Source organism: Oncorhynchus kisutch, linkage group LG4, assembly GCF_002021735.2.
Source record: "Oncorhynchus kisutch isolate 150728-3 linkage group LG4, Okis_V2, whole genome shotgun sequence".
In the NCBI taxonomy this organism is placed as follows: Eukaryota; Metazoa; Chordata; class Actinopteri; order Salmoniformes; family Salmonidae; genus Oncorhynchus; species Oncorhynchus kisutch.
Window position 1 is genome coordinate 32,045,311 of NC_034177.2, and position 144,179 is coordinate 32,189,489.

Sequence of the window (144,179 nt, forward strand, 5' to 3'; positions counted from 1 at the left end):
ATGAAACCGAGATTGAACTCTTTGGCCTCAATGCCAAGTGCCACATCTGGAGAATACCTGGCACCATCCCTACGGTGAAGCATGGAGGTGGCAGCATCATGCTGTGGTGATGTTTTTCATCGGTAGGGACTGTGAGACTAGTCAGGATCGGGGGAAAGATGAATAGAGCAAAGTACAGAGAGTTGCTTCAGGACAAGTCTCTGAATGTCCTTGAGTGGCCCAGCCAGAGCCTGGACTTGAACCTGATCGAACATCTCTGGAGAGACCTAAAAATATCTGTGCAGCGACGCACCCCATCTAACCTGACAGAACGTGAGAGGAGTTGCAGAGAGGAATGAGAGAAACTCCTCAAATACAGGTGTACCCAAGAAGACTCAAGGCTATAATCACTGCCAAAGGCGCTCAGCAAAGTACAGAGTAAAGGGTCTGAATACTTTACTTACACTACCATTCAAAAGTTTGGGGTCACTTAAAAATGTCCTTCTTTTTGAAAGGTAAGCTAATTTTTGGTCCAATAAAATAACATCAAATTGATCAGAAATACAGTGTAGACATTGTTAATGTTGTAAACGACTATTGTAGTTTTTTTAATGGATTATCTACATAGCCGTAGGCCCATTATCAGCAACCATCACTCCTATGTTCCAATGGCAATTTGTGTTAGCTAATCGAAGTTTATCATGTTAAAAGGCTAATTGATCATTAGATAACCCTTTTGAAATTACATTAGCACAGCTGAAAACTGTTGTGCTGATTATAGAAGCAAATAAACTGTCATCAGCATTTGTGGGTTCGATTACAGGATTAAAATGGCCAGAAACAAAGACTTTTCTTCTGAAACTTGTCAGTCTATTCTTGTTCTGAGAAATGAAAGATATTCTTGGCAAGAAATTGCCAAGAAACTGAAGATCTCGTACAACGATGTGTTCCCTTCACAGAACAGCGCAAACTGGCTCTAACCCGAATAGAAAGAGGAGTGGGAGGCCCCGGTGCACAACTGAGCAAGAGGACAAGTACATTAGAGTGTCTAGTTTGAGAAACACAAACAACTGGCAGCTTCAATAAATAGTACCCGCAAAACACCAGTCTCAACGTCAACAGTGAAGAGGCGACTCCGGGATGCTGGCCTTCAACAAATCAAAACTATCTGTTTCAAAACAAAAACTATCTGTTTCAAAATACTCAAATTATTACCCAACTTATGACATAGCAGTCACTTCAGAGGGTTATCAGATTTCATTTGTCACTCTTTACAGTTTTAAAATGTGTTTTTATGGTCAGCCTAGCTAGAAGCCAATGCAGCTGGAGAACATGCTCGCTAAACTTGCTAATTTACACATAAAAAACTATCTTTCATAATAACTATGCTACCCCTAACATGTTCATATCAACACATTTTGTAGTTTTGCTTCTCTGACTCCTTACCTGTAAAAATAGTGTTAGCAGTACTTGAAACAAGCTAAACTGCCTGGCAGCCATTTCCCAACTGTCAACAGTTGCTATGGTGATCAAGGTGTCACATGATCGTTTGTCTTTTAAATAAATTGTTCAAACGTTGTTTTTGGGGGGTGGAATAAAAAACTAGTTAGCTAGTTACAAAATGATGTGCACTCATCTCCACACACACTTTAACTCCTCTTTCAGCAGTTTTACTATCCAAAGACCCTTAGATATGTAATGTTCCCAGAACTTATTTTCTGCCAACAACTAAATGGGAACAACAGGGGAACGTTTCATAAAAATTCACAAATAAATAGGTTATTTGAACATTCTTAGAACAATGTGTTTCTGCCTTACCAAAATAGTAATGTTCACTAAAGATTCTCCTTTGGTCCCTATGTTCTCAGAACATTCTGTAAAAGTAATTTTTCTAAGAACCAAAGGAGAACCTTTACAGAACGTTACAGGAAAGTTCTGTGCTAGCTGGGCTGTGTGCTCCTGTATGAAGTCACTCTGGCTCGGTGTCTTAGCAACAGTCGTCAGGGGCAACCACGGCCTCTGCAGATGACACACCGTGCTCTGCTGTGTATGTGTCTGTGTGTGTGTGTGTGTGGGTGTGTGTGTGTGTGTGTGTGTGTGAATGTGTGTGTGCGTGTGTGTGCGTTTGTGAGCCCGGTACTCATGTAGCCCAGTGTCCATATGCCTCAAACCATATTCCAAACTACAGGCTCTTATTCATCATCTGTCAGTCCTACATATGACATACAGCCATGGAGCAGCATGCATAGCATACTGATTCAAGTTACGCTAGCGAGACCCATTTCGGCACTGATGCTCACACACGCACGCACACGCACAGACACACACACACACACACATACACACACACACAATAATGTATAATCCCACAGCCTCTCACAGACATAAACAGATACTGCCCCCTACTGCCGAATATCATAAAAAACAGTTTCATAGCTGTGAGGGTGAGAGGAAGAAACATTCTGAGATGTCCAAACATAACATTCAGGTTGACCTATATACAGACCTGGGCTTCAATGCTATTTCCACACGCTGGTGTTATGTTCTATCTGTCAACTATGTTGTAACTGGCAAAACATCAGACCAAGAGAAAACAGCTTATTTGGTTCATTTTACAGTTGGCTATTTACAGTTTATTCACCATCCCTCTACACATGACACGGTTAAATTGTATGGGAATTCAGAATGTATTAGAATCTAATAAATATTATTAGGAGTCACTGTGTTACTGCTGTTGTTACTATGGTAACAGTCCCGCGGCTCTGATTGGAATGTTAAGGTAGAGAATCTAATCACAGTATTCCATAATTATACTAAGTTAGAATCATCCTATTTTATTCCTCTCATCGTCTCTCCTCTCTCATCCTGCCTTATCAAAAATAGGACTTTAATTAAATGTATATCCGTCTCTCTAAGCTAACATTTAAGAGGAGGTTCATATTGATGTGTAATCATCCTGTGAAATGTATTTATAGTAAGATATGTACATTAGTGCGATTCAGGTTCATTATGTTATAGCCAGACATTAGCAGGACTGTCTCTATACTCATTGAATATTTGCTGTCTGATGTCCTTTTTTTGAACATATTGAAAGCAGTAACTCCCTTCAATGTATTCTGAACATTTCATGACTCTAGGAACAACAAAATTGATTCAAAATAACTTCTGAAGTTTCATAATTGTAAGTTTGTTTATGGGAAAATATATATATTTTTCAATTTCCTGAAAACGTTCTGTTTTGGAGATAAGCAGTGAATCACAAACACCCCCTCGCCCCTACCATCTTGCTCGGTGGGCCCTCTGTGAAACTCTGAGGGTGACTTCCATAGAGTGGCGAGGGGATCAATAAACCCATCAACTTCGGGACACACTTGTGACTTAAAACCTCGACAGGATCGGTGTCCCCACCGCTGTGTCCCCACAGTGTCGGTGTCCCCACAGCTAACTTGCGCTAATGTGATCAGCATGAGGTTGTAAGTAAGAAGAACATTTCCCAGGACATAGACTTATCTGGTATGGGCAGAAAGCTTGAATTATTGTTAATCTAATTGCACTGTCCAATTTACAGTCGCTATTACAGTGAAATAATACAAAGCTATTGTTTGAGGAGAGTGCACAGTTATGAACTTGAAAATGTATTAATAAACCAATTAGGCACATTTGGGCAGACTTGATACAACATTTGAACAGACATGCAATGGTTCATTGGATCAGTCTATAACTGTGCACATACACTGCTGCCATCTAGCGGCCAAAATCTAAATTACGCCTAAGCTGTAATAATACATTGTGGCCTTTCTCTTGCATTTCAAAGATGACGGGAAAAAAAAGAAAAAAACGCATGTTTTGTCTTTGTATTATCTTTTACCAGATCTAATGTGTTATATTGTCCTACATTCATTTCTCATTTCCACAAACTTTAAAGTGTTTCCTTTCAAATGGTATCACGAATATGCATACCATTGCTTCAGGTCCTGCGCTACAGGCGGTTAGATTTGGGTATGTTATTTTAGGCGAAAATTTGAAAAAAAAGTCAGATCCTTATTAAGAGGTTCTGCCTGCCCTTTGGTACCTTTTGGACTCTGAAATGGTTTGGACCCTTTTGCCTGTCCACGACCATTCTATTGCCTTACCCTATTGGATTAATAAATACTGTAAGACTCCAATCATCTGCCTCCTGTGTCTGCATCTGGTTCATGCCTTCTGTCATGATACTATACTGCTTGATAGGGAGATGCATTGATATAAACCAGGATCTGTTTTTATGGGCAGACTAGAGACATTTATACTGATAGTAGTTTTGCCAGACTATACTGATAGTAACAATGAATTGACTGAAATATATACATTGATCCATTGTTGTCTATCATTTACACTTACGCAAACAGTCTGTATTCAGTATACATGTAAGAGGCTATTAGGGCATTTTAAAATGTTTTACTGTTTGATTACTCACCTTAAATTATTATCTTGCAAAACACATCTGAGTTGAGAATATCTAATGCATGCACATTGATGTTAATTAGGCTTATGCCAGCAAAAATATTTTAGTCTTAACAATTAACCAAAGTTTCTGATTTCTCATTAATTCAACAATGAAAAGAAGTGCAATTTGAAATGTATTTATTGAAGATGTCAAGGGAGGAGAAACACAATGAATGCAAATATATATCTTTTTGCAATAATGTTAAAATACATGTAAAACGAAAAGTAAAAATAACGAACAATGATTAACAAATGTATTTAAAAAGTTACAATGAACGTTAACTCTGAAAGCACCAAGAGAGGTTACATTTTGACCACAACGGGTCTATCAATGCCATAATTAGTATTTTTATTTTTTTATATATATATATATTTCAGAAATCTGAGGAGTTTTTCAAGGAACGACTTATCAACCAAAAAAGCACCCCCGGAGAAATTAGGTATATAAGTGCCTTGCTCAAGGGCACATCGGCAGAATTTTCACATTGTCAGCTTGGGGATTCGAAACAGCAATCTTTTGGTTAATGGTACAGCGCACTAACCGTGCGTCAAGTTTCAAAATCAGACAAACAAATGCACATGACATATAATTAGGCACACCTCCATTATTTTGTGTGGAATTGCAAAAACTCTAAAACAATGGCGGTCCCTTATAGACAGTTTGGTTGTTTAGCAACAAAACTATAGGGCAAAACAGAGAGGTTTGGCTTAGATTGTGGACAACATGTTAACTATATTTCGTTTCCAATTGTTTATTGGAAACAAATACATTTGCACAGTGAGCACTTGTCTCTCAAATACATTATTACAGTTATTGTTAGCTAGCTAGTGAAATTTTGCTACATTAGCATAGACATGGTATCAAGAACAAGATAAAAGTAGCAAAATAGATTCCAAACCTAAGCAGGACTATTCCTCTCAAAATTTGTGCACAAACATCTTTAGGTCCCTGTTAGTGAGCATTTCTCCTTTGTCAAGATAATCCATCCACCTGACAGGTGTGGCATATGAAGAAGCTGAATAAACAGCATGATCATTACACAGGTGCACCATGTGCTGGGGACAATAAAAGGCACTCAAAAAATTTGCGGGTTTGTTACACAACACAATGCCACAGATTGGCATGCTGACTCCCGGAAAGTCCACCAGAGAATTCAATGTTCATTTATTTACCATAAGCCGCCTCCAACGTAATTTTAGAGAATTTGGTGTTACATCCAACCGGTCTCACAACCGCAGACCACGTGTATGGCGTTCTGTGGGCGAGTAGTTTACTAATGTCAACGTTGTGTGCAGAGTGCTCCATGGTGATGGCGGAGTTTGAGTAGGCATAAGGTATGGACAACGAACACAATTGCATTTTATTGATGGCAATTTGAATGCAAAGAGATACCGTGATGAGATCCTGAGGCACATTGTCGTGCCATTCATCCGCCTCCATCACCTCATGTTTCATGTTGCAAGGATCTGTACACAATTCCTGGATCCTGAACATGTTCCAGTTTATCCATGGTCTGCAAACTCACCAGACATGTCACCCATTATTTACAGTACAAGTCAAACGTTTAGAGACACCTACCCATTCAAGGGTTTTCTTTATTTTGACTATTTTCTACATTGTAGAATAATAGTGAAGACTATGAAATAACACATATGGAACCATATAGTAACCAAAAAAGGGTTAACCTTTCGAGGGCAGCTGAACCCCTCGACAACATTCCACTGAAAAGGCAGTGCGCGAAATTCAAAAATATTTTTGGGAAATATGGAACTTTCACACCAAGAGTGTGCAAAGCTGTCATCAAGACAAAGGGTGGCTTCTTTGAAGAATCTCAAATCTAAAATATATTTTGATTTGTTTAACACTTTTTTGGTTACTAAATGTTTCCATATGTGTTATTTCATCATTATTATTCTACAATGTAGAAAATAGTCTAAATAAAGAAAAACCCTTGAATGAGTAGGTGTGTCCAAACTTTTCACTGGTACTGTATGTTTGGGATGCTCTGGATTGACCTGTACAACAGTGTTCCAGTTCCAGCCAATATCCAGCAACTTCGCACAGCCATTGAAAAAGAGTGGGACAACATTCCACAGGCCACAATCAACAGCGTGAAGAACTCTATGCAAAGGAGATATGTCGAACTGAATGAAGCAAATGGATGATCACTCCAGATACTGACTGGTTTTCTGATCCAGTCCACTACCAATTTCTTAAGGTATCTGTGACCAACATATGCATATCTATATTCCCAGTCATGTAAAATCCATAGATTAGTATGTATTTCAAATGACTGATTTCCTTATATAACTGTAACTCAGTAAAAAAATAGAAATGGTTGCATATTGCATTTACATTTTTATTCAGTATATATTTTGTTAATACTAGCCAACATCTGGATCCAGTCTTCTCATCATACACTGTAGCTAAAACAAATAGACCCTAGGCCTACCTACCACTTATTTTTGCACCTGATACTGACTCCGCCTCAGCTGTTGTTGCTGCTCAATGTAGTCTAGTTGATCTAAAACACGCACCCATGGGTGCATCCCATGAATATCTCCTTTCTTCTGAAGTGTTCACTAAGGCTACTTCCTACAAATCTAAACGTGTTGGATTGGTGACATAGGCATTGGAGGCATGGGCTATAGAGGGAGTTTACACCAGTCATTTCCTTTCAAATCAGTCATGGAAAGTGAACAAGTGCACACTTTGGATAGATAGGAGAGGAGGAGAGATAATTGTGACATATCCCCAGAGTAGACGTACTCGCCTAGTATGGGCAGAAAGGAAGAGGCAAAGTGCGAGGGTTTACTCCACCCAAAATCTGTCCACAAAAAAAAGACCACCAGTGAGAAATTTTTGTTTGGAGGTCGATGAGAGTGTCAAATTTGGTCAACAGAAATGCAGTTGCTACGTGAGTCTTACTCGGTCGAGCAATGTTTCATAATCGTTAGGTCGTCACAAATGCACTGATATAAGTGGACGCATGTGGCATTTCTGCAACTTTGAAAAAATTGAATTAATATCGTAGTTGTGCTTGTTGTTCACATGCGTATCTGCCCTCTCATTGGCTAAAATGGTCCCACCTGATCTCGTCTCCTCCCACCAACCTTCCATCGTTGAGGACATGTATTTCCATTGTTAGAGTGATCACTAGAATATCTTGTCAATATAATAGAAAATCTTTGGTATGGTTATTGGAACGTTTTCATTAGACAGAGAGCAGTATGAGTAATTTGGTTTAGTGTACTCTATCTCCCTCTATAGGAAGCTACTGCATTAGAAGTAACATCTCTCTCTCTCACACACTCTCTTTATCTCTCTGTAGGTGAGTAGGTGGGTGGTAGGGGAGGAACAGAAAATACTGCAATACACAGACAATGGTTGCTATGACAACCACGGTGAAGCACTCATCTGTCTAATTATGCCTCATCTCTGTCTCTGAGAGAGAGAGAGAGAGAGAGAGAGAGAGAGAGAGAGAGAGAGAGAGAGAGAGAGAGAGAGAGAGAGAGAGAGAGAGAGAGAGAGAGAAGATATTAAAGCATACATTCCCTCTTAAAGTGGAGTAGCCATGTGACTTGTAAATGAACAGCATCTGTCACAGCTCACACACAGCCCACACAATTGGTCCCATGTGGCTCAGTCAGTAGAGCATGGTGCTTGCAATGCTGTGGTTATGGGTTTGATTCCCATGGGAGACTTATGTGAAAATATATGTACTGATTGCTCTGGATAAGAGTGTCATGTGAATGTTTGTTGATTTTTGCAGTTCAAGCAACATCTGTGTAAAAAAATGTTTTTGATGAGCAACGCAGCATCTGCCAGCCACACATGGGGCACGTCTACCTCATTACTGGCTTTAATTAGTTCCTCAATTACATCATGTCTCACTCACTCGCACACACGCACGCACACAATATTTCAGCAGTGAGCTCAATTGAAAACTTTGAACCAGTCAGTCAGGCATGAGATTCACATAGAACCCTGTTACACTCTACCGCAGCTCTGACTTACAGTACATTAACATGCAGCTAGAGAATACCTTTCATTACACACACACACACACACACACACAATACATGCACTGTGCACACATACAGGCCTTTATGCATTCTAATGCATGCAGTGCAGTCACACACTGGTGTGAGAGTTACAGTACCTACCCACGGGTCTAACGTGAATATCTGTCTTTCTCTTTTTCTCCCTTGGTGTCCTGGACAGACAGAGGATTGCAGCAGTAGAGACAGGAGAAGAAGTATAAGACCACAGTAAGCTATGTGAGATATGAGATATGAGGTATTTACGTTGATGATTTGGTTTTGTTGTACAATGCATCTAAACCAGTAATGAGGAGGTGTTTGCAATATGTCCTTCTCCCGCAATATAGCATTGGCTATAGAACTAAGCTGCTTAGTATTGAAATGAGCCCAACCACTCATCATTATTCCTCCAGCCTGGATATGCCCAATCATGCCAGGCTATACTAAGCCATTCTAAGCCATTCTAAGCCATGTCAAAGAGCAGGGGCAGAACTTTCACTGGGGACGGGGGACATGGCACGTCCAGCAGATGGAGCCATTGCCTCGTGATGTATACTCCATCTGTTACCAGGCCTTGACGAGTCTCCCCCTGGTGGCCGACATGATATACGCCACAATATATATACATATATAATATATATATATATATTAACCTTTATTTAGCTAGGCAAATCAGTTCATATTTACAATGACAGCCTACACCGGCCAGTATAGAACAGACAATGTGGAATAATCCCCAATGTCATTTTGTTAGGAGAAATACAGTAGTGATTCTTCAGCTGAATTGGGTCTCGCCTGAAGTGAAAAGCTCTGTGTCACTGACATCAGCAGTAATATACCCAAGGCCTAACTACAGTACCACTCAGACAGTACAGTGCTGTATTATAATTTCATGTCTCATGCATCATCACCAAAATACAGACAACACAGAAAAAGCATCTCCTGAAATGCAAATGACAAACTTCCTATTGAACACTTCAGACAAAATGCAAATGTGTTTATGTTTTCTCCATGCAGTTGCATCAAGTGAATTACCCTCCTCACTCAATTTGGTTGAATTGTTTCTCTGTAATCACACACAGCAGAGTGTGTGAAATCTACAATTAGCTTTCACACAGCTACCAAAACACAAACACACACATAGACACAAACACACACACAGAAACACAGAAACACAAACACACGCACGCACACACATACACACACACACACATACACGCACACACACAGAAACACACACACAGAGACACACACACAGAAACACACACGAAGAAACACACACACAGAGACACACACACACAGAGACACACACACAGAGACACACACACAGAAACACACACACACAGAGACACACACACAGAGACACACACACAGAGACACACACACAGAAACACACACACACAGAGACACACACACAGGAACACACACACATACACACACGCACACACAGAAACACACACACAGAGACACACACACAGAAACACACACACAGAGACACACACACAGAGACACACACACAGAAACACACACATATACACATACACACGCACACACACAGAAACACACACACAGAGACACACACACAGAAACACACACGAAGAAACACATACACACTGATACAGAGATCGAGATAGAGAGGGAGATAAAGCGGTTCAGAAAAGAGATAGCATACAAAGAGAGAGAACAAAACAATTAGAAATAGATGGAGAGAGAAAAGAGATATACAATGACAGTAGGGAACAGAGAAACAGAGAAAGCGATAGGGGATAAATGCACATCCATGGTGTGTGTGTGTTTTTGTGTTTGCGTTAACGCACATTTGACTAGCGTGACATGGAAGTGAAAAGGTTTAGGTGAGGTGACAGAGGTGAGAATTCTCTCTGTCACAGTCTATGTAGGTGCATTTTGTCTGCAGTGGTGATTATTTTATCTGACATGAATACAAATATTATCTTGCAATTTAAGAATGGGGCAGAGAATGACACAGGGTAATACACACACAAACCAGCGTCTGTACAGCAGGGTAAACAATTAGAATACTGCATGATAACATACGGCCACATATTACATTACCCCTCCTCCTTCAGGACGACAGAGGAGGGCGAGAGAGAGAGCGAGAGAGATACTGTAAAATACTGTACAACTGAACACAGAAATCATGCACCCTTTGTCTCTTCATCACCACCCCCCAAAGCAGCCCTCAATGCAAAAAAATGTTGCATGTCTACCAAAACACACACACACACACACACACACACACACACACACACACACACACACACACACACACACACACACACACACACACACACACACACACACACACACACACACACACACACACACACACACACACACAAGAGTACTTCTCCTGTCCTATTCGGTGTCCTGTGTGAATCTAAGTGTGCGTTCTCTAATTCTCTCCTTCTCTCTTTCTTTCTCTCTCTCGGAGGAACTGAGCCCTAGGACCATGCCCCAGGACTACCTGACATGATGACTCCTTGCTGTCCCCAGTCCACCTGACCATGCTGCTGCTCCAGTTTCAACTGTTCTGCCTTATTATTATTCGACCATGCTGGTCATTTATGAACATTTGAACATCTTGGCCATGTTCTGTTATAATCTCCACCCAGCACAGCCAGAAGAGGACTGGCCACCCCACATAGCCTGGTTCCTCTCTAGGTTTCTTCCTAGGTTTTGGCCTTTCTAGGGAGTTTTTCCTAGCCACCGTGCTTCTACACCTGCATTGCTTGCAGTTTGGGGTTTTAGGCTGGGTTTCTGTACAGCACTTTGAGATATCAGCTGATGTACGAAGGTCTATATAAATATTTGATTTGATGTCCTTTTCTTGTTGCAAACACTTTTTTTTATTTAACTAGGCAAGTCAGTTAAGAACAAATTCTTATTTACAATGATGGCCTACCCCGGCCAAATCCTAACCCGGACGACGCTGGGCCAATTGATCATGAATTATCAATACAACTTCTTATAAAAGAGACAAATGCTGATGAAATGATTGTGAATACACACTGTTGGCGTATTGCGAGTGCTGAGGAGAGAGGATGTCGTTCTCATTCTGAAGCAAACACACACACACACACACACACGCACACGCACACGCACACGCACACACACACACACACACACACACACACACACACACACACACACACACACACACACACACACACACACACACACACACACACACACACACACACACACAAGTCATAGAGGGTCAATTGATTAGTGGTGAATAAAGAGCTTGTCTCCATCAGACTGAGTCCTCTGCTCTTATCTTCTGCAATCAGCCCTAACCTAATATACTACAAACAAAACACGTGCATGAACGCACACGTGCACACATACACACGTGCACACATACACACATGCACACACACACATAATTTGATGTTCTGTAGTGTGGGATATGAATAGACATAATTTTGTGGAGACAGGAGTGACATCATGTATCCTACTGAGGAGATCAGATGTGGGGCATCCAGGACACCCATGATATAAGTTAATATTTGACAATCATCCATGTCTGAGGATGTCGGGAGATGACATGGAAACCGGCCAATAAGGGCACCAGTGAGTGCTGTTACCTTCAAGTAGGTTTCGGTTTTGATAGGGCTTTTTGGACTGGGATGGCGGATGGGTGTAACCATCTGCCTGTGGTGCATGTTTGAATCCAACAATAGAACGTTAAGATTGAGATTTCTGAGTTCATGCCGAAACCTAACCTAAATTAAACACTTTGAAATTTGATGTTTGGAACAACTTTGAAATTGGATTTTTTATTTTTTTTATTTTAGAATAATTCTGAAGTGAGACTGTGAGACTGTCCCCCATTCTTTCCCCCGATTTTAATAGAAAAACAACCTAATTTGATTCTCTGTGTTCAAAACAATGATGACCTGGATGATCTTTTTGGCCTTCATGTGACATCGGGTGCTGTAGTTGTCCTGGAGGGCAGGCAGTGTGCCCCCGGTGATGCGTTGGGCAGACCGTCCGGCCTCTGGAGAGCCCTGCGGTTGCTGGCAGTGATACAGCCCGACAGGATACCCTCAATTGTGCATCTGTAAAAGTTTCTGAGGGTCTTACAGGGCCAAGCAGACAGGCTTCAGGCTTCAGCCTCCTGAGGTTGAAGAGGCGCTGTTGAGCCTTCTTCACCACACTGTCTGTGTGGGTGGACCATTTCAGATCATCAGTGATGTGTACACTGAGGAACTTGAAGCTTTCCACCTTCTCTACTGCGGTCCTGTCGATGTTGGATAGAGGCGTACTCCCTCTGAGGTTTCCTGAAGTCCACGATCAGCTCGTTCATTTTGTTGATGTTGAGGGAGAGATTATTTTCCTGGCACCACTTCGCCAGGGCCCTCACCTCCTCCCTGTAGGCTGTCTCGTCATTTAAGTTTTTTATTTTTTATTTAACCTTTATTTAACCAGGTAGGCTAGTTGAGAACAAGTTCTCATTTGCAACTGCGACCTGGCCAAGATAAAGCATAGCAGTGTGAGCAGACAACAAAGAGTTACACATGGAGTAAACAATTAACAAGTCAATAACACAGTAGAAAACAAAGGGGGAGTCTATATACAATGTGTGCAAAAGGCATGAGGAGGTAGGCAAATAATTACAATTTTGCAGATTAACACTGGAGTGATGAATGATCAGATGGTCATGTACAGGTAGAGATATTGGTGTGCAAAAGAGCAGAAAAGTAAATAAATAAAAACAGTATGGGGATGAGGTAGGTGAAGAAGGGTGGGCTATTTACCAATAGACTATGTACAGCTGCAGCGATCGGTTAGCTGCTCAGATAGCTGATGTTTGAAGTTGGTGAGGGAGATAAAAGTCTCCAACTTCAGCGATTTTTGCAATTCGTTCCAGTCACAGGCAGCAGAGTACTGGAACGAAAGGCGGCCGAATGAGGTGTTGGCTTTAGGGATGATCAGTGAGATACACCTGCTGGAGCGCGTGCTACGGATGGGTGTTGCCATCGTGACCAGTGAGCTGAGATAAGGCGGAGCTTTACCTAGCATGGACTTGTAGATGACCTGGAGCCAGTGGGTCTGGCGACGAATATGTAGCGAGGGCCAGCCGACTAGAGCATACAAGTCGCAGTGGTGGGTGGTATAAGGTGCTTTAGTGACAAAACGGATGGCACTGTGATAAACTGCATCCAGTTTGCTGAGTAGAGTGTTGGAAGCCATTTTGTAGATGACATCGCCGAAGTCGAGGATCGGTAGGATAGTCAGTTTTACTAGGGTAAGCTTGGCGGCGTGAGTGAAGGAGGCTTTGTTGCGGAATAGAAAGCCGACTCTTGATTTGATTTTCGATTGGAGATGTTTGATATGAGTCTGGAAGGAGAGTTTGCAGTCTAGCCAGACACCTAGGTACTTATAGACGTCCACATATTCTAGGTCGGAACCATCCAGGGTGGTGATGCTAGTCGGGCATGCGGGTGCAGGCAGCGACCGGTTGAAAAGCATGCATTTGGTTTTACTAGCGTTTAAGAGCAGTTGGAGGCCACGGAAGGAGTGTTGTATGGCATTGAAGCTTGTTTGGAGGTTAGATAGCACAGTGTCCAAAGACGGGCCGAAAGTATATAGAATGGTGTCGTCTGCGTAGAGGTGGATCAGGGAATCGCCCGCAGCATTGATATACACAGAGAAAAGAGTCGGCCCGAGAATTGAACCCTGTGGCACCCCCATAGAGACTGCCAGAGGACCGGACAGCATGCCCTCCGATTTGACGCACTGAACTCTGTCTGCAAAGTAATTGGTGAACCAGGCAAGGCAGTCATCCGAAAAACCGAGGCTCCTGAGTCTGCCGATAAGAATATGGTGATTGACAGAGTCGAAAGCCTTGGCAAGGTCGATGAAGACGGCTGCACAGTACTGTCTTTTATCGATGGCGGTTATGATATCGTTGAGTACCTTGAGTGTGGCTGAGGTGCACCCATGACCGGCTCGGAAACCAGATTGCACAGCGGAGAAGGTACGGTGGGATTCGAGATGGTCAGTGACCTGTTTGTTGACTTGGCTTTCGAAGACCTTAGATAGGCAGGGCAGGATGGATATAGGTCTGTAACAGTTTGGGTCCAGGGTGTCTCCCCCTTTGAAGAGGGGGATGACTGCGGCAGCTTTCCAATCCTTGGGGATCTCAGACGATATGAAAGAGAGGTTGAACAGGCTGGTAATAGGGGTTGCGACAATGGTAAATCGGTTAACCACATAACTGAGGATCTAAATGTAACTTTGTGTAATAACCTAGATGCAATCGCAACCCTAAAAACAAAAAACATTTGTCACAAGAAATTTGCTCCCTGGTAAACAGCAAATACCTCAGCAACCTTCCAGAAAATGGGAATGGAAATGGGGCTCCACCAAACTGGAAGTCTTACGACTAGCTTGGAAAGACAGTACTGTGCAATATCGAAGAGCCCTCATTCCTGCTCTATCACCTTATTTTTTTCAACCTAATTGAGGAGAATAAGAACAATCCAACATTTATTTTTTGATACTGTCACAAAGCTAAATAAAGAGCAGCATTCCCCAAGAGAGGATGGCTTTCACTTCAGCAGTGATGAAAAGATCAGGATCATTAGAAAGCAAATTACGAACTCCTCTTTGAATCTGACTACTTCTCCAAAGCTCAGTTGTCCTGAGTCCGCACTGAACTGGCAGGACATAGAATCAATGGATACTCTCACGTTTCACGTTTTTAAATCCTGTATCTCTTGACACATGACAATAGTCATGGCCTCTAAACCTTCAAGCTGCATACTAGACTGTATTCAAAATAAACTACTGAAAGAGCTACTTCCTGTGCTTGGCCCTCCTAGGTTGAACATAAAAGAATGGCTCCCTATCCACCAGATGTGTACCAAACTCACTAAAAGTGGCAGTAATAAAGCCGGCAGTAAAGAAATTCTCCTGTCTTATCTGGTGTCCTTTGTGAATTTAAGTATGCTCCCTCTAAGTGTCTCTCTCTCCATCTCTCCTTCCCCTCTTGGAGGACCTGAGCCCTAGGACCATGTCTCAGGACTACCTGACCTGATGACTCCTGGCTGCCCACAGTCCAACTGGTCTTGCTGCTGCTCCAGTTTCAGCTGTTCTGCCTGCGGCTATAGAACCTTGACCTGTTCACCAGACGTGCTACCTTGTCCCGGACCTGCTGTATTCGACTCTATGTCTCCCTGTCTACCGCACCTGCTATCTCGACCCCTGAATGCTCGGCCATAAAAAGCCAACTGACATTTATTCCTGAGGTACTGACCTGTTGCACCCTCTACAACCCTACTGGTCATCTATGAATGTTTGACCATCTGGAAGAAGAATCTGGCCTTAATGGCCATGTACTCTTATAATCTCCACCCGGCATAGCCAGAAGATGACTGACCACACCTCAGAACCTGTTAACAACGGCGCAAACATTTTATGGCAGATATTTCAGTGGGGGAGTGGGTGAAAGACCTGACTGGGCCCAGCACCGCACGGTATGGCTGGTTTTGTTTTGTTCGATGTTGTGTACTGAGGAACAGGTCACTTGGTTCCAGAAGAAAGCTACTTTCAATTTCTTTAGGTTAGGGGCTTTCATCAACGTCAGTGTTTCTTGGTGGGATATCAACCATTCAAAGTTGGCCTTCGTGGGAGTGACCATATAATTCTAAAGGAGCGACCTGTGTAATGTATTTGTCATCGTTACTAGTTAAAAAGTCAAAAAGTCATAATTATATCTAAACCCTGCCCATTTCCACAATTTAAACCTAACCCTAACTAATGAAGGCCAGGTTTGATGCGTTGGTCCACCAGACCATTTGGGCGTAAGTGTCTGGGAATAAGATTAGGTGTAATGTGACTAACATGACTTCACTTCAGAGCGTATGCTCCCGAGTGGTGCAGCAGTCTAATGCACTGCATTTCAGTGCTAGAGGCATCACCACAGACCTTGGTTCAATCCCAGGCTGTATCACAACCGGCTATGATGGTGAATCCCATAGAGTGGCGCACAAAATGTCATCCTTCAGCACAACATATCACCCTTTTTAAAGCACATGTTTATATCATATTCTGCATAGTGGATTATGTCATATTTTACATTGGTGATAATGTCACACAGTTATGCCACATTTCTGAACCCTTTATAACATACTGTTATAGATGGTTTGTATCACATTTATGTAGAGTTTATGAATACTTTTTTTTAGCTTTTATAAGCTAAATGTAATTTAAATAAGAAAATATTTGCTCCGGGTTTCAATCATATTTGCCGTCCCCTAGGCCTGCTCTCTATGACTCGCCTGAGACCACTCAGAGTTATAACTACTGTACTGTAACTCAGCTCCAATCACATTAGCTCCAGACAGATGGAGCCCAGAGTATAACTAAAACATGCATGTCTTTATTTCTATCAACCACAACAAGAATCCTCAGCACAAATAAAAAGCCATTTCCTGCTGCCTCTAATCGAACGAGGTTACTTCCTGTCCGCTAACAGAATGAGGTTGTTTGGTCCTTAGTCAGTGGTTCTGGAATGGGTTTGGGGTCTGTGCACGGAGGAGAGGGTTATACTGTGGCTAAGAACCTGTCTAAACGGATAGATGTGTTAATCTCAGCTGAAGGTTGATAATAGTTCCATGTTCTCACAAGCTTCGCCCCGAGCCCCATCCATCATTTACATTTATAATGATGTTAACATGCTAAATAAAATAATGATTACATTTGCAACATCATTAAACCTTTCCAAGAGGAGACACCCCAGAGAGGAGACAGAGTATGAATGAGAACGAGAGAGAATGAGAGAGAGAGGAAGAGAGGGAGAAAGAGAGAGCCTTCTATTGCTCGTTGTGTAAGCAGCCTCTGTACCCACTAATGAGAAGGTTCCCTCAGTGAACTTGGCACAAACATAACAGCAGATGCCCTTCTTAACACACAGGGAGAGGGAGAGGAAAAGAGAGAAGGAGAGGGAAAGATAAATGGAGAGAGAAAAGGATTGTGATGAGAGGGGTAGAGTGATGGAGAGGGTTAGAGTGATGGAGAGGGTTAGAGTGATGGAGAGGGTTAGAGTGATGGAGAGGGGTAGAGTGATGGAGAGGGTTAGAGTGATGGGGAGGGGTAGAGTGATGGAGAGGGGTAGAGTGATGGAGAGGGGTAGAATGATGGAGAGGGTTAGAGTGATGGAGAGGGGTAGAGTGATGGAGAGGGGTAGAGTGATGGAGAAGGGTAGAGTGATGGAGAAGGGTAGAGTGATGGAGAGGGGTAGAGTGATGGAGAAGGGTAGAGTGATGGAGCGGGGTAGAGTGATGGAGAGGGAGATCTTTCTGCAGGTAGTGTGTGGTTGCTCTGTATTATTTATGTGTGTCAATATTTGCTGTGGGTGATGTGGGGTGTTTACAGTGTGGTCTGTGTGCTATTAAAATCACTTCCTGTAATTACAGGAGATTATCACTGCCTTACCTGAAATATTAATACATAAAGCGGAACCTGTATGCATATTTATACAGACACACATAGCCACACTCTAGCATACACACACACACCTCTAAGCTGCATAAATCTACATTAATATTTCAGATGGGATTGAGCACTGAACATGACAGCGTGAATACAAATGCATGGTTGGATTTAATGAAAACATGTATGACTGAGTTTGATCAGTTATCAGATTGCAATGCTGCTATATTTTGACTTATGCTCCAACTTTCCCTTTTTCATCTCCTCCTTCTCCCCCATCCCTCTCTCCTCATCCCTCCTTCCTCCCCCCTCCTTCTGTCCAATCCCTGGGTGTGTAACATGACCTATTGCCATAGCTACAGCCAGCCGTGACAGGACGAGATAACAGGTAGTTCAGTGATGCGTGACACCTCTCTGGGATGGAGGAAACACATAGAATTACAAAGACTAGAATAGAATATTGTGGGTCTAGTGCTTTGTCTCTATTGAAGTTACTTATATTTCTTGCCTGGAAGGCACTTTGAGATGTCACTGTATTTTAAAGTGTTCAAAATGGCCTTGTTGAAAACCAGCTAATTTCATAGTGCTGTCAGTTTCTCTGGATATCCAGCAGCTATTGGACAAAGATGTGGGTGTGTGTGTGTGTATGTTTTGAAATTAATTGTACAATATATGTACATTATAGGAACACCTGTAATTACAAAAGTACAATGATTAATGTTTTGCTTTAGCTTGAGATTAAGAATCAGTGGTAGACACTTTGTAAGTGCATGAAGAAGTCAACTGTACAAAAGTCAGATGTCTGTGTGTTGAAACTCAACCTTCAGTTCCTGTTGATGCTATGTCCAGTCTTACTTCTGCTAGCACATGATAGCAAAAGGAGGAAGAAGGATTGGGAAGCTTATAGGGTATTAAAGTTCAGGGACATCACCCTGGGCTGGGTGAACCTCATTAGGGGATAAAAAGGGAAAACACCATCTTTTGAACTGAGTGTGTTACTTGCAAATTACTATAAGTGTAAACTCTGGGTTGCAATCCGGCTTGCAATCCTTATTAAACAACTTAACCTCTGATCAAAGACGTTTCTTGTGGTCTCTTGTATGAACTTAGGGCAGAAATCCCTTACAGTTTCCTCTCTCACTAGAAAATGTGTATTTTATCTGAATCTAGAGAAAGAGAATACAATTGCCAAAATCAAGCTCTAGCCATTAATGAATGAGAAACACTTCAAAATGTGCCCTCTCCTGGCTTTTCTCTTCTTTCCTTTCCTCTCCCTTCCTAGCTATTTCTCTTTTCTCTACTTCTCATTTTAAAAATACATGCATGCACACACGCACACCCACACCCACACACGGATGTAAACAAACACACACACACCACAAACAGTGGTTTCTACTCTACTATGTTTCATAACCAGCCCACTGCAGAGAGATCCCTGTGAGCACGTGGAACATTTAGACAAAGCAAGGGAACATACTGTAGTTCACATCACAGGCTGAAGCACATACATTTATCATGAAATGAAGCATTGTTTGATGATAATATTGTATGACATAACTACTGATTTCTATATGATAGAGATGGAAGATTTGTGGAGGGGTGTATAGTAGTGTGTAGTATCTCATGCAACACCACCTCTCATGGGGTGACAGCTTACCACATGCTCCAGTTGCTGTGTGTGTAAATGTGTGGTTGTGCCTGTGTATGTGTGTGTGAGTGTGTGTGTGTGTGTGTGTGTTTGTGTTTGTGCATGTGTGTATATATGAAGAACCAGGACCTCTCCCACTCACCATAAGCAGACAGACGGCTGATTCCGGCATGAGTTGTACGGCCATGATGGGGTCCTGTAGACTGACTGAAGTATACCAGGTAAAACGACCAAACCGACTCAACTAGAGAGTCCTCCTCTCCTCCTCTTCTTCTTCCTCACAGACCAGTCTTCACTTTGTCCTTACCCTCTGGTTGTTGTTTCTACTCTCTTTTTTCTCAGTAGACACTCACCTTCTTCATTCTCAACACAACCCCCTCGAGATCTCCAACTCGTCAGACTGAGGGAACACCGCTACCTCTCTTTCACACTTCACTCGTTTTATAACTCTCTTTTTGTCCTGCTTGTCTTTGATCTCAGATAAAACCCTGTGTCCTTTTCAGTCTTGACCCTCCTCCTGTAGACCCCTCGCCCCCCTGCCAAAACCTCCTGGGATCCTTGTACCTCAGGAGTACGCCCTCCTCTCCTCCCCTCTTATCTCCCTTCGCTTCTCACAACACAAAACATGATTGGCAGAAATATGCTCCCCTCTTCTTGATCTCTTCTTTTGTTCCTCTTCAGTCCACAGTTGTCTCTGTCTGTCTGTTCTGTCCTGGGACTGCTTTCTCTGCTCCAGAGGACCCCCTCTCTGGATGTGATATTCCCCCACCTAAAGTGCTCCTTGCAGGGGTAGTAGCAGGAGCTCACAGCCTCTCTGTCAAACAGAGACCCAGGATACTGCAGCAGAGACTGAGCTCACACACACTCACTGATCCCTGCCTCATATCACAAAGCATGACACGAGCAGAAAAAGACTAAGGGAATGTGAGGGAGAGAGATAGAGATACATATAGAGGGAGATGAATAGGGAAGCAGCGAGTCACCGGTTAGAGATTTCCTCGCTGAGCAGAAAGGGTGGGAGAGAAAGAGAGAGAGGGAAAACAGACGTCACCTATCAACAACGGCAGAGAGTAGATCAGACGGTGCAAAGGAGCATGGGAGTTGGGCAAACACACCTCAGCTTGCTTAATGAACGGGGTGTGTATGTGTGTGTTCATGTTTGTATTAGTGCATGGGTGTGAGTGTTTGTGTAACCCCCACTCTGGCCACAGAGTATCAACAAGCAACTGTGTTCCAGACAGATTTTTATAGATGACTGACAGCAGCATGGCAGATAAATAATTCAGATAAAATCACTGTCTCAGCGTGGCTTTTGTTGTCTGTATGTGTGTGTTTGTGATTGTGTGTGTGGAGGGGGTGAGAGTAGAGAGAAATGTATCCAAACATGTAATTACACAGCCGGTCGTTCCCCCATAGCGCTCTCTCTCTCTCTCTCTCTCTCTCTCTCTCTCTGTGTGTGTGTGTGTGTGTGCTCTCAGGGATAATTGGACCTCTAGAGGGCTTTTGAGAGACAAACCCTGATGATATCACTGCTACTGATGAATCACTACAGTAACCACACGTGACACAACCATTGAATGAACCAGAGGACAAAAAAGAGTATGTATCCACCTAATTTTGGAATGTTGCTATAGGAAGAGCTGAACAATGGAAGTGATTGGTTCCACTTCTGCTTTACTTCCGTAATGCAGTAAACAAGTGTAAGTGTATGAAGTGTAATTTTTTATTTATTTCATTCAATTTTGCTAACGTTAGCTAGACCTACTAGTAGTTTGGTTGTGATAACATTAGTTGTCACAACTGATTTTTTGTTGTTGCCTCTACAACAGACAGCTATGTCGGTCTGCTAATACAGGACTACTAAAGGCCCAGTGCACTACTTTTGTTTGTATGCGGAAGACACATTTCAGTTGAATGCATTCAGTTGTACAACTGACTAGGTATAATCCTTTCCCTTTCCCTTATTCATGTTTTTTTAATTCATATTTTTCAGGGGGTGCTGCAGCCCCCCATACTATATGCTCCAAAACATGGGGAAGTTATACTATTTTTAAACTAATACAATTGCTCAGAGAAAAATGTATATTTTTTACAAGTAGTACTTTAGATAGGTGTAGAAGTTATTGGCAACCCTAAAGATTCTTACAAATAAAATCGAACTAAATAAGATCTGCATTAACATTTCACTTTAAAAAACTTAATCCCAGTTTAAGGAACTGTATTGTGGCCTTCCATGACTTCCAGTTTCACTGGGATATAATCATTTGGTAAAACACATGTAAAATCCATTTGTCTTCCATCACCATGGGGAAAGACAAAGAAAGAGACAAATGGTTCTTGACCTTCATAAATCAGGCAATGGGTACAAAACAAAAGCTAAAAAATAAATATATCACTTCCTAATATTAGGGCAATAATTAAGAAGATAAACCCCCTTGAGTCAATGCCCACACCCCCACAGAAATCCAATTAGCATAATTAAAAACATCCCCATCAAAATCCATCTGTTTAAGCTAGTGATATCTGTTTTTTGCTTGTGCTGAGTCTCAATACAGCACATCCACCAATAGCAGCCTTCTGCATTTGCGGTGGAAAGGGTCTGTTCGTCAGACCATGAGATATTACAAAAATCAGTCTTCTCATGAAAACGTCTGTAGCGTCCGAACTGTTTGGGCTACACACTAAAATGACCCGCTATGAAAAGATGAGGCCCTCACAAACACATACATGTCTGTTCTCTCTAGGAAGCCCACAAGCCTCACAGGAATTGTCGGAAGGTAGCCCGTTACAAAAATGAATGGAAGTATATATCAAAGTACGTAGTTTAGTGCCAACTAGTGGTCAATTACATAATTTTAAAAAATCCTTTAACACTTTAAAAGACACTTTAAAACAAACTTCCTTTTGATATATTTTTTTACTATATGTTTTTCCAATGTGTTTCTAAGGGCTAACAATAGTAAGGCCAATTTCAATGTTCAATAGCAGTACCGGTGCGTGGGTAAGATCCCTGGGGAAGCCAAGCCAATAAAATAGCCATATCACAACTATGTTGTTTGCTCTATAACCCATTTGTTCATACGCTACCCCGATATACAATAAGGCCGAGACAAGAAAAAGACAATAGTCACACAGTGGCAGAATAAATTCAACTACACATACATTTGTTTCATCACAAATTGTAGAGCAAATATTGCAGGTAACAAAGTTATATGACCTGTAGCGTGGTCAAGCAAGTTAACGTTTTTTTGACAGATTACTAGAAAACTACTGATTTAGAACCACAGAGTTACCTCAAGTCAGAACAAAGACAACAGGAGCACTGCCTCCGCTATTCCAGCACCATTTAAACATAATCAAATCAACAAGGCATTATGCTTAGTTTAATACACTGAAAACAAACTTAAAGATACCAAAAAAATTGTCCAATCAATGTTTCTAAATACAGTATCATATGTCTGTCCATGGTACTGATTTCTGTGTGTGTGTGTGTGTGTGCATGTGCTGGCTCACCATAAAAGTTGACTCATCCTACTTGTAGACTAGTTGAACACCAATGCCATCCTCCTCTCCTTCATGTTGGTAAAATGGTAAAAATCTCTGTCATACAGTACGCTTTAAGTTTTTGTTTTCATAGGCTACCTAGCTAAAATGCTTGCTAGCCTAACTTACTTGCATGGGCAAAAATGTACCAGCTAAGTTAAATAGCTAGGTAACGTGAGAGTACTAGGCTACATATTGAACTTCGATGGTCTCAGGCTAGTGGCACAATACATTCATTTATAGTTGAATCATAATCATTGGTCTGTACAGATAATTAAGTAAAAACCACAAGTCCAAATCCACATCTCCCTCCATGGGTTATGGGCCAATTTAGCAAGCTGGCTACTGCAGGACATCAACACAAGCAGATCAGAAACAGACAGTTTCTCTGACAATCAGGACATTTTGTTAAGGATGTGATTTTATTGGTGTGAAGCCAAATCCAAACTAGCCTCCCTTTAGGGGAATTTTGCTGCGAAAGGACAACCCACAGTTGAGCTCAGCGCAACGCTAATTGGAAAATTATTTGATTTTATTTTTAATCAAGGGAGGCCAAATGCTTCATGGCATCAATCAATCAAATGCTATGACGGCAACATGTCATACTTTGTTGTTCCAGACAGCATCAGATACATGGGCTTCACATACTGAGACAGATGACGACTGTTTTCCTCGCTCAGATGTTTTCTCACAAGAGATTCATCCACTTGCGAATTGACAGAAAATTATCAATACAGAAAGATGGGATAAATTATTTTGACAATTTGTATTTTTTTATTGGTCAAATGTTTGGGAAGCCTGGCTTCTCTTGGTATCCATGAATACCCGCCACTGCCTAAATGGGTCCTAAAATTCTAAATCAAATAGTTAAATGATCATTGGTATGACCATCTTATGTTAGCTTAGTAGAGGTTCTGGAGGAAAATAAATATCCAAGGGCCACAGTTGGTCACCAAGTCTCTTAATCTACAAATAGAGTCCACCTCCATGCCAATAGGCTCTTTGGAAGGGTTACCAGGAAAAAAGCCTTAATTTAGATCATACAATAATCTAAATGCCTTGAATTGGAACCAGGTGCTATATGATATGAAAATAAAGGTCTTTAGTTGCACACACCAGCAGTGGGTTTAGTGTAAGAATAAGGCTATAATGTAACAAAATGTGGAGAAGTCAAGGGGTCTGAATACTTTCCGAAGGCACTGTAAAATGTAGTGATGATCTCAAATATTACAAAAACATGTAGGCAATGTACATTCCACATGCTAACTGCATTCCATGCTGTCAAGTAAGCACTGAAACTTTTACTCCACCTCTCAGATCCAGATACAGGGGTGGAGACTAGAATGCAATGAAAATGAAAGTAAAATTCTTCAAGTAAACAACATTTAAGAGCAAGGGGATTGGGAATATAATCCGTCTAACACAAGAATACACGGTAAGAACCTACAAGTGTTATGATTAAAATAAATCATATTTGGAGTTATGAGATCTTTAGTTAGAGATTTCAGCTTCTACTTAATTTAACAAATAAGAGTGTTAAGAATGTTAGGTAAGTCATCATTATCAAGAGGTGAGTTTCTGCTCAGTAAAAGACACTGTCCCAGGGTAAACTACATTATAAAGTGTCAAGGAATGCTTTAATCAGTCTGATTTGTGTTTGCTGATATCTGAGTATTCATTCTGGTACAGTTAAAACAAACGTTTTAGAACTTTAACTGGCATTTGTAACGCTCCGGGTGTCGTGGGTGTGGAGTCAGACGCAGGAAACAGAGAGTGCAATACTGTGCTCTTTAATGCACTAACGCAACACTGGGTGCTGAAAACCAAAATGCCCCAAACACGGGGGACGAAAATAGTACAGCAGAATACACGAACAGGAACAAACACGTTCCTCTACTACAGAACCGAAGGTCACAATAATTAATCCCGCACAAAGAAAAAGGCGGGCCGGCTGTCTAATAAAGCCCAACTAATCATCACAAACAGGCGCTACCAATAAACATACAAGGAGGGGGAGGAAAGACAATCAGTGGCAGCTAATAGGCTGGCGACGACGACCGCCGAGCGCCACCCGACCGGGAAGGGGAGCCACCCTCGGTCGGACTCGTGACAGCATTAAAGTCACCGACCCCTTGTCTTACCGGAGGCAGCCATTCTGTCTTGCCGATCCATTCTGCAGCCATTCTGTCTTGCCGATCCATTCTGCAGCCATTCTGTCTTGCCCATCCAGCTTGACAGAGCATGAGAGGATCTGCAGATAAGTAAGGGAGAAACTCCACAAATACAGGTGTGGCAAGCTTGTACCCAAGAAGACTTGAGGCTGTAATCACTACCAATGGGGCTTCAATACAGTACTGAGTAAAGGTTCTGAATACTTAAGTAAATGTGATACTTTTTTTTCGTATTTTTTGTAAATCAGCAAACATTTTTAAAGCCTGTTTTGGCTTTGTCATTATTGGGTATTGGAGTCAAAAATACACCAAACTGAGTGACATGCAGTGCCTTCAGAAAGTATTCAGACCTCTTAACTTCTTCCACATTTTGTTAGGTTATGGCCTTACTCTAAAATGGATTAAATACTTTTAAATGTATCTGTGGTAATCATTAACCACGTTTCCATCCACAGTTTTTATGAGAGTAAAGTCATACGTATCTTTCGGTACAATTATAGCTATGACAACGAGAAATGGCGGTGGAAACGCCTTGAAGCGCAAATATTGATATTATGACCATCACATCGAAGTAAACTTGGAGTCACATGATGATATGGTGTGTGGTCCTACCAATACATATTGGGAAACCATGTAGTTTATTAGGCTACAGATGAAATAACTTACGATGAACAGTCATAGGGTGGTGAAAGTGCACGGAAACCTTGATGCCACTTTCAAAAAAAGATTGAGGGTCTTATTCTGGTGACATGATGATCGATGATTGACTGCCATTTGACAAATAAAAATACTCTCACTCTTAATAATCTCATCATGTACACTAGTTTACCTGCACAGCCTTCCGGCACTGTATCTGTCTGCGAGCAGTTGGCTAGATCGTACCAGTCAAGACCAGAGGAGGCACATTTGCTATTTAACTCAACAGTTTTTGTGACAAAACTATCGGTAGAGTTGAAAATAGGATGGAAACACATTGAACTTCAGATTTTTTTCAGTAGATGAAAACTTAAGCGAAAAAGTACATTTTGTGTGCAGTATGTCATCACACACACCGATTACTATCCACAACAAGTCTGTTTGGTGGAAACACCACTGGTGGGAAAATGGCCATCATTTCTTGATGCAGATTTGGGATATTCATGTGAAAATCTGTCTCCAAATGGATGGAAACTTAGCTTATATAGTACAATCAATAAATTGGATACTTTTCAAATAAAAACAGATGGCTAGTATAGTCTCAAATAGAACACAATTATGCATGCTACACCATGCCACTGCATTCAATGCCATCTGGTGGAGAAAATGTGTCAAGTCATGACTGTACAACTTAAACATTTCTGACTCCAGCCTCCTCTGATAAACAAAATGAAGTGGAAACACCTAAGAGTCTGTAGTGAGAGTAAAATAAATTAAGTGAAGATTCCATTTAAATACAGGAGAGTTGCAGGGAACATAATTTCTTAAGCATGGTCACGGGTAAGGAACTCATAGGATAATGAATACAATGGAAACTCTATCTAATCTTATACACATAATAAGAATGCTACCATTACCAGGAGGTAAGTTGATGCACAGTAACGTAGTGCGGAGACTGTGCCATGGTAAACTAACCATAACTCAACATTGATATGTAGTGTAATGTGAAGCTGAATAACATGCTTGACTTTTTTAGATGATTATTTCAGAGACAATATGAGCTTTAGAGAGGTAGGAAATAAGTCAGCTATTATCATATCACACAAACTGGTAGTCCAGGGCAAAGGTTGAATATGACTGATGATGTGCAATCCTGTAAACTGCTTTATAAGAGGATAGGATGAACTTGGATTAATTGCATTGTTAAGATACACTTAGAAAAAAGTGTTCCAAAAGGGGTCTTTGGTTGTCCCTGTTTTAGGTAGAATACTTTTAGGTAGAACACTTTTTGGTTCCATGTAGGGCTATCTGTGGAACGGGTTTTACATGGAACAGAAAATGTAGTGCACGAGGGGTTTTGACTAAACGAAAAACTAACTGTACTCCCATCTCCTGCCTGGTCATTTCTCCACAACACAAATGGTTCTACCTGTAACCAAAGGGGTTAAACCTGGAACCAAAAGGATTATTGAAAGGGTTCTCCTATCGGGACAGCTGAAGAACACTTATGTTCTTGATATCACATTTTTTTTCTAAGAGTGTATGGAACAACCTTATAAAGGACAGTGTTAGCTACAGTAGTGTCTCAAAAAGGAGAACCAATACCATGTGACTTGATGAGATTTGATGCGACTTGACTTGATGTGGAACTTATTTGATGCAAACACTGAATGCCATTACAGATCATTTTGATTGACAGATGGACCAGTCAAGACCGGCAGCAGTAATTGTTAACAACAGTCTGGAGAACTGGAAAGTGATTGGTGCAGGAGGGTATGGACAAGTCCACAAAGCCAGACATGTGGTTTGGGGATTTGATGTGGCCATCAAGTTGCTACAATGTGATGAGGGGTAAAATGTCTATACTTTAAACACTTGATTGTATGTCAATTAAATGAGTTTTATATTCCATTATAAACTGATTTGTCTTTCATGATGTGGTCAACCGTTTTAGTTAAGACAATATTCTTGTGTTGCCCTCACTCTTTCTGTCCACCCCCTCCATTGTCCTCTCCTTCCCACCCCTAACTTTATCCCAGCTCTTCCCTGCATAATGAGGCAGAAATGATGCACAGGAGTAGAAGCCCCCATGTGATAAGGATTCTTGGAGTGTACAAGGATTGTCCCCCCAATTGCGGCCCTTCCACCCAGCTGGGTCTTGTGATGGAGTTCATGGAGAAGGGGACACTGGAATCCCTCCTGGACACCCTCTCTCTTCATCCACCTTGGCCCCACCCCCTTGCCTGTCGCTTGGCCCACCAGATTGCTCTGGGGATGAACTTCCTCCATTGCCTCAAATCACCCCTTCTGCATCAAGACCTGAAGCCCAATAATGTGTTGCTGGATAACTACCTTGATGCCAAGGCAAGTTCCAGGCTCCTGGTTCTGATTAGGCTTTAACTGGTGGGAACACGAGCATGAACTGAGGTTCAATAGCACTATTGCTTGTATTATTGAGGCAATATTATAATTATTATTATTGATATTACCATTAATTGATTATTAACTATTTCAACAAATATAGTTAGATGACATGAGTTATACTGCCAGTAATTGTAATGCATAAACTGAACATAAACTGAAGACTATCTCTCTGTCTCTGTCTCTCTCTCTGTCTCTCTAGCTTGCAGATTTTGGCCTGGCCAAGGTGTCCCACAGTGTTTCCACGACGAGCAAAGAGTTCCCTGGGAAGGCTGGGGGAACATCTAGCTACATGCCCCCCGAGGCTTTGGAAAATGTGTCATACAAACCCATTCGTGCCTTTGACATCTACAGGTACGTCACTAAATGCCTCAAGAATAATCGATATGGACATATATGACTTTACAATGACTCTTTCTATCTCTCTCTCACACATTCTCTTCTTCAGCTATGGTATACTTCTGTGGTCCATCATCACTGGTCAGTCGAAGCCATATCCTGGTTAGTAACACTTACAATGAATACCATCTTCATGGTGCATTATACTCACATTCATTGCACTTTGCTATGCATAGTAACGTTATGTTATAGCCACATCGTGGCTGTACTAAATTCTACAGGGACTTCAGGTTACGAAAAAAAAGAAGGTATGGGAACTGTTTAAAATATCTGAACATTATGAAGTGGATATGAACACACACGTACTACATACTTGCTTACACATACGAACTTATACATACACACACTTGATCTCGCTCTCTTCTCTCACCCTCTTTTATTTTCTATTCTCTTCTCTCTCTCGCTATTGTTGAGAACTGTTTTATAATTTAATGTGTTTATTGTTTGTCTATCTGTTTTTATGTATTTGTCTACAAGTTTATATATTTTGACAAAAAGCCAGGGGAAGATATCAGAATAGGGGCATTGGGGAATAATAACATATTGTACGGAATACATTTGTACTGCAGTGAAGACGTCTCTAGAGTAATGCAAGGTCTCTTTCATGATCATGTGAAACGTCAATTGCTATGGAAATGCTGGGATGTGTTTTCCAGTTATGTTAAAGGTAATTATGATGCAACTATGATGGTGATACGATATGGATTACAATTATGAATATTAAGGCTATACACACACTACATGTTACACACATAGACACTCAAACATGCAAATTGGCAGAGTTATTATTTATTTGGACATCACAAATTATAGTCTTACTCTTATACAGACATCATACACACTCTCATTATATCATATCCAATATCATACACATCAACCTACTCAGATTTGTTACACACATAATTTGTCTAAATTTTCTAACATTTGTGGCATTGGCTCACAGGCAAACAGGCAAGGGAATAAAAAAACATTGCTAGAACCTGTTTCTTGAATTCTAAATATCAGACATTTGAAAGCTCTAGTTTCGACCTTCATATTAACTCTGATGGCAGTAACTTTACAAGCACTAATTATGGTCAAATTATCCTGAGAATAGTATCTAGTTATGGTAAGGGGTGAAATACACATAGCCAGTTATAATTGTAACGGTTTGGCAGATTATAAAAAAAGAAGACCAGTATTTACATGGCTAAAAGAAAAGGAATATAATATATACTGTTTACAGGAAACTCACTCTACATGCTTAGATGAAGTTACGTGGAAAAAGGGAATGGGGTGGTGAAATAATTTTCTGTCATGGACAAAGGAACTCAAAGGATGTGATGATATTAATTAACCAACATTTCAATCTGAATGTGCAAATAATCAGGAATTATTTGCAAGGAAGGTGGATCCTTTTGAATATGAAAGTGGACAAAATAGAGATTTGGCTCATTAATCTATATGGTCCAAATCAGGATGATCTACACTTCTCTTCGAAAACATTTATACCAACAAATGATCTAATCATTATGGTAGGAGACTATAAAACAGTGTTAAGTACCTCAATGGACAGTAAGGTAATCACTGTACAAACTATCATCACCGTGCCCTTAAGGAAATCACAACTATTATGGACACATTAGACATAGTAGATATTTGGAGACTAAAAAACCCCGACCTAGTGAGATATACATGGAGGAGACTTAATCAAGCTAGTCATCTTGACTACTTTCTTGTCTGTTTCGCTCTTGCATCAAAGTTTTAAAAAGTTTTAATAGGAGACAGAATGTGATCGGATCATCATCTAATTGGCATTCACATAACTCTAGTAGATTTTCCACGTGGACAGGGATATTGGATATTTAATCAAAGATTACTGGAGGACAAGTTATTTTTAACTAAGACAAAATAATTTATAAATGTATTTTTCCAGTATAATATAGGTTCAGCATATGCCCTTATTGTTTGTACCTTCAGGGGTCATTCAATTCAATATTCATCAATAATTTTAAAAAAGCAGTTTCTGGCTAAAGAAACAAAACTAACAAGACTAACTAATAGTACAGGTAGATAGCAATAAAAACTATACTACAGAGATACAAAATACGATAGAGGAAAAACAAAAAGAACTTGAGGAACTTATTCAAGAACAATCTAATGTAATCTATTACAAAATTAAAGCAAACGTGGAGAAAATATGGAGAAAAATGTACAAAATTCTTCCTGAATCTCCAATACAGGAATGCTAATAAAAATAATTTGCAGAAACTCGTTACTGAAGACGGAGTCATCTATGATTCTCCAAATTATATTTTAAAAGAGGAAGCTAATTATTTTAGGCAGATGTTTTCCGTCTCATCCTCTCACACTGAATGAAGATTAAGTTAAGGAATTCTTTCCAAATAATATAAAAAATGTCAAATGAACAAATGTACAGAAAGATCAGTGTGAAGGCCACATTACAGAGGAAGAGCTTTGAGGCTATTAAATCCTTTCAGTCTGGAAAACCCCCAGGGCTTGATGGCATACCGGTAGAGGTATATCAAATATTTTTGGATATACTAAAAGTTCCATTGTTAGATTGTTTTAACTACTCCTATAGAATAGGTCTGTCAGGTACTCAGCAGGAAGGTCTAATTTCTCTATTATTAAAATAAGACCCAGATGGCAAATAAAAAAAACTGGAGGCCTCTTACACTTCAGTCTTGTGATGCAAAAATACTAGCAAAATGCATAGCACTCAGAATTAAAAGGGTTTTACCAGGTATTGTTCATCCTGATCAGACAGGTTTTATACATGGATGATACATTGGAGATAATATACGACAACTACTAGAAATAATAGAACATCATGAAACATATAAGAAGCCAGGAATGGTATTTATAGCAGATATTGAAAAGGCATTTGATAAAGTAATATTGGATTTGATTTATAAATGCCTGGATTTTTTTCAATTTCAGTAATTCCCTTATAACATGGGTAAAAATAATGTATAGCAACCCCAGGTGTAAAAGAGTAAATAACGGCTACTTCTCAGAGAGTTTTGAATTGTCAAGAGTAATTCAACTAGGGTGTCCACTGTCACCATATCTATTCGTTATGGCCATCGAAATGCTGGCTATTAAAATCAGATCCAATAACAACATTAGAGGATTAGAAATCCAAGGCTTAAAAACAAAGGTGTCCATGTCTGCCGATGACTTAAATTTTATGTTAAGTCCGCAAGCTAGATTAGATCCCTGCAATGTCTCATTAATCTCTCTGGGATATGTGGGACACTAGCATCCCACCTGGCCAAAAGCCAGGGAAAAAGCCAGGGAAAATTCAAATAAATTACTATAAAAATCTAACTTTCATTATATCACACATGCAAGATAGCAAATTAAACCTACACTTGTTGTGAATCCATGCCAGATTTCAAAAAGGCTTTTCGGCGAAAGCAAACGATGCTATTATCTGAGGATAGCACCTCTGTGAACAAAGAGAGAGAAGCATATTTCAACCCTGCAGGCGTGACACAAAACGCAGAAATTAAAATATAATTCATGCCTTACCTTTGACGAGCTTCTTTTGTTGGCACTCCAATATGTCCCATCACAAATGGTCCTTTTGTTCGATTAATTCCGTCGATATATATCCAAAATGTCCATTTATTTGGCGCATTTGATCCAGAAAAACACAGCTTCCAACTTGCTCAACGTGACTACAAAATATCTCAAAAATTACCTGTAAACTTTGCCAAAACATTTCAAACTACTTTTGTAATACAACTTTAGGTATTTTTTAACATAAATAATCGATAAAATTGAAGACGGGATGATCTGTGTTCAATACAGGAAGAAAACAAACTGAAGCATGCTTTCTGGTCATGCGCCTCTATCTAACAGTACACTTCAAGTGACCCTCGTTCAAGATGGTCGTACTTCTTCATTACACAAAGGAATACCCTCAACTAATTTCTAAAGACTGTTGGAAGCGATATGAACTGCAAGAAGGTCCCTTAGAAATCTGGATTCCCAATGAAATCCCATTGAAAAGAGAGTGACCTCAAAAAATAAAAAATCTGAATGGTTTGTCCTCGGGGTTTCGCCTGCTAAATAAGTTCTGTTATACTCACAGACATGATTCAAACAGTTTTAGAGACTTCGGAGTGTTTTCTATCCGAATATACTAATAATATGCATATCTTATCTTCTGGGGATGAGTAGCAGGTAGTTGAATTTGGGCATGCATTTCATCCGGACGTGAAAATACTGCCCCGTCACCAAGAAGTTAAAGAGCTAGATAACTTTTCTGTACTCTCTGGACTAAAACCTAATTATGATAAGTGTACAGTATTACGTATTGGATCCTTAAAAAAATACAGCTTTTACAATACCCTGCAGATTACCTATAAAATGGGCTGATGGTGAAGTAGACATACTCGGTGTTCATTTCACAAAAGATATAAATAAGCTCTCCACAATGAATTTAAATAGAAAACTTGTAAACATAGACAAGATCCTGTTACCATGGAGAGGTAAATACCTGTCTATTTATGGAAAAATTGCCCTGATTAACTCCTTAGTCATATCTCAGTTTACTCACTTACTTATGGAGCTGCCTACTCCCGATGATTCGTTTTTTAAATTCTATGAGCAAAAATAGTTTGCTTTATCTGGGACGCTAAACCAGACAAAATAAAAACGAGCCTATCTATATAATGAATATGAATGGGGTGGGTTGAGATGATTACATATAAAAGCACTAACCTCTCTCTAAAAGCTTCACTCATTCAACAGTTTTATTTGAACCCTAAATGGTTCTCATGTAGATTAATAAGAAAAGCTCATCCATTGTTTAAAAATGTCCTTTTTTGCCTTTGTGCAGATTGCCATGTCTCATTTTCGATGAATTGAAATTGATACTTTTTTCAAAGTATCTGTCTTTTTCAAACAAGCCTTAAAGAGCTGGCTACAATTTCAATTTCAAAAGTTAGAACAAATATTACAACAAATATTATGGCTGAACTCAAATATGCTGGTTGATAAAATACCTGTATTTGTGGGAAAGATGTTTGAAAATGGTATTTTGTTCCTAAATGATATTGTAAATTGTAATGGTAGAGTTATGTCCTTCATGGAGTTATCAGAATTGTACGGAAAGGTCTGCTCAGTCCAAGAGTACAACCAATTGATTACAACATTATCCCAAAAAATGGAGGAGGCGGGTGGCAGTGGGAGGAGGTCGGGAACTGGTCTGTCTGCCCAATATAAAGGATAAAAACTGGCGGAGGAATAAAAATAGCATAAATAGGAAAGTATATCAGTTTCATTTGAGGACCAGGATGTTGACAACTGTGCCATACAGATTGCAACATATTTGGGATGAGATTTTTGATGTACGGATTCCATGGTACACGGTGTATGAGTTGATATATAAAACAACGCAAGATTCAAGAGTTCGTGCTTTTCAGCTAAAATTATTATATAGAATTCATGCCACCAACAAAATGTTGAATATTTGGGGCATAAAATCATCGAAGCTCTGCAGATTTTGTTGTGAGGATACAGAATCAATAGACCATTTATTTTGTTATTGCCCTCAGGTAGCCTGTTTCTGGTCTTAGATTCAGGAATGGCTGAAAATGCATAGCATTGATCTAAAATTGACCCTAGAAATAATACTGTTAGGAGATCTGGAGAGACCGGGTCAATCAATTACTAATATAATAATACTCTTATTAAGGGTATTTATCTTCAACACGCAATCTGTAGATTCTATTCGATTAGATAGATTGAAATTGTACATTAAACATCATAGCATAGTTGAAAGATATGTGTTGTGTAGAAATACGAAGTGGGTGACCAGCAGAGGTAGATGGGACGGGCTGAGGGAAGCTGAGGGTTGGTATGTGGAATTGGAGACAAGTGGTTGCTGTGTGAGAGAGAGAATGATGGTCAAAAGATAAAATAAAGAGAATGATGGTCAAAAGATAAAATAAAGAGAATGATGGTCAAAAAAGTCCAAATAAAACATAATAAAAGAACATTTGAATGACACTAAGTGGCAGTGTTTTTACAACTAATGCCGGTTTGCCTGAGGCTGATGCCGTGCAGGTGATTGTACACATGCATATACACACACTCTCATTCAAATAAACACATACAAGAACAAACACATACATGCAACAGTGCCAGACATGCACACAACCATATACAGTTGGCATTGCTGTTATGATTCCAGTTGTCCTTCATGTCCTTTGTTTTAAATGGATATCTTTTTTTGCTTTGTTGTTTGCTGTTTTCTTCTGTCTTTTCCTTTGTTCTCTTTTGTTCATTCTCTTGGTGTTTAGTGCATTGGGGGGGTTCTTGGGGGTGGGGAATGGAAATAATTGTATTTGTTATTTTGTTTCTTCTGGGGGGGACTGTGGGAGGGGTCTCAAATGGTTAAGGGACAGCTATTGGGGATCTGTTGGGGGATCTTGGAGGGTTCGGGTTTCACAAGATTGTGATCATGAAAAAGGTTTTTAAAATAAAATAATACAAAATAATTTTAAAAAGTTACATTATACTGTTACCACATAGACAATAATAACTGTTCAGAAACATTACATCTACACAAGTACATTCATAGAGAAATATGGCAGGACTGTTTAAGACTTCTTGGAGCACCTTACCTTTACTCTTCAATCTCTTCTAGATGTCCATGCCAGAGAGTTCAGCAGGTTCTGTTTTCTCATCAAAGACAGAGGACAGAGGCCTTCCCTGGAGGCAGTAGACAAAGTGCAGTTCGAGGGGCTAGGGGACCTGGTGGAGCTCATGAAGAAGTGCTGGGACCATGAGCCCTCTAAGAGACCCCCCTTCAAGGGTAAGAGTACAGGAGTGTAGTTGGAATATTCATTTTTTTATCACATAGGGTGGCTATACTCATCCAGTTAGGATTGTGTACATCTTGATTGTCATAACATAAGCATGTATGTCTTTATTTAAGAGTTTTACACATCACTGATACATGTCGTTTGGAACTCTTCCTGTTTATTTTTCAGAATGCGTCCTTGTGACAGGAAGAGTGTTTGAGAAGCACCAGAAGGGGATACAGAATGTCGTCAATCAAGTGCTGCTAAAACTGGTACAGAATAAGACACTAAAGCTATGTTCTGATATGTACACTACTGTACCACTCTGAATAAACAAATGTATTTGTCATGCATTTAAGTGGTAATGCTTATGTGGGCATTGGAACATAGCATACTAATAACTGTCTCCTCCTTATTCTACTCTTCCCTCTATCATACCCTCTCTCTAGAACCTGGGAAGTGAGGAGGGAAGTAAAACATCAGGTGTTGGCACCCCCAGTGTATCTCCAAGTTCAAAGCCACCTGGTATAACACTTTATAACAACTAATACTACTATTGAACTTAGTATCCAAGTATTGACTTGATTGAGTTCACCTAAATTATAGACCAAATATAGATTGTTAACCTTCCTTCCACAGCATGTCCAAAAGACAAGGTGAATATCTCTGCTGATGTGAAGACTGGTTCACTCCCTCCAACACAGGTAAGTGAATTTGGCCTTCACTGAGATGCATCCATGGCTTGATGAGAAAACACAGAATAATATTCCCTACATAACTCTTGGTCTGCTCATATCCTGTAAACAGTGGCAGATTTAGGTATAGGCGACATGGGCAGCCGCCCAGGGCGGCATCTTGCAAAAACATTCGGAATGGTGACATTTGCACGATCGGTTTTCTATCGCTCATTTGCACCTCACGTCAATGATATGTCACCGTGTGGGAATGTGGGTCAATTAACCTTGTTGGAGTGGTGGCCCTGATTCTAATTTGTGAGCAAGGCAGGCTACTGCCTGGGAAGGTCTCCCACTCAGAAGTACAAGATGAAGAGGGGGCGGGGGTAGGTTGACCTCAGATCTCCCTACTGGAAGACAGAGGTTGGGGGAGCAGGGGAATCTATCAAATAGCGCACCTCTAACTTTGTACAGTACTAATGCAATTAGTAATGCAATTAGTTGTGCAATTTAGTTTGTGTGTTTCTTGTTTGAAGTGCAATAGTGTAATAATCAGATTCTCGTCTTTATAAGTGTGTTATTCTATTTGTGCATTTGTGTGATATAGGATTTGTGCAATGTAGTTTTATTTGTGTGATTTTTGTTAGCAATAGGGTAATAGAGTAATAATTTGATTCTTTTTTTATTTGTTCTAATATACTTGTCACACTCTGACCATTATTTGCGTTGTTTGTTTCTATGTTTTGTTTGGTCAGGGTGTGATATGAGTGGGCATTCTATGTTGCATGTCTAGTTAGTCTGTTTCTATGTGTTTTGGCCTGATATGGTTCTCAATCAGTGACAAGTGTTTGTCGTTGTCTCTGATTGGGAACCATATTTAGGTAGCCTGTTTTGTATTGTGGTTCGTGGGTCATTGTCTATGTGATGTTGCATGTTTGCACACAGTATTGATAGTGGTCACGTTCGTCTTATTATTTTGTTTGTTTGTTTAGTGTTAGTCGTGTTCTTTCATCTACATTAAAATAATGTATTCACATCACGCTGCGCTTTGGTCTCCTCACTACGACGATCGTGACAGAATAACCCATCAAGAATGGACCAAGCAGCGTGGTAACGGCCAGCAGCAGTAGCGGCAAAGAACGCAGGACTCGTGGACTTGGGAGGAGATTCTGGACGGCAAAGGACCCTGGGCACAGCCAGGGGAATATCGCCGCCCCAAAGCAGAGCTGGAGGCAGTGAACAGGCAGTTAACCCACTGTTCCTAGGCAGTCATTGAAAATAAGAATTTGTTCTTAACTGACTTGCCTAGTTAAATTAAGGTAAAATAAAAATGAGGAGGCAGCACGGCAGCGTGGCTGGAAGCCCAAGAGGCAGCCCCAAAAATGTATTGGGTGGGGGCACACAGGGAGTGTGGCGAAGCAGGCACCGTGTTATGCAGTGGAGCAGAATGTGTCCCCGGTGCGTGTGCATAGCCCGGTTCGGTACATTCCAGCTCCTCGTATCGGCCGGGCTAGGTTGAGCATAGAGCCAGGTGCCATGAAGCCGGCTCTATGCATCTGGTCTCCAGGGCATCTCCTCGGGCCGGCATACATGGCACCAGCCTTACGCATGGTGTCCCCGGTTCGCCAGCACAGCCCAGTGCGGCCTATTCCACCTCGTCGCACTGGCCTGGCTACGGGGAGCATTCAACCAGGTAAGGTTGGGCAGGCTCAGTGCTCAAGATCTCCAGTACGCCTTCACGGTCCGGTCTATCCAGTGCCACCTCCACACACCAGCCCTCCGGTGGCAGCACCCCACACCAGGCTGTCTCTCCGTCTCATCCCTACAGGTGCTCCCGCCTGTCCTGAGCCGCCAGAGCCTTCCTCCTGCCCAGTGCCGCCAGAGTCTCCCGTCTGTCCTGAGCCGCCAGAGTCTCCCGTCTGTCCTGAGCCGCCAGAGTCTCCCGTCTGTCCTGAGCCGCCAGAGTCTCCCGTCTGTCCTGAGCCGCCAGAGTCTCCCGTCTGTCCTGAGCCGCCAGTGTCTCCCGTCTGTCCTGTGCCGCCAGAGCCTTCCTCCTGCCCAGTGCCGCCAGAGTCTGTCCTGAGCCGCCAGAGTCTCCCATCTGTCCTGAGCTGCCAGAGTCTCCAGCCAGCCAGGAGCCGCCAGAGCCATCAGCCAGCCAGGACCCGCCAGAGCCGTCAGCCAGCCAGGGGCCGCCAGAGCCGTCAGCCAGCCAGGAGCCGCCAGAGCCATCAGCCAGCCAGGAGCCGCCAGAGCCGTCAGCCAGTCCGGAGCTGCCCCTCAGTCCGGAGCTGCCCCTCAGTCCAGAGGCGCCTTTAATTAGGGTCTTAGACCCAAGGTCGGAGGCGAGGGTCGCCACTCTAAAGAGGCCCTTGAAGAGGGAAATGTCTATGGTGGAGTGGGGTCCACGTCCCGAGCCAGAACCGCCACCGCGGCCAGATGCCCACCCAGACCCTCCCCTATAGGTTTAGGTTTTGCGACCGGAATCCGCACCTTAGGGGGGGGGGGGGGGGGGTACTGTCACACTCTGACCATTATTTGCGTTGTTTGTTTCTATTATTTGCGTTGTTTGTTTGGTCAGGGTGTGATATGAGTGGGCATTCTATGTTGCATGTCTAGTTAGTCTGTTTCTATGTGTTTTGGCCTGATATGGTTCTCAATCAGTGGCAGGTGTTTGTCGTTGTCTCTGATTGGGAACCATATTTAGGTAGCCTGTTTTGTATTGTGGTTCGTGGGTCATTGTCTATGTGATGTTGCATGTTTGCACACAGTATTGATAGTGGTCACGTTCGTCTTATTATTTTGTTCGTTTGTTTAGTGTTAGTCGTGTTCTTTCATCTACATTAAAATAATGTATTCACATCACGCTGCGCTTTGGTCTCCTCACTACGACGATCGTGACAATACTACAATTTGTTTCTATTTGTCTTTGTTACTTCTTGATATTTATGAGTCTTATTTTGTATATATTTTCATATTTACATCGTTTTAAATGTTATGATTGTTTATTTGTGTTGTTCCAAATTTAAAAATGACAGTTAGTGGGGAGGGGCTAAAGGTATAAAGGCTCGAGGCCAGACCCAGATGCAGCTACAGGATGCAGATGGTTTGAGTATTAGATATTTATTACTTCCAAAAGGGTAAGCAAGAGAATGGTCATGGACAGGCAAAAGGTCAAAACGAGTTCAGAGTCCAGGAGGTACAGAGTGGCAGGCAGGCTCGAGGTCAGTGCAGGCAGACTGGTCAGGCAGGCTCGAGGTCAGTGCAGGCAGACTGGTCAGGCAGGCGGGTATGGAGTCCAGAAAACAGGTAAGGGTCAAAACCGGGAGGACTGGAAAAAGGAGAATAGCAAAAGCAGGAGTACGGGAAAAACACACTGGTTGACTTGAAACAGACAGGACGAACTGGAACAGAGAGACAGGAAACACAGGGATAAATACACTGGGGGAAATAAGCGACACCTGGAGGGGGTGGAGACAATCACAAGGACAAGTGAAACAGATAAAGGTGTTACAGTACAGTAGTTTAATATGTTATAATTATTTATTTGTGTTACAAATGTCTGACAAAAAATTACAGTTCGTGCATAATGGTGCTTTTTGGGGCTGTAAGGCTGCTCATATTATGGTTTTCAAACATATCAATTGTGATTTTGTAAATTGCTTTAATTTCTGCTTTACTGTAGGATGTGGCTGATGGCTTGTCCTCAAAACCAATAGACAAAGGTAAAATAATAATTTAATTATCTCTCCTCTCTCTCTGCTCTTCCCTTACTCTCTATATCTCTCACTTCTCTTAACTTCCAATAATACGAGTGTGAGAACAGCTTGTCAAATAGATCAGATATGAAAAACAGAGTTATTTGCATTCCTTGTATTTCTCCAGGTACATTAGAAAAATGTCAATACTTGTAAGTGAAAGTCCAGTGAATTTGCAGTCATGCATACTCCAAAAATGTTTTTAACTTTTCTTAAATCAACGTTTTGGTCAATAGACTGAAAAAAGTCTGGACACCTTTACTTTTTATAACCTCAGATAGGATGTTTTTTTAATTTAAACTTTATTTAACCAGGCAAGTCAGTTAAGAACAAATTCTTATTTTTAATGACGGCCTAGGCACAGTGGGTTAACTGCCTGTTCAGGGGCAGAACGACAGATTTGTACCTTGTCAGCTCGGGGGTTTGAACTTGCAACCTTCCGGTTACTAGTCCAACACTCTAACCACTAGGCTACCCTGCCCCTCATGTGATCCATATAGAGAAAATATAATTGCTCCTACATGCATATGGTCGCTTGCAGCTTTTGCCAATTTGTCATTATATGTTGTCCAATCTGTCTGTCCTGTCTGAATGTCCTGTCTGTCTGTCCTGTCTGAATGTCCTGTCTGTCTGAATGCCCAGTCTGTCTGTCCTGTCTGAATGTCCTCTGTCTGTCCTGTCTGAATGTCCTCTGTCTGTCCTGTCTGAATGTCCTGTTTGACAACCCATGTCACTGCATGGGAAATATCCTTTGATGTGATTTTGTTGTTGTGCAGAAAGACAGTCATTTCTGATGGAGTCAGGCACGGATGAGACTAATCAAAAGGAAAAGTGGCTAAATCAACCTTTTCCAAAGCTCTGCTGAAACATGAACCTCTTCTAGACAAAGATTTAGGAAAGCAGCACCCCCCTTTATGTAAGCTTTTCTTTCTCTGCTGTTGGTGACATATCAAATACATGTATATTCCCGTTATTTACCAATGTTAAATCTCTGTCTCTGCTGCCCTGGGATCAGCTGTAATGTTGATGATCTACACATTGATTTCATTGTATATCCCACCAGGGGACAATCTGGTGTTTTGAGATAGAATTCAGGCTGTTAGATCAAATCCAGACAGTAACTATTATTTTAGCAGGTGATCTAAATCATACATTTGATAAGATTGAAAGACATAGTAATAAAAAGGGGCACATTTAGAGAACCTCCAAAGAGGCTGAGAAATGTAATTTCTGCAAACAATTTACAGGAAACCTAGAGATTGCTATTTCCAACTGCAAAGACTATAACTTTTTTTTCTCAAAATAAGAAAAAAAATTCTAAAATGGACTACATATTTTTTCTCCAAAAATGTGCTCAACAATATACTGGACTAAATAAATCATGATATAGTCTTCTCCCCAGTCTAGCCAGGATCACTGAGAGGCGTGATGAATAAATAGATGACCTAAAGTCAGGAGTCTATCAATCTGCAAGACAACAGTATGCATATTACTGAGGAAATATTCATATTGGAAAATATGGCATGCTCAACTCTTAAAAAAAGCTTTGTTTGGTGCTGATATGAAATGCATTTTAGTAACTCAAAAGAAAATCTTCTGTATTACGGTCTCACCTGTATAGTCCTGTACATTCACGGTTAGATTCACTGAAAATCAATCATTCTTTAAGGTTGTTTGAATAACAAATGTTCTCTAACCCAGGTGCCCAATTTGTGGATGATAACATGGAACAACTTGTTCAAAGGATTTCCCTGGTGATGCCAATAGCAGATGGCCTGTACCAGAAGAAAATGATCCATTATGAGGATTACTCTGAAATCACTGCGGCCCAAACCAGTATGGCAAAGATGAGAAAGCTATATGTGGCCCTGCAACCAGGAGGATCTGTGGCTAAATCAGCCTTTTACCAAATTCTACTGAAACAACAATATCTTCTAGTCAAAGAACTGGGTAAACTCCTCTCTCTCCTCTTTTGGTATCATACGTATCTATCAGTTAAATATATGTGTATTCCAGTCCCTGCTCCCCTGGAATCAGCTGTAATGTTGATTATCTATCATGAGTTTGAATGGAGAAGGTGATGGTTTGTTATGGGGCTGCAAAGTTCCCCCTAGCCACCCTGTAATTCTAAACCCTGCACACAACTGATTATTTCCCTTTGTTTTCCTATATGACTACAGGTGGGGTTGTCCAGAAATGAAGTCATAACTTGAGCGGCTTCTACAGTCTTGGTTTGGACTCACTTTTTTTCAAATCTCACACATTACCTCAGAAATATTGGTCCTTTCACACCACTGTTGTCAAACAACAATTTGTAACAAAATAAATACAGGAAAAATATTAAATCACGTCATGTCTTTTCCTGGTTGCTTAAGTGTTCAGACTGCCTAACGAAGACAGCGAACTGGGACCCGGACTGGAATTTGCCACCAGACAGGAGAAGTCATACAAAAACGTTGACATCTGAATCTTTAATGGTTTTACTATATAAGATTTTGAAAACCAGTGTGTGTGAATCACAGGAGGCTGGTGAGGAGGTGACGGCGCATAGTAAGGGCTGGAATGGAGGAAATGGAATGGCGTTACATTCATTCCGTTCCAACCATTACTATGAGGTCGTCCTCCCCAAATAAGGTGCCACCAGCCACCTGTGGTGGGAATGCTGCAAATGTCTCACCATTATGCCTTAAACATACCTGGAAACATATTAATAAAATTAAAATGTTGATCCATTACTACATCTGTGAAATATAAGAGTTTGTCAATGTGGTGAGTGTTCAGGTCCAGGTGGTGGATAGGATACATTTTTACTCACAGTGTAAAGTTGCTCTTTATTCTACAGAAAATCACTGTGTAAACACACATCATCCCTACATTATATCTGTCTTCTATCACCGTAGAGACCAGTATTCACAAGCAGCACATGGAGAAAATCCTTTGCTATTTTAATGTTCTTGTTTTTTAATATGTGGTATATCTGCATGTTTTGTGATTCCTGCATAAGTAATTGCCTTTGAGGACAAAGTTATCTGTATCTAAATCTGACCTGTATTAACTCTGATCACCACTAGATGGTAGTCACTGACCAGATTATGTAGAATTACATTTCTATCCAGAAAAGTAAATGTGCATTTGGTATAGAATAGATATGTTGTATTTGGTGAAGCCTGTAGACCTGAGACCAGTGGGGTAGATGGCAAAGCAGGATCAATTATTTCTGAGATAGACCAACGTGCTCTGAATAAAACATGTGATTACATGTCTGTATATAAAGTCTTAACTCTGCACTTGGAAGTCCACCCCCTCTGATTCAGATAAAAAGGGGTGGAGAATGTCAAGAGAAAACTGAAAGTAAAAATCTGAAGAAAAAGTTTGAGACAAAGAGTTACTGGGAGTTATCTGTCCAACACAGACATATTGTAAGTACCTGGGTGTAATGGGTAAAATAAAGATTGCCAATGTGTCAATATGGTTGACTCCATATTTTTGCTCGTAGTAAAGTTGTATTAATTTAATATTTTTTATATTTGACCCATTCTAGTGATCTACAATGGCCACACCCGTTCCACAGCGGCTGCTGGCTACCCTAGAAAAACTAGACAAGGCTACATTTGAGACCTTCCAGTGGAACCTGATGGAGGAAACACTCGAAGGCTTCAATCCCATGTCAATCGCCAGTCTAGAGGATGCTAGCAGGCACAAGACTGTGAGTAAGATGGTGCAGGCCTACAAGCAAGAAGGTGCTATGAAAATCACACAGAAGATCCTGGAGAACATAGGAATGATTGATCTAGCAGATAAGTTAAAGACCGAGGGCAAAAAAGGTAATTCAGAATTAACTGATTACAAATTCTGTATGCAACAAATGTACTTTCATTTGTGCATTTTAATCATTCTTCCACATACTGTAAAGTTGATTATAGTAAATATGTAAATGTCTATTGTTGATAGTTGAACATTGAAAGGCAGTTTCCTGGACACAGATAATTAAAGCTACACATGAACTAAAAATAATTTTCAATTGAGATTCTCCATTGTTATTGCTTTTTATTCCAGAAGAAGGCTTCTAATCTGTGCTCAGGAAGCTGCCCCTGAATGTCGGCCTACTTGTGCAATGAAGTAAAAGCAGTTCTGCATGCCATACGTCAATATGTGCCCTATTTAACTCAGGCTACAAATACAGAACATGTATTGGATGTTGATTCTTTACAATGTCATGGAGAGTCTCTCTCTCTTGCCAGATCAAGATGCTACTCCCCAGTCTAGCCAGGATCAATCTGCAGTCATGGAGACAAAGCAGTATGGTAATGTAACCTGCCTTGTTTGCATGGGATAAATGCTGAAATATTACTGAACTAGTGTTGTAAGAAGATATTTTAAAAAATGGAACTAAAACATGACTGTAATTGACCAGATTCACACTGAGAGGCGTGATGAATAAATAGATGACCTAAAGTCAGGAGTCTATCAATCTGCAAGACAACAGTATGCATATTACTGAGGAAATATTCATATTGGAAAATATGGCATGCTCAACTCTTAAAAAAAGCTTTGTTTGGTGCTGATATGAAATGCATTTTAGTAACTCAGATTGTGACTACTGAATGTCATTTTCATTCAGGAAACAATTCTGATGCAAGGTCTTTCTTAAGTCATGTTTGTCAAATGATGCCAAAATAAAATCTTCTGTATTACGGTCTCACCTGTATAGTCCTGTACATTCACGGTTAGATTCACTGAAAATCAATCATTCTTTAAGGTTGTTTGAATAACAAATGTTCTCTAACCCAGGTGCCCAATTTGTGGATGATAACATGGAACAACTTGTTCAAAGGATTTCCCTGGTGATGCCAATAGCAGATGGCCTGTACCAGAAGAAAATGATCCATTATGAGGATTACTCTGAAATCACTGCGGCCCAAACCAGTATGGCAAAGATGAGAAAGCTATATGTGGCCCTGCAACCAGGAGGATCTGTGGCTAAATCAGCCTTTTACCAAATTCTACTGAAACAACAATATCTTCTAGTCAAAGAACTGGGTAAACTCCTCTCTCTCCTCTTTTGGTATCATACGTATCTATCAGTTAAATATGTGTATTCCAGTCCCTGCTCCCCTGGAATCAGCTGTAATGTTGATTATCTATCATGAGTTTGAATGGAGAAGGTGATGGTTTGTTATGGGGCTGCAAAGTTCCCCCTAGCCACCCTGTAATTCTAAACCCTGCACACAACTGATTATTTCCCTTTGTTTTCCTATATGACTACAGGTGGGGTTGTCCAGAAATGAAGTCATAACTTGAGCGGCTTCTACAGTCTTGGTCTGGACTCACTTTTTTTCAAATCTCACACATTACCTCAGAAATATTGGTCCTTTCACACCACTGTTGTCAAACAACAATTTGTAACAAAATATATATATATTTTTAAAATGAATCAGACCATGTATTTTCCTGGTTGCTTCATTGTTCAGATTGCATACCGAAGACAGCGAACTAGGACCCAGACTGGGATTTGCCACCAGACAAGAGAAGTCATACAAAAACCATCTTTAATAGTTTTACTCTATAAGATTTTGAAATACAGTGTGTGGGAATCACATGAAACTGGTAATGAGAGGACGGCTCATACTAAGGGCTTGAATGGAGGAAATGGAATGGTATCAAACAGATTGATCTGTCCATTCATTCCGTTCCAGCCATTACTATGAGCTTGTCCTCCCAAATTAAGGCGCCACCAGCCACCTGTGGTGGGAATACTGCAAATATCTCACCATTATGCCTAAACATACCTGGAAACATTTTCATTTGAAAAACAAAAAGTTGATCCATTACTACATCTGTGAAATATAAGAGTTTGTCAATGTGGTGAGTGTTCAGATCCAGGTGGTGGATAGGATACATTTTTACTCACAGTGTAAAGTTGCTCTTTATTCTACAGAAAATCACTGTGTAAACACAAATCATCACTACATGTGCACTTTATAACTGTGTCAGCTTGGAGAGCAGCGCATAGAGACCTCTATTTACAAGCAGCCCATTAAGTATATTCTCTGCTCTTTTAATGTGGAACTGAAAGAAGTTTTAGCAACAAGACATCTTATTCAAATCTTTTTTATACACCCCCATTTTCTGGAAAGCGAGCACTTAAGATACATGGTCATTTTCATGAAGTCTTTGAATGTTTGGGAATTATCTATACTAAAGAATTTGTGAAAATTCAAAAGCAATATTGAGTGGGAAAGTGGCCACGGGTTTGGACAATTAATTGACACTGCAGCAAATAAAACCTAATAAAAACATCTGTCTCGTCCAGGCCTGTTGTCCACGCAGACCGTTGCTCCATAGCAAATCTGAATATCCACATCACAGCCTTATTCTAAAATTGAATTTTTTTTTTTATTCTTCATTCTACACACAATTCCCCAAATTAACAAAGTGAAACAGTTTTTTAGAAATGTTTGCAAATGTATTACAAATAAAAACAGAAATACCTAACTTACATAAGTATTCAGACCCCTTGCTATAAGACTCAAAATTGAGCTCAGGTGCATCCTGTTTCCATTGATCATCCTTGAGATGTTTCTACAGCTAGATTGGAGTCCACCTGTGGTAAATTCAATTGATTCGACATGATTTCGAAAGGCACACACCAGTCTATATAAAGTCCAACAGTTGACAGTGCATGTCAAAACAAAAACAAAGCCCTGAGGTGGAAGCAATTGTCTGTAGAGCGTCGAGGCAGGATTGTGTCGAGACACAGACCTGGGGAAGGGTACTAAAAAATGTCTGAAGCATTGAAGGTCCCCAAGAACTCCATCCTTTTTAAATGGAAGAAGTTTAGAACCACCAAGACTCTTCCTCAATCAAGCTTTCCGCCCAGCCAAACTGATCAATCAGTGGGATGACCTTGGTCAGGGAGGTGACCAAGAACCTGATGGCCAATCTGACTGAGCTCCAGAGTTATTCTGGGGAAATGGGAGTACCTTCCAGATGCACACACATCTCCACAGCACTCCACCAATCAGGCCTTTTTGATAGTGTGGCCAAACAGAAGCCACTCCTCAGTAAAAGTCACATTACAGCCCACTTGTAGTTTGCCAAAAGGCACCTAAAGGACTCTCAGAACATGAGAAACAAGATTATCTGGTCTCATGAAACCAAGATAGAACTCTTTGGCCTGAATGACAAGCGTCACATCTGAAGGAAACCTGGCGCCATCCCTATGGTGAAGCATGGTGGTGGCAGCATCATCCTGCTGGGACGTTTTTCAGCGGCAGGGACCGGGAGACTAGTCAGGATCGAGGGAAAGATAATCGGAGCAAAGTACCAAGGTTACAACAGGACAATGACTCTAAGCACACAGCCAAGACAACGCAGGAATGGCTTGGGGACAAGTCTCTGAATGTCCTTGAGTGGCCCAGCCAGAGCCCGGACTTGAACCCATTCGAAAATCTCTGGAAAGACCTGAAAATAGCTGTGCAGCGACGCTCCCCATCCAACCTGACAAAGCTTGAGAGGATCTGTAGAGAAGAATGGGAAAAACTCCCCAAATACAGGATTGCCAAGCTTGTAACGTCATACCCAAGAAGACTAAAGGCTGTAATCACTGCCATAGGTGATTCAACAAAGTACTGAGTAAAGGGTCTGTGAACTTATGTACTGTAAATGTGATAGATGTTTTTTTTGTGGCAAAAAAATATGAAATCCTGTTTTTTCTTGGTCATTATTTTGTGTAGATTGATGAGGAAAATAAACAATGTATTCCATTTTAGAATAAGGCTGTAATGTAACAAAATGTGGAAAAAGTCAAGGGGTATGAATACTTTCCGAATGCACTGTATATGCCAACAAGACATTTGCCACAATGGCCTGTCATCATTCACTTCAAACTGTACTGTGTGTTCATAGGCAATTGCAACAGCTCGATTTTAGTTCCTTACTTCGCATTAGGCAAAAGCCACAAAATACACTTGAATGGATTTCTGCAAATATGTAGCTAAATACCACTCTTACATTTGGGATATTGATCAAACAACCGTAAAAAAGGTAGGCTATCTTTCCCTATGTGAACAGCAACAACAGCAAGATAAACAACTAAAGCTAGCCAGAGCAAGATGAGCTCAAATCTAATTAAGGAACAATAGATTTACCCTCTCAAACCTTTTCAGCTTTTGTTGGCCTTCAAAATTGCACTGACAACCCCGATGGGGACTATCCTGCTCGTCCTTCTGCAGTTTGTCTGCCAATTTATGCGTTGTCCCAACAAAGCACACATGCTAACTGGCTAAAGTTGGCTAGCTTGCTAGCTACTTCCAGACACAAATGACAGAACACCTCCCTGACCATTTTTATATAGACCATTCGTGACTAACAATAGATTTGTTTGCCTACATTTACTTACACCGGCCATATTCAGCAGGTCTTGCGCGTTCGTAAATTATTCTGCGCTACTATCTACAATAGTAGATAGCATATCTCTTGCATTTGCAAATTCACTCTGGCTAGCTAACTAGCTAGCTAATCGTTTTATATGCTAACTAGCTAGCTAGCAAATCTTTTCACATTTCTTGCTATCTAATGACATGTGCATCACTAGTTGTGTAGCCCCCGAAATGCGATAAGGGGAAAAGTCACTCACAAACCCACTCCTCCAGTCCACCTAGCGGCTAGCTAGCTAATGTTAGGCTCTGTGTTTTTAGCGTGCTACTACATAAATAGATATGCTACATGTAGCATATTAGCCACGTTATGACTGACTTGTGATCATTGCCCTTTCTAGTTTGACACATCGTCCGTTTTTGTCCAAAACATTGAGTCATTGAAACTGAAACAGTGCCTTCCAAACAGAGGCAGCAAACAATGTACCAGGCCAGCTGTGTTTTACAACCTGATAGGAATATTTTTTGGACTACCAAGAAATGTATTGGTGAATTACTGTATATTAATCATGAATTGAACTTCATCCATCTATTCTTCCAACAATGCCTTAGTGTATGTCACGTAATCACAAAAAAACTGGAGGGCCAGCTGCTGAGTTCCTGGAGAGGTGGGTTTCCACCAGTCTTTCCCCAACTGCCAAATGGTCACTAACAACGACCGCAGACAGGCACTCCAGGTGAGGGAGAAGCTGACCACACTTCTCATGGCAGCATGCGGTGGAGTGAAGGTTATTTTAAAGAAACATCCACCGTTGTCCATAAAATAAAATTCCTCAGATTATTTAATGGCTCATTGGCTCTTCATTTGTAAGTCATTAAGTGAATTTGAGAGTAAAGACCACACTGTAACCTCTTCCCTCTAACATCAGTATTATATGTACCTGGCATGGTACATCAGGTGAGCAGGAGCTCTAATTAAGGTTATACGACATAGTTAGGTTGATAACAATGGGAAAGGGTAATCTAGGGTAAATACAATTAGTAGTTTTCCACCATCTTCACTGGTCTGACAACAAAATGCAGGTGGACAAAAAAATGAATTAGGAAGAGATTGGGTTTTTACTTTCATCTTGTCTTAGACTCTTTCCTCTGTACACCTTTGCAGATCTAATTGAGATACTAAGGGTGTGTGTGTGTGTGTGTGTGTGCGCGCGCATGTATGTACGTGTAAAAAATATAAATAAAATTGAAGATAAACACACAAATCACCTGTAATCTATAAAAGAAAAACAAGAGCATGTATTTTTGGCACAACTAAAAGGGAATGCGTGGCCACAATACAGCTAATCACTCATTTCACCTTTAGTCTTGTAAAAGAACAAGAGCAGCTGAATTCTCCAGTGTGTGAGTTTCAATTCAGTCAATTTTCATGCAATCTATGTACAACTAATAATGATTGCTATCTTAAGTATTGAGTAACTATTTACTTACTAACAAGGACATGGTAAGCGGAATAAGGACAGTTGGAAAATCTGTTGCATTTCCTTTGATTCCGTCCTCTGTCCTCACCTACCACTGAAAACCCATTGGAGGTCAGCATGAAGGAACCTGGCATTCCCCCTCTGACCTTCTCCTCCAATGGAGCTTTGAGAAGGTGTTGAGGACAGAGGATGTGAGGAGTCAAGGAATTATGGTTTAGATTCTCCCATGGAGAGAGAGTAATACAGACAGTCAACCCACCCCCTCACCAGTCTGCCTGCCTTCTCCCCTCTATCTGCCTTGGCTCCATTCCTATGGTTAGCCACCACCATTCATCTCGACAGCCTCCTCAGGCAGAGGGAGATAAAAGGGCGGGGCATTGGACAGGTGAGGTGCCTCGAGGAGAAGAGCAGTGTTTGTGTCTCTGTCTCTGAAAATAATGTGTAGCCATAACACAAACAGTTCCAATACCCTGGATTTCAGGTGGTTTTAAATTAAAGAAATCTATTCACCTTTAGACCAACAAGAGCATCTGTGAATTCTCTGGTGTGTGAGTTTCACTTCAGTCAATTCAGAAATCTATGTAACACTAACAATGAATGCTCTCCTAAGAATTTAGTAACAATTAACTTTATAAATTGACAGAATTTAAACAGAATTGACACGTGTGTGAAAGGAAAGGTACAATGAGGGAGGTAAAAACAACAACTCCTCTCTCCTTCCTGTCGTTCCTGTGAGTTGGTCGGCTATCTTCACTCCATCTCTGCTACGGAAGAGAAAAACAACACATACAAGCAATACATAATACCATAGAAGGTGAGATTTATGTTTACTAAATACCGGTGGAGGACATACTGAAGATGACGTAGAGGGTCACGCTGCACCGGTGGAGGATATACTGTAGATGACGTAGAAGGTCACGCTGTACCGGTGGTGGACATACTTGTAGATGACGTAGAGGGTCACTCTGCATCGGTGGAGGACATACTGAAGATGACGTAGAGGGTCACTCTGCACCGGTGGTGGACATACTGAAGATGACGTAGAGGGTCACTCTGCACCGGTGGTGGACATACTGAAGATGACGTAGACTGTCTAGCTGCACCAGTGAAGGACATACTTGAAGATGACGTAGACTGTCTAGCTGCACCGGTGAAGGACATACTTGAAGATGACGTAGACTGTCTAGCTGCACCGGTGAAGGACATACTTGAAGATGACGTAGACTGTCTAGCTGCACCGGTGAAGGACATACTTGAAGATGACGTAGACTGTCTAGCTGCACCGGTGAAGGACATACTTGAAGATGACGTAGACTGTCTAGCTGCACCGGTGAAGGAAGTGGTCGCACTTACAGATAACGTTGGAGAGTCTGTCTGTAAAATTTCCACTTGTTGCCCTAGGCACAATAAATGGATCCAGAAAATAGAAAATGTAGCAGAAGCACCTGAAGCTGCTGACCCGGACATCTTCTTCTCTGCCCCTCGCTCCGATACCTGTCCGCGAGTCCTCTCCATTCCCTCCTACAGTCTTCTTCTACATAGCCATGAGTACATAAGCCAAACCATCATCTAGCATAACTATAGTTATTAGATAGCGAACATGGACATGTCACCTACTGTACACACAGACACACTTATCTGACCAAATGATCAGGGAAAGTGTCAACCATCATTTCTATTACCATTTCTCTCACACACGGTTATTTGGCCAAATTACCAGGGGTAGTAACTAGCATAATTTATATGAGACTTTCTCTCTCCCTCACAAAACACACATTTCATTGGCTAGGTTAGCAAGCTACTTAGCCATATCTAGAAGTTTACTGCTAAACTGACCTGGAAATCCTAGTCGTGGCCAAAAGTTTTGAGAATAACAAATATGAACTTCCACGAAATTTGCTGCTTCAGTGTCTTTAGATATTTTTGTCAGATGTTACTATGGAATACTGAAGTATAATAACAAGCATTTCATAAGTGTCAAAGGCTTTTATTGACAACTACATTAAGTTCATGCAAAGAGTCAATATTTGCAGTGTTGACCCTTCTTTTTCAAGCCCTCTGCAATCCGCCCTGACATGCTGTCAATTAACTTCTGGGCCACATCCTCAATGGGATTATGGTCTGGGGAGTTTCCTGGCCATGGACCCAAAATATCGATGTTTTGTTCCCCGAGCCATTTAGTTATCACTTTTGCCTTATGGCAAGGTGCTCCATCATGCTGGAAAAGGCATTGATCATCACCAAACTGTTCCTGGATGTTTGGGAGAAGTTGCTCTTGGAGGATGTGATGGTACCATTCTTTATTCATGGCTGTGTTCTTAGGCAATTTTGTGAGTTAGCCCACTCCCTTATCTGAGAAGCAACCCCACACATGGTCTCAGGATGCTTTACCGTTGGCATGACACAGGACTGATGGTAGCGCTCACCTTGTCTTCTCCGGACAAGCTTTTTTTCTCAAACAAAGGGGGTTCATCAAAGAAAATTACTTTACTCCAGTCCTCAGCAGTCCAATCCCTGTACCTTTTGCAGAATAATCAGTCTGTCCCTGATGTTTTTCCTGGAGAGAAGTGGCTTCTTTGCTGCCCTTCTTGACCCCAGGCCATCCTCCAAAAGTCTTTGCCTCACTGTGCGTGCAGATGCACTCACACCTGCCTGCTGACATTCCTGAGCAAGCTCTGTACTGGTGGTGCCCCGATCCCGCAGCTGAATCAACTTTAGGAAACGGTCCTTGCGCTTGCTGGACTTTCTTGGCGCCCTGAAGCCTTCTTCACAACAATTGAACCGCTCTCCTTGAAGTTCTTGATGATCCGATAAATGGTTGATTTAGGTGCAATCTTACTGGCAGCAGTATCCTTGCCAGTGAAGTGTTTTTTTTTGCAAAGCAATGATGACGCCACCAGTACAGAGCTTGCTCAGGAATGTCAGCAGGTTAACAGAGGAAGAACAATTATTCCAACCACCACCACTGATTTAATGTCACTTTTATTCATACAAAAAAACTATTATAGAAACCATTATAATTATAGAAGGAAAAGTCTCACACTTGAAAGGGGTTCTAGTATTGCTTCAAATAGCATTAGCTGAGGAAGTGGTATGTTGGAGATAAAAAATAAAAAAGTAACCTGGGTGTTTTTTCACACAAACACTCATCCTGTCCTGCTCAGGTTCCACACATTGAGCTGTAAAACTAAACAGATGTCTCACACACTCCCTACATGGGGCTAAAATACTACAAAACAAACATAAATAACAGCACATTAATTTGGCATTTTTACAAAACACAGTTAAGAGTCCATCCAGTGTCCGCTTTTCTATTCTGGGTTCTGAAAATGAAAACAACGACAACAATAACAGAAGGAGAACTTTCTGTGGCCGGAGAGAGAGAGGAGCAGACAGGAGAGAGGGAATGGAAACTGTGTGGGTTCTGTTTGTCCCTGCATCAGGCTTCCCAAGAAGACTGGTTGACTGTCCATGTGTAGCATGTTCCGTGTTTTGTGTCCATGTTAAGTCTCCTCTCTGTCTGTGTGTTGAGTGGAGATGCTGATGTACTACAGCAGGCAGACAAAGCAGTCTGTAGTCTATAGGGGATTCTCTTCTCTGCAAAGTCTGTCTGTTGGTGAGAGAAGCTGACGTGGTTAAGTTTCCTTGGTCACTGCCTGTGGTGAGTGCTGTAGCAGACAGACAAAGAGGTCTGTAGTACTGTTGGTATTTAGTAGGCAGACAAAATTGTCTATAGTCTTTCTCAACAGGGTCGGAAAAATCAGAATCAGGAAGTGAATTCCACCTCAGATGACATGTGCCATAGACTCTGCACAAACACACAAACATACCTCTATGTACACAGTTGCCCTCTCCTTCTCTCTCAAACATTCCCCCCCCCCCATGGGCCCCTAAGTGGTACGTTCCTCCCCATTAGCCTCCTGCTTGGTCCTCCTAAGATTGCTCTTCATCTTCACAAACTCAGGGGTGTTCTCTTGCTCCTCCTCATCCTTCTGCTGGTCCAACTCCAGCTAAACACAGACAGAGAAGTATGTTAGGTTAAATATTAGTACAAGTACATTTTAGCTTGTAAACTCAACAAAAAAAAGAAACTTCCCTTGTTCAGGACCCTATCTTTCAAAATTCTTCAGAGTAAAGGCATTAAACAGTTTCCCATGCTTGTTCAATAAACCATAAACAATTAATGAACATGCACCTGTGGAACGGTCGTTAAGACACTAACAGCTTACAGACGGTAGACAAATAAGGTCATAGTTATGAAAACTTAGGACACTAAAGAGGCCTTTCTACTGACTGAAAAAAGCACAAAAAAAGATGCCCAGGGTCCCTGCTCATCTGTGTGAACGTGCCTTAGGCATGCTGCAAGAAGGCATAAGGACTGCAGATGTGGCCAGGTCAATAAATTGCTATGTCCATACTGTGAGACGCCTAAGACAGCGCTACAGGGAGACAGGACGGACATGATTGTCCTCGCAGTGGCAGACCACGTGTAACACCTACACAGGATCGACAGGTACAAGATGGCAACAACAACTGCCCAAGTTACACCAGGAATGTACAATCGCTCCATCAGTGCTCAGACTGTCCGCAATAGGCTGAGAGAGAGGCTGGACTGAGGGCTTGTAGGCCTGTTGTAAGGCAGGTCTTCACCAGACATCACCAGCAACAACGTCGCATATAGGCACAAACCCACCGTCGCTGGACCAGACAGGACCAGAAAAAGTGCTCTTCACTGACGAGTCGCGGTTTTGTCTCACCAGGGGTAATGGTCGGATTTGCGTTTATCGTCGAAGGAATGAGAGTTACAGAGGCCTGTACTCTGGAGCGGGATCGAGTTGGAGGCGGGGCGGCGTGTCACAGCATCATCGGACTGATCATGTTGTCATTGCAGGCAATCTCAACGCTATGCGTTACAGGGAAGACATCCTCCTCCCTCGTGTGGTACCCTTGTTGGACCGGAGGGTGAGGGTGAGGGCCATTCCCCCCAGAAATGTCCGGGAACTTGCAGTTGCCTTGGTGCAAGAGTGGGGTAACATCTCACAGCAAGAACTGGCAAATCTGATGCAGTCCATGAGGAGGAGATGCACTGCAGTGCTTGCAGTTGGTGGCCACACCAGATACTGACAGTTACTTTTGACTTTTGAACTTGTTCAGTTTATGTCCCAGTTGTTGAATCTTATGTTCATACAAATATTTACACATATCAAGTTTGCTGAAACTTAACACAGTTGACAGTGAGAGGATGTTTCTTTTTTTGCTGAGTTTAGGTGTGTGTGTGTGTGTGTGTTGAGCTACCAGTATTGTATCAGGGTGATCTGTGTGTGAGACTTGGGCTATGGTGGTCATACCATTTTGTCAGACGGTGTTTGTCAAGCAAATAACTGCCAATCTCACGGTAATTAACAAATACATTTAGCATCGCCTGGCTTCCATGCATAGCCTACAAGCCACTGATGCAGACCTTTGGAACATTTTGGTAGATTTTTAAAAAGTCAAATAAATCCATGTAATATAGCATACACAATAAATCCATTATTTATTTTAGATAGGTCTAAAGAAACATGATATGAAGAATATGTAGTCTATTTCAGAAGAACAGAATAGCATACTCTGAGTTGTCCTTATGTTAGCCATATGCAATAGCCAGATCAGGGCCTATCGGCTACACTAGTTCATTTGGCAGACAATATTTGCTTAGATTTCTGTGGCATTCTTTTATGTCATTTTATAGTATTGATGGGTTCTGACTCCTAAACTTGAACTTTTTAAATATCAGGTATCCTATGGAAATGAGGAGTGCTATAGTCTGGTTTCTACACCAGAAGTGAATGGTTATCTGTAGGAGGAATGTATATGGTGGAGGCAATTAAGCTTGGAATGTATTGAGTAATGGAAAGGCAATCACATGGTTGCAGTCACTGATAAAGGTGGAGAGATGTGGATTAGTGAGGAATGGGGGCCAGGGTCAGGTCACATTAAGGGAGAAGGAACAGTTTATTGTCTGCATCACTTAAATTCCTACCTAGCAAAAAAGATGTAATGTTTAGAGGGAAGGAGGATACTTCACCCAAATTGGGATATATATATATATATATATATTTACATACATACATACACACTTGTGTGGAGGAAACATGTCTTAGTCTTTCAGCTGTTTGACCCATTGAGTAAATAAACTTGGTTTGAGCTTTACTAATCATTGGTGAGTTTTTACTCTATTTAGAAACAAACAGTATCAAGAATACATTTGAACATAGCTGAAAAAAGTAGAAAGGATATTGTCTCCAAACGATTTGAGGGAGTGCATACATTCGGCTACTCTGTGTTGAGCAGTTAACAAAGAAACAAGTCCTGCTATATGCTTCATTTAGAGTTATTAATGTAACTTTAGATGCGATACAAATGTTGGGCTATATGTTTTGATTTGTACAAGGCTGCATGATGCAACTAATGAAGGCATGAGCTCGGCTGGGCCACTGGTTCCGAAGCCAGTCGTTTATTGACGTGGCTGTGTGTTTAGGGTCGTTGTCTTGATGGAAGGTGAACCGTCGCCCCAGTCTGAGGTCCTGAGCGCTTTGGAGCAGGTTTTCATCAAGAATATCTCTGTACCCTGCTCCGTTCATCTTTCCCTCGATCCTGACTAGTCTCCTAGTCCCTGCTGCTGAAAATCATCCCTACAGCATGATGCTGCCACCACCATGCTTCAATGTAGGGATGGTGCCAGCTTTCCTGAAGCCTTGACACTTGGCATTCAGGCCAAAGAGTTCAATCTTGGTTTCTTAAGACCAGAGAATCTTGTTTCTCATGGTCAGAGTCCTTTAGGTGCCTTTTGGTAAACTCCAAGTGGGCTGTCATGTGCCTTTTACTGAGGAGTGGCTCCCATCAGGCCACTCTACCAGGCAGCCAGGTCTAGGAAGAGTCTTGGGGGTTCCAAACGTCTTCCATTTAAGAATGATTGAGGCCACTGTGTTCTTGGGGACCTTTAATGCTGCATACCATTTTTGGTACCTTCCCCCAGATCTGTGCCTCGACACAATCCTGTATCAGAGCTCTATGGATAATTCCTTCAACCCCATGGCTTGGTTTTGTTATGACATGCACTGTCAACTGTGGGATCTTATATAGACAGGTGTGTGTCTTTCCAAATCATGTCCAATCAATTGAATTGACCACATGTGGACTCCAATCAAGTTGTAGAAACATCTTAAGGCTGATCAATGGAAACAGGATATACCGGAGCTAAATTGCGAGTCTCATAGCAAAGGGTCTGTTTTTTTATTAGTAATACATTTTCTGAATTCTGAAAAAACGTTTTCACTTTGTCAATATGGTGTGTTATGTGTAGATTGATGAGGATTTGTTTTTATTTAATTTTAGATTAAGGCTGTAACGTAAAAAAATGTGGAAAAAGTCACGGTCTGAATACTTTCCGAATACACTGTATTCTCAATGTAGCTCATCCTAATATACCTACTACTGTACATACCATTTTATTTTCCAAACTATATACGTACCACATATTTATACTCCGGATTCTCACTTGCTCACAAATATATCTGCTTGGATTGTTATTTCTTGTTTAGATTTTTTAAATTATTATTTGTATATTTGCGAGACATTCGACTGCACTGTTGGAGCTGTAACATACCCATTTTGCTTCACCTGCAAATCTGTGTACGAGACCAATGAACTTTGATTTGATTTCTCACACTCTGTCATGAATTGTCTTCATAAGGCATTGGGCCACCATGAGCCAGAACAGCTTCAATGCAACTTGGCATTAGGGTTAGGTGATTAAAAAAACCTGGATACCGTCTCTGTACCATACCAGGTATTACTGAAAGTGCACAAGGGTGTGCTCTTTCATTTTAGTTTTAGATTACACTTTTTTTAATGCACAAAACTATTTAGGCAACAGGGATCTTGATCGAGGAGGGGATTGAATGTATCTTCTGTAACCACTTAGCTAGTAGGTTAGCAAACCAAATGGATACCTGCAGCCCTGAGCTGGATAGGATTTATTTAACATCTTAGATTTCTTATAGTTATATTTAATTTATAGTTATAAGCAGTGGCGTATCATGCACCCCCAACCTCCTCAAAAATAAAATCATATATATTTAAACGGTATTGAAAATCATACCCTCGGTATTTCAAAATACCCCGGTATACAGTATATTGCCCAAGCCTAATAGGAATAGATTCTACAAGTGTCTGGAACTCTTATTGGAGGGATTTAACACCATTCTGTATCAGGCGCGGCTCCAGAAAATCTCCCATAAGTGTACAATTAGGTCGAGATCTGGAGACTGAGACGACCCAGGTTCATGGTTTACATCGTTTTCATGCTCAACAAACCATGTAGTGACCACTCGTGCCCTGTGGATGTGGGCAGTGTCATACTATGGGGGCATAGCCATGACAGCCAAAATAATGGCCTGCCCAGTATTTTTATGCAGTACCCTAAGCCTGATGGGATTTTAATTGCTTAAAGGCACCGTGCAGGCAAATGTGATTTCGATGTGTTTTATATATATTCCCACACCACGAGGTTGGAATAATACAGTGAAAATTATGATATGCCCTTTCAGTGTAAGAGCCGCTTGAAAAGACCACCTGAAATTTCAGCCTGCTTTGCTGGGGTGGAGTTTTTGCCTGCCTGGTGATGTCACCAGGCGGTAAATTAGTCAGACCAATAAGAGAATTACAAACCTCTTCCAATAATAGCTAGTTTTCCCTTTCCCACTCAGACCACTCCCAGACAGTCCTAACAAAAATCTTGCTTGAGAAATTGCTCTTTGCTAAGAATCTGTTATTTTCAATTAAAATGGTTATATATATATAAAAAATGTGCAGTTACCTGTAGGTTTACAGTGTTGGGTGTGTGTAAGTATCACAGTGTGTGTGCGGAGGCATGTGTGTGTGAATGTGTTTACCTGTTCTAGTTTCTGTTGTCTCTTCATTAATTCTATCTCCAGGTCGCTCCTCTTGGTGTGGGCCTCCTGCTCCTCCCTCTGGGCCTTGAGAACCTGCTCTCTCTTCCTCAGCTCCAGAACCTTCTGGAGCTCTGGCTTGTTCTGGGGAGCTAGGCCCCTAGGAGAAACAACCAATCGCAGGAGCTGTTAGTACAAACATCCTCTTTCATAATATAACTCCCTTTCTTTTACTCCAAATTCTGAGAAGTGACTTGAGCAGTTCCTTACTGACATGACATTGATGAAACAGGTGTTTCCATTTGGTTGTGACTTGAGCAGTCCCCTTACTGACATGACATTGATGAAACAGGTGTTTCCATTTGGTTGTGACTTGAGCAGTTCCTTACTGACATGACATTGATGAAACAGGTGTTTCCATTTGGTTGTGACTTGAGCAGTTCCTTACTGACATGACATTGATGAAACAGGTGTTTCCATTTGGTTGTGACTTGAGCAGTTCCTTACTGACATGACATTGATGAAACAGGTGTTTCCATTTGGTTGTGACTTGAGCAGTTCCTTACTGACATGACATTGATGAAACAGGTGTTTCCATTTGGTTGTGACTTGAGCAGTCCCCTTACTGACATGACATTGATGAAACAGGTGTTTCCATTTTGTTGTTACGCACCTGTGTCGAGTTGGGGGTTTTATGATTTCAAAATGTCTCTGACTACAGCCATGACATAAACACAGACCCCAGCCACCCCTGTAGTCAGCTAGTTATCGAATAAGTAACTGCAGCAGAATAGTGTGTGTTCCAGTTAGAACATAGGTAGTTAGGGAAGAGTAAGAGACTCTGAGGGGGATGGTGTAGCATACTGGTTAAGAGCGTTGGGCCAATAACCGAACAGTCGCTGGTTCAAATCCCTGAGCTGGCGAATAGTAATAATCGTCCATTCTATCCTTGAGCAAGGCAGTTAACCCCCAACAAGAACTGCTCCCTGGGCTCTGATGACGTGGAAGTTGATTAAGGCAGCTCCACGCACCGCTCTGATTCAAAGAAGTTGAATGCATTCAGTTGTGGAACTGACTAGGTATCCCCCTTACATAACGTTCCTTACCATCCCTGGCTCTCATCATCATCACCACCATGACTAATCCACTTTAAACCAAATTTTTAAAAATCCTCTCAAGTTCCCCCTCACATCCTTTCTTCATACTCCAGAGCTCTGTGTTCATGTCCATAATGCACATGGTTCTGTGCAGCGTGCTAACAGGCCGGACACAGTGATGTACAGCTGTCAACAGTACACACACACACACACACACACACACACACACACACACACAAGGCTTTGAGCATCTGTCCATTCAGAGTGAGAGGAAAAAGACACCCTTTGAGCCTCAGCACTGATGGTGTGAATCAAAGCCACACACAGTCATGCATGCAAGCACACACGCATAAGCAGTGTGAATTGCAGCCACGGTCCATTCTGTAACTTACATTTTCCAAAGTGGCAATTCAAGGTATTACAAAACCATTCAGCCAAAAATATTTTTCTCAATTCACCGAGATCCATCCATTTATTCTACCCACCCACTCAAGTGCAGAACTGTTCACTGGAAACGTACGTTTTAGATTGTAAAAAAGATGGTTGTGATTGTACTGCTATAATAATATTGGGTCAGTAGGAACCTTTACATGCAGTAAGTACAAGTTGATATGTAATAATTCTGAGATAGTAGAAGGAACTAAAGGTTTTATATAATAACTCATTAAAAGTTTCATGCATTAAGGTTTACATGGCAGTACTGTTATGCATCTCCCACAGGGGTATCCCTAATACACTGTCATAGCATAGCAACACGCTGCATTAGCACGCAGTCACACACTTCTAACAGATTCAGGATCAGCTGACTCAACCCTCAACCAATAGATGGAAATCAACACAATCAAACGGTAGGCAAGGATAAACCTTTGAACCTCTGTGTGCAGAGTTGAACGCCAGGGTTATATACTGTTCATGTCAACCTCATGAATGGCTTGGATCTCATCCATCCACGGTATGAGCCAGGATGTATTTCTCCCACAACACAGTGATCTGCCCTGGGTGAGTCAGTCAAAAGGAAGATAAACTGTTGTTGTATGAATAGAAACGTTACCGTTGTCCTCTCGATTAAGACAAGGATCAGGGTATAGACAGCTGGGAAATAAAATGTAGTAGAAACAGGAGAAGGAAGAGAAGTGCGTGTTGCCCCAGTGTTGTTCCCAGTCCCCTTACATCTTCTGGTTCATCATGAGTTCTCGATGGAGGTCTTGGTGGTTTCTGGAGCCCTTGACTGGGTTCAACAGCTTCTTGGGTTTGATCATCTCCTCACAGTCCCCCTCCAGATAGTCCGGCTCAGCCATCACACTCCTGCCACGAGACAGAGACAGACCTGGGTCCACACACCGATCTGACGAGGGGAGAAGACGGGATTCAATATGTTATTAGTCATTTATTATACATCTCAATTCATGGATTCATTTACACACTGTAATGGTCAACTATACCAGCTCTCTTTCACACAAACATGTCAAAATCAGGCTTCAGCTCTGGATGCTATCGAGACATCCATCTGTTTAATGCACCGAGACATTCCGACCCTCACTACTGAGAGGTTGGAGTTACATAATCATTCCATTCCACTAGAGGAATGTTCTATTCTCCAGAATGAGGAAAACATCTGCATAGAGACTCTCACAGACAGGGCTGGTTCCAAGCATAAGTGACATAAGCTGTCACCTTACTGCAGAATACCGACCAGGCACATTGGCATGTACCCTAAGGGCCCTGACCCCCAGGGGGACCCCATTGATTTTGATATGTCATGCTAATAATATATCTGCATGAGAATGACTAAGTGATTAGAAAATGTGTAGAATTACAGAAAATATGCTTTAAAACTAAAATTATTCTGTCAAAAAGGGGGGCCACTAAAATGTTGTGCCACAAGGTTTTTTATTTATTTTAATTTAATTGTACCTTTATTTAACCAGGTAGGCAAGTTGAGAACAAGTTCTCATTTACAATTGCGACCTGGCCAAGATAAAGCAAAGCAGTTCGAGGTGAGGGGCCCCCCAACCAAATCTCGCTTCGGTCCCCCAAAAGGCTAGAGCTGGCGCTGCTCACAGATACTGCTGGCACCAACAAGCCTATATCCATCAAAATATCACCTTTATATGGATATACTACATTTAAAATGTCATCCAGAGATGGAATTACTTGATTACAGACATACAATACAGTCCCTAAGATGATCAGCTATCAACTCAAATAGGGAGTAGTCCTATTACCTATTCTAAATTTCTCACAAACTGATTTGAATATCCAAATAGGTTACACATTTCCATTAGTCCTACATAGATTTGATCATCTATATAGATCAGAGTACAATTTCCTGCAGCCACCAAATTAATGTAAAATGTATGGATAATATATACAGCATGTTTATTTAAGACCATTTCTCCCTGGAGACAATTCCATATTATCATACCAAATCTTCTTATTGTACTTTGCATGAAAACCAATCACGACACAGACAGTCTGCATAACAATAACAAAGCTCACACTGCATATGCAAAAATCCCACCCATTGTCGCTTCATTATAAAACGTTACTTTAACCGGTAACACATTTAAGCATAATAAAGACTGGTTAAAATGCGTCAAATTATCTAGACATTGGGAAATCTAACAAACGTTCTCCAATTTACTCTGCAGTAGGTGAGGGAAGACAGGTATTCTTCACATAGTAGCCATCTCAACTGTTGATTTAAAGTCAGAATAAGCTAACAGACTTCCCACTTAAATAGCTCAATTTGAACACTAGACAGGGGAGGAGAGATTCACTACTGCTGTGTTCCCTGTGCGTGCAGCTGTCCTACTGAGGTTAGAGCAAAGCGGCTGGTTGGAATGAACTATGATGAAATGTGATATTACCTGTACACGGCGCTCACACACACACACACAGTTCATATTTTATCTATTGACCTGGAAAGAACTTTAATGACAAAGCTCGTCTCTTTCTCAGAGATTAAAGGTCAGCCAGGAGTATAATTAGCACATTCCAAGAATAGGTGCATTTATGAATGGCTTTTGTAAGTAGGCCAAAAACACCAAAATGGGATTTTATAACTGTGTGTAGATTACTTAGGTAGTGGTAAGATTTCATAGCCTGACATAAGAAGTATTCTCATGATTTGTTCATCATCATCATGCAGCGAAGGCTACAGGGCCCAAAACATGTCATCTGAGACACAGGCATGCTAGGCTACAGGGCCCAAAACATGTCATCTGAGACACAGGCATGCTAGGCTACAGGGCCCAAAACATGTCATCTGAGACACAGGCATGCTAGGCTACAGGGCCCAAAACATGTCATCTGAGACACAGGCATGCTAGGCTACAGGGCCCAAAACATGTCATCTGAGACACAGGCATGCTAGGCTACAGGGCCCAAAACATGTCATCTGAGACACAGGCATGCTAGGATACAGGGCCCAAAACATGTCATCTGAGACATTTCTAGTCTGCGTGTAGACCTATGTGTTGAAGAAACAACAATGCTGGGAAACGGCGAGCATGGAGCTATAATACAGTACGGACAGGTTCTCAATTTACTGTTGACAGTTAGAATAGTAGAATAAACAAGGTGTGATTTAGAACGGTGGTTGTGTATCAGTAGTTTCTCGTTATGTCAGTCACTGTCACATTCACTCAATTAGCAATGTCAGCAAAATATTTTTAGATTGGTAAGTTAGTCTAACGGCCAGCTATCTAAACTTATTGATTATGATCGTCATTCTCACTCACTAGGGGGCGGTTGGTGAAGAGGGCCACTGAGGAGAGCTGTAATGTTTACATCTCAACATTAGAGGTCACCGCTGCCTCACATCCCAGAGACGAACAAAGAGCCAGTTGCATAACAAAGAGGTGGATAATAAGAAAAACATCTCTCACGTTTTGACTGATCTTTTTCTCCGGCGAGGGCCAGATGTAGATCTCATTATGGGAGACAGAAAACAGCCATTGTGTTTTACACCCTGTGGGGGTAAAAATGTTTGGTAGTCATAAATCAAACATTACCCCTATGTATTTCACATGAAGGCAATACGCAGTGTGTGTCTGTGTTCAAGTTTTAGGTCACATGCACAAGTACAGTGAAATGCTTAACTTGCAAGCCCCAACCAAAAGTGGAGTATTCAATATCAAAAAAGTACAACAAATAAAATTTGTAAAAAACATGAGAAATAAGAGAGGAAGCTATATACACATGGTCAGTGCCAGTACCACATGTACAATGTGCAGGAATACAGGAGTATTGGGGTAGATATGTACATGTAGGCAGGGATTAGGAGAAAGTGACTGATAGCATGATAAATAATGATAATAGTAAACAGTATGGCAGTAGCATAAGTGGTGGGTGGGCATGTGCGAGAGTGTGTCTATGTTAGTGTGTAAGTGTGTGGGTGTGAGTGCGCAAGAGTGTCAGTGTAGGCGGATATACAATACATGTAAACAGGGCACACTGTGTGTGTGTGTGTGTGTGTGTATGTATATATATATATATGCGTGTTGCTGCCGAGTATATCAAAAGCAATACCCTTTAGTGTGAGCAGCAGGGGGTAGTGGAGCAACCAGGCTGGGGGTAATTGAGAAAGCATCCGTTCGCTTAACACATCTGGTGCCACTTCCTCTTTGCCCCAGGGGAAGAGTAAGTGACATTGGGAGTTGAAAGGGCCCAGGCTAGTCCCAGACGGGCTGTATCTCATATTCTAAAATGGCTTCCCCACCTCATCTCCTTTTCTTCATGATCAATTATCTGGCATGACCTGACTGATGAAAACATAGTGCTGGAAATCTACCTGTGTTTTTAGAGAGGATACAAGGGAAGGAAGCCATTTTAGAGTGTAGAGTCATGTCCTCTCCCTTCTTGCCTGGGACAGACCGCTAAGCGCAAACTTTAAAGTTGTGAAAATTCTGTGCATCTTCCAGCATGCATTTACTGTGACCACTGAGGCTGTACTCACTTTAAGTTACTGTTTTAACAGTGGTCAAGGAGGCTACTGTTGCTATTTGATCATAATATAGGCCTACCAGAGTGGCCTACCATGAAAAACAATGGAGAAAATGCATCCCATAACGCATGGAAATAGCTGTTCTATCATTCAGCCTACAGTAGCAGCCAATGTGTGGTGTTCAATGTAGGCCTACAGGGTTTAGAAGAAAAAAAATGCAGGGCTTGACATGAACCCGTTTATCCACTTGTCCTTCCGACAAGGAGGTAACTGAACATGTTTGACGCAAGAAACCACAAAATTACATTATTACTCCCATACTATTATTACAGCGAATCAGGCAAATTATGCTACCCTCTATTGGCTACTTAGTCTTGAATAAGCTGTCTCAAAATACAACACTGCCCCTTTTAAGACAAAAATAAAATCTTTATCGGACTCGCTTTTCAAATATGTCTGGAAATGTACACGTTTTGGGCTCTTGTATGAAGCAATTGCTAACTTCTATAACTGGGCTAATAATGCACTAACTAGCAAAGGATATGAACAAAATGTGCCTACTTGTCACGCCCTGGTCAAAGTATTTTGGGTTTATCTTTATGTATTTGGTCAGGCCAGGGTGTGACATGGGTTTTTTGTATTGGGGTGTGTTTTGTCTTGGGGTTTTGGTGTTGGTATTGGGATTGTAGCATAGTGGGTTATCTAGCAAGGTCTATGGCTGTCTGGAGTGGTTCTCAATCAGAGGCAGGTGTTTATCGTTGTCTCTGATTGGGAACCATATTTAGGCAGCCATATTCTTTGAGTTTGTCGTGGGTGATTGTCCTTAGTGTCCTATGTGTACTCTCTGTTAGTTTGCACCAGATAGGCTGTTTTGGTTTCGATTACGTTTATTGTTTTGTAGTGTTTTTGTAAGTTTGTTTCTTTGTTTTATTAAACATGAATCTCAATCAACACGCTGCGATTTTGGTCCGACTCTCTTTCTACAAACGAAGAACGCCGTAACAGAATCACCCACCACCAACGGACCAAGCAGCGTGTTAACAGGCAGGAGCCACAGGAGAGGCAACAGAGGAAGCAGCAGCAGGAGCAGCAGCTGCAGTGGGAGAGGCTGCACCACCTGGAGAAATGGACATGGGAGGAGGAACTGGACGGTAAAGGACCCTGGGCTCAGCCTGGAGAATATCGCCGCCCCAAAGAAGAACTAGAGGCGGTGAAAGCGGAGAGGCGCTGGTATGAGGAGGCAGCACGGCGACGCGGATGGAAGCCTGAGAGTCAGCCCAAAAAATGTATTGGGGGGGGGCTCACAGGGAGTATGGCTATGCCAGGTAGGAGGCCAGGTAGGAGGCCAGGTAGGAGACCTGCGCAAACTCCCTGTGCTTACCGGGGGGCTAGAGAGACCGGGCAGGCACCGTGTTATGCTGTGGAGCGCACGGCGTCCCCAGTGCGGGTGCACAGCCCGGTGCGGTATACTCCAGCTCCGCGTATCGGCCGGGCTAGATTGAGCGTTGAGCCAAATGCCATGAAGCCGGCTCTACGCATCTGGTCCCCAGTGCGTCTCCTTGGGCCGGCTTACATGGCACCAGCCTTGCGCTCGGTGTCTCCGGTTCGCCTGCATAGCCCAGTGCGGGCTACTCCACCTCGCCGCACTGGCAGGGCGACCGAGAGCATTCAACCAGGTAAGGTTGGACGGGCTCGGTGCTCAAGAGCTCCAGTGCGCCTGCACGGCCCGGTCTATCCATCACCACCTCCACGCACCAGCCCTCCGGTAGCAGCCCCCCGCACCAGGCTGTCTCTCCGGCCCATCCTAACGGGGGCTCCCTCCTCTCCAGCGCTGCCAGAGCTTTTCTCCTCTACAGCGCTGCTGGAGTCTCCCGCCTGTTCAGCGCGGCCAGAGCCTCTCTCCTCTCCTGCGCTGCCGGAGTCTCCCGCCTGTTCAGCGCAGACAGAGATGCCAGCCTGCATGGAGAAGCCGGAGCTGCCAGCCTGCATGGAGAAGCCGGAGCTGCCAGCCTGCATGGAGAAGCCGGAGCTGCCAGCCTGCATGGAGAAGCCGGAGCTGCCAGCCTGCATGGAGAAGCCGGAGCTGCCAGCCTGCATGGAGAAGCCGGAGCTGCCAGCCTGCATGGAGAAGCGGGAGCTGCCAGCCTGCATGGAGAAGCCAGAGCTGCCAGCCTGCATGGAGAAGCCAGAGCTGCCAGCCTGCATGGAGCAGCCCGAGCTGTCAGTCTGCATGGAGCAGCCCGAGCTGTCAGTCTGCATGGAGCAGCCCGAGCTGTCAGTCTGCATGGAGCAGCCCGAGCTGTCAGTCTGCATGGAGCAGCCCGAGCTGTCAGTCTGCATGAAGCAGCCCGAGCTGTCAGTCTGCATGAAGCAGCCCGAGCTGTCAGTCTGCATGAAGCTACCAGTCTGCAAGGAGCTGTCAGTCTGCAAGGAGCTGTCAGTCTGCACGGAGCTGTCAGTCTGCACGGAGCTGTCAGTCTGCACGGAGCTGTCAGTCTGCACGGAGCTGTCAGTTTGTAAGGAGCTGCCAGTCAGCACGGAGCCGCCAGAGCTGTCAGTCTGTAAGAAGCCACCAGAGCTGTCAGCCTATATGGAGCAGCCAGTGCCGCCAGTCTGCCCAGCGCCGCCAGTCTGCCCAGCGCCGCCAGACTCTTCCAGATCTGCCAGTCAACCAGACTCTTCCAGATCAGCCAGACTCTTCCAGATCAGCCAGACTCTTCCAGATCAGCCAGACTCTTCCAGATCAGCCAGACTCTTCCAGATCAGCCAGACTCTTCCAGATCAGCCAGACTCTTCCAGATCAGCCAGTCAACCAGACTCTTCCAGATCCGCCAGTCGGCCAGGATCCGCCAGTCAGCCAGGATCTGGTAGATCTACCTACCTGCCTGAGCTTCCTCTCACTCCTGAGCTTCCTCTCACTCCTGAGCTTCCTCTCACTCCTGAGCTTTCTAGCTTTCTCTCACTCCCGAGCTTTCTCTCACTCCCGAGCTTCCCCTCAGTCCCGAGCTGTCCTTCAGTCCCGATCTGCTCCTCAGTCCAGTGGGTTTCTGGGTGAGGACTACTAGGCCATGGTCGGCAGCGAGGGTGGACTATCCAGGGACGAAGGGAGAGGGGATTAAGACGTTGACTGAGTGGGGTCCTCGTCCCGCGCCGGAGCCACCACCATGGACAGACGCCCACCCGGACCCTCCCTATTGTCTTGAGGTGCGTTCGGGAGTCCGCACCTTAGGAGGGGGAGGGGGGGGGGGGGGGTTCTGTCACGCCCTGGTCAAAGTATTTTGGGTTTATCTTTATGTATTTGGTCAGGACAGGGTGTGGCATGGGGTTTTTGTATTGGGGTGTGTTTTGTCTTTGGGTTTTGGTGTTGGTATTGGGATTGTAGCGTAGTGGGTTATCTAGCAAGGTCTATGGCTGTCTGGAGTGGTTCTCAATCAGAGGCAGGTGTTTATCGTTGTCTCTGATTGGGAACCATATTTAGGCAGCCATATTCTTTGAGTTTGTCGTGGGTGATTGTCCTTAGTGTCCTATGTGTACTCTCTGTTAGTTTGCACCAGATAGGCTGTTTTGGTTTCGATTACGTTTATTGTTTTGTAGTGTTTTTGTAAGTTTATGTTTCTTTGTTTTATTAAACATGAATCTCAATCAACACGCTGCGATTTGTCCGACTCTCTTTCTACAAACGAAGAACGCCGTAACACTACGTGGCTACATGCAGCTCTCACTTTGATCTCAAAACAAGCGCATCTGCTCACGACTGCTCATGCTGTAAACACAGTTCAGTTCAAAGTAAATTGCACAGACCCATATATGGCAATGGTCTATTTGCATATAGTTCTAATGCAGCTCTGATTGGATATGCTGCACCGGTCTGTGTAGAGTATGGGTATGGCCTGAGTCGTCCCCGTCAATGAAATAGAATCCTACAGATGAGTTCTGCCTACAACAAAATCTCTAACATAGTTTGTTTTGTTTCAGTAAGTTGCATTGAAAGTGGCTAATATTGCGTTGATTCGATCACAATTGCCACAGTAAAAGGTAAATGTTGATTGTGTTAACAGGGAAAACTTCAGAAAGTTGAGTGAAGTTCAATATCGTGCTTCTCTGCGTGGCAGTCCTGGGGAGCTGCGCGGCAGTCTTGGGCGCGCAGGGCACGGGTGTGACATGCTGCCACAAGACTTTCTCACTACAATACCGTCACAGAGAGCAAAAGACAGAAAGAGAGAGAGAGAGAGAGAGAGTAAAACACACATGCCCTCCCATCTTATCCTGTGGGACATACAGCATCTTGTCAACACCATGACCGAAATATGATTTTAGGCTGAAAGAAATAAACAGCTTTCAGCAGTGTGAGCGTGTGAGTAGAGGACTTTTTAGAAGTGCACTTCCTGCTATTCCAGACATCCCCATTAAAGCAGCTCTTTCATGTTTATAGGTGTAGGAACCAGAAGGCAAGTGTGTGATTCTCCAGTCAGACCTGACAACCTCACTACAGAGGAACTAATACTCTACAAAAACACTGCTACATGGTCAGATGACACTGACATACACAGAGAGAAGGGGAATTAAACCTTGGTATGCATCTTCTTGTTTACTCTTTCCATGTAGAACCCTCCCACAACCTCTACGTTATGCTGTGTGTAAGGGACACTGGGAAACCAGGGGGCGGGAGAGAGGGGTGAAAGGTCAAAATTAACAGAGATAGAGACATTGAGAGAAAGAGAGCAGAACTAGCCCATTCATTACAATCAGAGGCTGTCAACATCTCAAAGCAATACTAGTGAGTGAACTAATGGGTGAGTACTTTCTCAAGGGTGTTCACTTGTGTTTGCATTTATAAGGAGTAAGAGAGAGAGGAAGGGATGGAGTGACTGAGCGTGTATAAAGTAGGTGTGTGTGTGTGTGTGAGAGAGAGAGAGAGTCACTGAGTCTACACTAGCAGGCTGCATTAGAGTTAATTGAATGACAGTCTTGGCACTGCACAGGGCTACTGCATCAGAACAGATTGTCCTTCACTGGGACTGCATGAACTAACAGCTAAACTCACGCGCACACATCCACTTCCTGTTGTTGGCCTTGTGTCTATGATGGTGAGAATGATGACTGGTCTCCATGGTGATGGAGGGGAAAAAAAGACAATTGAGAAGAAGTTGAGATGATTCGGACCAAAAGACTCAAAGAATGAGGGGCGGGGACACTTGCTTCGTGCGAGGTCATAGGTTGAAAGAAAGTAAGAGATTATAAAACCCTTCCTCTTCGTCCATGTGGTGCCGATGTCCTCATTAGAGAGACCAGCTGGCGGCCTGCTTTACCATATGACCCCCCCCCCCCCCACAACACACACACTTAGTCATGAAGAAATCCCTGATTAAAAAAAGAGATATACAGCCTTCTAACTGACAGAGGCAGATGGAGGGATGAGGAGGTGTTGGAGAAAGAGTTATATGTGGACCAGTGATGTTTAGCAGTGCAGATGTTGTTTCTCACTCAGCACATCCACCTAGAATGAGTTTCGGGGGCTGCGGTCTGGTTTGTATTTCCTGTCCTAGAGCGAGAATAGCAGAGAATTCTAGGGTCTCAGCCCTGAATGATTGCTGGGAAACACCCCTCCCCAGTTTCAAAGTAGGGTGGGGGCCTATACACAATCAAATGTTTCTCAGGATACACACCCACATAGAGCAGCGTGAGTCATGACAGCGGGAGTCGTGTGAGTCATGATCTGTGTCAAAGTCAGAGCCCTCTAACATTAGAAATACTGAAACACCCAAAATGGAACATTTGTGAACTCTATTCAGCCCGGATGTCATTCCACAGGGAATTGTGAAAAAGTGCAACACACATCCTATCAGTGTCAGCCTAATGCTGAGAGATTATTACAGCTACCAGCCAGGAGACACACAACAACAATCATGTCTACGGCACAGAGAATGTCTGTGTTCTCAAACACACAGTTCTTGTCACCTGCAGCATGTGCAAACTGGTGTTTCCTGGGAAGAAAACTGCAGCAACAGGATTTCCCAACCATGACCTAAGCACTTAACTCACTACATGGTACACAAGGGCAGTGTACAGCACATGATAGTATACTTGCTCATAAAATGTATTCAATATAAGCCTACTCATGAGAGGGCTGAATCAGTTACGAGCGTATTGAGTTAGCGTTGTACAGAAACCAATCTGCAGAGAGATGTTCTCTCCCTCTCTGTGCCACACCCAGACCTCTTCCTGTGCGGCAATCTGCACACTGTACAGAGAGATGGCTCCACTTTCTGTGTACTCTTTCACAATTTCCTGTTGATAGGAGTGTTGTCTCATACTAAGTAACTAACTAACCAACCTAACTAACGAACTAACTAACTCACCAGTCCCAGTTCTACATTAAAACCAAATGTCTCTCTGAAGCCTCGGAAGACAAACCGTCTGTTCTTAGTTAAACTCAGATTTTCTGAGGCACCGAGTGTAGTATTTAGCCACGAGCAGTAGCCTGTCTAAGTTGGACACAAAATAGACAGTGAGGTAAAAAAGGATTTGATCCCCTGCTGATTTTGTACATTTGACCAATTTTAATGGTAGGTTTATTTGAACAGTGAGACAGAATAACAAAAAAAATCCAGAAAAACACATGTCAAAAATGTTATAAATTGATTTGCATTTTAATGAGGGAAATAAGTATTTGACCCCCCTCTCAATCAGAAAGATTTCTGGCTCAGGGAGTGCTCCTAATCTCAGCTTGATACCTGTATAAAAGACACCTGTCCACAGAAGCAATCAATCAGATACCAAACTCTCCAACATGGCCAAGCTCTCCAAGGATGTCAGAGTCAAGATTGTAGACCTACGCAAGGCTGGAATGGGCTACAAGACCATCGCCAAGCAGCTTGGTGAGAAGGTGACAACAGTTGGTGCGATTATTCACAAATGGAAGAAACACAAAATAACTGTCAATCTCCCTCGGCCTGGGGCTCCATGCAAGATCTCACCTCGTGGAGTTGCAATGATCATGAGAACGGTGAGGAATCAGCCCAGAACTACACAGGAGGATCTTGTCAATGATCTCAAGGCAGCTGGGACCATAGTCACCAAGAAAACAATTGGTAACACACTACGCCGTGAAGGCCTGAAATCCTGCAGCACCCGCAAGGTCCCCCTGCTCAAGAGAGCACATATATAGTGGGGCAAAAAAGTATTTAGTCAGCCACCAATTGTGCAAGTTCTCCCACTTAAAAAGTTGAGGCCTGTAATTTTAATCATAGGTACACTTCAACTATGACAGACAAAATTTGAAGAAAAAGAATCCAGAAAAATCACATTGTAGGATTTTTTTATGAATTTATTTGCAAATTATGGTGGAAAGTAAGTATTTGGTCACCTACAAACAAGCAAGATTTCTGGCTCTCACAGACCTGTAACTTCTACTTTAAGAGGCTCCTCTGTCCTCCACACTTTACCTGTATTAATGGCACCTGTTTGAACTTGTTATTAGTATAAAAGACACCTGTCCACAACCTCAAACAGTCACACTCCAAACTCCACTATGGCCAAGACCAAATAGCTGTCAAAGGACACCAGAAACAAAATTGTAGACCTGCACCAGGCTGGGAAGACTGAATCTGCAATATAGGTAAGCAGCTTGGTTTGAAGAAATCAACTGTGGGAGCAATTATTAGGAAATGGAAGACATACAAGACCACTGATAATCTCCCTAGAAGCCCCACGCAAGATCTCACCCCGTGGGGTCAAAATGATCACAAGAACGGCGAGCAAAAATCCCAGAACCACACGGGGAGACCTAGTGAATGACCTGCAGAGAGCTGGGACCAAAGTAACAAAGCCTACCATCAGTAACACACTACGCCGCCAGGGACTCAAATCCTGCAGTGCCAGACGTGTCCCCCTGCTTAAGCCAGTACATGTCCAGGCCCATCTGAAGTTTGCTAGAGAGCATTTGAATGATCCAGAAGAAGATTAGGAGAATGTCATATGGTCAGATGAAACCAAAATATAACTTTTTGTTAAAAACTCAACTCTTCGTGTTTGGAGGACAAAGAATGCTGAGTTGCATCCAAAGAACACCATACCTACTGTGAAACATCATGCTTTGGGGCTGTTTTTCTGCAAAGGGACCAGGACGACTGGTCTTATTATACTTATTTTCCACCATAATTTGCAAATAAATTCATTAAAAAATCCTACAATGTGATTGTCTGGATTTTTTCTCTCTCATTTTGTCTGTCATAGTTGAAGTGTACCTATGATGAAAATTACAGGCCTCTCTCATCTTTAAGTGGGAGAACTTGCACAATTGGTGGCTGACTAAATACTTTTTTGCCCCACTGTACATGCCCATCTGAAGTTTGCCAATGAACATCTGAATGATTGAGGGCAACTGGGTGTTGTGGTCAGATGAGACCAAAATGCAGCTGTTTGGCATCAACTCAACTCGCTGTGTTTGGAAGAGGAGGAATGCTGCCTATGACCCCAAGAACACCATCCCCACCGTCAAACATGGAGGTGGAAACATTATGCTTTGGGGGTGTTTTTCTGCTAAGGGGACAGGACAACTTCACCGCATCAAAGGGACGATGGACGGGGCCATGTATCGTCAAATCTTGGGTGAGAAACTACTTCCCTCAGCCAGGGCATTGAAAATGGGTCGTGGATGGGTATTCCAGCATGACAATGACCCGAAACACATGGCCAAGGCTACAAAGGAGTGGCTCAAGAAGAAGCACATTAAGGTCCTGGAGTGGCCTAGCCAGTCTGCAGACCTTAATCCCATAGAAAATCTGTGCAAACGTCAGCCTCGAAACCTTAATGACTTGGAGAAGATCTGCAAAGAGGAGTGGGACAAAATCCCTCCTGAGATGTGTGCAAACCTGGTGACCAACTACAAGAAACGTCTGACCTCTGATTTCCAACAAGGGTTTTGCCACCAAGTACTATGTCATGTTTTGCAGAGGGGTCAAATACTTAATTTCCCTCATTAAAATGCAAATCAATTTCTAACATTTTTTACATGCATTTTTCTGGATTTTTTGTTGTTGTTATTCTGTCTCTCACTGTTCAAATAAACCTACCATTAAAATTAGACTGATCATTTCTTTGTCAGTGGGAAAACGTACAAAATCAGCAGGGGATCAAATACTTTTTTCCCTCACTGTAAACTGGGATGTCATGTTCTTGCCTCTTTGTTAAGAGTTGTCTTTAAAGCAGAGGCTTGTGTTATCACTCACTCACACACACACACGCACACACGTTGTGACAGGCAGGGTGATAGACAGATTATGGAGTGAATGGAGCTCATTGAAAAGGCAGAGACATCAGTTTGAGTCACGCCATAGGAATGTGATGAACCTACAGAACTATTCTAATACTGGAGCATGACCGTAGCCACACACCTCCGAACAGAGGATGGTAGAGGAGTGAGATACAGATGGCTGGGTAACCAAACACCTGTCCTCCAGACAAGTGAAAATCTAAGCAGATATATACACACACACACCTGGACACCTGCCCCACAAACTAAAGTGATGGGGTTGGGGTAGAGGCAGTTTGGGGAGACAACTGTCCCGCTCTCCTGTCCCCCTGACACAATGGCTGCTCTATGAGCCAGATATACACGCTCACAGTTGGCACCAACACATGCTAACATAGGAATGCTCAAGGTATATCTGACCAACCACATCTCTTCACTGTATTTCAGACACCACTGCCAGGAGGAAGGACTTTACTACAACAGTCACACAAACACAGTTAGAACAGACAGTCAGACACTTGCATCACTCTTATTGGCTGAGGCCAGTGGTGAGCTAAGACGGTAGGGTGGATTAGGCGTCTTTTGTTTACATACTGCTGGGATTTTTTAAATATTTTTTTTACCGTTAGCAACACGACAGACTACCGTTACAGATAAAGACAGATGGACGTACCACACTGGCAATAAACACACACAGAACACGGTAATGACACACAAACATTAATTGAACACATGGGTCACCAAACAACCAGGTGACCCAAACACACTAATAGTTGTCATACATAGTCTTTGTTCTCTTGTGTTTTATGTTGTCTAAATTGCAGCACAAATTAGGAGCTGTAACATAGCAACACACAATACACATACAAAAAATGTTTTCCCTATCCTTTTGTCAACAAGCTATTTATCAATTATGGCACTGGAACTCTTCCCCATTATAATACGTATGGACAGTTAGTTGGCCTACTCTGACTGACCTCAAAGACTACAGTAATGTACCTCCATTCTGAACAGAGACTGTCTGTGTGACTAATAAGACAGGATCATGTCGGGATTCAGCCAGGAGGTTTTAATCCAATTCATGTAGCTCAGACTCCCCATCTCCTGTATACTTTAACCCAACAAGCACTCTTACTGTAGGGAGGGGTGCTTTTAGTCTTGTGTGTGTAAAATCAATTTGTGAAATACAGAGTGGCCTGTTCAGTAATGGTACTTTATTCTGATTGAGGCTCCTGGCACAATGAAGGGAAATCAATGCCGAGCCATAGAGAAGCTGTGTGTTTGTTCCTTGCCATAAAACATTTTCAGAGAGGTAGTATTAATATGTAACATTAAAAACCTGTTTGTGATTAAAGGGATACTTCGGGAGGCCCTTTATCTACTTCCCCAGAGTCAGATAAACTCATAGATACCATTTTTATGTCTCTGTGTGCAGTTTGAAGGAAGTTGCTGACTAGCGCAATTGCTAACTAACATTAGCACAATGACTGGAAGTCAATGGGTATCAATGGTATAGGTGATTAGGGAAGGGGAGAGACCATGCCACCTCAAACCTCAATACCGGAGCTGTGCAGCAATAATGTGTATCGGTGCCAGCTTCAAATTAGTGGACTCAGCCATTTCGACTGACAGGTGTATAAAATTTAGCACAGCCATGCAATCTCCATAGACAAACATTGGCATTACTGAAGAGCTCAGTGATTTTCAACGTGGCACCGTCATAGGAGGCCACCTTTCAATAAGTCAGTTCATCAAATTTCTGCCCTGCTAGAGCTGCCTCAGTCAACTCTAAGTGCTGTTATTGTGAAGTGGAAACGTCTAGGAGAAACAACGGCTCAGCCGCGAAGTGGTAGGCCACACAAGCTCACAGAACCGGACCGCCGAGTGCGGAAGAGCGTAAAAATCATCATCAGCAGCCGCACACAAGCCTAAGATCAACATGCGTAATGCCAAGCATCAGCTGGAGTGGTGTAAAGCTCGCCGGCATTGGACTCCTGAGCAGTGGAAACGCGTTCTCTGGAGAGAAGATTCACACTTCATCCTCTGGCAGTCCGACAGACAAATCTGGGTTGGCAGATGCCAGGAGAACACTACCTTCCCAAATGCATAGTGCCAACTGTAAAGTTTGGTGGAGGAGGAATAATGGTCTGGGACTGTTTTTCATGGTTCGGGCTAGGCCCCTTAGTTCCAGTGAAGGGAAATCTTAACGCTACTGCAAACAATGACATTCTAGACGATCCTGTGCTTCCAACTTTGTGGCAACAGTTTGGGGAAGGCCCTTTCCTGTTTCAGCATGACAATGCCCCCGTGCACAAAGCGAGGGCCATACAATAATGGTTTGTCGAGATCGATGTAGAAGAACTTGACTGGCCTGCACAGAGCCCTGACATCAACCCCATCAACACCTTTGGGATGAATTGGAACGCCGACTGCGAGCCAGGCCTAATCGCCCAACATCAGTGCCCGACCTCTTGTGGCTGAATGGAAGCAAGCCTCCGCAGCAATGTTCTACCATCTAGTGGAAAGCTTTCCCAGAAAAGTGGAGGCTGTTATAGCAGAAAAGGGTGACCAACTCCATTAATGCCCATGATTTTTGGGGCGGCAAGGTAGCCTAGTGTTTAGAGCGTTGGACTAGTAACCGGAAGGTTGCAAGTTCAAACCCCCGAGCTGACAAGGTACAAATCTGTCGTTCTGCCCCCTGAACAGGCAGTTAACCCACTGTTCCTAGGCAGTCATTGAAAATAAGAATTTGTTCTTAACTGACTTGCCTGGTTAAATAAAGGTTCAATAAAAAGCACATGTCCACATACTGTACTTTTGTTCATGTAGTCTATTTCTCCCTCATTGCACTCTCGGTTTGTGTAGACTCTCTGAGTAGGAGTGCTGACACCTTGCACATGCAGAGTTTATAGGTTTCATAAGTTTACAGTGTAGCCTGTGGTTTTTACAGTGTACGTTATTCATATAAATTCATTGGTTTAAACTTCCTGTCTGTATATTGTGTGTAGCGTCTGTCAGTATATTACCCATATCCACAAAGCGTCTCAGAGTAGGAGTGCTGATCTAGGGTCAGGTTCCTACCTGTACATATAATTGTATTCATTATGATCTAAAAGGAGAAACTAATCCTAGATCATCAGCACTCCTACTCAGAGAGTCTACACAAACAGAGAGGAAGACATAGAGAAGCAAAACGGTATACATTCCTGCTCATAAATACAAATCGTATTTGATTGTCCCTCTAACCACATTGACATCAATGCAATTGAAAATCACATCAAACAGAAGGACACGGGAAATTAAATAAGAGCGAGCGAGAGACGTGGAGGTAAGTGTGCAGCATGGGCTGGATGTCTGGGGCTCAGGTCAGTCTGCTGACTAATGAACATGGATGTCCTACTCCTACTGCACAGAGACATTACACAATGACTGATGTATATAGAGGACCCTAAACACACACATGTGCATTTTAGGAATGTATCGGATTACGTCCAAAAGGAAAAAGGCACCTGTAACTGCCCTACTGCCATAGTCCATTCACAATACCTGAGACAAGGACACACTCCATTTCAGCATAGCTGAGAGCAACATTTCTTTGTGGGGTATTCCTGCATGCTGCAGTTGGTAATGTAGAGTATATCCTTGATAATCACTGGGGATGATGATATGGAGAACCCCCTACCAGTGTGTGTGTGTGTGTGTGTGTGTTGGGGGGGGGGGGGGGGGGGGGGCATGATGAACAGAGAAAGAGCAGGGCCAGGAGGTGGAGAGAGCGAGATAGAGAAAAGAGAGAAAGGGAAGGGCAGTTCAAAGATCAGAAAACAGATGTAAAGCGTTCAGTAAATTCATTTCTAAATGACTACCACGTGTTGGGCCTTTCCCCTCATCCTCACTCACTCTCAACTCTGTGCAATTTACACATTCATATTCTGTATTTCTTATTTACATGTACTGTAGCTCTCTTTCACTCAGCTCCTCTCTTCCACCCCTCTCCGGCAGTTGATTACTGAAAGTGAAGTTCTGAGAAATGACTCAAGACAATGACTTCCTCTCTGACCCAATAACTTACACAAACTTTTGGCATTGCAAGCAAGATTTACTTCTGAGTTCCGAATGCATGTATACTCCAACTACTATCTGTGGAATATAATACTTTACGGCCTTCAAGATGGAATCTCTCTCCTGTACCCACTGGGCTATGCTACAGATCTGTCTAGTACATATGAGATATCTGGGTTGAGTGTGGTTAAAGTTTGACAAAAAGGTAGCTAGCTATCAGTCATTAGAACCCCTACGCTATAACTGACCACAGGGACAAGTCTGATTGCATAAAAGATCAAATGTCACAGACACAAGACATAGGGTACACACACACCAGGAGTGTCATGTCTCTCTGGTTGACAGTGAAAGGTCAGTGTGTCAAAGAAGACTAGGGCCATGTGCTCCAGACCTGCAGAACAGAGTGATTCATCACTGCCTGTCTATGCTGTACACACTGATACAATCTCATACCCAATTGTTTACTCAGACCTCAGCTATCCAACTCAAAACTAACAAAAGGCAACTAAGATGATGTAGGTAGCCCACTTCAGTGACAATGTGTATAGCCTATAAACCAATCTGTAAATTATGTCAAATAGTTAAATAAATCACTCACACACATTGATTCATACGATTTCAATAAGTCTAGGGCATCTTACTTTCTCCAACAGGTTCCATAAACTCATTGGTTAAAGTCCTGAAGTTGATAATGACTGGATTGATTGGAGGTAGACAGATGGGCGAAACAACGGTCTTATTCTGAATCTCTTCTGCTTCTTTCTTCACTGTCCCGTTAGCGAAACAATATGCGCTTTTAAAGCAACAATGACTCCCGAGTTTCTGTTTCGCAATATCTCCGTTTCTATAGCCTCAAATTGAACACTTCTTATCAGGGCGGCGTTGTTTCAAGAAAATCTAACAAATCTAGATGATTAAATCGGGCACTACAGGCCCGATGGATAGGCTATAGCCAAAGCACACACGCTGCTTTGTGTGTGCGCTCATGAAACAGACACAACTGAAACAGACAGACAAAACGAAAACATACACATACATACCTAAAATCGATCCCGACGCTACTTCTCCAAGTCGACTAGTTAAATAATTAAAAGGGCAAAGTGGTTTTGAGCCTCATCAGTGCTTCTCCAGATCACTTCTCCGTTTAGGTGTGTCTGCGAATCAGATTTTGTGCTTCTATGAAACTGTTCAACTGCCCTACATACACATTCGGCCCATAGAACATTTAAATGAATGCCGGATGGGCGGGCCAATATGATGTCATGCTCCTCCTCTCTTTCTCTTTCTGCCCCGAGCTCTTAACGGGGTGTGGCAGGGTAGCGAGCGGCTGTGGCTGGGTCTAGGAGACGTACAGAGAGACACACACACATAGAGATCCGATACATACATGTACCAACCGATACCCATCCACATCAACTAGCTGCAGAGGAGAGGTTCAAAAGCTACAAGTTCCTCGATGTGTACATCACTGAGGAACTGGAATGGTTGCTTCACACTGACAGAGTGGTGAAGAAGGTGCAACTGGGCCTCTTCAACCTCAGAAGGCTGAAGAAATGTGTCTTGGTTCCTAAGACTCTCACAAATGTCTACAGATGCACAATCGAGAGCATTCTATCAGGCTGTATCACCCGGTGTCACAGGAAGGCCAAGAAGATCATCAAGGCCCTCAGCCGCTCGAGCCATGGCATGTTCACCCTGCTGCCATCTAGAAGGCGGAGAGAGAACAGGTGCATCAAAACTGGGACAGAGAGACTGATAAAGAGCTTCTATCTCCAGGTCATGATCAGACTGTTATATAGTCATCACTAGCCAACCTCTGCCCAGTACCGTGTCCTGAACCTTAGACACTGTCACTTGCCGGCTAACCTTTTTAACGTCCAAAAGCAGAAGTTGAGTCCCAGGCTCTCTCTCCATTTCCCCTGAAAACAGGAACTTCTGGCAACTCTGCTAAGACTACTAGCCGGCGACCACCCTGTATTCTACCCTGCACCTTAGAGACTACTGCCCTATGTACATACTCAGTGAACACTGGTCACTTTAATAATGTTTACATACTGTTTTACCCACTTTATACAGTGCCTTGCAAAATTCATCCCTGTGGCGTTTTTCCTATTTTGTTGCTTTACAACCTGTAATTTAAATGGATGTTTATTTGGATTTCATTTAATCGACATACACAAAATAGTAGACATTTGTGAAGTGGAATGAAAAATATAACTTGTTTTAAAAAATGTAAATGATAAAAAACTGAAAAGGGGTGCATGCATATGTATTCACTCCCTTTGTTATTATAGTCCCTAAATAAGATCTGGTGCAACCAATTACCTTCAGAAGTCACGTTAGTCAGTTAAATAAAGTCCACCTGTGTGCAATCTAAGTGTGACATGATCTGTCACATGATCTCAGTATATATACACAGGTTCTGAAAGGCCCCAGAGTCTGCAACACCACTAAGCAAGGGACACCACCAAGCAAGCAGCACCATGAAGACCAAGGATCTCTCCAAACAGGTCAGGGACAAAGTTGTGGAGAAGTACAGATCAGGGTTGGGTTACTAAAAAATCTCCAAAACTTTGGACATCCCACGGAGCACCATTACATCCATTATTAAAAATTTAAAGAATATGGCACCACAGCAAACCTGCCAAGAGAGGGCCGCCCACCAAAACTCACGGACCAGGCAACGAGGGCATTAATCAGAGAGGTAACAAAGAGACCAAAGATAACCACGGAGCTGCAAAGCTCCACAGCAGAGATTGGAGTATCTGTCCATAGGACCACTTTAAGCCATATACTCCACAGAGCTGGGCTTTATGGAAGAGTGGCCAGAAAAAAGCCATTGCTTAAGAAAGAAAAAAGCAAACACATTTGGTGTTCGCCAAACGGCATGTGGGAGAAGGTACTCTGGTCAAATGAGACTAACGGCATGTGGAAGAAGGTACTCTGGTCAGATGAGACTAAAATTGAGCTTTGTGGCCATCAAGGAAAACGCTATGTCTGGCACAAACCCAACACCTCTCATCACCCCGAGAGCACCATCACACAGTGAAGCACGGTGGTGGCAGCATCATGCTGTGGGGATGTTTTTCATCTGCAGGGACTGGGAAACTGGTCAGAATTGAAGGAATGATGGATGGGGCTAAATACAGGTAAATTCTTGAGGGAAACCTGTTTCAGTCTTCCAGAGATTTGAGACTGGGCCAGAGGTTCACCTTCCAGCAGGACAATGACCCTAAGCATACTGCAAAAGCAACACTTGAGTGGTTTAAGGAGGAACATTCAAATGTCTTGGAATAGCCTAGTCAAAGCCCAGACCTCAATCCAATTGAGAATCTGTGGTATGACTGAAAGATTGCTGTATACCATCGGAACCCATCCAGCCGGAGCAGCTTTGCCTTGAAGAATGGGCAAAAATCATAGTGGCTGGATGTGCCAAGCTTATAGAGACATACCCCAATAGACTTGCAGCTGTAGTTGCTGCAAAAGGTGGCTCTACATTGACTATTGATTTGGGGGGGTGAATAATTATGCACGCTCAAGTTTTCTGTTTTTTTTTGTCTTATTTCTTGTTTGTTTCACAATAAAAAAATATTTTGCATCTTCAAAGTGTTAGGCATGTTGTGTAAATCAAATGATACAAACCCCCAAAAAATCTATTTCAAATCCAGATTGTAAGGCAACAAAATAGGGAAAATGCCAAGGGGGATGAGTACTTTCGCAAGCCACTGTATGTATATATTGTATTCTAGTCATGGCTCATCCTATATAACTACTGCTGTACACACCTTTTCTAATAATATACTGTCCATACTGTCTATACACATCATCCACATACATACAATATGTGAACCCACGAGTGTGTGTGTGTGTGTGTGTGTGTGTGTGTTTGTGTGTATGTACAGTACAATTGGTCAAGACAGGGGTCACCACTGACAGAGACGACACTCCCACCAGAGACCACTGTTACTGCAGCCTCCCATCATTCAGGAAACAGATGGAGACAGAGAGAGACTGAGTAACATCATAGGAATTAAACACTGCTTTTACAGTGTAAGTTCATAGTTATGAATATGATTAATCATGAGAGCAAGTAGAACTATGACTAATCATTGAGAGCATGTATTCATTGATATTGTATTGCAAACAAGCATAGCTTCTGGCTAAAGTGTTTGCATTCTTTGCACTGTAACAGATTTGTTTGCGTGATGAGTAAGCTTACCTGAAACCTGAAGACATGCATTAGCTCCCAATACTAATGCCTAGACTTTAGCTCAGTAGGCTAAATCTATATTGTGTTGCACAGACGACCCAGAATACAATTCAGTCAGTTCGGCCTTCATACAGTAGTCTTGCCATGTAGTCATTGTTAATTCCTCACAAACCTGGTTAAAGAAAGGTTAAATAAAAAGACTTGCGTAACTTTATTTTCAGTTGTGGATTGTCATGGAAACGGGTATGTGTAGGAAAGTAAGCATGCCACTGATCAAAGGCCTTATCACACACATCTGTTAACTGCTTCCGTTCAGGGGTAAGGCTCGGTGGTTAAAGGGAAGTTTGGGGAACTTTTTTTTTATGTGGTTTCAATGGTAGTTGGTTGAAATGCAATGGGTTGCACTATATAAGATGATTCTGAAGTTAACTGGTATTTACCTATTATTTATTACTAGATATACAGTATATCAATGGGTACTTCGTCATACTTATTAAAATCATTTATCAACATTGAAGAGTTTGTTTCCAAAATGCTATATCCACACATTTGTCACATTTGAGTTTTTTCATCAGAAACGATTGCCTATGGGTACCTTCATGAGTATGTCAAATATTACTGTTCTCAGATTTTTTATTCATAGATTTTAAATGTGTATGACAATTCTATATGTCCATTGTTTAGCTGGAATGGTATGTTTGTATCTCGTATATTTTACTCTGGTATGTGGTTGTCTCACCAAGTTATCTTACAGTTTTGTTTAATCACTTTGGTACTATTTTCACAAGTATGTGGTAGAATTTCACAACTCTTTGTACAAATCTCAAAATAGATCAGCAAAAAGGCTATACATCACACAGTAACTTTTTCAAATCAAATCATGTTGTATTTGTCAAATGCGCCGAATACAACAGCCACCTTACAGTGAAATGCTTACTTACAAGCCCTTAACCAACAATGCAGTTTTAAGAAAATCCCTAAAAAAGTAAGAGATAAGAATTACAAATAACTAAAGTGCAGCAGTAAATAATAATAGTGGGGCTATATACAGGGGGTACCTGCTTGGGGGGGGGGGGTCAATGCAAATAGCCTGGGTAGCCATTTGATTAGCTGTTCAGGAGTCAGGAGTCTTATGGCTTGGGGGTAGAAGCTGTTTAGAAGCATCTTGGACCTAGACTTGGCGCTCCCATACCACGTGCCATGCGGTAGCAGAGAGAACATTCTATGACTAGGGTGGCTGGAGTCTTTGACAATTTTTAGGGCCTGGTATAGAGGAAGGAAGCTTGTCACTGGTTATGTACTGGGCTGTACGTACTATCCTCTGTGTCTTGCGGTCAGAGGTCGAGCAGTTGCCATACCAGGCAGTGATGCAACCCGTCAGGACGCTCTCGATGGTGTAGCTGTAAAAAGTTTTGAGGATCTGAGGACCCATGCCAAATCTTTTCAGTCTCCTGAGGGGGAATAGGTTTTGTCATGCCCTCTTCACTACTGTCTTGGTGTGTTTGGACCATGCTAGTTTGTTGATGATGTGGACGCCAAGGAACTTGAAGCTCTCAACCTGCTCCACTACTGCCCAGTCGATGAGAATGGGGGCGTGCTCGGGCCTACTTTTCCTGTAGTCCACAATCATCTTCTTTGTCTTGATCATGTTGAGGGAGAGGTTGTTGTCCTTGCACCACACGGCCAGGTCTCTGACCTCCTTAAGCTGTCTCATCGTTGTCGGTGATAAGGCCCACTGTACCACTGTTGTGTCATCAGCAAACTTAATGATGGTGTTGGAGTCATTTGGCGGTGTTGTAGTTGTTCACCAAACCTAATCAGTGTTTCATCTACAAATACCTTTCATAAAGTAATTGCCTTACAGTGCAATACTCACAATACTTCTCATTTGTTTAAATATACTTGACGATCACTTAATCCAACTGTGCTTAATGTTAATCACTTAACTGCTTGGTAAACCAATAGATTTTAAACTGGTTGGTCTACTATATATGGATTTTGAGAACTACAGAAATAAAATGTGTGTTTGTAAAGTATAAACATCTAAATTACATGTATGATACATGATAACCATACAAAATGACTACTTGTTATTGCTAATTGATTTCACATAGTGGTAAGCACAATTGGTCACCATATAAAAGATGGTATGTGAACACTTGCAATTTCTTTCAACATGGTGCAGGATACACAGCAAGGGATAGGAACAAATCAAAGAGCTCCTATACAAGGGCCCGTCAGAGAGGTGGGCATGGGCCCCATCAAAGAGGTCAAAGAGGTGGGCATAGGCTCCGTCAAAGAGGTGGACATCAGAGAGAAGGAGGCAGATGGCAGGGAACTGTTGTGTCTAAGGAAGTGCTGCCCATCGTCGTTGACCATGTGGTAAAAAGAGGCCTTACCATGGCAGAGGCTGCCTGATTAGTTTACCCCAGTCTGAAAATATCAACTGTTTTCGATCATGAGAACATTTCATCAAGAAAACCCTTAAGTCTGTAGGACATGCACTATGCTTTACCATTACATTCACAGTAAATGACATGTTATAGATTCTTACAGTATGATCTATTGACAGTATACTGTCCTCTACCCTCAGAATTGTCAGAAGACCCTGTGGTGGTAGCTGTGGCCATGTTTTTAGAGGGTGATGGTGCTTGATTCTGCTGTGAACCATAACAAGTGTATCTTTATTGGTGAAGCGGGCTTCAACCTGGGTGGAACCACATTGGCCAACGGGTGACCATCCAAGTGCCTAGACAATGTGGGGGAAAAATCTCCATGTGACTAGCTATCTCTAAAGACGGTGTGGTAGGACGTAAGCCATTACTTGGATCCTACATCGATGCATATCTCTCTAAAATTGAGCAGGCCTGTCAAGGTGAAGGGGTCACAGACACTATATGACCAAAAGTATGGACACCAGCTCATTGAACATCTCATTCCAAAATCATGGGTATTAATATGTAGTTGGTCGCCCCTTGGCTGCAATAACAGCCTCCACTCTTCTGGGAAGGCTTTCGTCTAGATGTTGGAACATTGCTGAGGGGACTTGCTTCCATACAGCCACAAGAGCATTAGTGAGGTTGGGCAATTAGGACTGGCTCACAGTCGTTGTTCCAATTCATCCCAAAGGTGTTTGATGGGGTTGAGGTAGCGTTCTCCTGGCATCCGCCAAAACCAGATTCGTCCATCGGACTGCCAGATGGTGAAGAGTGATTCATCACTCCAGAGTACGCATTTCCACTCGTCCAGAGTCCAATGGCGGTGAGCTTTACACCATTACAGCCGGTGTTCTTAGGCTTTTGTGCGGTTGCTCAGCCATGGAAACACACTTCATGAAGCTCCCGACGAACAGTATTTGTGCTGACGTTACTTGCAGAGGCAGTTTGGAACTGAGGACAGACTATTTTTACGTGCTACGCGCTTCAGCACTCGGTGGTCCCATTCTGTGAGCTTGTGTAGCCTACCACTTCGAGGCTGAGCCGTTGTTGCTCCTAGACATTTCCACTTTACAATAACAGCACTTACAGTCGACCAGGCAGCTCTAGCAGTGGCATCCTATGACAGTGCGATGTTGAAAGTCACTGAACTCTTCATTAAGGCCATTCTACTGCCAATTTTTATGGAGATTGCATGACCGTGTGCTCAATTTTATACACCTGTCAGCAACGGGTTTGGCTGACCGAGCCTAATCCACAAATTTGAAGGGGTGTCCATATACTTTATATATCTAGTGTATGTCATTGTGTGACAATGTCAGGTTCCACATGCAGAGGTGTTTCAGACATGGTTTCGGGGGCCTGCCACCCTAAGCATGCCACCCTCCTTCTGGCCATGGATGGGGCATAAGATGACATCAATGCAGACCAATGTCAAGCTTGGATTCGTCATTCCCAAAGGTTTTTCCTGCGGTGCATGATCAATGAGGGCATTCACTGTGATGTGGATGAAGAAACACAAACAATGGACATTAGACCGGTGGAAATCTGTCCTTTGGTCTGATTAGTCCAAATTTGAGATTTTTGGTTCCAACAACCATGTCTTTGTGAGACGCAGAGTAGGTGACCGGATGAGCTCTACATGTGTGTTTCCCACAGTGAAGCATGGAGGAGGAGGTGTGATGATGTGGGGGTGCTTTGCTGGTCACACTGTCAGTGATTTATTTAGGATTTAAGGCATACTTTACCATAATGGCTACCACAGCATTCTGCATTGATACGCCATCCCATCTTATTTGCACTTAGTGGGACTATCATTTGTTTTTCAACAGGACAATGACTCAACACACCTCCAGGCTGTGTAAGGGCTATTTGACCAAGAAGGTGAGTGATGGAGTGCTACATCAGATGACCTGGCCTCCACAATCACCCGACCTCAACCCAATTGAGATGGTTTGGGATGAGTTGGACCGCAGAGTGAAGGAAAAGCAGCCAACAAGTGCTCAGCCTATGTAGGAACTCCTTCAGGACTGTTGGAAAAGCTTTCCAGGCGAATCTGGATGAGAAAATGCCAAGCGTGTGCAAAGCTGTCATCAAGGCAAAGGGTGGCTACTTTGAAGAATCTAAAATATTAAAAGTATTTTGATTTGTTTAACACTTTGTAAATGTTTTATTTAACTGGGCAAATCAGTTAAGAACAAATTATTATTTTCAATAACAATTTTCAATGACAGCCTAGGAGCAATAGGTTAACTGCCTTGTTCAGGGGCAGAACGACTCAAACCACCTTCAGGGGATTCGATCTTGCCACCTTTCAGCTATTATTCCAATGCTCTAACCACTACCTGCCGTTACTACCAGGGTTGGGTGTAAGATATTATTAAAAATCCGATAACTGTAATCCGTTATGTTACCAGCAAAAATATTGTAATCAGATTCCAGATACTTTTGAAAAACTAGATGATTGCTTTGAGGATTACTTTTAAATTCTTTGACACTTCTTTGTTTACTCAATGACATTCAAATCAGCATTGAAAAAAGGTGCACGTTTAATTGTGTTCCACCTGAGCAAGTCTGACCCCAAGTCAGAGACCACTACGATGGCACACCAAATGTGTTTGATGGTTCGAGGGAAAAGAGCAGGAATAGGTTTTTGTAGGCTACAGTCCAAGCTGTCTTCCAATGGTGCAACTGCTGTTGGCATCCAAAGATGATTCTATTTGAATAAATGCTTGGATGTAAGGATGACAGCAGTGGTGTAGTCTACATATTATTGATATCTACATAGAGCATTGATGTGAATCACATTGCTGCTCTCTCATTTTGCTATTTGTGCATTACAGATTGTGGTTGTTGTGGATGTTATGGATGGTCAGTCCTTGCATCTATAGCTCTGTCTATAAATCTGAGAGTGGTTACATTTCTCTAGGCCCATCCCTCAGCTTTTTACCAAAACAGAGGCGGGGCGGCCGTTTTGTTATAGTTTCATCTGTGGATTTGCCCTTTTAACAGCTGCATATCATCAAGATATCAAAGTGTCACCAACAAAAGGTAAACTATAGTCCAATAGCAAATGCAGCATATGGCATTCGTTTATTTTTCACATGTAAATTCCAGTAGTGCTCAAAGCATGTAATTCCATGAGCGCAGCATTTATTTATCAACACGAATCAATGAGCCCAATCAGTCCTCCATGACAACAAATCATAAACCACAGAGTAGAGTTGGCTAATAAGTCCTTAGTTTTATGGTCCTGCTCAGGTAAAACAATTTGGCTAATCTATACTTCCATATTTCCAAGTTCTATTCTTGAAAATCAAGGGGATTAACATTTATTGGAATGACTGGAATTTTGACAGACTTTTGGGGTTTTTAATGTACTTTTTAATATAATTTAATCGTATTATTATATGTAGTAGTAAGCGATGGGTTAGAAGAGGCCTACATAACCAACCCATAAAGTAAAATTTAACATCCATTATATGCCCAGCTATGTAAACTTTAACATTGATTTATCCTGCAATAGATGTCGTTCAGTTGGTAACATACATGTTTGTCTTCTTCTAATGCCTCTTAAAGGGAATGTAATCTAAAAGTAACGAAATGTAATCAGATTACGTTACTGAGTTTGGGTAACACAAAAGTTACTGATTGCATTTTTGGATGTACAATGTAGAACATAGTAAAAATAAAGAAAAACCTTTGAATGAGTAGGTGTGTCCAAACTTTGATGGTGACTGTTGAAGTCAGAAGTTTACATACACTTAGGTTGGAGTCATTAAAACTAGTTTTTCAACCACTCCATACATTTCTTGTTAGCAAACTATAGTTTTGGCAAGTCGGTTAGGATATCTACTTTGTGCATGACGCAAGTAATTTTTCAAATTCCAGAAAACTATGTCATAGCCTTAGAAGCTTCTGAAAGGCTAATTGACATAATTTTAGTCAATTGGAGGTGTACCTGTGGATTTCTTTCAAGGCCTACCTTCAAACTCAGTGCCTCTTTGTTTGAGATCATGAAAAAATTAAAATAAATCAGCCAAGACCTCAGAAAAATAATTGCAGACCTCTACAAGTCTGGTTCATCCTTGGGAGCAATTTCCAAATGCCTAAAGGTACCACGTTCATCTGTACAAACAATATAAAGCAAGTATAAACACCATGGGACCACGGAGCCGTCATACCGCTCAGGAAGGAGATGCGTTCTGTCTCCTAGAGATGAACATACTTTGGTGCGAAAAGTGAAAAATCAATCCCAGAACAACACCAAAGGACCTTGTGAAGATGCCCGAGGAAATGGGTACAAAAGTATCAATATCCACAGTAAAACGAGTCCTATATCGACGTAACCTGAAAGGCCGCTCAGCAAGGAAGAAGCCACTGCTCCAAAACCTTCATAAAAAAGCCAGACTACGGTTTGCAACTGCACATGGGGACAAAGATCTTACTTTTGATGAAACAAAAATAGAACTGTTTGGCTATAATGACCATCTTTATGTTTGAAGGAAAAAGGGGAGGAACACCACCGAAGAACACCATCCCATCCATGAATTACGGGGGGGGGGCAGCATCATGTTGTGGGGGTGCTTTGCTGAAGGAGGGACTGGTGCACAAAATAGATGGCCTCATGAGAGGAAAATGAAATGGATATATTGAAGCAACATCTCAAGACATCAGTCAGGAAGTTAAAGCTTGGTCGCAAATGGGTCTTCCAAATGGACAATGACCCCAAGCATACTTCCAAAGTTGTGGCAAAATGGCTTAAGGACAACAAAGTTAAGGTATTGGAGTGGTCACCACAAAGACCTGACCTCAATCCTATAGAACATTTGTGAGCAGAACTGAAAATGTGTGAGCGAGAAAAAAGTCCTACAACTTGACTCGGTTACACCAGCTCTGTCAGGAGGAATGGGACAAAATTCACCCAACTTATTGTGGGAAGCTTGTGGAAGGCTACCGGAAATGTTTGACCCAAGTTAAACAATTTAAAGGTAATGCTACCAAATAATAATTGAGTGTATGTAAACTTCTGACCAACAGGGAATGTGATGAGAGAAATAAAAGCTGAAATAAATCATTCTCTCTGCTATTATTCTGACATTTCACATTCTTAAAATAAAGTGGTGATCCTAACTGACCTAAATCAGGGAATTGTTACTCGGATTTAATGTCAGGAATTGTGAAAAATGGATATTAAATGTATTTGGCTAAGGTGTATGTAAACTTCTGACTTCAACTGTATTTGCATGAAAGATTGTAGCAGGATGTGTTCATTGATCACACATTGGATAGATTTCATAGAAATTATAGATTTGTGTGCCGAATGTGAAAACTGTTTAATCTACTGCAAGTGACAGTACTGTAGCATATTACTTTCAGCACTTGTAAGGGGGATTTGAAACACATATCTTGGATTGTTTGCGATTGGATTAACTGGTAGTTAAAATGACTCAATTGAAAGATATCATTATGTTGTGTTTTGGTGATTAAACCAATGTACTCATTATATTTCACAATAAACTTATATTTTGAATCTGTAACGGTTCTCTTTTGGTGAAGGAGAATCGGACCAAAATGCGGTGTGTAGATTGTGATCCATGTTTAATCAAACGTAAAACACGAATCAATACAAAAACTACAAAAAAACAAACGTGGAAACGTAACGAAATCTGGTGAAAACACAGAGACAGGAACAATCACCCACAAACACACAGTGAAACCCAGGCTACCTAAATATGGTTCCCAATCAGAGACAATGACTAACACCTGCCTCTGATTGAGAACCATATCAGGCCAGACATAGAAATAGACAAACTAGACATGAAACATAGAATGCCCAGTCAGCTCACACCCTGACCAGCCAAAACATAGAAATATACAAAGCAAACTATGGTCAGGGTGTGACAGTACCCCCCCCCCCCCCCCCCCCCCCACCCCAAGGTGCGGACTCCGGCCGCAAAACCTGAACCTATAGGGGAGGGTCTGGGTGGGCATCTGTCCGCGGTGGCGGCTCTGGTGCTGGATGTGGCCCCCACTTCACCGTAGTCTTCCCCCACCTTGTCCGCTTCCGTGACCTCCTAGCCACGGCAACCCTACTTAATAACACGGGACAGAGGGGCAGCTCGGGACAGAGGGGCAGCTCGGGACAGAAGGGCAGCTCGGGACAGAAGGGCTCTTCAGACTCCGACAGCACAGGAGAGGAGGAAAGCTCTGGCAGATCCTGGCTGACTGGCGGATCTGGAAGAGTGTGGCGGATCTGGAAGAGTCTGGCAGACTGGCGGATCTGGAAGAGTCTGGCAGACTGGCGGATCTGGAAGAGTCTGGCTGACCTGGAAGAGTCTGGCTGACTGGCGGATCTGGAAGAGTCTGGCTGACTGGCGGATCTGGAAGACTCTGGCTGACCTGGAAGAGTCTGGCGGATCTGGAAGAGTCTGGCTGACTGGCGGATCCTGGCAGACTGACGGCTCTGACTGCTCCATGCTGACTGGCGGCTCTGGCTGCTCCATGCTGACTGGCGGCTCTGGCTGCTCCATGCTGACTGGCGGCTCTGGCTGCTCCATGCTGACTGGCGGCTCTGGCGGCTCCATGCTGACTGGCGGCTCTGGCGGCTCCATGCTGACTGGCGGCTCTGGCGGCTCCATGCTGACTGGCGGCTCTGGCGGCTCCTTGCAGACTGGCTGCTCCATGCAGACTGACATCTCCGACTGCTCCATGCAGACTGGCAGCTCTGGCTGCTCCATGCAGACTGGCAGCTCTGGCTGCTCCATGCAGACTGGCAGCTCTGGCTGCTCCATGCAGACTGGCAGCTCCATGCAGACTGGCAGCTCTGGCTGCTCCATGCAGACTGGCATCTCTGGCTGCTCCATGCAGGCTGGCAGCTCTGGCTGCTCCATGCAGACTGACAGCTCTGGCTGCTCCATGCAGGCTGGCAGCTCTGGCTGCTCCATGCAGGCTGGCAGCTCTGGCTGCTCCATGCAGGCTGGCAGCTCTGGCTGCGCTAAACAGGCAGGAGACTCCGGCAGCGCAGGAGAGGCTAGGCGCACTGTAGGCCTGATGCGTGGTGCTGGCACTGGTGGTACTGGACCGAGAACACGCACAGGAAGCCTGGTGCGGGGAGCTGCTACCGGAGGGCTGGGGTGTGGTACTGGATAGACCGGACCGTGCAGGCGCACTGGAGCTCTTGAGCACCGAGCCTGCCCAACCTTACCTGGTTGAATGCTCTCGGTCGCCCTGCCAGTGCGGCGAGGTGGAATAGCCCGCACTGGGCTATGCAGGCGAACCGGAGACACCGAGCGCAAGGCTGGTGCCATGTAAGCCGGCCCAAGGAGACGCACTGGAGACCAGATGCGTAGAGCCGGCTTCATGGCATTTGGCTCGACGCTCAATCTAGCCCGGCCGATACGCGGAGCTGGAATATACCGCACCGGGCTATGCACCCGCACTGGGGACACCTAGCCCCCCGGTAAGCACAGGGAGTTTGCGCAGGTCTCCTACCTGGCGTAGCCATACTCCCTGTGAGCACCCCCAAGAAATTTTGGGGGCTGACTCCCGGGCTTCCTTGCCAACCGTGTTCCCTCATATCGCCGGCTCCTCTCTCCGGCTGCCTCTGCTCTCCTCGCTGCCTCCACCTGTTCCCATGGAAGGCAATCCCTTCCCGCCAAGATCTCCTCCCATGTGTAGCAACCCTTGCCATCCAATATATCGTCCCATGTCCAATCCTCATTGCGCCGCTGTTGCTGTTGCCCGTTGTCACGCTGCTCCTGCTGCTGCTGTTGCCTGTTACCACGCCACTTGGTCCTGTTAAGGTGGGTGATTCTGTAACGGTTCTCTTTTGGTGAAGGAGAGTCGGACCAAAATGCGGCGTGTAGATTGCGATCCATGTTTAATCAACAAACGTAAAACACGAATCAATACAAAAACAAACGTGGAAACGTAACGAAAACCGAAACAACCCTATCTGGTGAAAACACAGAGACAGGAACAATCACCCACAAACACACAGTGAAACCCAGGCTACCTAAATATGGTTCCCAATCAGAGACAATGACTAACACCTGCCTCTGATTGAGAACCATATCAGGCCAGACATAGAAATAGACAAACTAGACATGAAACATAGAATGCCCACTCAGCTCACTGTGACAGAATCAATGGCTGTGTGGTAAGAGATGGTTTCAATCAAAATGACTGGAAAATTATGGGTTTTGAATGAAAGACTGGCTGTGTTACAAGTGTGACCAGTTTGGAGTATTGTACTTGTGAAAATGAACCACATACTTGTGAAAATAGTACCAAAGTGATAAAAACGGTATGATGAATGCACTTACTGTAAGTCTCTCTGGATAAGAGCATCTGCTAAATGACTAAAATGGCAAATGTAAATGTTTTACATACAGATCGCGTACTACTGTATGAAATTATTTTGTCAACATTTTTTAATATTGATGTCACAAATGTATAATTTGTACATTTCTTTATCAACATTTTAGTTTTTTTTTTTACATTTGACTATGTAAAATCTAGCAGTACTACTTATTTCTCTGAGAGTGAGGTGAAATTATAGCATTTTGCAACAAATAGTATTTGTCTTTGAAATTATATCATTCAGTAATAGGCTAGATTTTAAACAAATACATGTCTGTCATTGAACAATCCCATGCCATGATTAGATAAAGAATAAACACAATAATCTCTTTCATAATTCATTTCAGAATATGTATATAGCGTTTTGGAATTAAACTCTTCAATTGGTAACTCTGAAAAAACATTGTTGATACCATTGCCCATACAATCAAGCCATTTAAGTGTCCATGGTGACAGTTATTTAAGTAGTAGCCTCTCCTGACCTTTACAGTAATGTCTACTGTAAGGATGCAGAATAGTGAATCTGTCGGATGTATTTGTTCCTGGCTGTAAATACTGTTCCATTCTCACTGGGGTAATCTACTGTTGCCTGGCAGGCTGTGTTTCCACTGTGTGTCTTGGCCCCTTCTGTATGTCAGTGGGGGCTGCTGAGGGGAGGACGGCTCACAATAATGTCTGGAATGGAGTAAATGGAATGGTATCATAAACACATCAAATACATGTTTTCCATGTGGTGTATATCCCTCCACTGACTCCAATCCAGCCACCATTTCAGCTCGACCTGTTGTTCCTCAGTCAAGAGACTTTTCTTTAAACAGCAAATGATGCTTATCTTAAACCACGGTAACGGGGTTGTCATCCTGTGAGTGAAAGTTACTCTCTCTGCTCCTCTCAGAATATAGTACTGTTCAGTTAATAGAAGGTCAAAACCATATGGTTGTCATGACATACTGCTTTTGGTCCTTAATATGAAGTTATTAGCAAGTGAAGTGAAAACGTTGCACACAATACCCCATAATGTCAAAGTGAAACTATGTTTTTCAAAATATTTAAACATTTATTAAAAATAAAAGGCAAAAATGTATTGTGTCAATAAGTATTCAACTCCTTTGTTATAACAAGCCTAAATAAGTTCAGGAGTAAAAATGTGCTGAACAAGTCACATAATACGCTGTATGGACTCACTCTGTGTGTCATAATAGTGTTTAAAACAATGTTTGAATGACTCCTTCATCTATGTACCACACACATACAATTATCTGTAAGGTCCCTCATTTGAGCAGTGAATTTCAAACAGATTCAACCACAAAGACCAGGGAGGTTTTATAATGTCTCGCAAAGAAGGGCACCTATTAGTAGATGGTTAAAAATAAATCAGATATTGAATATCCCTTTGAGAGTGGTGAAGTTATTAATGACACTTTGGATGGTGTATCAATACACCCAGTCGATACAAAGATACAGGCGTCCTTCCTAACTCAGTTGCCAGAGAGGATAGAAACCGAGGCCAATGGAAACCGAGGCCAATGGTGACTTTAAAACAGTTACAGAGTTTAATGGCTGTTATGGGAGAAAACTGAGGATGGATCAACAACAATGTAGTTACTCCACAATACTAACCTAATTGACAGAGTGAAAAGTAGGAAGCCTGTACAGAATAACAATATTCCAAAACATCCATCCTGTTTGCAACAAGGCACTAAAGTAATACAGACAAAAAAATATGCTAAAGCAATTCACTTTTTGTCCTGAATACAAAGTTTTATGTTCGGGGCAAATCCAATGCAACACATTACTGAGTACCACTCTCAATATTTTCAAGAATAGTGGTGTCTGGATCATGTTATAAGTATGCTTGTAATCGTTAAGGACTGGGGAGTTTTTCAGGATAAAAAATAAATATAAAGGACCTAAGCACAATAGCCTAAAACACAATGTAAAATCTACACTGGAGTTGTTTACCAAGAAGACAGTGAATGTTCCTGTGCGGCCGAGTTACAGTTTTCACTTAAATCTACTTAAAAAATGATGTCAAGACCTGAAAATGGTTGTCTAGCAATGTTCAACAACCAATTTGACAGAGCTTGAAGACATTTGAAAAGAATAATGGGCAAATGTTGCACAATCCAGGTGTGGAAAGCTCTTAGACTTACACAGGCTCACAGCTGTAATCACTACCAAATGTGTTTCTACAAAGTATTGACTCAGGGGTAAGAATACTTATGTAAATGAGATATTTCTGTATTTAATTTTCAGTACATTTTCAAAAAATGTCTAAATCTTGTTTTCACTTTGTCATTGGGGTGTAGATGGGTGTGAAAGAAAATCAATTTAATCAGTTATATTTGTCACATTCGCCAAATACAACAGGTGTAGACTTTACCGTGAAATGATTACTTACCAGCCTTTTCCCAACAATGCAGAGTTAAAATGGCGGAGATATTTGCAAAAGATAAACAAGGAAATAGTAACATAATAAATGAACAATAGCGAGTCTATACAAGGAGTACCGGTCCCAATTCAATGGTCAGGATACGCGGTAGATGAGGTAATTGAGGTAATATGTACTTGAAGGAGGGGTAAAAATGACTAGGCAATCAGGATAGATACAGTTATTTTACAATCACTTTGGCACTAACCCTCTAGACACAAAAGCCACATCCAATGAGCAAAATGCAAATTTTCAAAACTCTAACACTTTTTCCAATTGCTTGGATACAATACACATAAAGCTAAGATCATTTGTTCATTGAACTAAAATCACCTGTTCAAAATGACACAACAACATCAAAGTATTGTATTACAAAAATATAAACGTAACATGTTTCGTGAGCTGAAATAAATGATCCCCGAAATGTTCCATAGGGATGGTGGCAGGTTACCTCCAGACGTAACGCCAGACGTACTGTGGAACATGAACCAATTGGACTACATTATCTATGGATGTAATATTTCATCATCATTCTTTATCAGACACTGTTTCTATGGTCCCATGTACCACTTTTCCAGACCATGTTTTCAGATTTGACATTACTGTACACTCACCGGCCACTTTATTAAGTACACCTTCTAGTACTGGGTAGGACCCCCTTTTGCCTCCACAAAAGACTGAATTATTCACGGTGTTGTACGTTAAGAGATGCCCTTCTGCACACCACCGTTTTACTCTCTACTCTATATACTCTATATATTGAGTTGCAGGCAGCCACATGATTCGCTGTTCGAATGTAACAGTCCTTGATGAGCTAAATCAGGTCTGTAGAGCTGATGGCATGACCTATGTCATTGTGTGGGATAATGTCAGGTTCCACCATGCTCAAATGGTGCAAGCATGGTTTCAGGCCCATCCACAATTGACCACCCTGTGCTTATCCCATACTCTCCTTTCCTTAACCCGGTTGAGGAATTTCTGTCCACATGGAGGTGGGAGGTATATGATAGGCTCCCTCACGAACAAGCCACCCTTCGCTATGGATGACGCATGCAATGACATCACGGCAGACCAGTGTCTGTCCTGGATTCGCCATGCCCGAAGATTCTTCCCAAGATGTTTGGCTAATGAAAACATCCATTGTGATGTGGATGAGAACCTTTGGCCAAATCCACAAGACAGGGTTGATGGAAATATAGAAGTGCAGTAATCAATCTTTTGTTTAGCTTTTTACAGTAAGTCAGGTGAGGAACACTGCAGTGATGTTTTACAGTAAGCCAGGTGAGGAACACTGCAGTGATGTTTTACAGTAAGCCAGGTGAGGAACACTGCAGTGATGTTTTACAGTAAGCCAGGTGAGGAACACTGCAGTGATGTTTTACAGTAAGCCAGGTGAGGAACACTGCAGTGATGTTTTACAGTAAATCAGGTGAGGAACACTGCAGTGATGTTTTACAGTAAGTCAGGTGAGGAACACTGCAGTGATGTTTTACAGTAAGCCAGGTGAGGAACACTGCAGTGATGTTTTACAGTAAGCCAGGTGAGGAACACTGCAGTGATGTTTTACAGTAAGCCAGGTGAGGAACACTGCAGTGATGTTTTACAGTAAGCCAGGTGAGGAACACTGCAGTGATGTTTTACAGTAAGTCAGGTGAGGAACACTGCAGTGATGTTTTACAGTAAGCCAGGTGAGGAACACTGCAGTGATGTTTTACAGTAAGCCAGGTGAGGAACACTGCAGTGATGTTTTACAGTAAGCCAGGTGAGGAACACTGCAGTGATGTTTTACAGTAAGCCAGGTGAGGAACACTGCAGTGATGTTTTACAGTAAGCCAGGTGAGGAACACTGCAGTGATGTTTTACAGTAAGCCAGGTGAGGAACACTGCAGTGATGTTTTACAGTAAGTCAGGTGAGGAACACTGCAGTGATGTTTTACAGTAAGCCAGGTGAGGAACACTGCAGTGATGTTTTACAGTAAGCCAGGTGAGGAACACTGCAGTGATGTTTTACAGTAAGCCAGGTGAGGAACACTGCAGTGATGTTTTACAGTAAGCCAGGTGAGGAACACTGCAGTGATGTTTTACAGTAAGCCAGGTGAGGAACACTGCAGTGATGTTTTACAGTAAGCCAGGTGAGGAACACTGCAGTGATGTTTTACAGTAAGCCAGGTGAGGAACACTGCAGTGATGTTTTACAGTAAGCCAGGTGAGGAACACTGCAGTGATGTTTTACAGTAAGTCAGGTGAGGAACACTGCAGTGATGTTTTACAGTAAGCCAGGTGAGGAACACTGCAGTGATGTTTTACAGTAAGCCAGGTGAGGAACACTGCAGTGATGTTTTACAGTAAGCCAGGTGAGGAACACTGCAGTGATGTTTTACAGTAAGCCAGGTGAGGAACACTGCAGTGATGTTTTACAGTAAGCCAGGTGAGGAACACTGCAGTGATGTTTTACAGTAAGCCAGGTGAGGAACACTGCAGTGATGTTTTACAGTAAGCCAGGTGAGGAACACTGCAGTGATGTTTTACAGTAAGCCAGGTGAGGAACACTGCAGTGATGTTTTACAGTAAGCCAGGTGAGGAACACTGCAGTGATGTTTTACAGTAAGCCAGGTGAGGAACACTGCAGTGATGTTTTACAGTAAGCCAGGTGAGGAACACTGCAGTGATGTTTTACAGTAAGCCAGGTGAGGAACACTGCAGTGATGTTTTACAGTAAGCCAGGTGAGGAACACTGCAGTGATGTTTTACAGTAAGCCAGGTGAGGAACACTGCAGTGATGTTTTACAGTAAGCCAGGTGAGGAACACTGCAGTGATGTTTTACAGTAAGCCAGGTGAGGAACACTGCAGTGATGTTTTACAGTAAGCCAGGTGAGGAACACTGCAGTGATGTTTTACAGTAAGCCAGGTGAGGAACACTGCAGTGATGTTTTACAGTAAGCCAGGTGAGGAACACTGCAGTTGACCTTTAACTGTTTTTTCTTTTTTTGTAGCTAATTATTTTTGCTTTGATTCAAAGAAACATATGTTGTGATTTTATTGTATTTCATCAATAAATTTCATATTTCGTTCAATGATTCCACTGTGTCTGTAGTATTCTCTCTACTAGTCCTTTTACAGTGTATTATTTACATGTAGTAGCATAAGGAAACATGTATCACATATTTTGTACTACAATATTTAATGATTGTACTAACAACTACACAGTGAAACTATCGGTATCTTGTGTGTGGGTGATCTAAATGAATGGTCCTATGGTATTTCATGATAAATTAGTTATTTGAACCAATGATTCTGCAAGTGCAAGGTTTCTTTAAAGATATGAATGCACAATGCAAGGTTTTGAACATTGGACAGCCTGTGTTACAAGTGATGACCGTTTTGAGTTTTGTGTCTAGAGTTTTGAAAAAGGACCACAAGGTTCTGAAATTAGTGCCAAATTGATTGTTAAAAACTGTAATAAACAGAGTAGCAGCAGTGTATGTGAAGAGCGTGAAAGAGTTTGAATGTGTGTGCGTGTGTGTGTGTGTGGTATGTGTGAGTGTGTTGGTAGAGTCCAGTGAGTGCGCATAGAGCCTGTGCAAGATAGTCCAAATCAAATCAAATCCAATTTTATTTGTCACATGCACCGAATACAACAGGTGTAGACCTTACCATGAAATGCTTACATATGAGCCCCTAACCAACAATGCAGAGTTTTAAAATAGTAAGACAAATTTGCTAAATAAATGAAAGGAAAACAGTAACACAATAAAAATATAATAACAATGTTATACACTCGACATCTATTCTACATTGGTTCAATGTCATTTCAGTGAAGTGCTGATTCAAACATTGTGTGTCCAGTGGGTTGTATGAAGTTCAGCCAATGTCGATAGATAAATAGTAAATAATGGTACATAATGGTACATGCAGGGTACACAAATAAAGTCCTTCTGTGTGTGACCTAGTTGTGAAGGACTTTAGGCCTGTTCTACAGACAGATGTTATCTGGATCTGTGGGAGGATTGGACCCAATGACTGTATCTCAGAGCCCGAGGTTTACTCATTACCAAGATAGTCAACTACAATAATGCACAATGTTCTATACTATTAAAAAAAAACTATTTTAGAGTTTCACCACAATCTCTCTCTCTCTCTGTGTTTGTGTGTGTGTGTGAGTGTGTCCATGCGTGTGTATGTGTCCATGCGTGTGTATGTGTCCATGCGTGTGTATGTGTCTGTGTAATCAATAGGAATAAATCCTCTTTTAACCTTGTAAATGCCACAGAGACCTACTGCATACACAGTTTGGGAAAGCAGTACATAGCTCTTCCTGCTGACTGAGCACAGTCATTACCATTGGATTAGTATTACTAGAAGTGATGTTCCCAGATCTGTTAAGGTTGGAATGGCCACCATATTAGGGAACGTTCAGAATTGAATATAGCTTTATTAACAAACAACTCAACTGACATTGGAATATCCAATCCTTTTTGCATGTTCCTTCCATAACCTGTTTTACTGTTGTTGTGGGGTAAGGAACACACTGTTTACATTAGCTGATACTCCATGGAACACTCTGTGTCACTTCTGGTCAGACGTACTGTACCTCCCGTCTCAATGAAAGCATTCATAATCTCCATTTAGCTAGCATATGGGGTAAAAACAAGTCTTCAGCCACTGAAATTGTTCATGCAGTATAAGGAAACACACACAGACTTACAGAGATGGACACAATGAATTGCAACGATATAAAGAACAGTCAAATGTGGATGGTGAATAATTGAGCCCAGAGGAGAGAACAATAGAGAATTTCTATCTGACTGTCCATCCGTCCATCCACCTGTCTGTCTGTCTGTCTGTGTGTGTGTGATTAAGCTGAATAAGCAGGATTTCCAACACAGGAAAGAGTTCACAGAGACCTTCCCAAAACACACACCACAACCACCGGAAAAGACATGAGGGAAATCAAGGTCAGTGTGTGTGTGGAGTGTGACAGTGTGTGTCTGTGTGTGGTGTGTGTACGTCACACTCTCTTTTCAACAACAGACTTTAGGAAATGGGGAACACTGTTATCAGGAAATAAAGAAACCCCATTGTGTCTGAAATGAACTCTCACGCCCTATCTGAGACACACAGGCCAAATAACCAACATACCCCATGACAGGGACAGGGAACTTTATGTTGGATCCAGGAATAGATTTCACCTACTGTGTGCCAACAACATCTATGAGAAGTTAACAGATGTTCTGTCTGCCTGGGTACAGTTTGTGTGTGTGTGTGTGTGTGTGTGTGTGTGTGTGTGTGTGTGTGTGTGTGTATGTATGTATGTGTGTGTTTGTGCGTGCGTGCGTGCATGTATGTATGTATGTGTGTGTGTGTGTGTGTGTGTGTGTGTGTGTGTGTGTGTGTGTGTGTGTGTGTATGTATGTATGTATGTATGTATGTATGTATGTATGTGTGCGTGTGTGTGTGTATGTGTTTGTGTCATATACAGAAAGAGTTAAAGACGTTACTCCTTTAAAAGCGTCTGGATCATGTACCTCTTCTATACTATCAATGAGAGTAAGGGATGCTAAACACACATGCATGCATCCACGTGTAGACACTGGCTGATATTTGACATATGACAATCAATGCACCCCCCTTTGGAAAGCTAATCGGGGCAGCCATGTTACCCATCTGTCCCCTGAGTACTCCTGGCACACACACACACACACACACACACACACACACACACACACACACACACACACACACACACTAATAATCAGCTTGCCATTGGCCCCACCCAGACATTGTCCCGAGACCTATCGCCTAGGTAACCGTCTGTAATGAGCCACCCTCAGAAATCCTGGCAAGGTGCTTGAACACACACACACCAGTGGCGTACCACAGTTTCCACTGAGTGTACAAAACTGAGTGTACACTGAGTGTACAACAACATTGAGTTGCGCCCCCTTTTGCCTGCAGAACAGACTCAATTCGTCATGGCATGGACTCTACAATATGTTGAAAGTGTTCCACAGGGATGCTGGCCCATGTTGACTCCAATGCTTCCCACAGTTGTGTCAAGCTGGCTGGATGTCCTTTGGGTGATGGACCATTCTTGATACACACGGGAAACTGTTGAGCGTGAAAAACCCTAGCAGCATTGAAATTCTTAACACACTAGCACCTACTACCATATCCTGTTCAAAGGCACTTAAATCTTTTGTCTTGTCCATTCACCATCAACCTGTCTCCTCCCTTTCACCTACACTAAGTGGATTTAACAAGTGACATTCATAAGCGATCATAGCTTTCACCTGGATTCACCTGGTGACCCTATGTCATGGTTGTGGGCTCCCAGAGCCCGTGGTTGTGGGGTGTCTGCTACGCCAGTGACACACACACACGCACACACACACACACCCACACACACACACACACACACACACACACACACACACACACACATATACAAACAAACTCAAGCAGGCTATCCTTTTTTCCACATCCCTACATCACCACAGATACAGACGTTTTAATGAGTACTCCTCTTGCAGTTTACTTCAGTCTGAACATAACAAGACATGGAGGGGAAAAGGTAATGATCCCTCAGAAGTATTTCCTTTGTACTTAGAGTTCCAAGAAAACATTAACAAGAAAAACCTAAATACAGTAGACTTTTGAATGCTGTAGAATATGAACAAAGTCAACTTGGGAAGCAAAACAATAATTTGGTGGTTTATTGCAGAGTGAGAAAATGTTTTATGATGATATTTTCCACAGACCCATCTCTCCACACACAAATGTTAAGTTCTGTTTTTCCATTATGAGATCACAGTACGTGCCAGGGGTTTTCCTTCCCAAATATATATCCAGAAATGTGGAGGGAAAGGAGGAGAGGAAGAGAATGAAGGAGTAACGAGAGCAGGAGTAGAGAGGATGATGAAAGGAAGAGAGAACAGGACGTTTGTGTTCATTTCTGTACCTGATAATGTCCCGTCCTCCATATATTCCGACCAGTCAGACGAAGCTTCCTGGAATTCTGATTGCTGATGTGAACCCCCGAGATGAAACAGAAAAGAGCACTGTCAATCACCTCCCAGGTCAAACACACACACACACACACAAATGCGCATGCACGCACGCACGCACACACACACACACAAACACACACACACGCACACACACACGTGCGCACACACACACACACAGGACAAACACACACACACACATGCATGCACAGGCAATCAAAAACATTGTGGGCATTAATATGGAGTTGGTCCTCCCTTTGCTACTATAACAGCCTCTACTCTTCTGGGAAGGCTTTCCACTAGATGTTGGAACATTGCTGCGGGGACTTGCTTCCATTCAGCCACAAGAGCATTACTGTTGGGCAATTAGGCCTGGCTCGCAGTCGGCATTCCAATTCATCCCAAAGGTGTTTGTTGGAGTTGAGGTCAGGGCTATGTGAATTCCAGTCAAGTTCTTCCACACAGATCTCGACAAACCATTTCTGTTTGGACCTCGGGGGCATTGTCATGCTGAAACAGGAAAGGGCTTTCGCCAAACTGTTTCCCAGATTCGTCCGTCAGACTGCCAGATGGTGAAGGTGTTTCCTCTGCTCCAGAGTCCAATAGCGGCGAGCTTTACACCACTCCAGCCGATGCTTGGCATTGCGCACAGTGATCTTAGGCTGTGTGTGGCAGCTCGGCCATGGAAACCCATTTCATGAAGCTCCCGACGAACAGTTATTGTGCTGATGTTGCTTACAGAGTCTGTTTGGAACTTGGTAATGAGTGTTGCAACCGAGGACAGACAATTACTACAACTACGCGCATCAGCACTCAGCGGTCCAGTTCTGTGAGCTTGTGTGGCCTACCACTTCGCGGCTGAGCCATTGTTGCTCCTAGACATTTCCACTTCACAATAACAGCACTTGCAGTTGACCGGGGCAGCACAAGCAGTGCAGAAATTTGATGAACGGACATTGTTGGAAGGTGACCATCTATTACGGTGCCACAATGAAAGTCACTGAGCTCTTCAGTAAGGTAATTTTACTACCAATGTTTGTCTATGGAGATTGCATGGCTGTATGCTCGATTTTATTCACTTGTCAGCAGCGGTGTGGCTGAAATAGCCGATTGCACTAATTTGAAGGGGTGTCCACATACTATTGTAAATATAGTGTAGGTCATGCAGGAAATAGCTATATAACGAAATTGTACAGGAGTGCTGTGACTGATACTTCAAATCATTCTGAAACGGGCATAGAAGTGATTTGAGGTTGTATATTGTATGGATTCAAATGTAATTAGGCAGAGCAAGAAGTTTGAATCTATCTAAAGATCTTTCGTTCACTACTTGTTCTATCTCTATCTGTCTCTATTCTGAACATCCAGTTTGTTTGGTTAATGGCAACAGTTTCCCACTTCCTCTGTCACAGATAAAGCAGGTGGCCTACAAACACATCCGGCTCTCTGAGAGTAGGCCACAGATAAACCCTGACACACACACATGCACACACGCACACACACACGCACGCACACACACACACGCACGCACGCACGCACACACACACACACACACACACACACAAGACACACATACGCACGCACACACACACACACACACGACACACATACACACACGACACACATATACGCACACACACACACACACACAAGACACACATACACACACACACACACACAAGACACACATATACGCACACACACACACACGCACACACGCACGCACGCACACACACACACACGCACACACGCACACACACACACACACACACATACACACACACACACACACACACATATACGCACACACATATACCCGCGCACACACGCAAACACACAGACCCACACGACACACATGCAGAGACACACAGACACATAGATGTAAAGGGTATGGATCAAGAGATCAGAGTTACATCTGTTCCAGTTGATGGCTTAATAAAGATACAAACGATTAGCGGAGAAGAATTACACACATCTGAACACATCACAGGACCTGGACTAAGATAGCCTATGCCAGAGATTAAATGCAAAACAGAAAATATCAGTAGTAGCGTTGTTCCACCAAATCGGTTTCTTTTGATTTCACCTAATTTTAACATTCTGTCATAAAGGTCACATGTTCATCTTAATATGAAACACATTTTAAATAAATAAAAGAATATAGTAATTGCCTAATAAGTGCAAGATAAAGTAAGAGGGTTGACCGTAACACGGTTGACAGTAACAGGGTTGACGATTTCATCTTAAATCACCCATAAATCCCCCTGTGACTGGGAGAATAGAAGCTTATTGTATGCAACATAATTTGTATGCAACAGATTTAAATAAGAACGTATTCTTAACTGACTTGCCTACGTGGTTAAATAAAGCTTTAAAAAAACCACAAAAAAAAAACTGTGATTGGCAATCTAGGTGGTTATGCTGGCAGACCAGCCTTCGTTGTGTTTTCACTGGCACACCAGCCTTCGTTGTGTTTTCACTGGCACACCAGCCTCTGTTGTGTTCGTCTGTGTAAAATAAGATTCATTCATTCATGAATTCAAAAACACAGATCTTGAAACAACCAATTCAAAAAAAAAATACTGGTTTTGCTGACCAGCAAAGTTCTTAGAACTTCAAATCCTGATTACTTCAATTCCCTCAATTGGGATTTGAATTCACAACCTTACTGTTGCCAGCAACCTGAACTTCCTGCTACGCCAACTGATCTGTAGGTGTGAAAAATATTGTTAAGAAATTATAACCAGTTGACATTATGTCATTTGTCCCTATGGGGGAACCTTTTTGGGTGCCACGTACGACCCTGTGATTTGTCCATGTAGGTAGGAGAACCCTCTTGAGGTCCATTTAGAACACTCTCATGAAGAACCCTCTGGTTCCAGGTAGAACTAATGACAGGTTTTACAATTATACTTTTAGTATACTTCAGATGTGCTTATGGCACACATTATAAAAAATACCTGTAATTTGACTGTAAGTTGCCAGCTACTGAGTTGAAGTAAAAACACAGTATTTTTACTGTTAAATGAAGGTTTTATTAACCAGGTTTCCATTCAACCTTTGTAAGCGAGTAAAGTACATGACTAGAGGGAATGTGCCAATACCAGTTTGCACACTCGCTATATAACACATTTTTTAGTGAGAAAACCATCAGTATAGTTGAAAATGCGACGCAAACACATTTAACTTTTATTTTTTATTCAGCACATGTGAATTTACTCATATTGTTTTTATATTGAGAATATTTGTAACAAAATCTGTCGCCAATTGGATGGAAACCTAGCTATTGTTGTAAAATTACTTGTTGTTTGTTCACCGTACCTTGTAGGTGGGGCAAAGTGCTGGCAAGGACATATTAGCATATTTGGGGACATGGTCCAAAGATGGTGCATTTGTGCCAACCGTGCCAAAGTGTTGTACCAGTTTAAGTGGTTTTAGCATTAAATTAAGGAAGAATTAAGTTGATGCCTTATTTGTTCCTTATCAGGGCTGCACTGTTATGGTGTTACTATCCATTTCCCAGTAAGCTCGTGTCAGCTTTCTACAAGTCGTTTCTATAAAATTCACAGCAACTTACTGTGGTTGATCTATGTCATTCTCACTGACCTGATGGTGTGGCATGACAGTCAGTAATCTTCCAACCTAGAGGCTGGGTCCCAAGTGTGGGACTCCTAATGTTTTAAGCTTCCTTGTAATCAAAAAAGTTCATTGAAGGTACTGCGAGCTGCTAGTTGAAAGTATGTTACTGTAACTTACTGACATTAACTTTGCCAATGAGTTACTACCATTTACTGACAGCAGGTTGCCAATTCAATAATGCCGTATTGACAGCAACTTCCACACAATTAACTTCCATTAAATTAGTGAGAATTACACAGTAACCATTTAATAGTGTCACACACTGAACATAGTTTGCTTTGTATGTTTCTATGTTTTGTTTGGTCAGGGTGGGATCTGAGTGGGCATACTATGTTACATGTCTAGTTTGTCTATTTCTATGTTTGGCCTGATATGGTTCTCAATCAGAGGCAGGTGTTAGTCATTGTCTCTGATTGGGAGCCATATTTAGGTAGCCTGTTTTGTGTTGGGTTTTGTGGGTGATTGTTCCTGTCTTTGTGTTTGTTACACCAGATAGGGCTGTTTTCGGTTTTTCACATTTCTTGTTTTGTATATTGTTCATTTATCATCTTCATTAAAGATGTATCACAATAACCACGCTGCGTTTTGGTCCGCCTCTCCTTCAACAGAAGAATCCCGTGACAAATAGCTCAAACCTGACATCGTTAAAAGTGTTGCTCAACCACTTAAACCGGTACAACACTTCCACTGACGGTTGGCACAAATACATGAACATTAGACCATGCCCCCAAATATGGTAAAATAGGGTAAAACTCTGTACCCTAACCGTACCCTAATTTTGAGAGTGTGCTGATATATGTTCTTTCTAATAAAGCTGTCCCTGGTGGTAAAGCTGAAATATTCATGCACTTTTTTCAAAAGCTTGCAAGTTCAAAGCGTTTAAGCACTGCAATTTTATTATGTTGGTGTTGTCAGATAATTAGGCAGTTAGTGACTTGATTCTGGCAAACTTTTATCAAAGTGCAGAAGAATATTCTTGCCATTAAATCTGTGGTCAATCTATGCTTTGCCCACTGACCTGGTAGTTTAGCAGGAAATTCAGGTCATTAGCAACCAAGAGGTTGTGCGATCAATTCACAAGGGAGGTATAGTCTTAAGTAATCAGCAGACTACTGTCCTTTTACATCAATAACACCTTCATTCAGCTTTAAAAAAAAGTATTGTTGCTGTTTGCCTGTGGTGTACCGTACAATTAAAGAAACGTTTTATCAGTTTAGCATTTCATGACAAAAGGCAAACATGGTGGAGAGGGAAAGAACAGGAAGGCTCTTTACAACCATCCCCGCAGTAAGGAACACTTCATAACATGCTATGTAAAATATGGTTTCACACACTGTATCACCCTCACCCCTGACAAAGAACCCCTCAATAACCTTGTTTTTTTGAGTGTATGCTGGTCTAGCTGGTCAAGCTTGTCTGCGTAACCACACCCATGATTATAATATTTACCAGTGTGCTCTATTACAGTTTCATAATTGTTTGTATTCTTTATTTCAATATCTGTGTTTTTGCATGTACATTGATTTATTAATACATAAATGTATCTTATGCTACACAAAAAAAAATTCTCAACTAATCTAATCTGTTTGTTGGATTTATTGCACCCGTTACTGAAATGGTTGTTCCAGTTTAGATGGTTTAGGTAGTCCCCCCAAAAAAATGTAATCCTGGCAGGCAGGATTGTGCCGTGGTGGAGATCTTTGTGGATTATACTCGGCCTTGTCTCAGGATGGTAAATTGGTGGTTGAACATATCCTTCTAGTGGTGTGGGGGCTGTGCTTTGGCAAAGTTGGAGGGGTTATATCCTGCCTGTTTGGCCCTGTCTGGGGGTATCATCGGATGGGGCCACAGTGTCTCCTGACCCCTCCTGTCTCAGCCTCCAGTATTTATGCTGCAGTAGTTTGTGTCGGGTCGCTCGTCTGTTATATCTGGAGTATTTCTCCTGTCTTATCCGGTAGTCTGTGTGAATTTAAGTATGCTCTCTCTAATTCTCTCTCTCTCTCTCTTTCTTTCTTTCTCTCTCTCGGAGGACCTGAGCCCTAGGACCATGCCTCAGGACTACCTGGCATGATGACTTCACCTGGCTGGTCTGATGCTACAGTATCAACTGTTCTGCCTGCGGCTATGGAACCCTGACCTGTTCACCAGACGTGCTACCTGTCCCAGACCTGCTGCTTTCAACTCTCTAGAGACAGCAGGAGCGGTAGAGATACTCTCAATGATTGGCTATGAAAAGCCAACTGACATTTACTCCTGAGGTGCTGACTTGTTGCACCCTCAACAACTACTGTGATTATTATTATTTGACCCTGCTGGTCATTTATGATCATTTGAACATCTTTGCCATGTTCTGTTATAATCTCCACCCGGCACAGCCAGAAGAGGACTGGCCACCCCACATAGATTGGTTCCTCTATAGGTTTCTTCCTAGGTTTTGGCCTTTCTAGGGAGTTTTCCTAGCCACCGTGCTTCTACACCTGTATTGCTTGCTGTTTGGGGTTTTAGGCTGGGTTTATGTACAGCACTTTGATATATCAGCTGATGTAAGAAGGGCTATATAAATACATTTGATTTGATTCTGAATGAAGATTGTGGGTGAAAAAAAGTTAAAATTGGTGGATATTCCAACTCAGGTTGTATTCCGATAGGAATAAAACACAACTTTGCATACCACTATAATATTACTTGGTACTGGCTTTGTGGGTGACCAGCATTTGCTAGTGACCAGAGTCCAAAACACAGCGAAGACTGGTCTATGCTGTTTTTTTCAGCAGGGTACTTATTGAGGACATGGTGTAGTAGTCTAGTTTCCCATTACTGCTGACCTGCCAGTCTTTTGTGTTTATGTACGATCATGATTGTGTTGGTAAAATGTATTTTATTTTACACCAACTAATGGTTTAAGGCCTCATCCTCTGCACTGATCTTATTGTACATACATGCCGTGTTGTGCCTTATCTGTACCTCTCTTCATTACCATCACACAGGGAGCGCTCTCCCCCTCCTGTAGCTTCCATTGACCAGTACTTTCACTGGTCACTATCAGTGTGACTACAGGATGAGGATGAGGGGATATTTCTGCCCTCCTGATCCATGTGAAATAGAGGACCCCTACAGCCAAGGAAGGTGCAGAGATGTGCAGTATTTCTGTTACATGTATTTGAAATATGTATTTTGTCATTTGCATTACACTGGGCAATTACTACACTCCAATGTATTTTGTAACAAGATACTTTTGAGAGCTGTAGTTTGTATTTTCATAATACAAAACCCTTTTCTATACTATTTTTAATAGCAGTTCACAATTTTTGTTTCCCCCTTTCACACAGTATTGGTATCAGAAGTCTGGTGGCACTATGGTGTGATAAGAGTGTCTGCTAAATTAACTAAATATACATGTACTGTATATGTAAAAATGGACAATTGCAAGGGATGCTGAGTATTATTCTAATGAGCTCCGTCTCAAAACAAGGCCAATAATAATACCCAGTGTGATTTGCAGTTGGTTTGATCATTTTCACATATACAGTGGGGCAAAAAAGTATTTAGTCAGCCACCAATTGTGCAAGTTCTCCCACTTAAAATGATGAGAGAGGCCTGTAATTTTCATCATAGGTACACTTCAACTATGACAGACAAAATGAGAAAAGAAATCCAGAAAATCACATTGTAGGATTTTTAATGAATTTATTAGCAAATTATGGTGAAAATTACAGGCCTCTCATCTTTTTAAGTGGGAGAACTTGCACAATTGGTGGCTCACTAAATACTTTTTTGCCCCACTGTACATTTACATTTTGGTAATTTAGCAGACACTCATATCTGGAGTGACTTAAAGTCAGTGCATTCAACTAAGGTAGAAAAATACAACACATATCACAGTCATGGCAAGTAAAAAGTTTCTGTAACTGTTACTAACAGTATTGTTGCAATTCGGACCATGTTCCTGCAAATTAATTTCTACAAATACACGTTGTATTTTAATTAAACACATTTCAAAATACTTATTTTGATGCAATGCTCTTTATGGTATTTTGTCATCTGTGCCATCCCCGGGGAGGTGATAGTAAGGCAGACTTGTATCAGAGTCTTCAATTGCAAAGTGAGTAATTTACAGGTTCAGGAGTCCATATGAACAGTGACATTTTAGTTCTAAACATTAGCCAAACACTTGTAACTTGCTAATTTATTTCCCAATAAATGTATGTACAGTGCATTTGGAAAGTATTCAGACACCTTGACTTTTTTGTCATTTTGTTACTTTACAGCCTTATTCTAAAATGTATTTAATTGTATTAAATTTACCCATAATGACAAAGCTAAATCAGGTTTTAGAAATGTTTTATTTTTACTAGGCAAGTCAGTTTAGAACCAATTTATATTTACAATGACGGCCTACCAAAAAGGCAAAAGGCCTCCTGCAGGGACGGGGGCCTGGGATTAAAAAACATTAATAAATACAATATAAATATAGGACAAAACACACATCCCAACAAGAGAGACAGCACAACATTACAGAAAGAGAGACATAAGACAACAACATAGCAAGGCAGCAACAGATGACAACAGCATGCTAGCAACACAACATAACAACATGGTAGCAACACAACATGGTAGCAGCACAAAACAAAGGACAAAGGTCAAGAAGGCACAAAGGTCAAGAAGGTAGAGACAACAATACATCACGCAAAGCAGCCACAACTGTCAGTAAGAGTGTCCATGATTGAGACTTTGAATGAAGAGACTGAGATAAAACTGTCCAGTTTGAGGGATTGTTGCAGCTCATTCCAGTCGCTAGCTGCAGTGAACTGAAAAGAGGAGCGACCCAGGGATGTGTGTGCTTTGGGGACCTTTAACAGAATGTGACTGGCAGAACGGGTGTTGTATGTGGACGATGAGGGCTGCAGTAGATATCTCAGATAGGGGGGGAGTGAGGCCCAAGAGGGTTTTATAAATAAGCATCAAACAGTGGGTCTTGTGACAGGTATACAGAAATGACCAGTTTACAAAGGAGTATAGAGTGCAGTGATGTGTCCTATAAGGAGCATTGGTGGCAAATCTTATGGCCGAATGGTAAAGAACATCTAGCCGCTCGAGAGCACCCTTACCTGCCGATCTATAAATTATGTCTCCGTAATCTAGCATGGGTAGGATGGTCATCTGAATCAGGGTTAGTTTGGCAGCTGGGGTGAAAGAGGAACGATTACGATAGAGGAAACCAAGTCTAGATTTAACTTTAGCCTGCAGCTTTGATATGTGCTGAGAGAAGGAGAGTGCACCGTCTAGCCGTACTCCCAAGTACTTGTATGAGGTGACTACCTCAGGCTCTGAACCCTCAGAGGTTGTAATAACACCTGTGGGAAGAGGGGCTTTCTTCTTACCAAACCACATGACCTTTGTTTTGGAGGTGTTTCGAACAAGGTTAAGGGTAGAGAAAGCTTTTTGGAGACTAAGAAAGCATTGTTCTAGAGCATTTAACACAAAATCTGGGCAGGGGTCAGCTTAGTATAAGACTGTATCATCTGCATATACATGGATGAGAGAGCTTCCTACTGCCTGAGCTATGTTGTTGATGTAAATTGAGAAGAGCGTGGGGCCAGGGATAGAGCCTTGGGGTACTCCCTTGGTGACAGGCAGTGGCTGAGACAGCAGATTTTCTGACTTTATACACTACACTCTTTGAGAGTAGTTAGCAAACCAGCCCAAAGACCCCTCAGAGACACCAATACTCCTTAGCCGGCCCACAAGAATGGAATGGTCTACCGTATCAAAAGCTTTGGTCAAGTGAGTAAGAAAATCAGCACAATATTGCTTAGAATAAATGGCAATGTTGACATCATTGAGGACCTTTAAGGTTGCAGTGACACATCCATAACCTGAGCGGAAACCAGATTGCACACCCGAGAGAATACTATAGACATCAAGAAAGCCAGTCAGTTGATTATTGCCAAGTTTTTCCAACACTTTTGATAAACAGGGCAAAATAGAAATAGGTCTATAACAGCTAGGATCAGCTTGATCTCCCCCTTTAAATAAAGGATGAACTGTGGGAACCTCCCCAGAGACAGAATAAAAAGGTTGGAGATAGGCTTGGAGATGAAAGGGGCTGCAACCTTAAAGAAGAAAGGGTCTAAACTAACTGACCCAGATGGGTTTTTGGGGTCAAGTTTAAGGAGCTCCTTTAGCACCTCGGACTCAGTGACTGCCTGCAGGGAGAAACTTTGTAGAGGGGTAGGGGAAAAATAGGGAGATGCATCGGGGATAGTCGCATTAGAAGGGGTGGAAGATGAGGAAATGTTGGATGGGCAAGGAGGCATGGCTGAGTCAAATAGGAATCCTGACTTAATGAAGTGGTGATTACAGAACTCAGCCATGTGCTTCTTGTCAGTAACAACCACATCATCAACATTAAGGGACATGGGCAGCTGTGAGGAGGAGGGTTTATTCTCCACGTCTTTAACCATTTCCAGAACCTCTTGGGGTTAGACCCACAGAGAAAGAACTGCTCCTTAAAGTAACTAACTTTGCCCTTCCGGATAGCCTGAGTGCACGTATTTCTCATTTGCCTGAACGAGAGCCAGTCAGCTTGAATATGCGTGTGCCAAACCTTTTGCCAAATGCAATTGTTGAGGTGGAGTAACTCTGCAAGATCACGGTCGAACCAGGGGCTGAACCTGTTTTTAATTCTCATTTTCTTTATGGGGGCGTGTTTGTTAACAATACCACTTTAAATATCAAAACATAAAGTCCAAGCGTCTTCGACAGAGGGGATCAAGCTCATTCCATACCATTTTACAAAGGCCAGTTGATGAAGGAGTCTATGACAAATCAGGACAGGTTGTTTCACTGAGCAGACATTACAAACACAGGCTGTAAAACAGTGATCACTAAGGTCATTACAGAAAACACCAGACTGATACCTATCAGGATTATTTGTGAGGATAACATCGAGGAGAATAGCCTTTTCTGGGTGTTTGGAGTCATATCTTGTGGGATTGGTGATAATCTTAGAATGATTTAGAGAGTCCCATTGCTTTAGGACTTGGTCAGGGGGTTTAAGCATGTCACAGGTTAGGTCACCTAGCAAGACAAATTCAGACTTAGTGTAAAGGGCCAGGAGACAGCTTAGGGCAGGTAGGGTACAGGCCGGTGCTGATGGAGGACGATAGCACCCAGCAACAGTCAACAAAGATTGCCACTCCCCCACCTTTTGAAGATCTGTCTTGACGTAAAAGATTATAACCAGAAAGGTTGTCATCAGTATTCAAAACTCTCATTCTTAACCACGTCTCAGTAATGACACATCTGGATTGGAGCTGTGAACCCAAACTTTCAATTGATCTATTTTAAGTAATAATCTTCTAGTGTTAACGTTCAGAAAACCCAGGCTTTTACGAGAGTAGAAATCAGTGAAGGAGATATCAGAGCGCAAGTCAAAATTGGGGCTAGCAACTGTAGATGGGCCAGGGTGTACGTGCACATTTCCAGATATCATCAACAGTAATACAATCAAGGCACGGCAGAAGAGGGCTCTGCAGTGCTGATTTATGACATCTGAATGTGCACCAGATGGCGACAGGATCGTATTGTACAGCAATTTCATCAGGTAAAAGTCTGTGTAACCAATAGAGTCAGAGTCCCGAGTGTGGGAACAAACATAGTCTGTTTCATGGTTGGGTAAAGAACGTTTGTAGTCAACAAAGTATGGAGGAGTCATGAGGCAAAATGCACAAGAACATTTTAAAATACATAAGGACTTGGGGCTAGCCATTGTAAGTTCAGAGTCACTCACCCCAACAGTGCCTGTGTGCTGGAGGCGAGTGAAAGCTCGGGAGAGAGGGGTGAGTGTGGTGGGGGTACCTGTACCAGGCAGGGGTAGACAACCAGGGCAGACGGTGAACAGATCGCCAGGTGGATTCCAAGCAGCAGTGCAGCAGGCAATGGGAGTAGGTGTCACACCAAATTGGGAGAAGCTTTTATTTATGGAAGCAGATTTCTTGTAGAAAATGCCAGCGAATGGACTTTGAATAGCAGGAGGGGGCTTCAAGAGGACACTTCAAAGACTCCTGACACTTGTGGGCTCAAAGGCCTTTTACTTCACACCTTAGTGCTAATTGAATTTGTGTCTCGCTCAGTTCCAGGTTGGAATGGTGTCCTCAGGTCTCTGTTGTTTGTTGGCTAGAGCACCCTCCGTATAGCTTAGAAAAAATAAAACACTGGAAGCAGTAATCTCTCCAGTTCATTTTTGCCTAAATGTGTTTGTAGGTTTGGAGTTTTGATCTGGAGCGAAGGCCATGCTGTGGAGGGTAGCATCCTGCATATGTACCTGCCGAAAAATCCAAGTTTATCTAACTTAAAATCTATACTTTTGTAAAAAACATGTTGAAAAATGTGAGAACTCACATTAAGCGGTGTCTCTCTCTCTGAGAGGGGCGTGTCTTCTTGTTTGAAAATGTATAAAAAATGAAATGTTACATTTACATAAGTATTCAGAACTTCTACTCAGTACTTTGTTGAAGCACCGTTGGCAGCATTTACAGCCAAAAGTCTTCTTGGGTATGATGATACAAGCTTGGCACACCTGTATTTGGGGAGTTTCTCCCATTCTTCTGTGCAGATCCTCTCAAGCTCTGTCAAGTTGGATAGGGAGCGTCGCGGCACAGCTATTTTAAGGTCTCTCCAGAGATGTTCGAACAGGTTCAAGTCCGGGGTCTGGCTGGGCCACTCAAGGACATTCAGAGACTTGTCCCAAGGCCACTCCTGTATTGTCTTGGCTGTGTGCTTAGTATTGTTGTCCTGTTGGAAGGTGAACCTACGCCTCAGTCTGAGGTCCTGAGCGCTCTAGAGCAGGTTTTTATCAAGGATCTCTGTGTACTTGTCTCCGTTCATCTTTCCTTCGATCCTGACTAGTCTCCCAGTTCCTGCCGCTGAGAAACATCCCCACAGCATGATGCTACCACCATGTTTCACTGTAGGGATGGTGCCAGGTTTCCTGCAGATGTGACTCTTGGCATTCAGGCATATTTCATTGTATTTCATGGTCTGAGAATATTTAAGTGCCTTTTGACAAACTACAAGCGGGCTCTCATGCCTTTTACTGAGAAGTGGCTTACATCTGGCCACTCTACCATCAAGGCCTGATTGGAGGAGTGCTGCAGAGATGGTTGTCCTTCTGGAAGGTTCTCCTATCTCTACAGAGGAACTCTGGAGCTCTGTCACCTCCCTGACCAAAGCCCTTCTCCCCCGATTGCTCAGTTTGGCCAGGTGGCCAGCTCTAGGAAGAGTCTTGGTGGTTCCAAACTTCTTTCATTTAAGAATGATGGAGGCCACTGTGTTCTTGGGGACCTTCAATGCTGCAGAAAGTTTTTGAAATGAGTGGCCCCAGATCTGTTCCTCGACACAATCCTGTCTCGGAGCTCTACAGACACTGACTTCAACCTCATGGCTTGGTTTTTGGTCTGACAAGTACTGTCAACTGTGGAAACTTATATAGACAGGTGTGCCTTTCCAAATCATGTCCAATCAATTTAATTTACCACAGGTTGATTCCAATGAAGTTGTAGAAACATCTCAAGGATGATCATGGAAACAGGATGCACCTGAGCTCAATTTCAAGTATCATAGCAAAGGGTCTTAAAACTTAAATAAGGTATTTCTGTATTTTATTTGTAATAAATATGCAAATAAAAACTAAAAACCTGTTAATGCTTTGTCATGAGTTATTGTGTGTATATTGATAAGGAATAGAACAAGGCTGTAACGTAACAAAATGTTGAAAAAGTCAAGGGGTCTGAATACTTTCCGAATGCACTGTAAGTAACTGTGATGTGCCTGTGTTTCTTATTAGGGTAGTGGAATAAAATGTATAGCCAAACAAACGCTGATAAATGCTCAAACATAAACCGATTGTCTATGTAGGCCTATAGGAGATGTAGCCTGACAGTAGGCCTATCAGGACCATAGACAAATAAACAATAAATAGTCAGGTCATATTTATGCACGAAAGGTTTGTCCATGAATCTGGGGATGAATGAAGGAGAATTATCACATTGGTAGCCTATAAGGTGTGCATATGATTGTGCTGGCAACAGTTAACATCATCACACAATCCACCACAGCCTACCAAATGGGAAACTCAAGACTGACAAAACACACATGCAACTATACTGAGACACAAATGTGTGTGTGCCACCCTAGACGTGTCAGGGCGCGTAGGTCATGTTGAACAGGATCTGAGACAGCCCAACTGACACACAATCCACACAGCCAAGGGGGTATCCGTGCATGTTTGTGTGTGTGTATATGTGTGTGTGTGCACACATTTTTTTAATGTTGATGTAGAGAAGATGGTCTCAACTGGTATTAAAAGGTGGGCTACTGAATATCATGTTTGGGCTCTAGATTCCCCCTTGTGGTAGCTTGGTGAAGAATGGCCTAAATCTGATGACATCAACTGCTGCACAGTATAACATTATCCGACCAGCATAGTGGGAGAGTAATATCTTGCACACCTATACAACATACCTTGGGTTGTCTGATAATGATGGAGGGTCTGGGGATGATAGGGTACTTCACCCCAAGCTCTAAACCAATCACCAGCTCACGATGCCCCTCAACGCTGTCTGACAGGCAATGGCAGGCCAGAGGTGTCTTAAAGCTGTGGCTCTCCCTCCCTGGCGGTTGACCATTGGAGTTGGAGTAGGTGCCATTCAGAGTTCTTGTTCTGGTGTGTGTAGATATAAAGCTGACAATTCTGTGGTGTGGCTGGTGTTCTAGAGGGGGGTCTGGTTTGGGAACCGGTTGGCAGAGAACAGGGCCCACCACCACGGGGGGTTCTAGATCAGTTGTGCCGGATCGGGAGGGGTCCGGGTCCAGGGACTGTGTAGGGTTGGCTGTAACGTCTGCGGGACTTCCGAAACAGTGGAGCAGCGCAGAACAGGGGAGACCGTGCATGCTGATAGAATGTAGAATCACACGGAAAACAACCATACAAAGCCCCCAATGGCAACAACACTTTCCGGGTGTTTCCCCACAACAGGTCTGTCAGGAGTCAGTCAAGCCACAGCGTTGTCACCCTCAAGAGCCTGCAAGAGACACCTGTTCTCTCCTTTCCCCAGGTTAATATCCTCAGCGCCAGAAGAAGAGGAATTCTAAGGCCATTCTTCACTGTGTTGATGAGTGCACTGAGTATCCACCGGTCAGTCACACTATCTTACCCTGTGTGTTTTTGAGTCCTCCAGCTACAACACACCTTTTTCCTCCACTCATGGTTCAGTATATGATCTAAATACTTAGTAAGCCAATGCTTTATCTCTGTCTGGGTCAGTCTGGGTCTGTCTGGGGTTCCTGGTCTCGACTCCTTCGCCTGGTTGTGACTAGCTCTTCTCTTCTTCTCTCCTCCTCTCGCTCTCTCTCTGGCAGTACAAAAGATGGAACAACTCTCTCTTCAACACAGTGAACCCCTGGTCCTGCCTACCTGCTGTGTGTGTGTGTGTGTGTGTGTGTGTGTGTGTGTGTGTGTGTGTGTGTGTGTGTGTGTGTGTGTGTGTGTGTGTGTGTGTGTGTGTGTTTAAGAGGCATCATGTGTGTGCTGGGTGTCTGATTACCTATGCAGGTACCACCCAGTCCACCAGTCAGTTAGTGGGATGCTGGGGCTGGGCCACGCTGCTCAGGTGCTGCTTGCCACTGGTTACCCACTGATTCAGAGTCAGTTAGCTTTAAACCTTATTTCAATCCTCACCAGTCTGTGCTAATGAACACATCTGATCCTAGACCAGGCACTAGGGTATACAGGGTCACTTGTGTGTTGTGGTTGGGTTGGGTATTGAGGTCCGTGATAGCTCAGGTTACAGCACTGAAACTGATAACCCTCAGGTGAGAGAGAGAGCGAGAGAGAGAACGAGGGAGAGAGAGAGCTTGGCATATCTCCCTACAGAACAGGAGAGAAAGGAGAATACAGGGTCAACTGCTCTAGGGTGACTGACTGCTACTTTAATATTTATACAGGCGAATAAAGCATCCGTTTATCAGTCGCTCATCCAGCCCACGCTATCGTCACACATACATATTTTATGACTCTTTATAATGATGAGGGGTGAGGCAGCAAGCGTCATAAATTGCAAAAACATTAAAATTCTTATACAGCAAGATGTAGACTGGATGCACAAGATATTTCACAGAGAAGTCAACAGTCAGCACAGAATAGACAGGACATCGTACATTAAATAACATGAGTATTAGGGTTAAAGGGATACTTCGGGATTTTGGCAATGAAGCCCTTTATCTACTTCCCCAGAGTCAGATGAACTCATGGATACCATTTTTACGTCTGCGTGCAGTTTGTAGGAAGTTGCGAACTAGAGTCAGCGCAATTGCTAACTAGCGTAATGACTTGAAGTCTATGGTGACTGCTAACAAACTGTACTTTGACTGAAATAGGCAGAACCATAAATATGCCTTTGCACTCTGTTTCTCACCTTCTCTCTCGACATCTCGCTCTCTCTCCCTCCCTCCCTGGGTTAAGCAGCTTCGTGGCAGGGCAGTGTTACTCATGGACAAATTGAACAATGCGCTGGTGATAAAACATGCATGAGCTGCTTTGTCTGAGGATGTAAACAGAGATTTAGTTTACACTCACTACCTAGCAGGCTTAGACACACACACACAGGAAGTTCGCCTGGTTGTGACTAGCTCTTCTTGTACAGCTAACCTTGTGAGGACACACAATTCAGTCCCAGTCAAAATTCTATTTTCCCCTCCCTTTAACCCTAAACCTAACCCATACTCTTACCCTAACCCTAAACCTACACCTAACCCTAGCTCCTAACCTTAACCCAAAAACTTTAACCCTACACCTAAAGCTGGCTCCTAACACTAACCCTAATTCTAACCTTAACCCTAAACCCCCTAGAAAAATAATTTGACCTTGTGGGGACTAAAATATCCCCAGTTGGTCAACTTTTTGTTAGTTTAAAATGATCGTGGTTCACGGAATGAGGAGCAATATGGGATTCCTTTGTTGTTCTAATGTCATAGTTTAAAATGTGCTGCCTTGCAGTTGGGATGAAGTCAGTCCTGTTGGTATGATGTCACTTCCAGACTAGAGCATGACTGACATCTAGTGGTCAATATTAGAAAATGCACTTGCCCTGTTTGATTATAAAATACATTGTTTTCATATACTGTACAGTGCAACAAGCTCTCACAGTCTTACGTCAGAATTAGACGCTCATCCATGTTTCTCAAACGTCAAATTTGAAGTGTTTGGTTACTTCTCTGTATCGTTCCAAGGCTAAGTTGAGACATTATCTCAGAATTCTTAAGGTTAGGCATTAACTCTGAATGGTTATGGTAAGGGTTAAGGTTTGGGATAGACTTAAAACAATTTAAAAACAACTAGCTATTGCTGGATTTGAACATGCAAACTTTGTAACCAGAGGCAAATGCTTACGCCCATCTGACATCCTCAGACATGGATGGATGTCAAATACAGACTTGTATCATGGGTGGACTGTCTGATACAGTCAGGTGCATAATTATTGGCACCCTTGATAAAGATTAACAAAGCAAACTGTATAAAATACAAATACTGAGCTTTATATAATGAAATAAAAAGGGTGAAATACTTGTACTAATACAATTGAGAGATTTTGTAAAAAAATACATAAAAATGTCTAAAAGACTGGGGTCAAAATGATTGCCAACCATGTTTTAATATAACACTGTTTTATTAGACTGGGGAACACATTGGGCGGGATCTTAGACCATTTACGTGGCCAAAAAGCTCTATTTTCATGCCATAGCACTGCCTGGAGTTTGATAAATGGCATTGGCAGTAGGATTGAAACTGGTGCTATGGTCAGATGACATGAAAATGGAGCACCGTGGCCATGCAAACCAGTGGTGGGTTTGGTGTTGAAAAACAGAAGCATATGCAGAAAAGTAACTCGTATGGCTCATTGTGAAAGACAAATGACTTATTCACGTCAGGTACACGAAAAAGTCCACTTGTGTGCATTACAGCATCATCACAACGCATTGTGTTTATTACATGCTTTTTTCTTCATAACAGTTGTGTACATTACACAAATTCCAATTTGTTGTGGTTAACGTTAGCTAGGCGGCTAACATTGCTCGGGGGTTAAGGTTAGATAACATGTAGTAGTTAAAGCGTTAGGTTAAAGGGCTAAAGTTAAGGGAAAATTTAGCTAACATGCTCCTGTAGCGAAAATGCTAATATTATCTATGATGAGAGTAACACAATTTCTGGGTTTCTAGACATTCACGGTGTACGCCTGACCAACCTCCCTCCTATTGTTTCTGTTTTAAGTAACCTCATTTGTGTCCATGTCACAATAATCTGTGGTACTGCGTTGGGTAAAATATGGTGGTGTATCTTTGATGTTCTGGGTCTATTTTGCTACCACTTGTAACGTTGACACAGAGTCAGGTGCAGTTAGTGAGTTTAATAATACCATACAAAAGAGAAACGTCTGACAAGGAAACACAACACATCACCGGGGGCAAACTACCTGCCCTCCAGGACATCTACACCACCCGATGTCACAGGAAGGCCATAAAGATCATTAAGGACAACAACCACCCGAGCCACTGCCTGTTCACCCCGCTATCATCCAGAAGGCGAGTTCAGTACAGGTGCATCAAAGCTGGGACCGAGAGACTGAAAAACAGCTTCTATCTCAAGGTCATCAGACTGTTAAACAGCCACCACGAACATTAGGTGGGTACTGCCAACACACTGACTTAACTCCAGCCACTTTAATAATGGGAATTGATGTAAAATATATCACTAGCCACTTTAAACAATGCTACTTAATATAATGTTTACATACCCTACATTATTCATCTCATATGTATACATATATACTGTACTCTATATCATCTACTGCATCTTTATGTAATACATGTATCACTAGCCACTTTAAACTATGCCACTTTGTTTACATACCCTACATTACTCATCTCATATGTATATACTGTACTCGATACCATCTACTGCATCTTGCCTATGCCGCTCTGTACCATCACTCATTCATATATCTTTATGTACATATTCTTTATCCCTTTACACTTGTGTGTATAAGGTAGTAATTTTGGAATTGTTAGTTAAATTACTCGTTGGTTATTAATGCATTGTTGGAACTAGAAGCAAAAGCATTTCGCTACACTCGCATTAACATCTGCTAACCATGTGTATGTGACAAATACATTTGATTTGATAACCAATATTGCCTGAAGAGTGATGTTGGGCAGTGCTAAATAAAGGGGGAGTAATCAGGGTAGTGATGGAGTCCAGGTGAGCTGCATGATGGGGCGCAGGTGTGCGTAATGATGGGTTGCCAGGAACGGTGGTTAGTAGACCAACGACGTTGAGCGCTGGAGTAGACGGGACAGTCTCAGGAGTCTCAGGTGAGCATCATTCCATACCTCTGCGCACCTGAACCACTCATCCACTGCAGGAGCATCGGTCTGGTGCAGATTCAGGGTCGGCTGATAACCCAGACCACACTGGAAGGGAGTCAGCCAGGTGGAGGAGTGTCGGTCTGGTGAGGATCCAGGGCTGGCTGATAACCCAGACCACACTGGAAGGGAGTCAGCCCGGTGGTAGGAGTGTAGGTCTGGTGAGGATCCAGGGCCGGCTGATAACCCAGAACACACTGGAAGGGAGTCAGCCCGGTGGAGGAGTGTCGCAATGAATTCTGGACGGAATCGGCCCTGCCGGACCTGGCAGTGACTCCTCAGGAACCTCCCCAGCTCCTGGGTCATCCTCTCCCCCTGCCAATTAGATTGAGGCCAGTACCCCGAAAGTGAGACTAACCTTGACCCTGACGATATCCTCTGGAAGGCCGTATTGATGGAAGACCTGCTGGAACAGTGCCTCCGCGACTTGGAGTGGTAGGGAGACCAGAGAGGGGAATGAAACTGCATGATTTTGAGAATCTGTCCACAGCCACCAAATGGTGGTGAAACCATCAGAGGGGAGATCAGTGACAAAATCAATGGACAGATGAGACCAGGGATGCTGAGGCACAGGAAGGAGTTTACCTGCTGGAGCCTACCGGGAAAATGTTGATTCAGTATGTACTGAAAATTAGTTTACAGTGTGCAACGTTCTTTGCCAAAGTGGGCCCCTAGTATTTCTCAGAAAGGGATTGAGTGGTGCGGGTGTCCAGTGGCGAGGGATGTGTGCGCCCAGGTCAGCAACCGATCTCTGACCCCATGTGGATGTAAATGCGCTCTAGAGGGCAGGAGCGGGTTCCCTCTCCAGAGCCTGGCGGATGTCCACAACCCAAAACACGGGGCCAACGATACAAGAGGACCGATTGATGGGCTGGCAGACACTCACTGGGCCCCTCCACCGACGTGGAGCAATAGGGTGTGGGAAAACAGGTCCTCCGACATCGTGATCCCCATGCTGTAATCTATCTCTGACCAGAAGATGGTGTGATTATGGAGTTGGAGCCACAGAAGGCCAAGGATGACTTTGTGCACCGGTGCGGAGGTGATGAGGAAGGGAAGGCTATCTTGGTGCTTGGGTCCCATGGTGAGGGTGAGTGGAGCTGTGATGTGGGTCATGGTGCCTGAGCCAAATGGTCGCAAATCCAACACTTGGACCGGAAACTGAGAGGAGAGCGGGAATAAGGTGATGTACATGGAGGAGGCAAGGGCCTGGTCAATAAAATTCCCTGTGGCACCGGAGTCCGCTAGAGCTGTAGAAACAATAGATGAGGGACAGCCAGCTAAAGGTTTAGGGGAAAGTGATGGATTACTCACACCTAACACAGGAGATGGACGATCATGGGGCAATCCTTCTGCTCTCGTGGATCCTGGGTTGGGACGTACCGGACACCATTGAAGCTGGGGCCCCTCCTGGCCACAATAGGGACAGAGCCCCAACTGTCCGGCGTTGCTCAGCCGCTTGGAGCACCTACGTCCATGGGTTCAGGCTCTCACTCAGAACAGACAATGAAGGAGGAGGAGAGGCAATGGGGGTGACAATGTTCCCGAAGAAGGTTATCCAGACAGATGGCCATCGCGACGAGTGTGTCCAAGGTTAGATTGTCATCTTGGCACACCAACTCCATCTGGATCTCTTCGCGCAATCCTCTTCTGAATATGGTGCAGAGTGCCCGCTCATTCCATCCGCTGTCACAAAGATGAGTGCATACTCCGTCGTGGTCTGGCCATCCTGCCATAGTTGGATTAAGCACTCACCTCCCTCTCTGCCCTCCGGTGGATGGTGGAAGACCCCCTTAACAGAACCATGAACCCCTTATAGGAACCCAGCTCCTCCTCTCCCCCAGACAGCTGTAGCCCCCACCAACGCCAGTCCTGTCAGCAGGGAAATAACCGTGGCAAACTTGGACCTCCCCATGGTGGGGGATCCCATCTGATGAGTGAAATAGAGGGAGCACTGGAGTAGGAAGCCACAGCATTTTGAGGGAGAGCTGTCATATTTGTCCGGGAGGGACAAACGGGCATCGCTGACCTGGGTGGACTATTGGATGGGCTGGTGTGCGGGCTCGCTTGGTCAAACTGTGGTAGAGAATCCTCCGCTTGGAGGTGACACCCCTCTGGGACTGTCGAGCTGTTGAAGAACATGGAGGGCCTCATCCATAGCCTTCCCCAGTTGTGTCAGCTGGTTGTGGTGTTGGCGAAGTAGGTGTCCCTGTTCACTGACCATCTTGGAGATGTCCTGATTAACTGCTGCTTCCATTTGTTGAGGCAGTATTCTGTAACGGCAAAGCAGGGGATTCAGGAAACAGGTGAAATTAGTGAGTTTAATAATGACTGTAGACCCATACAAAACAAGAGATCCGTCTGAAAAGACAACATAACCAATACTGCCTTAAGGGAGTGCTAGATAAAGGGGGAGAGATCAGGGTAGTGATGGAGTCCAGGTGTGCCTCATGATGGGGCGCAGGTTGTTTTACACGTCATTCATTTAAAAAAATCTTTGATGTCTTGAATCAATGTGGAAAACTGATTGGATTTGCAAAAAGTCAATTTAAGTGAATTTTGTATTTTTTTTCAACCAACTTTGAACTAAAATCTGTGCCTACTGGGCCGTGTCATTATCCTCGCAAGGATAGGGTGCTAGAGTATAGAGTGAAATAGTAATGGTATCTTTTAGTAGGCACTAACTCCTCCATGGTTCGTTGGAAAAGCATATGGGGAAATGAATGGCGTTTTTGTATAAATGCTGAAAATAAGGCCTGTGGTAAACACAGGTTTGAGATCTTATAGGTTTTGTTCTATGAGAACCTTCATGAGCTACATCACTTTTTGTGAATTTTGAAGCATTTATGTACTATTTGATAAAACACATAAAGGCTTCATAATTCACAACGGTAATGCGAACTGACTGATATTATTTCAAAGAACAAAGCCTATAAGATCTCCTAAACCTGTGTTAATCTCAGACCTTATTTTAGGCGTTAATCCCAAAATCCTGTTCTTTCCCCATAGGGATGGCTGAACGAACCAGAGGTAAATCATTTCCAGGTGTAAGGACTACAAACCGGCGAGCTCTAGCGAAAACAGGGGTGCCAATAATTCTGACCCCTATCCTTTTAAGATGTCTTTATTATTCTTTCTCTGGTCAATTTTATTAGTATAACATTATATAATTGATATAATTTCATTTTTTTTTGCATACAATATAGCTCAGTATTTGTATTATTTATTTTATAGCCTACAGTCTTTTTTCGCTCATATTTTTAAAGGGTGCCAATAATTATAGAACTGGCTATACATTTCCATATCAAGTAATTGGAAACTGTAAACCACTTGAGTGAACAGGCCAATTGTTAAAATATACAGTTAACCACAATTCTGAAACCTGGCAGTGATTTTAGAAAGTGCAGCCTATGTGAAAGCTAGCTTTCATAGATTCTACAAAGACAGGTAGGCTAACTATGGTTGTATTTGAAATAATGAATTGTTAGGTAAATATTCAAATTAATCTCAATACAAATCTGCTGCACTGATTTTGCTCTGTATGTACAGTAGGAATCACTGAGGTATAAAGAATGGTATGACCACTGTAATGCTGCATTCATGACACATCGGAAACTCGGAGAAACGAGTTGTGGGCATTCCAAGTGCCATGATCAAGCTGCGTCAACCATGAACGAGAAAACTAGCATACAGTTCAACAAATGATAGTGTCCCAACACGAGGATCCTCATTTTTTAAATTATGAGTTGGAGGGCCATTGAAATATTATTTTTTTAATTCGGAAGCTCGTATTTCCGACATATCATGAACGCTGTTTCATCGTAATAATCACTCTTCTACCGCTTGCATTTATCAGACCACCGACGTCACCGTCGCGTCAAACACCGGTAGATGCGAATTGCAAACGTACAACCAGAACCTCAAACCCATCGGTCGCAGGTAGAGAAAAAGGAAATCCACTTCAACCTAGACGTGATTCGGACAGCATTTTATACATTTGCGACATCAAACACCCGCAACGTTTAACAGGCCATTGCTTTATGACTGAAATCTAGCCTACTTAGCTTTTTGACATCGCTCTATTCCCAGGTTCCTAATTATGCCTTCCCGGTCTTGGTTTATCGCTGGTAGCGCTCTCCTCCTCTCTTTTCGGCTGGCATTCGGGACGAAGGGACCACATCCATGCACAGAGGTGAGATCCACTGTCAGGATGCCGATGTATGTGTTGTCTTGAGTTATTTTTAGTAGCTGTATTTTCCGTGGGCTAATAATGGTCCGTGCATGTTAGTGGAAAACACAATAGTGTGTTATTTACCAGCTTATCCATTCAACTAGAGAGTAAGAAGAGGAGTGTGAGTCAGGGGCACACAAGCTACTGTGTAGAACAACATGAGCGCTAAACAGTAATCATTCCACCGACCATTACTAATACGATTATGAATTGATGACGCGGCACTTCCGGTCAGATTCATATGTTTATATACATATAAATCACACACATACACTGCTTAGTGAGAGGGCGATGCCCTCCTTGACAACTAATTGATCCTGTTTCTCCAAACACCTGTCAGTCATGCAATCAGGAGGTCCTGCAGGATTTCTGGGGAATTGTTGCTTAGGACACTTGCATTGCTTAGGGCAGTGTGTTTGTGTGTGTGTGCGCACACAGTGTTCTGGTTTGTGTTGTCTCAACACTCAGGGCAGACTTTGAGTCTTATCAGTTTCCTGCATGGAGCTGCCTTTCCTTCCCACCGTTTCTCTCCACTCATCACCTCTGAGCCATAGCACATGGCTGGCAACAACATAGCCTGGCTTATATTACATTCAGACGGACACAAACTCCAATCTACTGTCCAGTCACAGTGACTCACCAGGGCATTGTGGAATCTGCGCTCTGCACTTCCACAAGACTACTATTTCTACCACCAGAAAACAATTATTTTGGACCTACATTTATCCTGGGACAACATTGTCTAAACATCAGACTGTTGCCATGGTTACTCCATGGATTATCAGTCTGACCAAAATCTTCCTAAAAACCCCCACAATAGTCTCTACAAGCCAGAATGTTGAATAAAATGATAATTAAACTTTGTGCCCTGATTATTGATTGGCATGAATCTCAGTGATACATAGCTATCAGTCATTTCTGAGAGAAGGGGAAGGGGAGAGTTTAAGACAGATGGTAGTAAATAAGGCAATACATTATTTGAAATAAATATAATGTGAAACCAGGTCTGCATGTGGCATTCATTAATTTGCATCAAAACAGTACTGCTGTTGGATACGAATAGCTTCAGTTTTGAGGATGAAACAATGGTGTTACTGTAAAGCCTAGGCGTGATACTACATATATCTTCATATATCTGCCATGTGTCATGTCCATGATGCCCACAACATGACCCCTTCAGCACAGTGTCCAGACATGTGTCTGTGTTCTTCTAAAAGGTCAACATTCCTTAAACATGGCAAAAAGCATGTTGTATTTCACTCAATGGTTTGGCAATCATTGGTTTGGCAAATTCAAGGGACATTATGGTCAGAATAGTGATTAAACGAGTCATGCTCACTCTACGATTTCCCGAACCATGATGGTGAACCACATACTCCACAGCATGTTTGTGTGTGTGATAGAACACTTCAACAATGTTCTCACAGTGAAAATTGCAAATCTTGAACTCAAAAACCTTAAATCTCAGAACCTTTAGCAAGACTGAACCATCAAATTCCTACGCCTGGACATACAGTTGTCAGTGGTTAGGGACAACTTCTACCTTCATTATACTGAGATAGGATCAGTTTTTATGGACAACTTCTATGTCATCCACTTACCCACTGTGTGCTGTGCCTTGGTTTCCTGTATCCATAGTGATGGAATGGGGGGGGGGTGAAGAGAGAACTCGGGGCCCTTGGTGGTCTTCGTGTTTACTGACCTCTCTCTGTCCCCATGTCTGTCTTTTATCTGTCTCTCACTGTTTCTCACATACTGTTCAAAGACACACAGACACACTCAACCCCTCTCTGTTCCTCTCCATCACTGTGTCCATGCTATCTCATGTGTTGCAGACAGACTACTACTATGAATATACAGAGTGTGACAGTACAGGGTCGCGATGGCGAGTAGCAATCCCTCAGAGCCATGGATCCTGCATCGGACTGCCCGAGCCTGTACGAGGGACAGAGTGCAGTAAGTACTGTGTGTGTGTGTCAGAGATGTTTCTCACACCCTCTTATCAGCTGGTTGGAATTTCCTCCAGTATTCCACAATGACCTGATTGCCTCTTTGTCTCTGCTCCAGTCATAGCACAGGGCAGAGCTGGCTTCATGCTGGAACAACAGGCCAATAACCTCAGAGGTTTACATATACACACAGGTCTCAATATGTTTACTTCTTGCACCTGACTTTGCTTCCTTAAATATCTCTAACTGATGCATGTCTGTGGAAAAGGCTTTTATTGACAGACACTCCCCTACATATTTATTTGGAGGGTGAAGCTAAAACTTTTAATTTGGCTCTATACTCCAGCATTTTGGATTTGAGGTCAAATGTTTTATGAGGCGACAGTACAAAATGTCACCTTTATTTGTTCATACATGTGTTTTCACATTTAGAAATGTAAGCACTTTATGCATCTAGTCCCCCCATTCGAAGGTGTCGTAAGTATTTGGACAAATTCACTTATGGTGTGATATATATATTAGTCAAAAGTTCAGTATTCCTAGCACGCAATGACTACATCAAGCTTGTGACTACAAACTTGTTGGATGCATTTTCAGTTTGTTTTGGTTATGTTTCCGATTATGTTGTACCCAATAGAAATTCTTGTTAAATATTGTATTGTGTTATTTTTGGAGTCACTTTTATTGTAAATAAGAATAGAATATTGTATGTTTCTGAACACTTTTTAAAACAATTAATGAGGATTCTACCATGATTCCAGATAATCATGATTGAATCGTGAATAATGATGAGTGCGAAAGTTACAGATTCATAAATATCATAGCCCCAAGAGAATCCTCCCCTGTTGATGGTAAGTAATGGTGCGAGGTTAGCATGTGGGGGCATGATCTTTGTGCATCTTTGTTTTGTTCTCTGGAAAAAGCTCACCTCTGTCTGCTTTTCTCTTTTTCTATTTCATTCCTGATGGGCCATTTTTCTACCCAGTCCGTCTGGTTGAGCCAGTGAGACAGACACCTGGGGAAAAGCTTCCAGACAATTCTAGAGTAGAGCACTGTTTCATTGTTGGATGTGACAGAAGTCACCTTACTAAAATCACAATTCAGACCTGGTTCTGCGCATGACTGCTAAGGGACAATGCAGTTCAATTTGCCGCAGTCCTCGCTACCTAACAAACAGTCGTCACTAATTACCACAGCCACACAGTCATAAAATCTGCCTATTTCTACAATTAATCTTTTTAAAATGTGATTTTAAACCCCACTGCTAACATTATGACTAACCTTAAGTTAAGACAAAAAGCTAGTTTTTCTTTTCATTAATATTTACAATATACCCTACCAGACCTTACTTCTGCCCCCAACCCACTCGGAAAGGTTCTCTGCTCTCCTCCTCCTTGTTCTCACTTCTCCTCAATGTGATGGCTCATTGCAGTGATGTATGATGGCGTGTTCATAGACGTCAAACAATGTGTTTTTATTTTGATTTAACCTTCTATTTAACTAGGCAAGTCAATTAAGAACAAATTCTTATTTACAATGGTGGCCTACCCCGGCCAAACCCTAACCTGATGCTGGGCCAATTGTACGATGCTGGGCCAATTGTGCGCCGCCCTATGGGACTCTCAATCACGTCCGGTTATGATACAGTCTGGAATCAGACCATGGTCTGTAGTGATGCCTCTAGCACTGAGATGCAGTGCCTAGACTGCTGCGCCACTCGGGAGCCAAGTATTGTTTTTGAGAGCTCGTGCTTTGTACTTTCAGAGCAATCATTTCTCCATCCAGGCCGTCACGCTTTTTCGACATGGCATCTTGTAGTCTGTTTCTAGACAAGCCATTAGGGCAGCATTGAAGCCGGCATCCTCTACAATTGACAGTGGCTGCACAGCAACCGCAATCATTTCTGTAATCAGCGCTGTGATTTTCTCAGTCCGTCCCTTATTGCACTGTTGCCAGCAAGGGGTTGGGTCTCATGGTGCTCCCCTTTTCCGCATTGCATCTGTACTGCCACTGTAGCTCAATTCCACCTTTGCATTTCGTCTTCTCCTACTTCTCTTCCTAGGTATTTTTTTGTCTTTATGATAATGATCGCGACCTGTCCGTGGTAGTTTTGTTGAAATTTTGTTTTAAAAATGATTACGTTTTTAGGTTAGGGATTTTTCTTTTTAACGTAACCAATCCCAATTTTGTTTAAATGTCACACCCCTACTTTGTACAACCTCGCCCACGCACGCACGCACCCCCACCCACACAGCCCTTTTCACCAGGATGTGGGGATTAGTATGTTTGTTCCCGTGGTTACGGGGAAGCCATCTGAGGGCTGTTGTACATCTCTGAGCTGTATCCAGCCCAATTATGGACCCAGTTACTTCCCCTCTCCTTGGTGTAAACAGAAGGTCTACCATTTTTCTTTTACCAATATAATGTTATCTCCTGTTTTGCACCATCCCTGACCTCTAACAACCTCTGATACATCCCCTCTCTCATTCTCTGAAACACTTCCAAATAGTGGTATACAGTGACGATTTTAGCATGTACATTTTGGTGGGGCAAACTTAATTTTTTTAGATGCATGCCAGCAAAGCCACTACACAACACAAGACTAAACAATACATGAATTACACTATAACTTTGACAAACGGTGCCCACAAACTGTTAGGGCCTACATAAAGCTGTCGCAACAGCAGAGCTTTCTTTTCAGAACCATGGAGTGATTCCTTACCACTGCTACACCTGTATATCAGTGGAGCCATGTCTGGCAGCGAAACAGTTCATTCAGACACATTTACTGCTTTAAAAAAACAGCTGATATGGTTGACTTGCTTAAACAAATGTGGTTTCTACTGACAATTGAGATGTAAAAACTATTGCATAAGGGAATGAAGAGTGGATAAGAGGCCATCCATAAGACATTAATGAGCAAGCTAAGACCGACGTAGTCAAAAACAATTTGTTCAGCAGTTTGGAAATGTATAGCGACCGAATTCAGAACATGGGCCGTTCTTACAGTAATCTCACCTGTACAGTCTTGGCCAAAGGTTTTGAGAATTACACAAATATTCATTTCCACAAAGTTTGATGCTTCAGTGTCTTTAGATATTTTTGTCAATGTTACTATGGAATACTGAAGTATAATTACAAGCATTTCATAAATGACAATGGCATGCTGTCAATTAACTTCTGGGCCACATCCTGACTGATGGCAGCCCATTCTTGCATAATCAATGCTTGGAGTTTGTCAGAATTTGTGGGTTTTTGTTTGTCCACCCTCCTCTTTAGGATTGACCACACGTTCTCAATGGGATTAAGGTCTGGGGAGTTTCCTTGCAATGGACCCAAAATATTGATGTTTTGTTCGCCGAGCCACTTAGTTATCACTTTTGCCTTAAGACAAGGTGCTCCATCATGCTGGAAAAGGCATTGTTCGTCACCAAACTGTTCCTGGAAGGTTGGGAGAAGTTGCTCACGGAGGATGGGTTGGTACCATTCTTTATTCATGGCTGTGTTCTTAGGAAAAATTGTGAGTGAGCCCACTGCCTTGGCTGAGAAGCAACCCCACACATGAATGGTCTCGGGATGCTTTATTGTTGTCATGACACAGGACTGATTGTAGCGCTCACCTTGTCTTCTCCGGACACGTTTTTTTCTGGATGCCCCAAACATTCGGAAATGGGATTCATCAGAGAAAATGACTTTACCCCAGTCCTCAGCAGTCCAATCCCTGTACCTTTTGCAGAATATCAGTCTGTCCCTGATGTTTTTCCTAGAGAGAAGTGGCTTCTTTGCTGCCCTTCTTGACACCAGGCCATCCTCCAAAAGTCTTCTCCTCACTGTGCGTGCAGATGCACTCACACCTGCCTGCTGCTATTCGTGAGCAAGCTCTGTACTGGTGGTGCGCCGATCCCGCAGCTGAATCAACTTTAGGAGACGGTCCTGGCGCTTGCTGGACTTTCTTGGGCGCCCTGAAGCCTTCTTCACAACAATTGAACCGCTCTCCTTGAAGTTCTTGATGATCTGATAAATGGTTGATTTAGGTGCAATCTTACTGCCAGCAATATTCTTGCCTGTGAAGCCATTTTAGGTGCAAAGCAATGATGACGGCACATGTTTCCTTGCAGATAACCATGGTTGACAGAGGAAGAACAATGGTTCCAAGCACCACCCTCCTTTTGAAGCTTCCATACTGTTATTCGAACTCAATCAGCACGACAGAGTGATCTCCAGCCTTTTCCTCGTCAACACTCATACCTGTGTTAACAAGGTCCTCCTTTTGTGGCAGGGCTGAAATGCAGTGGAAATGTTTTTTGGGGATTCAGTTCATTTGCATGGCAAAGAGGGACTTTGCAATTAATCGCATTTCATCTGATCACTTTTCATAACATTATGCAAATTGCTATCATACAGAGGCAGCAGACTTTGTGAAAATTAATATTTGTGTCATTCTCAAAACTTTTGGCCACGACTGTACACCAAGTCAGAACCGTCGGATAGATAAAGGGGGCATATAAGCAGACAATGAAATGTCTCTAAAACAGGATATAGGCTACATGTGTACCACCAAGCCAGAACAGTAGGCTATGTTATGAGGGGGAAAGGGACCACATTATTAGGGTGAGGCACATGAGCCAGCTTACTACACAACATACACTTAGTATTACTTTCGTAGCCACAGTATACATACAGTGCCTTGCAAAAGTATTCACCCCCTTTGTGATTTATCTATGTTGTTGCATTACAACCTGTAATTTAAATGGATTTTTATTTTTATTTATTTACATATTGGTGAAGTGAAAAGAACTTGTTAAAAAAAATAAAACAAAAGTGGTGCATGCATATTTATTCACCCTCTTTCCTATGAAGCCCATAAATAAGATCTGGTGCAAACAATTACCTTCAGAACTCACATAAATAAAGTTCACCTGTGTGCAATATAATTAAGTGTCACATTATCTGTCATATGATCTTAGTATCAATACACCTGTTCTGAAAGGCCCCAGAGTCTGCAACACAACTAAGCAAGGGGCACCATCAAGCAAGCGGCACCATGAAGACCAAGAAGGGGCTCTCCAAACAGGTCAGGGACAAAGTTGTGGAGAAGTACAAATCAGGGTTGGGTTATAAAAAATGATCAGAAAGTTTGAACATCCCACGGAGCACTGCTAAATCCATTATTAAAAAATGGAAAGAATATGGCACCACAACAGTATCTGTATATGAGTATCTGTCCATAGGATGACTTTAAGCTGTACATTCCACAGAGATGGGCTTTACGGAAGTGGCCAGAAAAAAAGCCATTGCTTAAAAAAATAAGGAAACATGTTTGGTGTTTGCCAAAAGGCATGTGGGAGACTCCCCAAACATAGTGAAGAAGGTACTCGGGTCAGATAAGATTAAAATTTAGCTTTTTGGACATCAAGGAAAACACTGTCTGGTGCAAACCCAGCACCTCTCATCACCCCGAGAACACCATCCCTACAGTGAAGCATGTGGTTAAAGGGGAAACATTTAAATGTCTTGGAATGGCCTAGTCAAAACCCAGACCTCAATCCAATTGAGAATCTGTGGTATGACTTAAAGATCACTCTACACCAACGGAACCAATCCAACTTGAAGGAGCTGGGGAAATTTTGCCTTAAAGAATGGCACATCTAGCCACTTGTATTTTTGCCCAATCTAATAGAGACATACAACAAGAAACTTTCAGCTGTAATTGCTGCTAAAGGTGGCTCTACAAACTATTGACTTTGGGGGGTAACTTGAGCGTGCATAACCATTTTTCTTTTTTTGTCTCATTTCTTGTTTGTTTCACACACACAAAATATTTTGCATCTTCAAATGTTGTGTAAATCAAATGATACAAACCCCCCCCAAAAAATCTATTTTCATTCCAGGTTGTAAGGCAACACAATAGGAAAAATGCTAAGGGGAGTGAATACTTTCACAAGCCACTGTATCTCCCTGGCATATTACGTAATGTATGCAGTAGCATGCAATACTTTTTTTGACTCACCTTGTTGTGCTGTGCACACTTGAACAGGAAGGTGACGCGGCAGGCCTTATGGGCAAATTTTGTCATCAAACTTTGTCAGAGAATACCAATCTCCGATGACAAAATTTGCCCACATGGACCACCGCGCCACCTTCCTGTAAAACTTTCAAGAAAACCGGGGACAAAAACAATTTAAAGTTTGAATCGTGACGTCAGCAGTCTTTAGGTTGGAGTTCTAGAAAAAGACCTGAGTTTCCGACTCTGGCCTCTCCAAACCATCTCAATTGGGTTGAGGTCGGGTGATTGTGGAGTTCAGGTCATCTGATGCAGCACTCCATCGCTCTCCTTCTGTTTTGCTATCACAGACTAGAACATGTTCTGGGATTTTTTTCGATGGCATTGAGGAGTACACCACATCAGTCACTGGCTTTATCAATAAGTGCATCGAGGACGTCATCCCCACAGTGACTGTGCGCACATACCCCAACCAGAAGCCATGGATTACAGGCAATATTCGCACTGAGCTAAAAGTTATAGCTGCCGCTTTCAAGGTGCGGGACTCTAACCCTGAAGCTTACTAGAAATCCTGCTATGCCCTGCGACGAACAATCAAACAGGCAAAGCGTCAATACAGGGCTAAGATTGAATCATACTACACTGGCTCCGACGCTCGTGTTATGTTGCAGGGCTTGCTAACTATTACAGACAACAAAGGGAAGCCACGAGCTGCCCAGTGACACAAGCCTACCAGACGAGCTAAATCACTTCTATGCTCGCTTCGAGGCAAGCAACACTGAGGCATGCATGAGAGCATTAGCTGTTCCGGACGACTGTGTGATCACGCTCTCCATAGCCGACGTAAGACCTTTAAACAGGTCAACATACACAAGGCTGTGGGGCCAGACGGATTACCAGGACGTGTGCTCCGGGCATGTGCTGACCAACTGGCAGGTGTCTTCACTGACATTTTCAACATGTCACTGATTGAGTCTGTAATACCAACATGTTTCAAGCAGACCACCATAGTCCCTGTGCCCAAGAACACAAAGGCAACCTGTCTAAATTACTACAGACCCGTAGCACTCACGTCGGTAGCCATGAAATGCTTTGAAAGGTTGTTAATGGCTCACATCAACACCATTATCTCAGAAACACTAGACCCACTCCAATTTGCATACCGCCCAAACAGATCCACAGATGATGCAATCTCTATTTCACTCCACACTGCCCTTTCCCATCTGGACAAAAGGAACACTTATGTGAGAATGCTATTCATTGACTACAGCTCAGCGTTCAACACCATTTTACCATCAAAGCTCATCACTAAGCTAAGGATCCTGGTACTAAACACCTACCTCTGCCACTGGATCCTGGACTTCCTGACTGGGCGCCCCCAGGTGGTGAGGGTAGGTAGCAACACATCTGCCATGCTGATCCTCAACACTGGAGCTCCACAGGGGTGCGTGCTCAGTCCCCTCTGGTTCTCCCTGTTCACCCACGACTGCATGGCCAGGCACGACTCCAACACCATTTAAGTTTGCAGACGACACAACAGCCTGATCAATGATGAGACAGCCTGTAGGGAGGAGGTCAGAGACCTGGCCGTGTGGTGGCAGAATAACAACCTATCCCTCATCGTAGCCACGACTAAGGAGATAATTGTGGACTACAGGAAACGGAGGACCGAGCACTCCCCCATTCTAATCGACGGGGCTGTAGTGGAGCAGGTTGAGAGCTTCAAGTTCCTCTGTGTCCACATCAACAACAAACTAGAATGGTCCAAACACACCAAGACAGTTGTGAAGAGGGCACAACAAAGCCTATTCCCCCTCAGGAAACGAAAAAGATTTGGCATGGGTCCTGAGATCCTCAAAAGGTTCTACAGCTGCAAAATCGAGAGCACTGGTTGCTCAGCCTCTGACCGCAAGGCACTACAGCGGGTAGTGCGTACGGCCCAGTACATCACTGGGGCTAAGCTGCCTGCCATCCAGGACCTCTACACCTGGCGGTGTCAGAGGAAGGCCCTAAAAATTGCCAAAGACCCCAGTCACCCCAGTTATAGACTGTTCTTTCTACTTCCACATGGCAAGCGGTACCGGAGGGCCAAGTCTAGGACAAAAAGGCTTCTCAACCGTTTTTACCCCCAAGCCATAAGACTCCTGAACAGGTAATCAAATGGCTACCCAGACTATTTGCATTGTGTGCCCCCAACCCCTCTTTTTACGCTGCTGCTACTCTCTGTTTATCATATGCATAGTCACTTTAACTATACATTCATGTACATACTACCTCAATTGGGCCGACCAACCAGTGCTCCCGCACATTGGCTAACCGGGCTATCTGCATTGTGTCACACCCGCCAACCCCTCTTCTACGCTACTGCTACTCTCTGTTCATCATATATGCATAGTCACTTTAACCATATCTACCTGTACATACCACCTCAATCAGCCTGACTAACCGGTGTCTGTATGTAGCATCGCTACTTTTATAGCCTCGCTACTGTATATAGCCTGTCTTTTTACTTTTGTTTTATTTATTTACTTACCTATTGTTCACCTAATACCCTTTTTGCACTATTGGTTAGAGCCTGTTAGTAAGCATTTCACTGTAAGGTCTACTACACCTGTTGTAATTGGCGAATGTGACAAATACACTTTGATTTGATTCTTGCTCAAATAGCTCTTACACAGCCTGTAGGCGTGTTGGGTTATTGTCCTGTTGACAAACAAATGGTAGTCCCTCTAAGTGCAAACCAGATGGGATGGTGTATCGCTGCGGAATGCTGTGCTAGCCATGCTGGTTAGATTTGACTTGAATTCTAAATAAATCACTGACGGTGTCAACGGCAAAGTACCATCACACCACCTCCTCCATGCTTCACGGTAGGAACCACACATGCGGAAATCATCCGTTCACCTACTCTGCGTCTCACAAAGACCGGGTGTCCATTGCTCGTGTTTCTTGGTCAAAGCAAGTCTCCTCTTCTTATTTATTTGTATTTAACCTTTATTTAACTAGGCAAGTCAGTTAAGAACAAATTCTTATTTACATTGACAGCCTACCCCTGCCAAATCCGGACGATGCTGGGCCAATTGTGTGCCGCCCTATGGGACTCACAATCACGCCCGGGTGTGATACAGCCTGGATACGAACCAGGGATTGTACTGACGCGTCTTACACTGAGATGTAGTGCCTTATACCTCGGTGCCACTCGGGAGCCCGAGTGTCCTTTTGGTTGTGGTTTCTTTGCAGCAATTTGACCATGAAGGCCTGACTCACACAGTCTCCTCGGAACAGTTGAGATGTGTCTTACTTGAACTCTGTGAAGAGGCTGGTAACTCTAATGAACTTATTAACTCTGGGTCTTCCTTTCCTGTGGCGGTCCTCGAGAGGCAGTTTCATCATAGAGTTTGTTTTTTGCGACGGCACTTGAAGAAACTTTCAAAGTTCGGGAAATTTTCCGCATTGACTGACCTTCATGTATTAAAGTAATGATGGACTGTCATTTCTCTTTGCTTATTTGAGCTGTTCTTGCCATAATATGGACTTGGTCTTTTTCCAAATAGGGCTATCTTCTGTATACCACCCCTACCTTGTCACAACACTACTGATTTGAAATGCTTTACAGGTGACTACTTCATGCAGCTGGTTGAGAGAATGCCACAAGTGTGTAAAGCTGTCACCAAGAATCTCAAATATGAAATATATTTTGATTTAACCATTTTTGGGGGGTTAATACATGATTCCATATGTGTTATTTCATAGTTTTGATGTCTACACTATTATTCTACAATGTAGAAAATAGTCCAAATAAAGAAAAACTCTGGAATGAGTAGGTGTGTCCAAACTTTTGACTGGTACTGTATATATTTATATTTTAGCTAAACAGGTTGCGCTTTGCCCCACGTGCCCTGGATGACAGATCACGCTGGTGGTATACTTCACTTATCTTTTACATGAAATGTCCACTCTCTCTTTCCCATCTCTCTCCCCCAGCATTTTCCTGTGAGGCGGGGGAGTTTCTGGAGATGTCTGCCCAGGAGTGTACTCAGTGTGCAGCAGGTACCTACTCTCTGGGCAGCGGTATTCGATTTGATGACTGGGAAACCATCCCCAGCGGGTTCAGCTCCCTAGCAACTTACCTTGACAATGGTCCCCATGGAGACGACAGCACTACCTGCAACAGGTGTGGGAAGGGGAGCGGTTTAGCTTATGATTTTTAAATCATGGTGTCATTGCAGTTCTTGCATACATCTCATTAATCTCTGCTGTGTGTGTGTGTGTCCAGTTCGACGTGGTTTCCGCAGGGTAGTTACCTGGAGTCTAACAGAGATGAGTGTACTGTCTCTCTGATCTATGCTGTCCATCTGAAGAAACCGGGATCAGTCTCCTTTGACTACCAGTACCCAGACGGCAACCTCTTCTTCGAGTTCTTTGTGAGTCTTCTACTTCATTCTCTCAATCCTATGATATCTGCTAGTTAGTGAGAGTAAATTCTTCTCTGCATACCTTCCTGACCAAGTTGCTGATAAATATGCTGAAGTGATATTCACTAATATAAATATTGATTGATTGGTTGATGTTTTGGTTGCTTGGCAGATCCAGAATGACCAGTGTCAGGAGATGGACCAGACTGCTGATAAGAAGTGGCTCAAGCTTACCAGTCATGGGGAGTGGGCCACACACACTGTAAGAGCTGTGTTTGTTTGGAATTCAGTTCTAAGTCCTGGTTTTCAAGACCCAAATTGAGTGCAAGCTTTCGTTTTAGCCCAGCACTAGCGCACCTTATTTCAGTAGTTAACTAATCACCAAGCCCTTGATTCATTGAATCAGGAGTGTCTCAGGTCTAAAGGGTCAGACAGCCTCTGAGGCTACAGCACCATCAAATGTCAATTATTGGGATGCTTTCAGGTCGTGTCTCTGTGTAGAAGGGCATTCTAAACCCAGGTCTCTAATGGGTGTGTTCAAGGTGAATCTGAAGTCTGGCACTAACATCTTGTACTGGAGGACAGCAGGGATCCTGATTGGAGCTAAAGTAGTCAAACCTGTTCTGCTGAAGAACGTCCACATAGAGGGTAGGACTACCGTGTTTGTGTATTTATTGTAGCTGTTCATGCCACTTCCCCTATGTACTTAAGTGTTATTTTCTCTCTTTAGGAGTGGCGTATGCGTCAGAGTGTTTCCCGTGTAAACCAGGGACGTTCAGCCAAACCCCAGGCTCCTCCTCATGTCAGCCCTGTCCCAGAAACACCCACTCTGGCCACGGAGCCAGCTCCTGTACCCCCTGCAACACCACAACACTCTATGCACGTAGGCTCACAGGAACATAAGCATGCAGACATGTCTAGATGCAGACACCTATACACAACTTGTCTTATTAGAGTTAGAACATGAATTTGAGCAGCTTATTGGTTATACTGCAGTTCATTATCTTTTAAACATCTCTCCCTCTTTCACTGCCCCCCTTTTCTTTCCCTCTCTCTTCCAGCGGAGGGGTCAGCTGAGTGCAAAGCGAGACCACCATGCTCCAAGAAGGATTACTTTCAGATCCACACCCCCTGTGACCTTGAGGGCAAGGTGAGAAGACTAACTCACCCTCCCAATACCACATCCATTATTGCCAGATTGCTTATACCTGTCTAATCCTTTTTGATCGACACAAGTGCCCATGCAGGGGTTAGCCATTCTAGCGACAGTATCCCTACAATTCAGTGTCTGTGTCCTCCATGTTTGCTCTCTGTATGGTTAGTTTCCTCATCCTCCATGTTGTCTCTGTGTGTGTGGTTTCAGACACAGGTGACCTACAGGTGGGTGGAGCCTCAGATCTGTCTGGTGGACGTGGATGGGGCTGAAACACTGCCCCCATCTGGTGACCGTGAGCCCTGCCCACCGTGCAACCCCGGTTTCTATAACAACGACACTGCTACCTGCTCTCCCTGCCCCCCCGGGACATTCTCTGATGGGGTCAAAGGTGACAAAATATCCCTTTATCCCATGTCCTCTTCTATCTCTCGTCTTCCTTCTCTCTTGTCCTCCATCAGACGGGCAGCCCCCAGGTGGTAAGGGTAGGTAACAACACATCTGCCACACTGATCCTCAACACAGGGGCCCTTCAGGGGTGCGTGCTCAGTCTCCTCCTGTACAGTCGTGGCCAAAAGTTTTGAGAATGACACAAATATTAATTTTCACAAAGTTTGCTGCTTCATTGTCTTTAGATACTTTTGTCAGATGTTAATATGGAATACTGAAGTATAATTATCAGCATTTCATAAGTGTCAAAGGCTTTTATTGACAATTACATGAAGTTGATGCAAAGAGTCAATATTTGCAATGTTGACCCTTCTTTTCAAGACCTCTGCAATCCACCCTGTCAATTAACTTCTGGGCCACATCCTGACTGATGGCAGCCCATTCTTGCATAATCAATGCTTGGAGTTTGTCAGAATTTGTGGGTTTTTGATTGACCACCAGTTCTCAATGGGATTAAGGTCTTGGGAGGTTCCTGAAAATAAAAGAGAGCAGCACACTCTTGGAGCTCAGATGCAAAAATGTAACACTAACGTTTCGACAGCCAAGCCGTCTTCATCAGGGTATAATCACAAACACTGCGGGATGACTCTTTTTTACCACAAGGACAAGGAGGTTCCTGGCCATGGACCCAAAATATTGATGTTTTGTTCCCCGAGCCACTTAGTTATCACTTTTGCCTAATGGCAAGGTGCTCCATCATGCTGGAAAAGGCATTGTTTGTCACCAAACTGTTCCTGAATGGTTGGGAGAAGTTGCTCACGGAGGATGGGTTGGTACCATTCTTTATTTATGGCTGTGTTGTTAGGCAAAATTGTGAGTGAGCTCACTCCCTTGGCTGAGAAGCAACCCCACACATGAATGGTCTCAGGATGCTTTACTGTTGGCATGACACAGGACTGATGGTAGCGCTCACCTTGTCTTCTCCGGACACGCTTTTTTCCGGATGCCACAAACATTCGGAAATGGGATTCATCAGAGAAAATGACTTTACCCCAGTCCTCAGCAGTCCAATCCATGTACCTTTTGCAGAATATCAGTCTATCCCTGATGTTTTTCCTAGAGAGAAGTGGCTTCTTTGCTGCCCTTCGTGACACCAGGCCATCCTCCAAAAGTCTTCGCCTCACTGTGCATGCAGATGCACTCACACCTGCCTGCAGCCATTCCTGACTATGCTCTGTACTGGTGGTGCCCCGATCCCGCAGCTGAATCAACTTTAGGAGACGGTCCTGGCGCTTGCTGGACTTTCTTGGGTGCCCTGAAGCCTTCTTCACAACAATTGAACCGCTCTCCTTGAAGTTCTTGATGATCCGATAAATGGTTGATTTGGGTGCAATCTTACTGGCAGCAGTATCCTTGCCCGTGAAGCCCTTTTTGTGCAAAGCATTGATGACGGTATGTGTTTCCTTGCAGGTAACCATGGTTGACAGAGGAAGAACAATTATTCCAAGCACCACCCTCCTTTTGAAGCTTCCAGTCTGTTATTCGAACTCAGTCAGCATGACAGAGTGATCTCATGCCTTGTCCTCATCAACACTCACACCTGAGTTAACGAGAGAATCACTGACATGATGTCAGCTGGTCCTTTTGTGGCAGGGCTGAAATGCAGTGGAAATGTTTTTGGGGGATTCAGTTAATTTGCATGGCAAAGAGGGACTTTGCAATTAATTGCAATTCATCTGATCACTCCTGGGATCTGGGTTTTCTTTTTGCGTTTGCTTTCCTAAATTATGATCTCTCTTTCTCTCCCTCTTCTCTTCCTATTTTCTACCTCTCTCCCAGCGTGCGAGTCGTGTCCTGCGGGTACTGAGCCTGCTGTAGGTTATCAGTATAAGTGGTGGAACGTCCTTCCAGCCAGCATGAAGACATCCTGCTTCAATGTGGGCAACTCCAAGTGTGACGGCATGAATGGTGGGTGCAGCTGCTCTCTCTGAGGCCTAGAGGGTGCTGTTGCTCTTTACTGTTGTTGACATGTTCCCTTTAGGCCAGGATAAGAATTAAGAGAGGGTAGTTCTCCAGGAGGAGGGTTGTGTACCCCTGTCTTAGGCACTTTAGCATAATGCAAAGACAGGCCACATTTGAGTGAAATATTCAGAGAAGACCCTGGTATGTCTGCGTGTTGTGTGTGTTCTGATGTGTCTCTCCGTCAGGTTGGGAGGTGGCGGGGGATCATATCCGTAGTGGAGCAGGGGGCTCTGATAACGACTACCTCATCCTCAACCTCCATGTACCTGGCTTTAAGTGAGTCCCATCATCTCAATCTATCTCTGTCTTATTGTCACGATACCAACGATACCAACATTTTACTAACGACACCAGGTCAAGTATCACGATACCAACATTTTACTAACGATACCAGGCCAAGTATCACGATACCAAGTAGTATCGCGAAACCGCTGGAAAAATAATTTGGTGTGACATAGCGTCCTGTTCGCCCCTTCCCCCAGACACTTCTTCCCATTTTCTAAACGTTCTGTGCAAAACCTGTCACGTTGAATTTAACTTCACACCACTCAGTGTATAATAGAATACTGCATAGAATGTCTCCCTGTGATTTGGCTGGAAGAATGGAATGAAGGAATATAAATGCATAATGATCTGCAGGTCATTGTGGAAGTAAGGGGAAACACTCCATGAAACCACCTTCAGTTAACTGTCATGAGAATTTAATTAACACAAATCAATAATTAGCCACCTGACCTAGTTTAAAATGAACCGTGACAAAGTTTGTGAAATGATATGAAATGTGCTAGAAGGAAATAAGGTAGATCTGGTTATATGGATCATATTTGTTGAATGGTGAGGCCTGTTTTCCTCTCTGTAAAGCTGCAAGCTGCCTGTCCATTGTGACACTCGGCGGCTGCAGCACAGCGGACTTCCAAAGTCTACTGAGACGGACCTGTGCTCTTGGTTATATCAGGCGATGAAATGATACAATGTATCAACTTTGCTTGCTCTGTGCACTGCTGCAATGTATCAAATGTACAATTGACTCATCAGGGACTGCAAATTTTGGTAGTATCATATGTAACGGTCCTACGGTATTCTAAAATGTTGCTATTGTAAGTATTGTCTTGGTATCGTGATATTACCGTGGCACTGGTATACCGTGCAACACTACTCTCTTGCTCTCTCCCTTCCCCTCTCCTTCTATCGCTCTCTTAATGTGTGTGTGTTCAGGCCTCCTACATCAGCAACAGGTGGTGCGGGGACAGAGTTTGGCCGTATCAGCTTTGAGTTTGAGATGGTGTGTTCAGCTGACTGTGAGCTGTACTTTATGATGGTGAGAACAACACCAGATAAAGGAAAACCCACTCAATGCAAAAAGTATACAAGCATCTAGAAAAGTGTTTGGATATTCCTATTCCTTTTAAAATGTGCACTACTTTTGAACTGTGTAAAGTTAATTACATCACTGTGTGTAGGATGTAAACAGGAAGAGTACAAGGGTGGTGGCGTCATGGGAGGGCAGTAAGGTCAGACAGTCCTACACACACATTATGACCAAGAACGCCTCTGTGTCATACACCTGGGCCTTCCAGAGGACCAACCAGGCCTCTGACGTAAGTACACCCCCCCCCCCACACACACACACAGGCTCACACACACACACACACTGTATACAAACTTGGATACGCACTAATGTATACAGAAACAATCATATACTAGTAGTGCATTCTCTTTCTCTCCAGGTGCGTCAGAATGTGAACAACGTGGCAAGTATCTACTCCATCTCAGTGAGTAATGCTGTAGACGGTGTGTCATCGGAGTGTCAGACCTGTGCCCTCCTCTCCCAGCCCTCCGGCTCGCTGTGTGTGCCCTGCCCTCCAGGACATTACATTCACACCAGCCAGTGCACCGAGTGCCCTCCCAACACACACCTCACCTCACACAGCACCCTGGGCCCAGAGGCCTGCAAACCCTGTGGACCATCCAGCAAGAGCAACAAGGTGTGTGTTTTGTTGATATCAGTGTCACACCAAGCGTGTGTTTGTGTGTCAAGGTTGGTGAATAAAATTGTGTGTCCATTGTTGATTTCTCCCAGTGCACAACTGAATGTTTTTTTTTTTAGGAGCACAGCAGGTGCTACAGTGACTGTGTGTTCTCCTACTCTGAGAACAACGTGTCTCTGAGTTTTGACTACAGTTCCCTGGGCTCTGTTGGAACACTGATGAACGGACCCAGTTTTACCACCAAAGGAACCAAATACTACCACCTTTTCAACA

At 42.8% G+C, this 144,179-nt stretch overlaps 3 protein-coding genes across 25 annotated transcripts in view; 2 read left to right on the forward strand and 1 right to left on the reverse strand.

Annotated features, from left to right (window-relative positions):
• Nucleotides 1-24,471: 24,471 nt before the first annotated feature.
• On the forward strand, nucleotides 24,472-49,260 carry LOC109889396 (receptor-interacting serine/threonine-protein kinase 3). 19 transcript variants are annotated; one of them, XM_031822825.1, is made up of 18 exons: nucleotides 24,488-24,596; nucleotides 27,651-27,819; nucleotides 28,008-28,332; nucleotides 28,592-28,743; nucleotides 28,838-28,890; nucleotides 35,453-35,620; nucleotides 35,799-35,881; nucleotides 36,059-36,134; nucleotides 36,249-36,313; nucleotides 39,969-40,008; nucleotides 40,818-40,957; nucleotides 41,743-41,991; nucleotides 42,222-42,272; nucleotides 42,417-43,460; nucleotides 43,583-43,865; nucleotides 44,283-44,345; nucleotides 44,833-45,081; nucleotides 45,310-49,260. In XM_031822825.1, exons 2-11 carry the CDS (start codon nucleotides 27,668-27,670, stop codon nucleotides 40,904-40,906), a joined length of 1,203 nt encoding a protein of 400 aa, XP_031678685.1. In that variant the 5' UTR covers nucleotides 24,488-24,596; nucleotides 27,651-27,667; the 3' UTR covers nucleotides 40,907-40,957; nucleotides 41,743-41,991; nucleotides 42,222-42,272; nucleotides 42,417-43,460; nucleotides 43,583-43,865; nucleotides 44,283-44,345; nucleotides 44,833-45,081; nucleotides 45,310-49,260. The 19 variants fall into 19 exon arrangements, with proteins under 19 accessions (XP_031678676.1, XP_031678674.1, XP_031678677.1 ...); XM_031822831.1 differs by having other exon boundaries at nucleotides 35,498-35,620; nucleotides 44,098-44,345; XM_031822826.1 differs by having other exon boundaries at nucleotides 24,490-24,596; nucleotides 27,668-27,819; nucleotides 42,222-43,460; nucleotides 45,310-45,360; nucleotides 45,513-49,260.
• A 3,605-nt stretch (nucleotides 49,261-52,865) lies between these two features.
• Nucleotides 52,866-117,683, reverse strand: LOC109889397 (protein FAM107B). 4 transcript variants are annotated; one of them, XM_031822834.1, is made up of 5 exons: nucleotides 116,799-117,683; nucleotides 102,590-102,653; nucleotides 61,101-61,275; nucleotides 58,837-58,993; nucleotides 52,866-53,910 (listed from the first exon to the last, which is right to left on the reverse strand). In XM_031822834.1, the coding sequence occupies exons 1-5, from the start codon at nucleotides 117,261-117,263 to the stop codon at nucleotides 53,791-53,793; spliced, it is 981 nt and encodes a 326-aa protein (XP_031678694.1). In that variant the 5' UTR covers nucleotides 117,264-117,683; the 3' UTR covers nucleotides 52,866-53,790. The 4 variants fall into 4 exon arrangements, with proteins under 4 accessions (XP_031678694.1, XP_020336397.1, XP_020336396.1 ...); XM_020480808.2 differs by lacking the exons at nucleotides 102,590-102,653; nucleotides 116,799-117,683 and adding exons at nucleotides 63,821-63,903; nucleotides 79,231-79,985; XM_020480807.2 differs by lacking the exons at nucleotides 102,590-102,653; nucleotides 116,799-117,683 and adding an exon at nucleotides 79,231-79,579.
• A 7,869-nt stretch (nucleotides 117,684-125,552) lies between these two features.
• The window catches only part of elapor2a (endosome-lysosome associated apoptosis and autophagy regulator family member 2a), a 21,690-nt gene continuing 3,063 nt past the window's right edge, over nucleotides 125,553-144,179 (forward strand). The window contains exons 1-16 of one of the 2 annotated variants that reach the window (XM_020480810.2): nucleotides 125,553-125,693; nucleotides 125,844-125,946; nucleotides 127,821-127,941; nucleotides 137,923-138,112; nucleotides 138,215-138,362; nucleotides 138,526-138,615; nucleotides 138,896-139,001; nucleotides 139,084-139,236; nucleotides 139,415-139,503; nucleotides 139,717-139,897; nucleotides 141,736-141,864; nucleotides 142,104-142,194; nucleotides 143,134-143,236; nucleotides 143,379-143,516; nucleotides 143,646-143,903; nucleotides 144,026-144,179. The exon at nucleotides 144,026-144,179 is cut by the window's right edge and continues 20 nt beyond it. In XM_020480810.2, coding sequence (XP_020336399.1) covers nucleotides 125,854-125,946; nucleotides 127,821-127,941; nucleotides 137,923-138,112; nucleotides 138,215-138,362; nucleotides 138,526-138,615; nucleotides 138,896-139,001; nucleotides 139,084-139,236; nucleotides 139,415-139,503; nucleotides 139,717-139,897; nucleotides 141,736-141,864; nucleotides 142,104-142,194; nucleotides 143,134-143,236; nucleotides 143,379-143,516; nucleotides 143,646-143,903; nucleotides 144,026-144,179 — 2,044 coding nt within the window. In that variant the 5' untranslated portion in view covers nucleotides 125,553-125,693; nucleotides 125,844-125,853. Of the gene's footprint in view, nucleotides 125,947-127,820; nucleotides 127,942-137,922; nucleotides 138,113-138,214; nucleotides 138,363-138,525; nucleotides 138,616-138,895; nucleotides 139,002-139,083; nucleotides 139,237-139,414; nucleotides 139,504-139,716; nucleotides 139,898-141,735; nucleotides 141,865-142,103; nucleotides 142,195-143,133; nucleotides 143,237-143,378; nucleotides 143,517-143,645; nucleotides 143,904-144,025 lie in introns of both variants that reach the window. The other variant, XM_020480809.2, reaches the window with a different exon arrangement.

Excerpts from the sequence above, each read along its gene's own strand:
- LOC109889396 (XM_031822816.1), top strand. The coding sequence starts at position 27,668 with ATGGACCAGTCAAGACCGGCAGCAGTAATTGTTAACAACAGTCTGGAG. Across the intron at positions 28,333-28,591 it reads ATAACTACCTTGATGCCAAG|CTTGCAGATTTTGGCCTGGC; the intron begins GCAAGTTCCAGG and ends CTGTCTCTCTAG. Across the intron at positions 36,135-36,248 it reads TCCAAGTTCAAAGCCACCTG|CATGTCCAAAAGACAAGGTG; the intron begins GTATAACACTTT and ends TTCCTTCCACAG.
- LOC109889397 (XM_031822834.1), bottom strand. The coding sequence starts at position 117,263 with ATGGTTGTTTTCCGTGTGATTCTACATTCTATCAGCATGCACGGTCTC. Across the intron at positions 61,276-102,589 it reads GGAGGACGGGACATTATCAG|ATCGGTGTGTGGACCCAGGT; the intron begins GTACAGAAATGA and ends TCCCCTCGTCAG. Across the intron at positions 58,994-61,100 it reads CTCATGATGAACCAGAAGAT|GGGCCTAGCTCCCCAGAACA; the intron begins GTAAGGGGACTG and ends TGTTTCTCCTAG.